Source organism: Oncorhynchus clarkii, chromosome 12 (genome assembly GCF_045791955.1).
Source record: "Oncorhynchus clarkii lewisi isolate Uvic-CL-2024 chromosome 12, UVic_Ocla_1.0, whole genome shotgun sequence".
Classification (NCBI taxonomy): Eukaryota; Metazoa; Chordata; class Actinopteri; order Salmoniformes; family Salmonidae; genus Oncorhynchus; species Oncorhynchus clarkii.
This window is the reverse complement of record NC_092158.1, coordinates 22,528,383-22,672,561: the sequence shown is the minus strand read 5'-3', so window position 1 is coordinate 22,672,561 and position 144,179 is coordinate 22,528,383. Positions and strand designations below refer to the sequence as shown.

At 41.9% G+C, this 144,179-nt stretch overlaps 5 protein-coding genes and 2 pseudogenes across 6 annotated transcripts; 5 read left to right on the top strand and 2 right to left on the bottom strand.

Annotated features, from left to right (window-relative positions):
- The first annotated feature begins 8,951 nt into the window (after positions 1–8,951).
- LOC139421932 (polypeptide N-acetylgalactosaminyltransferase 9-like) lies at positions 8,952–29,397 on the top strand. Its single transcript, XM_071173068.1, has 10 exons — positions 8,952–9,192; positions 21,373–21,562; positions 21,662–21,828; positions 22,349–22,523; positions 23,821–24,018; positions 24,606–24,723; positions 26,649–26,834; positions 26,954–27,187; positions 28,972–29,139; positions 29,251–29,397. Exons 1-10 carry the CDS (start codon positions 8,952–8,954, stop codon positions 29,395–29,397), a joined length of 1,824 nt encoding a protein of 607 aa, XP_071029169.1.
- Positions 29,398–41,358: 11,961 nt separating this feature from the next.
- LOC139422880 (sushi domain-containing protein 2-like) lies at positions 41,359–60,608 on the top strand. The gene is made up of 16 exons (XM_071174321.1): positions 41,359–41,556; positions 42,304–42,502; positions 42,631–42,782; positions 42,929–43,096; positions 47,809–47,983; positions 53,899–54,100; positions 56,209–56,294; positions 56,384–56,652; positions 56,826–56,969; positions 57,074–57,232; positions 57,621–57,869; positions 58,062–58,245; positions 58,379–58,473; positions 58,589–58,765; positions 60,181–60,277; positions 60,422–60,608. Exons 1-16 carry the CDS (start codon positions 41,493–41,495, stop codon positions 60,480–60,482), a joined length of 2,481 nt encoding a protein of 826 aa, XP_071030422.1. The 5' UTR covers positions 41,359–41,492; the 3' UTR covers positions 60,483–60,608.
- A 1,774-nt stretch (positions 60,609–62,382) lies between these two features.
- Positions 62,383–64,922, top strand: LOC139421931 (heat shock protein beta-1-like; annotated as a pseudogene).
- Positions 64,923–68,374: 3,452 nt separating this feature from the next.
- Positions 68,375–82,854, bottom strand: LOC139422404 (myosin heavy chain, fast skeletal muscle-like; annotated as a pseudogene).
- Positions 82,855–87,364: 4,510 nt separating this feature from the next.
- On the top strand, positions 87,365–93,604 carry LOC139421930 (serine/threonine-protein kinase TAO3-like). Its single transcript, XM_071173066.1, has 8 exons — positions 87,365–87,701; positions 88,737–88,973; positions 89,174–89,302; positions 89,597–89,800; positions 90,051–90,290; positions 90,506–90,718; positions 91,097–91,279; positions 91,372–93,604. Exons 2-8 carry the CDS (start codon positions 88,788–88,790, stop codon positions 91,531–91,533), a joined length of 1,317 nt encoding a protein of 438 aa, XP_071029167.1. The 5' UTR covers positions 87,365–87,701; positions 88,737–88,787; the 3' UTR covers positions 91,534–93,604.
- Positions 93,605–101,195: 7,591 nt separating this feature from the next.
- Positions 101,196–102,752, top strand: LOC139421929 (uncharacterized). The gene is made up of 3 exons (XM_071173065.1): positions 101,196–101,253; positions 101,875–102,023; positions 102,189–102,752. Exons 1-3 carry the CDS (start codon positions 101,196–101,198, stop codon positions 102,660–102,662), a joined length of 681 nt encoding a protein of 226 aa, XP_071029166.1. The 3' UTR covers positions 102,663–102,752.
- A 3,434-nt stretch (positions 102,753–106,186) lies between these two features.
- Positions 106,187–133,179, bottom strand: LOC139421927 (calcineurin B homologous protein 3-like). Of its 2 annotated transcripts, none has more exons than XM_071173063.1 (8): positions 132,992–133,179; positions 117,328–117,397; positions 116,981–117,061; positions 109,189–109,328; positions 108,601–108,662; positions 108,400–108,507; positions 108,215–108,262; positions 106,187–107,416 (listed from the first exon to the last, which is right to left on the bottom strand). In XM_071173063.1, exons 1-8 carry the CDS (start codon positions 133,053–133,055, stop codon positions 107,339–107,341), a joined length of 651 nt encoding a protein of 216 aa, XP_071029164.1. In that variant the 5' UTR covers positions 133,056–133,179; the 3' UTR covers positions 106,187–107,338. The 2 variants fall into 2 exon arrangements, with proteins under 2 accessions (XP_071029164.1, XP_071029165.1); XM_071173064.1 differs by having other exon boundaries at positions 107,247–107,416; positions 108,400–108,517.
- Between the last annotated feature and the right edge of the window lie 11,000 nt (positions 133,180–144,179).

Here is a 144,179-nt window from a genome sequence, read left to right as displayed (position 1 = left end):
TCAGGGTTCAACGCCATCCAGATGACAAATGTGTTGTACGCCGAGATGTCCAAGACGTTGAAGAATATCACAAGTGGGTGGCATAGGGTTCTTATTTTGAAGCTGTAGCTGTAAATTGTCCACCCCTCCTTTTGTGGCATTGTAATCCATTATGATTTCTGTTTTTCATGTTCCTGGCCACAGATTATCCCATCCCTATGCAGCGTACTCATGAGTACCACAGTTTTGCCTTTCTTTTGCACATAGGACACTAGGGACGTGTCAGCCGTGAACACAAATTTAGAGGAATTGATAGGCCTGTCCCGTGTATTCAACAGCTGAGGTGGGAACTCTGGCTTGTTTTTTCGTACTGTTCCTACCATCGTCAGCTTCCTCTTGAGAAGCTCCTGTCCCAGCTTATACAAAGTAAAAAAGTTATCACGTGACGGAGTCCCTGTGTCACGTCCAGGACAACCCACGTCCCTTGGTTCTTCTCATGGGCTCCTCCATCTGGCTTCCCCATCTACACTTGCAAGTTCCATGCATATGAACAGGCAGCCCAGATCTTGATTCCATATTTTGTGGGTTTAGACGGTATGTACTGCCTGAAGGGGCAGCGGCCCCTAAATGGCATAAGCTAAGCTGCTCATCAACAGTAATGGTAGCCCAGGGTTGTAAAACAGGGGAAGGCTGTCCACCCACTTGTCCCACACTGACCTGATTGCAGCTAGCTTGTCTCTCTGCCGCCGAGCTGGTCTGGTGTCTCGGTTATCGAAGCGGATAATCCTGGAAATAATGTGGAGGTTTTCCAGAGACATTGTTGCATGGAAAAGTTCTGTCAGTTTCTGCATCCCGCAGGGATTCTGTGGATTCCCCACTGGATCTGAAAACACCAGCAAGGATAAGAACCCCAAAGTATGCATGAAAGTGAGTTTGGTCCATCTCTTTCCATCTCTCTCCAAAAACACATCTTCTCCATATTAGTGCAGTCCATAATGATTTTCTGGATGGTGTCTGGGATGAACAGTTCAAAAATAGACTTTATGTCATGCACATGAGTAACCACCATCCGCGTCGGCCCTGGTTGCATCCTTATCATATTGGCAGCCATGCGGGTGGCTCATTCCTTGGACAAGAAGACCATTCAATCTCCAAATTTTTTGACATCCATATTTCTCCTCCTGCAGGCTGCTGATGAGCTGGTTGCTGATGGGCTGGTCCTGGGGCTGGCGGAGAGTCAGACTCCGAATTGACAGAGACAAGATCCTCATATTCAGAAAATTCTTCATCTTCCAAAGTGGAAGACGTTCTTTCCACACTAGCTTCTCTCTCTACAAAGATTATTTCTCAGGTCCTCTGAGCAGAGATTATTTTTGCCATACTGATTGACTGTGGTAAGGAGCCACACATGCAAAGCTATTTATTTGTTGTGTCCCTCCCCAAATTTGTACATCGCTGGGGTAGAGTGTGGAAAAATACAGAATTTTCTTATAATGTATTGAAATAATGTATTATAATAACACTGTGCAGGTTCTGTGGGAGCAAGCTGTACATATAGGGACAAACATAATACTGTACCACAAGAGGAAGATACACTTAGAGTGCATTTGCCATTCTGGTAAAATGCATTGTCTATTGTATAGGACAGGAAACCAAAGTAAGGCCATGAGAGCATAGGACAGCTGGATATACCAAGGTCAGAGGGACACACAAAGGAGGGGGTCAGCCAAATGACCAACGGATGGACTATAGACATAGGGCATATATTTTTAGGACATGAAGAGAAGAGACACATAGTCTACTAGTCCTAATAAGGACAGACATACCAAAGAACACACCAAGCTAAACATAAGGGGCCCATAGGATAAGATGGGAATGTATTATTTTTGGGACATGAAGAGGTCCTGCCACCATTATAACTTAACTGAAAGCAGATATGGGCGTTATTGGGCGTGAACAAGCAGGATGCACAGATTGGGATATAATCGTTGCAGATGGACTGATGGAAGTAACTTCATTTGCATGTGGGATGGACTCATATGTTGTATGTGTATAAAAACAGAGCCAGTGCTCTGGAAAAGGGTGTGTTCCGCGGACCATCTAGGCTTCTGATGTGTTTGTATTAAAAGCCTACATTGAATTCACAAGTTCTTGTAAGTGTTATATTTTGTAACGACCCTCCACGACAGTTCCTGCAAGATATTGTGTAGTTTCACCTACTACAGAGGGTAAAGAGCGCGAGAAAAGCGGGAGACAGGCAGGTTCTTGGGGCTATGTTGAAACAGCAGGCCCTGGGAGGAGGAAGAAAGAGTCAAGGCACACAGCAAACCTTTTTGTTTCATTTTCACATGTTTTCACCTACACACACATTTTCCCACACTTTTATTACCCTCGGTTACAGTGGACCCGAACACCACTGTCATGCCCTGACCTAAGAGATCCTTATTTATTCTCTATGTTAGGTGTGGGTGTGACTCGGGAGGGAAAATCTATGCTTTCTATTTCTTTGTTTTTTTGGAGTGTGGTTCCCAATCAGAGGCAGCTGTCTATCCTTGTCTCTGATTGGGGATCATATATAAGTTGTGATTTTCCGTTTGTGTCACGCCCTGGCCATAGAGAGGATTTTATTCTCTATTTTGGTTAGGCCAGGGTGTGACTAGGGTGGGCATTCTATGTTCAGTTTCTATGTTTTGTATTTCTTTGTTTGGCCGGGTGTGGTTCTCAATCAGAGGCAGCTGTCTATCGTTTTCTCTGATTGAGAACCATACTTAGGTAGCTTTTTCCCACATGGGTTTTGTGGGTAGTTTTCTGTTTTGTGTCTGCACCAGACAGAACTGGTTTGGTTTCGGTCGTTCGTTCTCGTTGTTGTTTTGTTAATCAGTGTTCAGTTCCATTAATAAAAGTATGAACATGTACCACGCTGCGCTTTGGTCCTCTCCTTCCAACAGCCGTTACAGTTTGGGTTTTGTGGGGTGTTATTTTCTGTTTAGTGTCTGTGCCTGACGGAACTGTTCGCTTTCGCGTTTTTTGGGGGGATTTGTTATTTTTTGAGTGTTTCTTGAAAATAAATATCATGAACACTTTGCGCTTTGGTCCACTCTTCCTTCCACGGACGAGAGCCATTACAACCACATATGTACTATAAATGTGTAGGGGGTGCACAGTGTGCATTCAATGAAAATGTGTTATTTTAAATGTTCTTTACAGAAAATGAGCCAAGGCTAATGAAACTGGGTTAAAAACAATATTGATTGTATCACTTTTCTTTTAGTAAACATTGAAAATGGGTCCCATAGACCACCACATAAGGGTTAAATTAAAACAGTAAAAAATAAACAAAAATGCCATCTTAATAATGAGCAATTTCTCAAGCAAGAGCAAGACTGTTGGAGTGGGGAAAACTAGCTGTCAATAGTAGAACAGTTTGGAACTCTCTTATTAGCCTATTAACTAATTTACTGCTAGGCAGGCAAAAACTCCATTCCACCCAAAACAGGCTGAATTTGCAGGCCTCATTTTCACAATTTCACAGTATTATTTCAACCTCAAAGTGTGGAAATGTATATAAAACACAGCAAAATCATTTTTGACTGCACTGGGCCTTTAAGGACGATATGGAATGTTACCATATGGTAGAAATATTTTCTAAGCAAAAAAACAATAGATTTATTACAAAACTCTGATCAAGGAAAAGAAAGAACTTCAGATTGTCTGTATCAATTGTCTCCCACCCCCTTCTCAGAGTTCAAAGGAAAAAATGTAATTGAAACATGTTAGGCAGACTTCCTAAACAATGTTTGCCTATTGCAATGAGGCAAGGACCTGTTTGATTGTTATTCACACCATCTTTCTCCTGCCTGTGCTGTATAATGTGCTGTATAATGTGCTGTATGACCACAGCAGCTGCAGCCTGATGGCTCTCATGAAGCTGTTAATCTGGCTAAGAGAGCATGTCTGGCACTCAGGCTGCCACTGGCTCTGAATAGGATGTGATGGCTTTGGACATTTCCTAATACAGAGGCAGGATTGCCTGGGAAATGTGTTTGGATGGATTCAGTGGGAAGGCCAATGAGAGAGAGAGAGCAGCCATACCCAGTGTCACCTCCGCTGTGGCTTTTTAAGATATACTCAGGGTGGTGTTGTGAGTTTCCATGGGGTATTCTTCAGCAATGAAGTGTAGTTTTGGTTTACAGAATAGCTCCTAAATGGAAGGGCCGGGATATTGCTCTTGAATGGTTTAAGATAGAAATGCCAAACCAACTTTAAAATGTGCAGACAGGCTGCCTTTTGCTAGTGTGAAGTATATCTTAAGGGACAATTTATGTTGCTAAAGGTCAGTGTATTATATATTTAATTTTACAACAACAAGTTTAATGGAAGATTCTTTGCCTTAGCCTATTGTCCTGTGCCCTTCATCGCATGATTCTGTAAGAAAATATCAACAGTTGGCATTTCTGTTCTGTGCAGACATTTTCATTCATCACTTTGCTTAAAATAAATACTGCTTTGGTCCCAAATCAACGTTTGTTAGAAACATTAAGCTGCCCTCAGCAGTTTTTACCTAACATGTAAAAGATCGTATGAAGTCAGATTTATGCTGCTGGTTGTTAAGCTGTACATTAATATTCTTTATGGATGCAAATAAGGGATTTGCCAGATCCACCTATCAGATTGTAAAGATTGCATGAATGTACTCCATGACATGAATGCACTCAGACCATGACAGTTCTTGGATAATTCTGGTCAAGTAAATAGAAGTATTGCCATGTCTATGCCATGTCTCTATTTCTTCGATGCATAATGCTACTGTAGCATTATTTAACAGGACATGGCTTCAGTCCTTCATTACTGCAATGTCATTTACTTCTAGCTGACATATTTTATAATGTAAAGCATTATGCAATTTTACACATGGGGATATTTATTTTCCCTCCTTGGATGTTTGTTATTATCTTTGGATATCCTGGGACAAGCTTTATTTATTCTATATGATTTGAGGCCCCACATACCCCCTGTCTAGACTATTGACTTTTGCCCTGAGGAACAGTTTGGGCCTCTGGGTGGATTGTGTAATTATAGCAACGCACATTCAGCACCCGCCTGCTTTATGTGGGGTGCCCTGGGAAATTAGTATAAAGCAAAAATCAACACCAGCAAAACTACACAGATTTGACTTTTATTTATCTAGGCAAGTCAGTTAAGAACAAGTTCTTATTTACAATGATGGCCTACCAGGGAACAGTGGGTTAACTGCCTTGTTCAGGGGCAGAACGACAGATTTGTATTCTTTTTTTTACCTTGTCAAGCTCGGGGATTCGATCCAGTAACCTCTAACCACTAGGTTACCTGTCGCCCCAGAATGAACCTTCCTGGCTTTATTCTTGGTGTTTCCTATAAATATAATTGTCAGTTTTAAATAGTCCGAGCTGCAAAATTACAAATTGCACCAGATTACAGTTTTTCTCAATTGCTAAAACACTAAAACCCATTGGCTGAACAAAGTGCTCAGTTGCCTGGACTCATATAGCTAATTATGCAGTCTGTTGTCAATACCTTAAACCATTTCACATGGTAAAACACAATTTGCAGATCTCACTTAGACTTTTCAGCAAAACTCTAAACACATTCTCATTCTCAAAACACATTCTGCACTCTAATGCACATGTCATCCATACTGGTAAACACAAGTGGCAACAAACAAATACAAATAGAGAACACATGTCATTGATTGAACACATCCACTCAAAATGTATTTAACCTGTTTCAAATGATGCAACACAACCAATATAAGCCAGGAGGAGGAGGGCAAGAAAGAGGAAGAGGAGGGCGAAGAGGAAGAGGAAGAGGAAGAGTGGAAATATCTGATGAATTTTGAGCAACAGTTATAGACCATTTTCTTGTCCATGAACTGACAATGAGGGAAGCAGGACTTAGAGTGCAACCCAATTTGAGCCGATTTTCTGTGTCCACCATAGTAAGGACATTCAGAGAAGAGAACAGGTACAGTATACTACTGTATTTTTGTAATTGCAAATTTACTGTACTACACTATATGCAGCTGTTTCAATAGACATTTGTAAAGTTAACCACTGTATGTATTGTACTGCATGAATATGTTTTGTAACTGCACAACTACTTTTTAAATTTAAAAATTTTAATTGTATTTATTTTACCCTGTTTTTCTCCCCAATTTCGTGGTATCCAATTGTTTAGTAGCTACTATCTTGTCTCATTGCTAAAACACTGTGCACCTGGAAACCTTGGTTAGCGCGCACTTCGCCCGGCCCGCCACAGGAGTCGCTGGTGCGCGATGAGACAAGGATATCCCTACCGGCCAACCCCTCCCTAACCCGGGCGACGCTAGGCCAATTGTGCGTCACCCCACGGACCACCCGGTTGCGGCCGGTTACGAGCACAACTACTTTTTCTAAAATTGCAAGGCTGCCACATGCAGGTGGAAGGACAGCTATATTCACTCGGGAGCAAGAGGCCGTTATAGTTGGCATGGTCCTTCAAGATAATGTAATACGACCCAGAGAAATCCAGGAACGAGTGATACAAGACAACACACACTTCCAGGGAATCGACAGTGTGAGCATTTCCACAATTGACCGTGTCCTCCATCGTAACAGGATGCGAATGAAACAAGTATACAGAGCACCTTTTGAGCGCAACTCACCAAGGGTGAAAGAACTGCGAGCTCAGTATGTGCAAGTAAGTGTACATTCAGAAACATTTACTGTAATCCAGATTGTCTACAGTATTAACACATACTATGTGAATGACATTACTCTTCAGTACATACAATGTATGTGAATTAGAAGCCTAATTGTACTCTACAGTATAACACTGTATCTGTACGACTTACAAAATCCTACATACAGTATATTGTATTTCTACACAGACAATATTTGACTTGGAATGCTTGGACAGACCCCATGAGCATCTTTGTCGATGAAGCAGGCTTCAATCTAACAAAAAGGAGAGGCCGAAACATGATTGGACAGCAGGCCATTGTTGAAGTCCCTGGTCAACGAGGTGGCAATGTCACAATCTGTGCTGCTATCAGCAACCATGGTGTTCTACATCACCATGTTATACTCGGGCCATATAACACCCAGCACCTTCTAAGATGTATTGCCAATCTAAGAGATATTTTATTTGAGCAGCAGGTTCAAGAGCATCAGGGTCAAGAGCTAAATGAGAATCCCCTTCCCACCTATGTGATAGTGTGGGACCGAGCTGCTCAGGTAAGGGAATGGTTTAACATCAATGGGCAGTTTATGAACTTGTACCTCCCTACATACTTGCCTTTCCTGAATCCGATTGAGGAGTTTTTCTCCTCTTGGAGATGGAAAGTGTATGATAGACAACCCTACACCAGAGTAAATCTGCTGCAAGCCATGGATTTAGCCTGTGGTGATACTGTATAGGTAAGGAATCATTTCAGGGCTGGATACTGCAAACAAGAGGCTTCTTCCCCCGTTGCCTCAGGAGGGACAATATTGCTTGTGATGTCGACAAAGTGCTCTGGCCTGACCCAGCCCAAAGACAAGAAGAAGCACATTGATCACATGTTTACTCCTTTGATTTTTGTCCCTTTTAGTATTGTATACTGTAGTACAGTAGGCTGTATACTGTACAATGGACAAATTGTATGGCCCTGAACATTGTGCTTTCCATTTATTGACAGTATTGACTGCTCAATAGATTTTGACTGATTGCAGGTTCATATCAACAAAGAACAAGAATTACAGTATCACAGTGACAAAGGACAAGTTTGTGAGATGCAGGGTACAATACTGTAAAAATAGGGGTACAAGGAGGAGGAAGAACAAAAAACAAAATTGCAAAGAGCAAAGCAGAGTAGTAATTTCTGATCAATTTTGAGCTACTATGATAGAACATGTTTTCGTTCATCAAAAGACAATGAAGGAAAAATACGAATATTTTTTTAGATGAAAATTGTACTTCTCCCTGAGAATTGTATGTTTTGAACAATGTGTTTTCTATTTGTCGGTGTATGGTTTACTGACTGCTTGAGAGTGTATATTATTTTGATCACTTTGTTTATGATTTGAGAGCATTGTTTGATTTTGAATACAGGTAAAACTGTTTTGAGGCGAATGTTTCATTTTCAGAGGCTTGAAGATGAGGATTTGTGTTTAATGTTTTCAGGAAATGGAGCAAGGTTTCAGAAATTGTGTTTAAGCAATTGAGAGAGAGAGAGAGAGAGAGAGAGAGAGAGAGAGAGAGAGAGAGAGAGAGAGAGAGAGAGAGAGAACTGTAACAAGGATGCTTTCCATCTCTCTGTACAGAAACAGAGTGTATCGGGGCGATATCAGACATACCTTGGTTACTGGTAGCCTATGTCAGTCCTTTTATCTTTGCGTAACAGTCTTCATCAAGCGAGCAAGGTAACATGCGATTAAGGATTACATTCACTTCTCATTAGTAACGCCTTGGTGTTTTGTTCATGATTTTATGAAATGATATCAAGTGGGGTGACTGAGGAGACCCAGATGGGGTCTTAGCCTAGACTACACTCGCTTCTTTTGTCCTCGATTGTACTACTGGCATCTGGAAACAAGCCCCGCGTTTAGCGCACTGGAGCGAGATTTACTGCCATGCTGCTAAGGAGTAAGCAATCAGTCGCTGAGTAAGCAATCAGTTGGGGGGCAGGAGTTCGCCCGAAAATATCTTCTCTCTTGAACTAATTTGGAGAGGATGCCCTGGGCAATAGAATGGAAATGTGATTCTACGTTGGCTTATTGTTTTTGACAGCCTTCTTGCCCACTCTTATCGCTGCGGCGAGGATGGTGCTGAATGGACAGCTCCTTTGATGCGCGGGAGCACTGAGGTGGCTATGACGAGACTACGTGCCAATACACATACACAAAGATTGGCCACTAAACTTGGAGTGCACGTGTTATTCTTTCATGGGTAGATGCTGACGGATTCCTCTCGGTTTCATGGCTGGGGCACGGCGGATAAAAACTTTGTTGACTGTAAACATCTGCGTTTTTGTGGGCATTATACTGTTCTCGATTTACTGCAGAATTCAGGATCGCTCAGAGGAATTCATGAAAAACGGCAGGACTACTGAGCAAAGATCTAACCGTAGAAATGGAAAAATCACTAACTTTGTAGACAAGCAGGCAATTCTTCAAAGGCTCGAACATCTTGAGGACGTGGTCTACCACCAATTAAACGGTAAATGATTGATTGATGTGATCATGAACATCAAGAGTCAGCTTGGTGTAACTTTATTTCACCCCATGTCAGGGCTTTATTCATGAATTGTATAGTGCTTCAAGTAAATCATGCATTTGACAGTGTTTCATGAATTTGCCTCATCTCAGGTGCCATACAACCCAATGGGTATCGTACTTTTCTTATCTTGGAATAACTGATCAACCTGGCCTGCATCTACCTCATCCATATTTACAGTACCATTCCCAGCATCACTTTCAGCCCACATGTCTACCCTGCTTTTCAATCATCCAAAAATAACCTAGACAAAGGGCGGTTTTCCTTCCAAAATACTAGAATTATACAAGTCTAATCCATATGGAGAGTTATAGTTTGTTTTATATAACAATTAATTGTGGATCATTAAAACTATTACAGTATATAGACTGTGTGACTGGCCATAATGATGTATTTTTTATTAGATCAGGAGTGGCCAATACTTACTGGAAGATACTAATAAGGTGCTCATCAGCAGCTTGATTAGCTGAATCAGATGTGTGTTAGAGGACTGTCTGGAAACAAAAGCCTGCACATCCAGTAGCTCTCCATAGTTAATGTCCATGGCCCCTCTTTTTAGCACCGAAAATATTTAATAACATTCTCTTTGAGGAGTATAATTAAAATCCATTACAAAGCAGTTTAGAAGGATGGATGGTGTGTCAGCCTTAATAGATGGGTTTCAATCTTGCTCCAAACAATTGTAAAGGACAATATCACCTCTTCTTTTACTGCACAAGGACTAAGGACTAAAATTAATGAATAACAAAGTCACCCAAGAAGAAATCTCTATACCCCACTGTCCTGAGTTTATATAATAATAAATAAATAATAATATATTTAATTTGTTTACTGCTTTTCATTAGTGTTATCTCAAAGCTCTACATAGGCAAAAATACAAACAATGAATAGTATTTTTTTTAAACGATATAAACATTACGCATTTAGAATCAAAGCAGGAAATAGCAATTCTGAATCCTAAAAGGACTTTACAGATTAGGACTATAAAATAGAAAGTCAGTAGAAATATGTTGTTTTAAGCAGGGGTGCAACTTTCACTGGGGACGGGGGGACATGTCCCCCCCACATTCTGAAATTGCATTTTTGTCCCGCCCAGTTGTATCATTGAAATGTGATACAAAATGAAGCAACAGTGTACTTTAGGACCATGTGGACTCCTCAGAGCGCTCGAGGTAGGCTGTTTGGAATGTTTATCCGGCTGGATAAAAAACAATAATAATAATGTATGTCCCCCCACTTCTAAAACCAAAGATGTGCCCCTGATTTTAAGGCCCGTTTTAAAAGATCCAATTGATGAATCAGCTCTCAGATGGTCAGGGAGAGCATTCCATAGGCAAGGAGCAAGGGAGCAGAAGGCTCTGTCCCCCATAATATGGAGATGTGTCTTGGGGACTTGAAGAAGTAGGGAGTTGCTAGAGCGAAGAGGGCGAGGTGGCTAATTTATAGAAATGAGGTCGCTGATAAAGGTGGGAGTCAATCCATTCAAGGCTTTAAACACTAGGAGGAGGATTTTAAAGTCAATCCTGTAGTTAACCGGTAGCCAGTGGAGTTCAGCAAGGATGGGGGTGATGTGGGCTGACTTCTTGGTCCTGGTCAGCACTCTGGCAGCACTATTCTGGAAAGTTGTAGCCTCTGAAATGATTTAGCTGGAAAACCTCGATCAGAGCGTTGCCATAGTCGATCCAGGAGACGATGAAGGTGTGGATGAGTTTCTCTGCATCTGGCTGGGAGTGCGATGGTTTAAACCATGCAATGTTTCTTAGATGGACAAATTATGTTTTGACTGCCAAGTTACGTATATACAGTTGAAGTCAGAAGTTTACATACACATTAGCCAAATACATTTAACCTCAGTTTTTAACAATTCCTGACATTTAATCCTCGTACAAATTATCTGTCTTAGGTCAGTTAGGATCACCACTTTATTTTAAGAATGTGAAATGTCAGAATAATAGTAGAGAGAATAATTTCTTTCAGCTTTTATTTCTTTCATCACATTCCCAGTGGGTCAGAAGTTTACATACACTCAATTAGTATTTGGTAGCATTGCCTTTAAATTGTTTAACTTGGGTCAAACGTTTCGGGTAGCCATCCACAAGCTTCCCACAATAAGTTGGGTGAATTTTGTTCCGTTCCTCCTGACAGGGCTGGTGTAACTGAGTCAGGTTTGTAGGCCTCCTTGCTCGCACACGCTTTTTCAGTTCTGCCCACAAATTGTCTATAGGATTGAGGTCAGGGCTTTGTGATGGCCACTCCAATACCTTGACTTTGTTGTCCTTAAGCCATTTTGCCACAACTTTGGAAGTATGCTTGGGGTCATTGTCCATTTTGAAGACCCATTTGCGACCAAGCTTTATCTTCCTGATTGATGTCTTGAGATATTGCTTCAATATATCCACATAATTTTTCTTTCCTCATGATGCCATCTATTTTGTGAAGTGCACCAGTCCCTCCTGCAGCAAAGCACCCCCTCAACATGATGCTGCCACCCCCGTGATTCACAGTTGGGATGGTGTTCTTCGGCTTGCAAGCATCCCCCTTTTTCCTCCAAACATAACGATGGTCATTATGGCGAAACAGTTCTATTTTTGCTTAATCAGACCAGAGGACATTTCTCCAAAAAGTACGATCTTTGTCCCCATGTGCAGTTGCAAACTGTAGTCTGGCTTTTTTATGGCGGTTTTGGAGCAGTGGCTTCTTCCTTGCTGAGTGGCCTTTCAGGTTATGTCGATATAGGACTCGTTTTACTGTGGATATAGATACTTTTGTACCGGTTTCCTCCAGCATCTTCACAAGGTCCTTTGCTGTTGTTCTGGGATTGATTTGCACTTTTTGCACGAAAGTACGTTCATCTCTAGGAGACAGAACGCGTCTCCTTCCTGAGCGGTATGGTCCCATGGTGTTTATACTTGCATACTATTGTTTGTACAGATGAACGTGGTACTTTCAGGCATTTGGAAATTGCTCCCAAGGATGAACCAGGCTTGTGGAGGTCTACAAATTTGTTTCTGAGGTCTTGGCTGATTTCTTTAGATTTCCCATGATGTCAAGCAAAGAGGCATTGAGTTTGAAGGTAGGCCTTGAAATAAATCAACAGGTAAACCTCCAATTGACTCAAATGATATTAATTAGCCTATCAGAAGCTTCTAAAGCAATGACATAATTTTCTGGAATTTTCCAAGCTGTTTAAAGGCACAGTCAGCTTAGTGTATGTACACTTCTGACCCACTGGAATTGTGATACAGTGAATTCTAAGTGAAATAATTTGTCTGTAAATAATTGTTGGACAAATGTCTTGTGTCATGCACAAAGTAGATGTCATAACCGACTTGCCAAAACTATAGTTTGTTAACAAGAAATTTGTGGAGCGGTTGAGAAAACACGTTTTAATGACTCCAACCTAAGTTTATGTAAACTTCCGACTTCAACTGTATTAGATATAAAGTTTATATATCAGTGATGAAATTCAAGCCAGATGGTGACATTTCTGCAGCAGGTTTGGTATTTGGTATTTGTGGTATTTTATTAGGATCCCCATTAGCTGTTGCAAAAGCAGCAGCTACTCAACCTGGTGTACACAAAATATGAAACGACTTAATACAGAACATTAATAGACAGCTCAACGACAGAACTACATACATTTTTTTAAAGGCACACATAGCCTACATATCAATGCATGCACACAAACTATCTAGGTCAAATAGGGGAGAGGCGTTGTGCTGTGAGGTGTTGGTTTATCTGTGTTTTGAAACCAGGTTTGCTGTTTATTTCAGTAATATGAGACGGAACGGAGTTCCATGCAATAATGGCTCTATATATAATTTATTGAATTTGTTCTGGATTTGGAGACTGTGAAAAGACCCCTGGTGGCATGTCTGGTGGTGTAAGTGTGTGTGTCAGAGCTGTGTGGAAGTGGACTATGCAAACAATTTAGGATTTTCAACACATGAATGTTTCTTACAAAAAGAAGAAGTGATGCAGTCAGTCTCTCAGTCTCTGGCATGCATAGTATTTATAACAGCCCTCTGATTACAATGTCAAAACTGTTAATTGATTAGGAGCTGAAAAATTGTATGGTTGAGAGGGATGAGGCAAAAGGAATGGCAAATAAGTCTGGCTGCACAAACGATTGGCAAACTTATTGCAAATTGAGAAATCATGTGACTAAACTAAATAAAAAGAAGAAGAAACTACACTATGAAATCAAGATAAATGAAATAAAGAATGATAGTAAAACGCTTTGGAGTACCTTAAATGAAATTCTGGATCAAAGGGCAAACTCAGCTTCATCATTCATTGAAACAGATTGCTCATTCATTACAAAAACAACTGATTTTGCCAACTACTTTAATGATTTTTTTAATTGGCAAGATTAGCAAACTTAGGCATAACATGCTAGCAGCAAATGCTGACACTACACATCCAAGTATATCTGACCAAATTATGAAAGACAAGCATTGTAATTTTAAATTCCGTAAAGATACTGGCTCAAATAGCCGACCAATCAGCCTGTTACCAACCCTTAGTAAACTTTTGGAAAAATTTGACCAGATATAATGCAGTAAACAAATTGACAACAAACTTTCAGCATGCTTATAGAGAAAGACATTCAACAAGCACAGCACTTACACAAATGACTGATGATTGGTTGAGAGAAATTGATGATAAAAATATTTTGGGGGTTGTTTTGTTCGACTTCTGTCTAACATGTGTTAAACTAACATGTGTTTCTCAAACTAGACACAAATGTACTTGTCCTCTTGCTCAGTTGTGCACCGGGGCCTCCCACTCCTCTTTCTATTCTGGTTAGAGCCAGTTTGCTGTGTTCTGTGAAGAGAGTAGTACACAGCGTTGTACGAGATCTTCAATTTCTTGACAATTTCTCACATGGAATAGCCTTCATTTCTCAGAACCAGAGTAGACTGATGAGTTTCAGAAGAAAGTTATTTGTTTCTGGCCATTTTGAGCCTGTAACGGAACCCACAAATGCTGATGCTCCAGATACTAAACTAGTCTAAATAAGGACAGTTGTATTGCTTCTTTAATCAGGACAACAGTTTTCAGCTGTGCTAACACAATTGCAAAAGGGTTTTCTTGTAACGCTCGTTGTTGGGAGATAGAGAGGAGGACCAAGGTGCAGCATGGTAAGTATTCATATTCTCTTTTAATGAAAATGAATACTCGAACAAAAACAACAAAAAACGAGAACGAAACGAAAACAGTCCTGAACGGTGAAATACAAACACAGAACAGAAAATAATCACCCACGAAACACAATAGAAAACAGGCTACCTAAATATGGTTCTCAATCAGGGACAACGATTGACAGCTGCCTCTGATTGAGAACCATACCAGGCCAAACACAGAAATAGCAAATCATAGAAAAATTACATAGACAACCCACCCAACTCACGCCCTGACCATACTAAAACAAAGACATAACAAAATAACTAAGGTCAGAACGTGACATTTCTAATGATCAATTAGCCTTTGAAAATGATAAACTTGGATTAGCTAACACGACATGCCATTGGAACACAGGTGTGATGGTTGCTGATAATGGGCCTCTGTACGCCTATGTAGATATGTAGATATTAACAATATGTGTAGATAATATATGTAGATATTAACAATGTCTACTCTGCTTTTTTGACACCACACTCCAAAAAGCAAGTTCTGTTTATTCCAACAGTTTGCTAAGAGCTGGCAGAAAAATTATAGGTCTGCTGTTTGAACCAGTGAAGGCCGCTTTACCAGTCTTGGGTAGCGGAATTACTTTGGCTTCCCTCCAGGCCTGAGGACAAAGACTTTCCTCTATGTTCAGATTTTAAATGTGGCTATAAGGGTAACAGGAGAACATTTTAAGGACGGGTTCCTCGAATGCAGTCCTTGAGAAGATCACAAAGTTGAAATATGAATACAATACCATCCTTCCGAAACGGGTGGGCTCTTTACTTGCTAGAACGCAACAAAGTTATTTTGAACTGAGTGACAAACCACATAAATTATTAGCAAGACAGCTAAGGCAGGTACAGGCATCTAGAGCTATTCACAAAATAAAAGACAAGAAGGGTAAAATAGTAATCCGCAGGATATTAATAAATGCTTTGTGCAGTTTTATTCAGAGCTATATCAATCAAAATGCGAGGCTACTGATCCACAAACTATGGAACGCTTTCTCACTGAATGTGAACTTCCTAAACTAGACAGGGGGGCAGCTGCTGCACTTGATGCAGGGATAACTTTAGAGAAAATTAACACAGCGATAGCACAATGTCCAAACAGCAAGGCCCCTGGGCCCATGGATATGTAATAGAATTCTATAAGAAGTACTGCGCCAGTCTAGCTCTCTACTGCGCCAGTCTAGCTCTGGAATGTTTAAACAATCCAAAGAAAATGCCAAAACTCCCGCAAACACTGTATGAGGCTACAATAGCACTGATCTTGAAAAAAGATAGAGATTCCATGGAGATGTCGTCTTATCACCCCGTGTCTTTACTCCCCATAGAAAACAAGGTGTTGACAAAGATATTGGCAAACAGATTAAAAATATATATTTCTGACATCATACACCCTGACCAGACAGGTTTTATCCCGGGCCGACATATATACTACAATTTGAGACGCCTTTTCAATGTAATGTATCGTGATCATAAGGTTGAGGCAGTGGTAATAGCTCTTGATGCAGAGAAGGCGTTTGATCAGATTGATTGGAAGTATATGATGATGGTTCTAGAGTATTTCGGGTTTGGAAAGGAATTTTATTAATTGGATAAGAATTATTTATGCACATCCAATGGCGTCCGTGGTAACCACCCAGGAAATGTCGCAGTCATTCCGCCTGTTCAAGGGCTGCCGACAGGGGGTGTCCTATTTCGCCTGCTCTCTTCGCTATAGCCATGGAACCCCTTGCTACGACGCATTCGGGCATGTGCCGATATTGCTCCGGATAAAATAAAAGACACGCAGCACAAAATGTCCCTATATGCAGACGATATTATTTTGTTTTTATCCAAGCCTAAAACTTCTATTCCCCTCTTACTTAACTTGATAAATACATTTGGCTCCCTCTCTGGCTACAAGATAAACAGGCAAAAAAGCGAATTGATGCCGATATCCCGGCCTGTGGATATGCAATTTCTGCAATCTACCCCATTTACAACATTGATGGACAAGTTCACAAGCCTTGGCATTGTAGTGACAAGAGACCTTGTTCAGCTATTGAAAGCGAATTGGGAAATGAAAATGTATCAGCTTAAACAAAATACAGATTTTTGGAAAACTCTGCCGATCTCCTTGGTTGGTCGTATAAACGCTATTAAAATGGTTGTCCTACCCAGGTTTCTTTACCTCTTCCAATGTCAACCCAAATTCATACCACAAATTTTAAGACACTGGATTCAATAGTAATTCCATTTTTATGGGATAACAAGGCAGCCAGAAATTCAAAGAAGCATTTATGCAAGTACAAGATAGAGGGGTGCTTTGGCCTTCCTCACTTCAAACTGTATTATTGGGCTGCTAATCTGAATATTGTGTCTTTCTGGAGGGAAAGTTTACCTGGAATGCGACAGAATGATATGCCTTCATGGCTTTTGATTGAGCAGGCCTCCTGTCAACATTCCTCACTTCTGGCACTTGTTAATAGTCCATCATATGTGAAAAAAAGCCACTTATGACTCTAATCCAGTCATTTGTCATACTCTTAGGATCTGGAAACAGATGAGGTATTTTCTTAACATACCCACTGTATACATTGACAGCCCGATTTGCCTGAATCACGCTTTCTACCCTGCATTGGATGAGGGAGAAGGGTTGGAGGGAGAAGGGGCTCACAACAATTGGTAACTTATGCATCGATGGTCAGTTAGCTTCATTTCAACAACTTACAGGGTAAGTTTAACATACCAACAACACATTTTTTCAGATACCTCCAAATCAGGAATTTCTTCAGGACACATATCCCACAGTATGGCATTAAGTCAAATAGTCCTACATTAGATAGCTTGATCCTTGTCAAACCTCATTCAAAAGGGTCGGCCTCTAGACTGTATGATGTGCTACAGGCCCACATAGAGGTATCCACAGACACTATTAAAAGGGCTTGGGAACAAGAACTTGGTTTAGAAATCCCAGATGAGGACTGGGTAGAAGCTCTCAGGAATATTAACCACAGTTCAGTGAATACCAGACACAACCTTGTACAGTTTAAGGTGATACACAAGTTACATTACTCAAAAGTAAAACTGCATAAAATATTCCTGGACACCTCACCACTGTGGGAGAGGTGCAAGCAGGATGAGGGGACGTTGACCCACTTATTTTGGACATGTCCTAAGTTACTTTGCTTACTGGGCTCTCATTTTTGATTACTTATCTTCAATAGAGTTATAGACCCAGACCCATTGATTGCTCTGGTTGGTACAGTTGATGGGAATAACCAAGAGGGAAAGGCTGTCTCTTTTTGTACTCTACAAACCAAAAGGCTCATATTGCAATGTTGGAAATTGGAGACTGTACCTACCTTTGAAATGTGGTTACAGGATTTAGGGAATGTAATACATATGGAAAAGATTTGATACAATACCTCCAATAGAAGTCCAATGTTTTACAAAATATGGCAGCTGATACTGGATACATTTTTTATCTGTTACTTTACCAGGTAAGTTGACTGAGAACACATTCTCATTTACAGCAACAACTTGGGGAATAGTTACAGGGGAGAGGAGGGGGATGAACAAGCCAATTGTAAACTGGGGATTATTTGGTGATCATGATGGTATCAGGGCCAGATTGGAAATTTAGCCAGGACACCAGGGTTAACACCTCTACTCTTATAATAAGTGCCATGGGATCTTCAATGACCTCAGGACACCTGTTTAACATCCCATCCAAAAGACAGCACCCTACACAGGGCAATGTCCCCAATCACTGCCCTGGGGAATTGGGATATTCTTTTAGACCAGAGGAAAGGGTGCCTCCTACTGGCCCTCAAACACCACTTTCAGCAGCATCTGGTCTCCCATCCAGGGACTGACCAGGACAAACCCTGCTTAACTTCAGAAACAAGCCAGCAGTGGTATGCAGGGTGGTATGGTCTCATTGGGTTGATGATATGCTGTACTCCACACAATATTTATTTTTGGCTTAACTACACTGCTTGTAATGACTATATGCTGTCTTCTTATACCTGTACCACCTAATAGGATTTTGTTTTATGTTACATATGTGTGAGTTAAGTTTTGTTTTGTCCTCTAAATTAGCCATCCCATTCAACAGTACAATGAATGTAAATGTCTGTATTGCTGTCTTTTTAAAATTATTTTATTTTATTGGAAAATAATAAACATAATATTTAAAAAAAATGTGGCTATAGAGTCAGCTACCATCCTCAGTAGCTTTCCATCTAAGTTGTCAATGCCAGGAGGTTTGACATTATTGATCGATAACAATTTTTCCAACTATCCTACACTAACTTTGCAAATTCTAACTTGCAATGATTTTCTTTCATTTCTTGTTTTTTTATGCATGAATACAATGGCTTACAGTTCGTTATTGGCATTTCCTGCCAAGTTTGCCCACTTTGCCAATTAAGAAATCCTTAAAATAATTGGCAACATCAAATGGTTTTGTGATGAATAAGCCATCTGATTCAATGAAAGATGGAGTTGAATTTGTCTTTCTGCCCATAATTTCATTTAAAGTACTCCAATATTTGTATATCATTGATTGTGGCTTCATAATACAGTTTCTTCTTCTTTTTGTTGAGTTTAGTCTCATCATTTCTCCATTTGTAGTAAGTCAGCCAGTCAGATGTGTAGCCAGACTTAGTAGCCACTCCTTTTGCCCCATCTCTTTCAACCATACAGTTTAACATCCCTCATCAATCCATGGAGCCTTAACAGTTTTAACAATCAGTTTTTTAACAGGTGCGTGTTTATCAATAATTGAAAGAAGCAATTTCATAAATTCAAGTGCAGCGTCTGGATGCTCCTCATTAATTACATCAGACCAACACATATTTTTAACATCATCCACATACTGTAAGAGTCACAGCTAAATATTTTGTATGATCTCTTATACACTATTTTAGCACCAGCTGTTGGAACTTTGTCTTTCCTGTATATAGCCACTATACTGTGATCACTGCATCCAATGGGTACGGATACAGTTTTAGAACAAAGTTCTACAGTATTAGTAAAAATGTGATCGATACATGTGGATTATCTTGTTCCTGTAGTGTTTGTAAACACCCTGGTAGGTTGATTAATAACCTGAACCAGATTACAGGATCTGGTGACAGTAAGAAGCTTCCTCTTGAATGGACAGCTTGATGAAAACCAGTCAATATTCAGGTCCCCAAGAAAGTAGACCTCTCTGTTTACATCACATACACTATCAAGCATTTCACACATATTATTTAGATACTGACTGTTCACACTTGGTGGCCTATAGCAACACCCCAAAATAAAATCCTTTAGATGGGCCAAGTGAACCTGCAACCACAACACTTCAATAGCACTTGACATAAGATCTTCTATAAGCATTACAGTGATATGTCTCTATATACAGCAACATCTCCCCCATAAGCATTTCTGTCTCTTCTGTAGATGTTATATCATTGTATTGCTTCTGCTGTATCATCAAATTAATTATCTAAGTGAGTCTCAGAAATGGCTAATATATGAATGTTATCTGATGTTAGCATATAATACTGAAAAGAGCAAACAAAGTAAGAGAAAAAATATGTACATTCAGCTGTCCATTAATCAATTAATTTATATTTTTGTCACCTTCACCTGGGATTTTTGTCACTTTCACCTGTGACAGAGAGACACCACTGACCTCAACGGTACTCCAGCCGGCTTTGGTCTTTGTCATGGTAGCTAGCAAGGTAGATTATGCTGTTACTTCTCGCAGTTCCAGACAGGGCAGGTCACAGGGAAGATTGAAAACAACAAACAGCAGGGATCTAGGCAGCCACAAAACCCGGGCTTTCCACGATCACAGCCACAATGGCTAACCGCGTCGCGGGCTGTGTTCAAGCCCTCAAGAAAACCCAGCTAGCTTAATATGCAACTAGCTAGCTGCAACACATAGCTGCAATGCCAAATAGCTCATCAGACCTGTCCTTGATTGGCAGGATCACTGAACAGAGATTAGCAGTCCCAGCAACTGATGCTAACTGCATCGTGGGATCCAAAGGGTTTGACTATTAAGGATGTAGGATCATAATTTGATCACTCTTTTGTAGCTGAGAATTTTCCTGAACTGCAGGATATGCAGATGAGCTTCGGGATTTACATAAATTCTCTGAAAACCCGCACTAACACACGGTTATATTAACAGTATTGCACTGTTCATGTAGCCTACTTTTGGCCAGCTAATGGCCTAACCACCGGTCAAGCAACATTCTGGACTAAATGTTCAAATCCTGTTGCTGCAGGATTATTTTACTGTGACAATATAGGTCAAATTAAGATCCTACATTTGTATACCACATTTACAGATTTATCTTCAGTATCCAATGTGGTGTCTGATCCATTTGCTTTCTAAAATCCACCTCAAGGGACAAGCTAATTGAATCAATTAATTAATTCAATAATTAAGATTTGACTATGTCACTTTGACACTTATTATCAGTGTTTAAATGCATAATCAGTTCAGAAATTGGATTAGCAAGATGCCAGGTCCTGCTGTACTACTGACAGTATAAGACATTCTACTCACATTACAAGTCAATCATCCTGTCCCCTTGTTGTGTATTCCTCTCCACTAGTAGAGTCTAGATAAAGAATAATAATAACAACCTTGAGCTTCCTTCTACCTGGCCCTCCTGTTTGTCAGTCAGACTGGGAGTTTCTGAAGATGATTTTAAGTATTATTTCATCCAACGGCATCCTATCTTTAACAGGGAAGGTGCTGGAGTCAGTCAGTAGACATGTCAATTATTTCCCCTGTCTACACTTCTATTGCCAACTCTCCAATTCATCTAGATGCTCACATTTGGTTTAGTTTCTCAACGGAAAAGAGACGGCTCAAATGATTGACGAATTGAGATGAAAGGTGTAACAGCTTGCTGGCAGCAAAATGAGTCTAACATTTTCCTCTGAATTTCCACAGGGCTGGGAAAGCCGGTTGGATTGCTGGAGGGACAAATGGGTCTGAGACAGGGGCAGGCCAGGAACCCTGCAACCCTGAGAAACCCTGTCCGTGACCCAGATGGGGGAAAATACAAAGATTATGGTTACAATGCACAGCTGAGCAATCAAATCCCTCTGGATAGATCCATTCCCGACTACAGGCCGAAAAAGTAGGTCCTAAACCCTGCCCTCACAGCTTGAAAACAAAGAAGATAACATTTGAGTTTAGGGAACTGATGTGACAGCTTCTCACTAAATTGTGTTGACAGGTGCAAGCTGATGACTTACCCAGATGACCTCCCTCAGATGACGGTGGTATTCATCTTTGTGAACGAGGCCTTGTCTGTGATCCTACGGTCAGTCAACAGCCTGGTCAATCACACACCTGCATACGTCCTCAAGGAGATCATCCTGGTGGACGACAACAGTGACAGTGGTAACTCAAGGGCTTTTCCAGTGCGCGTGTGTGTGTATATGTGTGTGGACGTGTTTAACTATACTTGTGGGGACCACAAGAATTGTAAACTAATAAAAATTGGACCATCTGGGGAGATTTTGGTAGTCCCCATAAAGTAAAATGCTTTTTCTAAGGGGTTTAGGGTTAAGGTTAGAATTAGTGTTAGTGTTAGAATTAGGTTTAGGGTTAGGAGCTAGGGTTAGTTTTAGGGTTAGGCGCTAGGTTTAGATTTAGGGTTTGGGTTAAGGTTAGGTTTTGGTGTTAAGGTTAGGGTTATGGTAATGTTTAGGGTTAGGGGTTAGTGGGTTGTGGGTTGTCCCCACAAGGTTAGTTATACAAGACTGTGTGTGTGTGTGTGTGTGTGTGTGTGTGTGTGTGTGTGTGTGTGTGTGTGTGTGTGTGTGTGTGTGTGTGTGTGTGTGTGAGTGAGAGAGACCTACCTGAAATTATTGTTTTCTAGTTTTTGCTCCAACACTTGATTCTTTGTTTGTTTTTTCAGTGGACCTAAAGCTGAACCTGGATCAGTATGTGAATAAGAATTATCCAGGCCTAGTGAAGATTGTCAGAAATAGCAGACGAGAGGGACTTATACGGGCCAGAATCCTTGGATGGAAAGCAGCCACTGCACCAGTTGTTGGCTTCTTTGACGCACATGTTGAGTTCAACACAGCATGGTGAGAAAGAGATTCTCATTTTCCCACAGATTGAAAAGGAGTTTAAAATAATCTCATGCATGATCAATCAATCAGATGCAGATTCTTCCCAACATTGCGGTGCAACACTCATTTGTCCTCCAATATGTAGCAACATACTGTACTATTATAAGCCTGGAATTCATTACACTGAGACCTGCTGATAGAGTTTGTGCGTCTGAGTCTTAAGACAGTCTGACAGAACAAGACAAGGAGGTACAGAAGTCACTGCAATCCATCTTCACCACGCCACTTTGGAAAGAGCAATTCATTCAGGAAAGGTTACACTAACTCTCAGAGGTTATCCCTATTTGTTCTAAAATGATATTGCAGCTGTGAAATGTAGACTCCTTATTTGCACTCTTTGCTAATGTTATGACCGCATTGGAAAATTCTCTCTGAATGCATCAGTTAATTAGTTTGACACTTAAAAAACAGAACCATGTGTCCCATGTGAGGCCATCAGCCTGAGCGTTTCACTACAGCCGTAATACAGAGAACTGCTAGCTACATACATTAATATTGATTTGGTTTTGATCTCTGGAACAGGCGTGAAATGGGAAAGGAGGTGTCAAGTGTAAGGAAAGATGAGAAGTGCACCTCCCTCTGCTAGCAGTGAGACGTCAGGATGTTTTGATGATGATGAAATATTTGAACGGACTGCGGTGGTCCCGTTTTCTATCTGGGAACAGATGAGATGACAGAAACATGATTTACTGTCATGAAACCCCCACTTTTAAAATGTTGCAGATTTAAAGCTAATTTCCTGCAATTCTACATATTTTGCGTGTTGCGTATCTTGTGTGTTGACATGATACCTGGCTGACTCAGCAAAATCAATGGGGTCCCCTGGCAAGGCTCCTGGGCAATTAATCTGGCCAATGTGGCTATGATACATAGCCTACAAGATGAAGATAAGTTAGGCCTACCTATCTAACATGAGCTAGTTGATTAAATGGACATTTCTGACAGGCTATAAATAGCTCTCTAAGGTCTGTCAGAGAATGACATAACAAGAGGAAAACTGCCCATGCCTACCACATTGTGAAATTGCACCCTGTTCATGATACTATTAAAACGCTCAACAGCAGTAAGTTGAAAGCCCGACTGAGTTCCTAAAAACATCTGTATTGACCCTGTTCTGGGTCTGGATCCGGGCTAATTGTTGAGTATGGTTGATATTGTACAGTTATCAGTAAACATCTCACACTCCTGATATTACAACATTTATAGAGGTATAACATGTAACTAAAATGTGTCTCCTTTCCTCCTTTGATAGGTCAGAGCCAATCCTAACAAGAATCAGGGAGGATCGAACACGTATTATTCTGCCGTCGATCGACAACATCAAGCACAACACGTTTGAGGTGCAGCAGTATGCTAACGCAGCCCATGGCTACAACTGGGGCCTGTGGTGTATGTACATCATACCCCCTCAGGCCTGGCTGGACAGAGGAGATCAGACGGCCCCCATCAGGTATGGGGAAAAATATATATCTTAGATATTATTGGGGGCTATAAGGGCACAAGGCGAGACCCAGATGCAGACACGGGAGGCAGATGGTTTGAGTCTTTGATATTTATTATGATCCAAAAGGGTAGGCAAGAGCATGGTCGTGGACAGGCAAAAGGTCAAAACCAGTTCAGAGCCCAGGAGGTACAGAGTGGCAGGCAGGTTTGAGGTCAAGGCAGGCAGAATGGTCAGGCAGGTGGGTACAGAGTCCAAAAACAGGTAGGGGTCAAAACCGGGAGGACTAGCAAAAAGAGAATTGAAAAAGCAGGAACATACAAGACAAACTGGCACAGAGAGACAGGAAACGCAGGGATAAATACACCGGGGAAAATAAGCAACACCTGGAGGGGGTGGAGACAATCACAAGGACAGGTGAAACAGATCAGGGCGTGACAGGGGGCAGGTGCTTTGGCAGCACTCTGGTGCAATACTCTGATGTATGTTGTTTTACTGTAAATGATGGCTTGAAAAACATGTTCTTAAAATTTGCAATATTTTACAACACGCTTTTGTACTGGGCAGTTATACAAGATGTGATTTCTCCTGTTCAGGACCCCTGCCATGATTGGCTGTTCCTTTGTGGTGAACAGAGAATACTTTAGAGAGATTGGCCTTCTAGACCCAGGCATGGAGGTGTATGGAGGAGAGAACATTGAGTTGGGCATGAGGGTAAGTTTCTAAGTGGTACATGCTTAAACTAAGAACTGAGGAAAATGTTGTGTAAAGTAATCCGTTAGTTTAAGCTTGGTAAAATGCAAACCCTGTGATCCATGATGTGTTAGCCTAGTACAAATATATTATAGAGCGAGAAAATCATTAGGTCTTTGTGACTGGAGAGTTTAAGTGTTTGTGTGCTGGAAGTCATGAATGAAGTTCAATTAAGCTCCGTCACAGTAAAAAGGATGTGGGTGTGATTTAATTTGAACGTAAACTACAGCAAATTATTCTATTGATTTTGGCCTCATTTTCATTTGAGTGATCCAAATAGATTTCAAAATCTTTTTAAACGGGATCAGCCGTCATTATCTGAAGTATGATTCAAAACAAGTTCAGTTTTACTAGTGAGCACAATGGAAAAATCCATCCTATCATTGACCCGAGGAGGTCCAAAAATAACTTAATTCTGATCGTTTCCGGTGATTTGACATCAATGTCTTGTTATTGAAACATATGGGGCTGTTCTGACTAATTTATCTCCCTTCATGTTGCAATCATGTTTTCTGTGTGGCTCTGCTGAGATCATTAAGTAGTCATTAGGCTCTAAGCATACAGGGAGACCAGTTGGCATGAATATGGATGAAAGTTATCCTGCACCGTGGCACCTGGTATTCTGCTGAATAACAAAAACATGCTCTTGTAGTGCACCAAAAACATTTGTCAAGTGATTTGTGAATTCTTTATTTCACAAAAGGCCTGTACCCATTTGGATTCCTTTACTCTGCAATAATATTACTGAGATAGTTTAATGTTTTTGGGAGAGAACTATTTTGGTTTTGTAGACAGTCAAAAAGTCTGCAGTGACATTGGTGTGGAAGTTGTGTCCCAGTGTGAGAATTTAATGTGATCCAGAACTCTGCAGTCACCTACCAGCGTCCCACTGGCACACAGGCTGGTGCGTTGGCATATTTTACACTTCATTGCCCCAGACATGATCGTTATGACGTGAGAGACATTGTGTGGGAAACGAGAGGACACACAGGAGACAGCAGGAGAGAGATGGATGTGGAGAGAGGGAGGGGTACGGAGAGGAGGAGAAGAGCCCATGTTTGCACCTATTACTGTCAGCGGGGAATAAAATTAAAAAAATGTGGTCCAGGTAGAAGAGACAGTGGGAGTGGAAGAGGGAGACAGCACAACAATAAATAAGAGAGAGTTGATTGTATCAAAAGAGATTTAAGCCATATAATACTATTGTGAGGTACCTCTCAGAGTATGGAGAGGTACTCTAAAAAACAACTCTCTGTGATGTGCTCACAGCGTTGGAGTATGGAGAGGTACTCTAAAAAACAACTCTCTGTGATGTGCTCACAGCGTTGGAGAATGGAGAGGTACTCTAAAAAACAACTCTCTGTGATGTGCTCACAGCACTGGAGTATGGAGAGGTACTCTAAAAAACAACTCTCTGTGATGTGCTCACAGCACTGGAGTATGGAGAGGTACTCTAAAAAACAACTCTCTGTGATGTGCTCACAGCGTTGGAGAATGGAGAGGTACTCTAAAAAACAACTCTCTGTGATGTGCTCACAGCACTGGAGTATGGAGAGGTACTCTAAAAAACAACTCTGTGATGTGCTCACAGCGTTGGAGTATGGAGAGGTACTCTAAAAAACAACTCTCTGTGATGTGCTCACAGCGTTGGAGTATGGAGAGGTACTCTAAAAAACAACTCTCTGGCAACACCACCAGCACAGTATAATACACACAATAAAGTGACCCTTTGTCTGAAAAATGTCCAAGCAATTGTGGGCAGTTGCCTCTGCAACTCTCTCAACAAGATTCATTTTTAGAATACAAAACTATATTGCTATTGTGCTCAGGGCAGGCTTTGGTCTTTCTTTCTTTTTCTTTCTTGAACTGTCTATGTTATTGCTTAGGTATGGCAGTGCGGAGGGAGTATGGAGGTTTTACCTTGTGCTCGGGTGGCACACATTGAACGCACCAAGAAACCCTACAACAACGACATTGATTACTATGCCAAGCGCAATGCCTTGAGGGCAGCCGAGGTATGGATGGATGACTACAAATCCCATGTATACATGGCCTGGAATATCCCCATCAATGTAAGTCTAGTGTAGTTCCCTAAACGGGAACAATATTTTACAGCTCAATTGCGTCTACTAACTTCTGATCTTAATTGGTCATTGTTTTTGGTGCTGTGAATTGTTTTCTAACAAATCAGAACCCTGGGGTTGATTTTGGAGATGTTTCTGAGAGAATCGCCTTGAGGAAGAAATTGCAATGTCGCAGTTTCCAGTGGTACTTGCAGAATGTGTATCCAGAGATGCGAGTGTACAACGACACCATCACCTACGGTGAGGTGCGGAACAGCAAGGCCAGTGGCTATTGCTTAGACCAAGGACCAGATGATGACAGCAGTCCAATTCTCTACCCGTGCCATGGCATGACATCTCAGGTCAGGGGATCTTATGCTGTTTAACTATAAATTCCTTTTTAATTTTTTTTTTACTGTGACACAGGTAGGGTATATTCCAGGATTCTTCCTGTTTAGATATAGCTGGGGGAAAATATGATCTTCTGGCTTTCTCTTACACAAGCGCTTACATTAGAAAACATAAATCACTTCCACATACACCCTGCCCCCTCACACAAAACCACAATACATCATCCATCCCTGCACTTTTGCTTTCAAGCCCTTCCATTGTTCATCTCACAGTGGTTGTTTGTGATGTTATCTCGCTTGCTTTAGCATGGTATTTCTGTGAATTCCAAATTAATATGCTTGACACAAGCCAATTATACACTGTAAGGTTAGGCTTTCCCTCTACTCAGAACAGTGCAGCAGCACCTGTGATGGGCTCTAACATCCTCTCTGGCATCTAGTTTCCTGAGTGTTGTTCACTATGAATAATTAAACCCTGGCTTCTGTAATCACCGGTGCCCTTCACTGTGAATGGATTGAAGCTAACGTGTGGCTTATGAAATTAAATATTAGGAGTTGTGTGAAATTAACTCGGCAGATAGGATCACTGGGTGTCATTTATCAAACATGCACTCAAAACAAAGGTATGTGTGGTCCATTAAACTCATAAACAATTGAGCTTTCCCCTGCATGGAACATACAGTCAACGCCATATATACAGTGCATTCGGAAAGTATTCAGACCCCTTGACTTTTTCCACATTTTGTTACATTACAGCCTTATTCTAAAATGAATTAAATAACCCCCCCATCAATCTACACACAATACCCCATAATGACAAAGTGAAAACCGTTTTAAAAAAAAATGTTTGCAATAAACGGAAATACCTTATTTACATAAGTATTCAGACCCTGTCTGGTGGACGAGGGAGGAGGGTGGACACCAAGTCTATGTGAGGGAGTGTCACGCTCATCACAGAGGCTTTGGGACATTACTCAGGTAAAACTTGAAAATGTCATGGCTTGTGGGGAAACAAGGATTCCTGCTATGAGGATCTGCTATGAGACTCGAAATTGAGCTCAGGTGCATCCTGTTTCCATTGATCATCCTTCATGTTTCTAAAACTTGATTGTGGTCCACCTGTGGTAGATTCAATTAATTAGACATGATTTGAAAAGGCACACACCTGTCTATATAAGGTTCCACAGTTGACAGTGCATGTCAAAGCAAAAACCAAGCCATGAGGTTGAAGGAATTGTCCGTAGAGCTCCGAGACAGGATTGTGTCGAGGCTCAGATTCAAATCCAATCCAAAATGCTGGAGTATAATTTTGCTTTACTGTCCAAATACATATGGTGTTGATACCTGCACACATTCCTGTGATACCAAGGATACATTATCATTAGCTATTATTTCAGCCAATTACGCAGCAAATATTTCAAGAGGCACTATTACTTACCTTTGTACTCAATGCGTCAAGAATGATCTTTCTCATGAGACAGTTCAAGTATTATGTACACAATTGTGTCCAACGACTATATGGGTGTTTGCATAGGAAGAATTTGTGTCCAACGACTATATGGGTGTTTGCATAGGAAGAATTTGTGTCCAACGACTATATGGGTGTTTGCATAGGAAGAATTTGTGTCCAACGACTATATGGGTGTTTGCATAGGAAGAATTTGTGTCCAACGACTATATGGGTGTTTGCATAGGAAGAATTTGTGTCCAACGACTATATGGGTGTTTGCATAGGAAGAATTTGTGTACAACCTTTTATATTGACGTTTACTGGGCATTGATGTGTTTTTTTTTAGCTGGCCCGTTACACCTCAGTGGGGCTTCTGCAGCTAGGTCCCCTGGGCTCCACTACGTTCCTGCCCAACACCAAGTGTCTGGTGGATGAGGGACTAGGGAGGACGCCAAGTCTAAATAAATGTGAGGGAATGTCACGCTCATCACAGAGGCTTTGGGACTTTACTCAGGTAAAAAATGTCATGGCTTGTGGGGGGGAAACAAGGAATCCTGCCTGCCAAATCTATATTGCTTGTTAATACTGCAATAATAATCACCGCTTGTTCCTCTTCCCTCTGTAGAATGGCCCAATAATCAGCAGAGACACTGGTCGTTGTTTGGAAGTAGAGATGTCCAGAGAGGCCAGCTTCGGCCTGCGCCTGGTGGTCCAGAGATGCTCTGGTCAGAAGTGGACTATTAGGAACTGGATCAAACCTCCACGACACTGAGGGTGGTCTCACACTCAAAAGGAGGTACACCATGTACAGGCCAGCTGATGTCTACAAAGGGACATGGGATCCTTAACTTGTAGCACTTGTACAATCCTCTTCACAAAGATTGTGTTCCTTTGGATTGAGGCTATAGACTCTGTTGTCTGTCCCTTTAAAGGTCAAGGAATTTCAAAAGCATCTTAACACCAACCTACAACATCTCAAGCACCTCAAGACCAAGTCATCACAAAGTAAGAAGGATACATATCCCTACGAAGAACCATAGAATGTACCATATCCACTACAGAGATTGTCTAAGACAATGAGATTTGTGGTCTGTGATACTGAAGGATTTAGTAGAAACGAAGTGGCATCTATTCACAAACATGCACAGCAAAATCAATGGTGTACATTTAACTATGAAATGTAAAATGTACACTATTTTCAGTGAACATATGAGTGTCACTGAACTGGTGTTCAATTAACACTTTTGAATGTGTTAAAGATTTAACACTGTTGCAGTGCTCCCCATTCAACTCTTAAAGTGTTCAAATGAACTTGATTGTGGTGTTTGCATAGCTCTATTGTAGAAAAATAGCAACACCTACAGTGTAAAACATAAAACTTACCGTCCTCTTGATTTTTGCGACAACCCTAATCTGGTGCACCTGATTCTAATAATTATCTGGTTTATAAGATTAATCAGGTTAGTTACAACTGGGGTTGGAGCGAAAACCTACAGGAGGGTAGCTCTCCAGGAAAAGGGTTGGAGAGCCCTGATTTAGAGTTAACTGGACTCCCTTTGCTGATGCTGTTACACTTTCTCAGTGTAAGAAATTAACAACTGTTACAGTATATCATTTTTGGATTTTAACACTGTTTGGTGTAAAGCCTAATTTGCATATTTATTTGAGTGAATTGTAGAGTTACTACCCATGACTGTATTTGTTAGTGATTTGTTAGGTTATTGAATTCTTTCATTTTAAAGGCATGTGGCTTTCACCAAGTGAGTACCTAGGCAAATGCAATCATTGCAATTTTACTCTATGACAATACAATACATACAGTGAGCTCCAAAAGTATTGGGACAGTGGCAAACATGTTGTTATTTTGGCTCTGTACTCCAGCACTTTGGATTTGAAATGATACAATGGCTATGAGGTTAAAGTGCATACTGTCAGCTTTAATTGTATGCTATTTGGATGCATTTGCTGTTTGTTTTGGTTGTGTTTCAGATGATTTTGTGCCCAATAGAAATGAATGGTAAATAGTGTATTGTGTCATTTTGAATTATTTTATTGTAAATAAGAGTGGTGTTGTAGCACTCAAGACAGTCCGTTTTCGAGACCACATATTGAGTGTCTCAGTCTTGTCTCGATATCGGATACATTTGTACTAGGTCTTGACTCGGTCTTGGACAGTGAGGACTCCTAATTTCTTCCCGAGGCCAGCTGAGACCAGCGGATTAAAAAGCTTCCATTCAGCCAGCGCATAAAACCGCTTTGCCAGGCCAAATATATACACTTCTTTCTTGAAACACGAATACAGTGCCTTGCAAAAGTATTAGTCCATGGGCGTTTTTCCTATTTTGTTGCATTACAACCTGTAATTTGAATGCATTTATATTAGGATTTCATGTAATGGACATACACAAAATAGTCCAAATTGGTGAAGTGAAATGAAAATAATTAGTTGTTGCAAAAAAATAAAAAATAAAAAAAATGGAAAAGTGGTGTGTGCATGTGTATTCACCCCCTTTGCTATGCAGCATCTAAATAAGATCTGGTGCAACCAATTACCTTTAGAAATCACATAATTAGTTAAATAAAGTCCACCTGTGTGCAATCTAAGTGTCACATGATCTGTCACATGATCTCAGTATATATATACAGTGGGGCAAAAAAGTATTTAGTCAGCCACCAATTGTGCAAGTTCTCCCACTTAAAAAGATGAGAAAGGCCTGTAATTTTCATCATAGGTACACTTCAACTATGACAGACAAAATGAGAAAAAAAAATCCAGAAAATCACATTGTAGGATTTTTAAGGAATTTATTTGCAAATTATGGTGGAAAAGTTTATCTCAATACTTTGTTATATACCCTTTGTTGGCAATGACAGGGGTCAAAAGTTTTCTGTAAGTCTTCACAAGGTTCACAAGGTTTTCACACACTGTTGCTGGTATTTTGGCCCATTCCTCCATGCAGATCTCCTCTAGAGCAGTGATGTTTTGGGGATGTACACTCCACAGAGCTGGGCTTTATGGAAGAGTGGCCAGGAAAAAGCCATTGCTTAAAGAAAAAAAATAAGCAAACACATATGGTGTTCGCCAAAAGGCATGTGGGATTTACCCCAGACATTTGGAAGAAGGCACTCTGGTCAAATGAGACAAATATTTAGCTTTTTGGCCATCAAGGAAAATGCTATGTCTGGTGCAAACCCAACACCTCTCATCACCCCAAGACCACCATCCCCACAGTGAAGCCTGGTGGTGGCAGGATCATGCTGTGGGGATGTTTTTCAATCGGCAGGGATTGGGATACTGGTCAGAATTGAAGGAATGATGGATGTCGCTAAATACAGGGAAATTCTTGAGGGAAACCTGTTTAGTCTCCCAGAGATTTGAGACTGGGACGGAGGTTTACCTTCCAGCAGGACAATGACCCTAAGCATACTGCTAAAGCAACACTCGAGTGGTTTAAGGGGAAACATTTAAATGTCTTGGAATGGCCTAGTCAAAGCCCAGACATCCAATTGAGAATCTGTGGTATGACTTAAAGATTGCTGTACAACAACGGAACCCATCCAGCTTGAAAGAGCTGGAACAGTTTTGCCCTGACGAATGGGAAGAAATCCCAGTGGCTAGATGTGCCAAGCTTATAGAGACAGACCCCAAGAGAGTTGCACCTGTAATTGCTGCAAAAGGTGTCTCTACAATGTATTGACTTTTGGGTGAATAGTTATGCACGCTGAAGTTATTTCTTGTTTTTTTTCACAATCAAAAATATTTTGCATCTTCAAAGTAGTAGGCATGTTGTGTAAATCAATCGATACAACCCCCCCCAAAAATCTATTTTAGCTCCATGTTGTAAGGCAACAAAATAGGAAAAATGCCAAGGGGTCGAATACTTTCGCAAGCCACTGTACAATATCTTAGCAGCCTTTATATCTATTATATACATTTTTTGCACAGTGGCAAACATATAGGTACAGTTTGACGCATACTTTTGATAAATCCAACATATGCACCACAGCAAATGCACTGCAACTGCCTCTGCAATGCAATGCTGCAAGGCAAACGCAGCGTTTCATTGGAAATTAATGTAATTCTGGTGTACCAAAATGCAATGATGCTGTCAGTGTGTTCAAAGCGTTATGCTTCGAACACACCGAGAGCATCATTGTGCAAAATAGTACATCTGGATATCATCTGGATATGTATGCAACAAACGTTCAACATTCACTTTCTGCTACCATTTCTGTCAAGCCATCTACACATACAGTTTGATGCATACGTTCAATAAATCCAATTTATGCATCACACCGAAAGCATTCTGGTGTACCAAAATGCAACAACGCTGTCAATGTGTTCGAAGCACTAATCCCTGCTGATGCGTTTCAAAGTAGTGTAGTGGAGGCATACGTCAGTAGCTAGTAGGGTAGGAAAAACATTTCAATTCATGATATCTACCAGTAAATGCTAACTAAGGTGACAATGGGTATGCATACCAGGTTTTAAAAAGTCCAGAGTTTTGGTTACTAGGCTATTTGAGAAGCACAATTGTCATCATGTGCTGTTTGCATCAAGGGCATAGACAAGGATGGGCCTGGGTGGACAGAGGCCCACCCACTGGGGAGCCATGCCCTGACAAGCCCACCCAATCAGATTGATGTGGTTTAAGCATTGTTGTGGACTTACACCAAAGTTTTGTATTTTTCTGTAAAAATAAGGTGTGGTTTTGAAAGTAAAAATCTAAAATATCTATAGGAAAACTCATAAAAAAACAGGAAAACATTTTTCACACAGGGTTCCTTTCCTTTACTGGGTAGGCATACACATATTTAGCAGATGTTATTGCGGGTGTAGCGAAATGCTTGTGTTCCTAGCTCCAAAAGTGCAGTAGTAGCTAACAATTCACAACAATACACACAAAGGAAGTGTGCCCCCAGTTATGTTTTGGGCAGACCGCACCACCCTCTGGAGAACACTGCGGTTGCGGGTGGTGCACTTGGTGTACCAGGCCGTGATACAGGATGCTTTCAGTGCATCTGTAAAAGTTTGTGAGGGTCTTAGTGGCCAAGCCAAATTTCTTCAGCCTCCTGAGGTTGAAGAGGTGCCTTCTGGACCATTTCAGATTGTCAGTGATGTGTACTCCGTGGAACTTGAAGCTTTTCACCTTCTCCAATGTGGTCCCGTTGATGTGGATATGGGGGTGCTCCCTCTGCTCTTTCCTGAAGTCCACGATCAGCTCCTTTGTTTTGTTGACGTTGAGGGAGAGGTTATTTTCCTGGCACCACTCTGCCAGGGCCCTCACCACCTTGCTGCAGGCTGTCTCGTCATTGTTGGTAATCAGGCCTACTACTGTTGTGTCGTCTGCAAAGTTGATGATTGAGTTGGAGGCGTGCTTGGCCAAGCAGTCATGGATGAATAGGGAGTACAGGAGGGGGCTGAGCACGCACCATTGTGGAGCCCCTGTGTTGAGGATCAGCGTAATGGAGGTGTTGTTTCCTACCTTCACCACCTGGGGGTGGCCCGTCAGGAAGTCCAGGACCCAGTTGCACAAGGCGGGGTTCAGAACCAGGGCTCCGAGCTTGATGATGAGCTTGGAGGGTACTATGGTGTTGAAGGCTGAGCTATCGTCAATGAACAGCATTCTTACGTAGGTATTCCTCTTGTCCAGATGGGATAAGGCAGTGTGCAGTACGATGGTGATTGCATCGTCTGTGGACATATTGGGGCAGTATGCAAGTGTAAGTGGGTCTAGGGTGTCAGGTAAGGTGGAGGTGATATGATCCTTGACTAGCCTCTCATAGCACTTCATGATGACTGAAGTGAGTGCTATGGGGCAATAGTCATTTAGTTCGGTTACCTTTGCTTTCTTGTGTACATGAACAATGGGGGACATCTTGAAGCAAGTGGAGACAGCAGATTGGGATGGGGAGAGATTGAATATAACACTCCAGCCAGCTGGTCTGCTCATGCTCTGAGGACGCGGCTAGGGAAGCCGTCTGGGCTGGCAGCCTTGCGAGGGTTAACGCGCTTAAATGTTTTACTTACGTCGGCCACGGAGAATGAGAGCCCACAGTCCTTTGGAGTGGGCCGTGTTGGTTTCCCACCTCCAGAGTTGGTTCCACATTCATTTATGCACATGGCTGACCTTGAGTTTACCAGGCTCTCTGAATACGTTTTAGATGTAAGTGTTTCAGTCTGGCAGCATGTGAATATGCTCTGTTATCTCTGTGATCCAGCACAGGGGAGGCATGATGAGATGTGTCATGTCAGATGATTTTTCATTACGCCAACTGTCATTTTCCACCATCTGTACACCAGAGGAGATTCAGTCCTGAGCCATCAAATTTAACATTTCTAATCACTATTGGGGTCTGTTTCATAAAAGTCTTGGTCCCTGAGTCCTATATCCAGCGAGAACTATCACCAACACCTCTGAAAGTACTAATGGCATAAATGCAGCACGTACAGGCCAGACTTTGCATTTAAAGTTAACTGATTTAAGTGAATGGTGCTACAAGGCAAAGTCTTATCTCTTTATATGAGAGGGGCTGCTCGTGTGTCCAAATCTGAACAGGTCTGGATGTGATGCGGGGGAGTAAAAGTGGGGTCAGAAATGAAAAGGTTGATTGTGACTGACAGGCTATCGACAGAGAGCTCAATCAAACAGAGTGCTGTTGTAATTGCTTTTAGCACTTGAGTGTGATGGAGAGGGGCTGAGATTGTGAAAGGGCTCTTTATGGCTGCTGGATAGGCCATGCCTTTCCACTTGTGACAGTCACCTCTAGTTATTTGGACTTTACAGTAAGAGCAGGCCTCCATGCAGAGACACAAGTGCATTCACACATACCCACACAAAGCTGCACCCACCCATATGCATAAATTGATTTATATACACAATTTCATGCTTGACATTGAAGATACCTGGTACCACCTGCTCATTTCCCCTGAAGAATCTGGTTATGCCATGACAGGTTTTTGCTGTTTGGTATTCACTACCATTGAACTACTGTATTTCAGGTTTAAAATGTTTTTCTACAGATCGTAAATTGAACAAGTTTGCTACAACAGGAAAAAAATCCTGCATCAATATCAAATGGGAATTATTATGTGGATTATAATTAATGGCATTTTTTTTAGGGGTTGATACATTTTACGTGGACAATTAAGGGGAAAATGAAGTGGAAATGAAAAACTTTAGAAGCCTTTTTAAACCTCAAATACACTACAAGTTTTACATTTCCTGCATCTGTATCTCTACAATGCCTTAAAATGAGGGTAGAGCGAAAATTATATGTTAATGAAAGCATGAGTATCATGAGATACAGAGGGTGATAGCTGGGCTTTAATCTTGCGTAGAGGAATGAAAGCTGCCTCAGACTGAAGACTAATCACTTGTTCCCTACTGGGAGATAAGCCGTTACAATAAGCAATCCCTCATCATGCTATGCTGGAAGATATGGACGGGCCTCCACTTCCATTCTGTGATGAAGGGGTGACAGGTAGCCTAGAGGTTAGGGCATTGGGCCAGTAACTGAAAGTTTGCTAATGTCCCCTTGAGCAAGGGACTTAACCCTAACTGCTCTAGGGTCGCCGTTGATAATGGACGGCCGTGACCCCCACTATCCAAGGTGTCAGAATAGAACTGGCAGTGGATATCTTTACACTATGATAAAAGCAAGCACAGTTCCTTTTTACACTCCTCAGTACCTGTTGTTCTGCAGTGCCATGTTTTTCCAGAAAGTCTATATATTTCAGTAAGAAACATAAACAGCCAAAGTCTACAAAAGATAAATGTTATCTTAAATGTTAAAAGTGATAAATGTTACAAGTGGTTTTGTTGGAGCAGTTAGAGATAACTCTGCGAAAGCGCTTCACCTCTGAGGTAAGTCCTACAGAGATCTATTGATGTCCAAACCCTGGAATCATTGCCCATAGTAGGATGATGGGGCACAGCTTGGGTGAACCAGCTAGGAGGCTGGAGCAGGCTTATCAGTGCCCAGCAGGCAGTGTTAGCGGGTACAGGGGAGAGGATTTCTGACCTGATACCCAGAGTTCTGTGGCACACTGCCACTTGGCCACAGCCTGTCAGCACAGCCTGGAGCCACATCTAAAAGCCCCTCCAGCTACTTGAGCCCAATCTGTCTGTGTGTGTGTGTGTGTGTGTGTGTGTATATATATATGAGATTTTGCATCTTTATAAGTAACTCTGCTAATACATTTTGAATGACTGAATAATAAAAATAAATAAAAATTCCAAAAGTGTCTGGAACAGTGTATGGATACAACCGCACTTCTAAATTTAGAGCGCAACGGAACACAAAGCACAACAGTATTGTTTTTTCTCTTTCAGATTAAAAAAACAACCAACCATGCATGAAATCAAACAAAATGAATGTTTCCTTGAAAATAAGCACGTCCAATAAAGTAGCTTAGCTAAAACATTACAATCCCTTTATCAAACTGTAGATGTCATGATCCACTTCGATGTTTTAGTTAGTTTTCCAGTGTGGAAAATGGTCTTGGTTGAAAGCTGAGCAGAGGGGAGGAGTTGCCTTCAAATCACTAATCCATCCATTTCAGTTGAATACAGCACACCTTCACTGAGATGCAATGCCATTCCTGTTTCATGTGCACTGCACCCATCATCAATTAAACATGGGCGGTGTCAAAGGATATTACTTTTGCGCCAACGCAAATGCAGTAACTTTGTCAAGAAGGATGCCACAGTATGTGCAATACCAGAGGGTGAAAGTTTATTATAAACTGGGTGGTTCGAGCCCTGAATACTGATTGGCTAACAACCGTGGTATATCAGACCGTATACCAAGGGTATGACAAAATATGTATTTTTACTGCTCTAATTATGTTGGTAACCAGTTTATAATAGTAATAAGGCACCTTTGGATTTGTGGTATATGTCCAATATTGTCAGAGTCTAGGTGATGTGGGTAAGGCGGAGTCAGGTGCAGGACACAGAGATGAGTAATAATAGTAACTTTACTCAAAAATAATCTTCCAACAAGGAGAACGAAAATCCAGAATCACATAAACGATGTAGATCGGTGGAGGCTAGAAAGCCGGTGACGTCGACCGCCGAACGCCGCCCGTACAAGGAGAGGCACCAACTTCGGCGGAAGTCGTGACAAATATACCACGGATAAGGGCTGTATCCAGGCACTCCACGTTGCGACATACATAAGAAAAGCCCTTAGCCATGGTATATTGGCCATATACCACACCTCCTTGTGCCTTATTGCTTAAGTATCCCATACACAGAGACTTGCTTTAATATCATCCTCTTGCAGGAAAGCTGACTCATAACATAACACAGCCAATAACTTTGTAATTACATGTACAATGCCTCTAGTATAGAAATATTGAACACTGAGATATTTCTCCAGTTAGCCTGGGGGTTAAGAGCGTTGGGCCAGTAACCAGAAAAGTTGTTGGTTCGAAACCCCGAGCTGACCAAAACATCTGCCGATGTGCCCTTAAGCAAGGCACGTAACGCTAATTGCTCCTGTAAGTCGCTCTTGATAAGTGTCTGCTAAATGACTTAAATGTAAAATGAGTGACTAAAAACAACATGCTGCTTAACCCTGTCCATAGCTGTGAATCATCATGTCATCCATCAAAGTCCAGTAACATCACATCTTCTGTGTGTGCCAACAGAAGACAGACACAGCAATTTCCTGGCCTTGATTGATATTAGGATAGCATCATCCCATTCCCCTCTACTCGACAGATAGATGGGTTTACACTAGACTAGAGCTATGTCATACACTACCCCGATGGAGCGATGCTCCAAACTCTATGATGGACTATGTTTACTGTTCTATTTCTGAAAAGTGTCAACATACCATATGCTCTTGAGAGATATATTTTTTAGATGCATGCCAGTAAAGCCACTACACAACACTAAACTATACATGAATTGGACTATATCGATGACAAACGGTGCCCACAAACTGTTAGGGCCTACATAAAGCTGTCCCAACAGCAGAGTCCCAAAAGTAGTCCCAACACCTTACCACTGCTCCACCTGTCTATCAGCGGAGCCTTGTCTGGCAGCAAAACAGTTCATTCAGCCTCATTTACTGCCTTTAAAAAAAACATAACTGATATGGCTGACTTGCCTAAACAAATGTGGTTTCTACTGACAGCTGAGATGTACAAACTATGGCATAAAGGGACAGCGAGCAGATAAGAAGCAATCTGGAATTTCGATCAATATATTAATGAGTGAGCTAGGACGGACATAGTCAATATAACTATTTGTTCACACTTTTGAAATTTACAGCGAAATCCCAATTTGAAATTCCGAATTGGATGACTGTTCAAAATCATTTTCCGTATTTTCCCAGTCGGAGCTAGTTTTATCCGAGTTCCCACTTGTCTTGAACTCACTGAAGTCTGAGACTTCCCAGTTCTCGAGTTTCCAGGTTTTTTTGGATGCTGGAAGTCATGCTGGATTGACACGTATTAATGTAAAACTAACATGCAAAATAGGCAACAAAAAAAACGTTGTGGCTCTGCCCTGAATGACTCGTCAACACTGATTATCAGTATTAATTAGATTTCCTTGCTGAAGGCAACAGTTTCCCCCATAGGTAAAATTCATCATCTCCAACAGCAGGCTATCTGTCACTGCTGCCATCTCATCATTTCTGAATATGTGGAGGTAGCTGATGATAAAGGCTGCAGGAACAAATTGAATGTAGAACATTTGATTACATTAGTTGTGCTCCTTGATCTCTGTTGATTTCCCCTAAATAAGATATTAAATTAATGACACATTCACATGCAAATCTTGTTTAAATCTTCAAAACCTAATTTAATATATTATCATATTTCCAGCTACATTTGGAAAGCTGTGTGGAGTAATTGCACCTTCTTGCCTTTGTGTAAGTGAGCAGAGCTTGTCTTTTTGTACTCTGAATCCCTTCTTTAAAAGAGCAGTGGAGGGTAGTACTTATGAAGTTGGCTGTTTGCATCTTCTCTTCAAACAGACTAAATGAAAGTGTAAAAGTGATTAATCCAAGCAAGACACAAAAATAACTTTAAGTCTCAGATTTTTCTAAGGGAGTTCATTAGCTATTCACTGGTAATTACACATCATCATTGTGTCTTAATTCAGAGTCAGGTTTTTGAGTCTAAGAACTGTACCTCCCGCCAAGTCTCAAGAGGGCTCGCTAACTACAGAGGTTACCAAGGCAACTAACTGACTCCCACATGGCACCATTATGATCAATAATGGATAATGTAGGCTACAGACATCTAGGGGCTGAGAGACAAAATCTGATTAGAAAAGTGTTGTATCATAACCTGTTTTTTCTAAGAGATTTTAACTGACAAACCAAAATCAAATATATTTATGATTGGTGTAACAGTACTATCATATCATTTGAAACAGCAGAATTTTTTTTATTATTTCATGCACTGTTTGGAGTGCCATGAATTACAGAGTTCACTGTGTGAATCATCTTTAAAGTGTTTTTAACACTGTTGCTTTAAAACAAGGCATGCCATTAATTGTATGTTTACTTCAATGATTTCAGCATGGAGTTTTGGCCTCCTCTGGGGACTGGCTCATGAGAAAGAGGTCTTACAGTGTATTGGTCTGGTGGGTGGTTTACCACTCTCTGGACACATGTACAGGATAATTGAATACCTTAAGCGGAGGTCAGTCGGTTTTCAACAGCATCTCCTTGTACCTATTGAGTAATACATCAAAGCTTACAGCTTCTGAAAACTATAAAAACAAAATATGTGTAGATCCCTGGCCATTGCCTGCTAAAAATGACAGGCTAAAGAGATTAATACATTTGACAGAAAATAAAGATCAAGACACAATCTATTACTGAATAATAAATTTATATTATGTACAGTATGGGAGATGTACAAGAAAATGCCCCAACGTGTTGGTGGTGCTAAATATCCACAATCAATCACACAGGAGACAGATGGCTTAACAGCACCCAAAGTTAGGAATCATGTCACGCCCTGACCTTAGAGAGCCGTTTTATTTCTCTATTTGGTTAGGTCAGGGTGTGATGTGGGCATTCTATGTTTTCTATTTCTGTGTGTTTGGCCGAGTGTGGTTCCCAATCAGAGGCAGCTGGCAATCGTTGTCTCTGATTGGGAATCATACTTAGGCAGCCTGTTTTGCCACCTTAGTTGTGGGTAGTTGTCTTAGTTTGATGCATGTATAGTCTCACGGAGCGGCACGGTTGGTTTTTTGTGGTTTATTGTTTTGTTGGTGACATTTAAAGAAAAAAATGTACGCTCACCACGCTGCACCTTGGTCCGGTCATTTCTCTGACGACGATCGTGACAAATCAACCGTATTTATAATGAGAAATTGTGAATAACTTGAGTTAACACAGGCCAATAGAAGAATGTATTATTCTCACTGTGGTGTGTAATTAATGCATTACCATGGAAAAAGGGAATTCATTGTAACCTCCACAGTTTGTAATGATATTCTTCATCAGCTCACTCACAGTTCAAGGTGCTGATATTTTTTCTTTTGTGAGGTTTTTAATCTGTATGGCAGGTAGAGCCACCCACGCCCAACATACAGCCTTATTACTCAACTGTGAAAATAGGGTCCAAAATACACAAACACTGTTGAGTGAATTAGTCAACTGAGGACAAGCATGCAGAACTGTGTAATCACAATGACCTTTGCTACCATTTCTCAACAAAGATGCCTGTAAATGTTAGTTACCGAAAGGTTATGTGACACCGGACTGTTGAGCACAACCCGTAACTCATATTGGTAAAAATCTAGTAATTGCAGCTAGCTGGAAGCCTCTCTGTACATTGCATAGTACAGTATCAAGGACCGGCTGTTGGTAAACAAACAGTCAAACATCAGGATGGGAAGAGCCTCTTACTTGGCTGTGATTTTCATCTGTTTTGTTTCCAGTAGCAGGATATCTGGTAGGTAGTGGAAACTTTGTCATACTAAATCTATTAATGGTGGTTCCACATGCAACTTGAAAAGGAAAAAATATGTTGCAGCTCAAGGTTTTTGGTTGGTAGTTGTGTTCAGTGGTGAAAAAAGTACCCAATTGTCATACTTGAGTAAAAGTAAAGATACCTTAATTGAAAATGACTCAAGTAAAAGTAAAAGTCACCCAGTAAAATTCTACTTGAGTAAAAGTCTGAGTATTTGGTTTAAAATATATCAAAAGTAAATGTAATTGCTAAAATATACTTAAGTATATTCAAATTCCTTATATTAAGCAAACAAGATGGCACAATTATTTAGATTTTTTAAGTTTAAGGATAGCCAGGGGCACACTCAAACATTCAGACATAATTTACAAATGAAGCCTGTGTGTCTAGTGAGTCCACCAGATCAGTGGCAGTAGGGATGACCAAGGATATTCTGTTGATAAGTGCATGAATTGGACCATTTTCCTGTGCTGCTAAGCATTCAAAATGTAAGTGTACTTTTGGATGTCAAAGAAAATGTATGAAGTAAAAAGTACAATATTTTCTTAAGGAATCTAGTGAAGTAAAAAATATAAATAGTAAAGTACAGATACCCCAAAGAATGACTTAAGTAGTACTTTTAAGTATTTTTACTTAAGTACTTTACACCACTGGTTGTGTTATACTGTAACACCACACTTTATTTTTCTCCACTCTCATTTCACATGTAATTTTATATTTTTCTTACAGGACAGTCATGTGAAGGAAAATGTGGTGGCAAATTAGAATCCTGTTCTTGCCATGCCACTTGTGTATCCCTCGATAACTGCTGTGCGGACTGTGGGGAGTACTGTGTCGATGTCACTCCATATTCCGGATCAATATTTGGTGGAACTGACTTTATTGTCCTCAAAGCAACTTTTAATGAGAGCTCCCAAATAATCTGCAGGTAGATGCAAAATACTTATTTCACTTCACTTACCTAACATATTGCTGAGTTTACATTCTAAGTTCTGTGATTGTATGGCTGGTAGATATGCATATTAAAGCTACTGAAAACTGTCTTTCTAATTGAAGGTTCAATGATGAAATCAAAACGGTGGGCTATGTGGACACAGACAGCAGAGGCCACTGCATATCACCTCTACTGTATGAAACAGGGTTGGTTCCTTTTCAGATCTCTACAGACAATGGTACAACCTTCAGCAGACATGGAGCTTGGTTATCAGGTAGGGAAACCCTGTGCAGCACTGATATATGGCAGCTATTTATCACAAAATCCGACCAGATACACTTATTTAAAATGTCAATACCCCTTTCTTACCAATTTACAGTAAAATGCATTGATACTCCGTTTGTGTTTTTTAATCTACAGTCCATCCTGGAAAGTTAGATCCCAGTTTCAAAGCTACTATAATCAACGCAACCCAGTGGCAGTACTACGGCACCCCAAAAGTTGGAGGCCCGTTGGACATGACATGGAACACCTCACAGGTCAGAGCAGAAAAGGTCAACATAGAGCTCTGGGGATACATGGAGAAAGGTGAGTAACAGCTAAGTCCTGCCAACATCTTACCATTTGCTGTCAGTGCATTTTTTTTACATTTCACCTTTAGGTAGGTTCTCATTTACAACTGCGACCTGGCCAAGATAAAGCAAAACAGTGCGACAAAAACAACAACACAGAGTTACATATAAACAAACGTACAGTCAATAACACAAAATAAAATAAAAATATATGTACAGTGTGTGCAAATGTAGAAGAGTAGGGAGGTAGGAAATAAATAGGCCCAAGAGGTGAAAATAATTACAATTTAGCAATGATACTGGAGTGATGTGCAGATGATGATGTGCAAGTAGAGATACTGAGGTGCAAAAGAGCAAGAGGGTAAGTAATAATATGGGGATGAGGCAGTCGGGTGTGCTATTTACAGATTGCCTGTGTACAGGTACAATGATCGGTAAGCGGCTCAGACAGCTGATGCTTAAAGTTAGAGAGGGAGATATAACACTCCAGCTTCAGAGGTTTTGCAATTCGTTCCAGTCATTGGCAGCAGAGAACTGGAAGGAAAGGTGGCCAAAGAAAGTTTTGGCTTTGGTGATGACCAGTGCAATATACAGTGCCTTGCGAAAGTATTCGGCCCCCTTGAACTTTGCGACCTTTTGCCACATTTCAGGCTTCAAACATAAAGATATAAAACTGTATTTTTTTGTGAAGTATCAACAACAAGTGGGACACAATCATGAAGTGGAACGACATTTATTGGATATTTCAAACTTTTTTAACAAATCAAAAACTGAAAAATTGGGCGTGCAAAATTATTCAGCCCCCTTAAGTTAATACTTTGTAGCGCCACCTTTTGCTGCGATTACAGCTGTAAGTCGCTTGGGGTATGTCTCTATCAGTTTTGCACATCGAGAGACTGACATTTTTTCCCATTCCACCTTGCAAAACAGCTCGAGCTCAGTGAGGTTGGATGGAGAGCATTTGTGAACAGCAGTTTTCAGTTCTTTCCACAGATTCTCGATTGGATTCAGGTCTGGACTTTGACTTGGCCATTCTAACACCTGGATATGTTTATTTTTGAACCATTCCATTGTAGATTTTGCTTTATGTTTTGGATCATTGTCTTGTTGGAAGACAAATCTCCGTCCCAGTCTCAGGTCTTTTACAGACTCCATCAGGTTTTCTTCCAGAATGGTCCTGTATTTGGCTCCATCCATCTTCCCATCAATTTTAACCATCTTCCCTGTCCCTGCTGAAGAAAAGCAGGCCCAAGCCATGATGCTGCCACCACCATGTTTGACAGTGGGGATGGTGTGTTCAGGGTGTTGCTTTTACGCCAAACATAACATTTAGCATTGTTGCCAAAAAGTTCAATTTTGGTTATATCTGACCAGAGCACCTTCTTCCACATGTTTGGTGTGTCTCCCAGGTGGCTTGTGGCAAACTTTAAACTACACTTTTTATGGATATCTTTAAGAAATGGCTTTCTTCTTGCCACTCTTCCATAAAGGCCAGATTTGTGCAATATACGACTGAATGTTGTCCTATGGACAGAGTCTCCCACCTCAGCTGTAGATCTCTGCAGTTCATCCAGAGTGATCATGGGCCTCTTGGCTGCATCTCTGATCAGTCTTCTCCTTGTGTGAGCTGAAAGTTTAGAGGGACGGCCAGGTCTTGGTAGATTTGCAGTGGTCTGATACTCCTTCCATTTCAATATTATCGCTTGCACAGTGCTCCTTGGGATGTTTAAAGCTTGGGAAATCTTTTTGTATCCAAATCCGGCTTTAAACTTCTTCACAACAGTATCTCGGACCTGCCTGGTGTGTTCCTTGTTCTTCATGATGCTCTCTGCGCTTTTAACGGACCTCTGAGACTATCACAGTGCAGGTGCATTTATACGGAGACTTGATTACACACAGGTGGATTGTATTTATCATCATTAGTCATTTAGCTCAACATTGGATCATTCAGAGATCCTCACTGAACTTCTGGAGAGAGTTTGCTGCACTGAAAGTAAAGGGGCTGAATAATTTTGCACGCCCAATTTTTCAGTTTTTGATTTGTTAAAAAAGTTTGAAATATCCAATAAATGTCGTTCCACTTCATGATTGTGTCCCACTTGTTGTTGATTCTTCACAAAAAAATACAGTTTTATATCTTTATGTTTGAAGCCTGAAATGTGGCAAAAGGTTGCAAAGTTCAAGGGGGCCGAATACTTTCGCAAGGCACTGTACCTGCTGGAGCATGTGCTACGGGTCGGTGTTGCTATGGTGACCAGCGAGCTGAGATAAGGCGGGGCTTTACCTAGCAAAGACTGATAGATGACCTGGAGCCAGTGGGTTTGGCGACGGATATGTAGTGAGGGCCAGCCAACGAGAGCACACAGATCGCAGTGGTGGGTAGCATATGGGGCTTTGGTGATAAAAATGATGGCACTGTGACAGACTACATCCAGTTTGCTGAGTAGAGTGTTGGGGGCTATTTTGTAAATGACATCTCTGAAGTCAAGGATCGGCAGGATGGTCAGTTTTACGAGGGGATGTTTGGCGGCATGAGTGAAGGAGGCTTTGTTGCGAAATAGGAAGCCGATTCTAGATTTAATTTTGGATTGGAGATGCTTAAAAATAAATCTTACAGTTTAACCAGACACCTAGGTATTTGTAGTTGTCCACATATTCTAGGTCAGAACCGTCCAGAGTAGTGATGCTAGTCGGGTGGGAGGGTGCGGGCAGCAATCAGTTGAAGAGCATGCACTTAGTTTTACTAGCATTTAAAAGCAGTTGTAGTCCATGGAAAGAGTGTTGGAGGGCGTTGAAGCTCGTTTGGAGGTTTGTTAGCACAGTGTCCAAAGAAGGGCCAGAGGTATACAGAATTGTGTCGTCTGCGTAGAGGTGGATCAGAGAATCACTAGCAGCAAGGGCAACATCACTGATATTTACAGAGAAAAGAATCGGCCCAAGAATTGAACCCTGTGGCACCCCCATAGAGACTGCCAGAGGTCCGGACAACAGGCCCTCTGACTTGACACACTAAACTCTGTCTGAGAAGTAGTTGGTGAACCAGGCGAGGCAGTCATTTGAGAAGCCAAAGCTATTGAGTCTGCTGATAAGAATGCGTGATTGACAAAGTAAAAAAAAAAGCCTTGGCCAGGTTGATGAAGACGGCTGCACAGTACTGTCTTTTATCGATGGCGGTTATGATATTGTTTAGGACCTTGAGCCTGGCTGAGGTGCACCCATGACCAGCTCAGAAACCAGATTCCATAGTGGAGAAGGTGCGGTGGGATTTGAAATGGTCGGTGATCTGTTTATTAACTTGGCTTTTGAAGATTTTAGAAAGGCAGGGCATGATGGATATAGGTCTATAACAGTTTGGGTCTAGAGTGTCTCCCCGTTTGAAGAGGGGATGACCGCGGCAGCTTTCCAATCTTTGGGGATCTCAGACGATACGAAAGAGAGTTTGAATAGGCTAGTAATATGGGTTACAACAACGTCTGCGGATAATTTTAGAAAGAGAGGGTTGAGATTGTCGAACCCAGCTGGTTTGTAGGGATCCAGTGAAGGAGAAGCGGGTGAAGGAGAAGCGGGGGGTGGGGGGAAAAGTTACTGCAAGGGGTGCTGAGATGTTGGCCAGGGTAGGGGTAGCCAGGTGAAAAGCATGGCCAGCCGTGGAAAAATGCTTCTTGAAATTATCGATTATCGTAGATTTATTGGTGGTGACAGTGCTTCCTATCCTCAGTGCAGTCGGCAGCTGGAAGGATGTGCTCTGATTCTCCATGGACTTTACAGTGTCCCAAAAGTTTGGGAATTAGTGCTACAGGAAGCAAATTTGTGTTCGAAAAAGCTAGCCTTAGCTTTCTTAACCTACTGAGTATATTGGTTCCTGACTTCCCTGAAAAGTTGCATATCACGGGGGCTATTCGATGCTAATGCAGAACGCCACAGGATGTTTTTGTGCTGTTCAAGGGCAGTCAAGTCTGGGGTGAACCAAGGGCTATGTTCTTAGTTCTACATTTGTTTGAAACGGGACTGCTTATTTAAGATGGAGAGGAAAGCATGTTTGAAGAGCAACCAGGCATCCTCTACTGACGTGATGAGGTCAATATCCTTCCAGGATATCGTCCAGGTCGATTAGAAAGGCCTGCTCGCTGAAGTGTTTTAGGGAGCGTTTGACAGTGATAAGGGGTGGCCTTTTGACCGGGACCCAGTACGCACGCAGGCAATGAGGCAGTGATCGCTGAGATCCTGGTTGAAGACAGCAGAGTTGTATTTAGAGGGCAGGTTGGTCAGGATGATATAGCCCATGGTTACGGATTTAGGGTTGAACCTGGTAGGTTCCTTAAATGATTTGTGTGAGATTGAGGGCATCTAGCTGAGATCGTAGGGTGGCCGGGGTGTTAAGCATGTCCCAGTTTAGGCCACCTAACAGTAAGAACTCTGAAGATAGATGGGGCGACGATCAATTCACATATGGCGTCCAGGGCACAACTGGGGTCCGAGGGGGGTCTATAACAAGCGGCAATGCTGAGAGACTTGTTTCTGGAAAGGTGGATTTTTAAAAGCAGAAGCTCGAATTATTTGGGCACAGACGTAGATAGTATGACAGAACTCTGCAGGCTATATCTGCAGTAGATTGCAACTCTGCCCCCTTTGGCAGTTCTATCTTGTCAAAAAATGTTACAGTTAGGGATATAGACATTTCAGGATTTATGGCATTCCAAGGATACTCATGGATGTTTCATGTCATAGGGGATCCCTACTCAGAGTCCTGGCAGGGTAAATGGGAGTACCTGTACTCTCTTGGGAGGGACCAGCCTAACAGTGGTGCCTTCAGATTTGTGCCCAAGACAGCAGGGAAGCCCTTCTCAGACTGGGAGGTCGGCTGTCTACGCATCAGCCCCAGTACTCACCCAGATGGAACATGGTACGGCAAAAGACTCGACACACTCACATTTAAACTGATAACAAAAATAGCATACAGCATTTTTTGCAGCACAACCTACCAGTGGTGGAAAAAGTACCCAATTGTCCTACTAAAAGTAAAGATACCTTAATAGAAAATGACTCAAGTATAAGTGTCACGACTTCCACTGAAGGTGGCTCCTCTCCCAGTTCGGGCAACGCTCGGCGGTCATCGTCGCCGGCCTAGTAGCTGCCACCGATCCCTTTTCTTTTTCTTTTGATTTTGTCTGTCTTGTGTTCACCTGTGTCTAGTTTAGGCTAATCAGTGGGGTATTTAATCTCGCCCTACCCGCTAGGTTTTGTGCAGGATTGTTTGTGTTACTGTCGTTGGCTTGGGTTGCGTTTTTCCCTGTTAAGCAGGTTAATTTCACTTGACTGTTTTTCCCACAAGTTAGTTTAGTCAGAAGACTTTGTTCCTCCATTTTCGACTAGACTGCGTTCCTGTTTTCTAGGGGCTGCTTTTGTGGTCCTGTACCTGTTTTGTTGGTGGACAGTAATAAAACGCCCTTCTTGGAATTCTTGCTCTCCTGCACCTGACTCCACACCCACTTCTCCTAGGGAGATATTGAAAGAATCCCGCACCGAAAAATCATGGAGTCAGCAGGAGCGGACGCGCCCTCCCCGTCCATGGAGGAGAGTGTCCTCCAGCATACCTCCGTTTTACACCGTCTGTGGACGGCTATGGATCAAGTGATGGCGAGAATGGAGAGATGTGAGAGGAGCGGCCTCCCTACCCCGTCTTCAGCAACTCTCCAGCCTGCACCACCACCTTCTCCTGCGGCATCCGGACCCAGCAGGATTCGGCTCGCGCTCCCGAGGGAGTACGATGTGACAGCTCCCGGGTGCAAGGGGTTCCTGCTCCAGCTGGAGCTTTACCTGGCAACCGTTCACCTGACTCCTTCGGGAGGAGAGAGTGTCAACGTCCTCGTCTCCTGCCTGTCGGGCAAAGCCCTGGAGTGGGCCAATGCGGTCTGGGAGGGTCCAGACTTGGCGAGGGATCATTACCCAGAGTTCACCCACCGCTTCCGAGCTGTGTTCGACCACCCACCGGAGGGCCGAGCGGCGGGTGAACGTCTGTTTCATCTGAGGCAGGCGACGAGGAGCGACTTCGCGCTGGAGTTTCGGACCCTGGCCGCCGGTGCGGGGTGGAATGACAGGGCCCTGATGGACCACTATAGGTGCAGCCTGCGGGAGGATGTCCGCAGGGAGCTAGCTTGTCGAGACACCACCCTCACTGGACAACTTGCTGGCTGCTCGCGGAAGTCCAGATCGGGTTCTGTCCGTTCCATCCCCCAGCACTCCCACTCCGACACCAATGGAGTTAGGGGGTGCTGCAGCTAGGGCGACCGGAAGAGGAGCCTCCTCCTGCACCAGTTGTGGTCGGAGAGGGCACACTGCCTACCGGTGCTGGAGGAGCTCGTCTGGGAGTCGAGAGGGCAGGCAGAGCACTGCTCGGGCACCCCAGATGAATCAGCACCAGGCTCACCCAGAGCTCCCTGGTCATATGTATGTGTTGATTTATTTTCCTTAGTTTTCCCCCCATTCCCATCATAAGGCGCTAGTAGATTCAGGCGCAGCGGGGAATTTTATGGACCGCGGGTTCGCGCTTAACTTCTTATGGCTGGGGGCAGTATTGAGTAGCTTGGATGAATAAGGTGCCCAGAGTAAACTGCCTGCTCCTCAGTCCCAGTTGCTAATATATGCATATTATTAGTATATTTGGATAGAAAACACTCTGAAGTTTTTAACACTGTTTTAATGATGTCTGAGTATAACAGAACTCATATGGCAGGCAAAAACCTGAGAAAAAATCCAACCAGTAACTGGGAAATCTGAGGTTGGTCGATTTTCAACTCATTCCCTATTGAAGATACAGTGGGATATTGGTCATGTTGTACTTCCTAAGGCTTCCACTAGATGTCAACCGTCTTTAGAAACTTGTTTGAGGCTTCTACTGTAAAGGAGGGGCTAATAAGGGCTCTTTGAGTCAGTGGTCTGGCAGATTGCCACGAGCTGGTCACGCGCATTCACATGAGAGGTAGCTCGCACTCCATTGCTTTTCTACAGACAAAGGAATTCTCCAGTTGGAACATTATTGAAGATTTATGTTACAAAAACATCCTAAAGATTGATTCTATACATCGTTTGACAGGTTTCTACGGACTATAACGGAACTTTTTGACATTTCGTCTGCTCCTAGTGAACGAGCTTCGTGACTTTGGATTTGTTTACAAATGAGCTAACAAAAGTAGCTATTTGTACATATATTATAGACATTATCTAACAAATCAAACATTTATTGTAGAACTGGGAGTGCATTCTGATGAAGATCATCAAAGGTAAGTGAATATTTATGTTATTTCTGACTTCTGTTGACTGCACAATATGGCGGATATATTTTTGGCTTGTTGGGTCTCTGAGTGACGTACTCAGATTATTGCATGGTTTGCTTTTTCCGTAAAGCTTTTTTGAAATCTGACACAGCGGTTGCATTAAGGAGAAGTGTATCTAAAGTTCCATGTATAGCACTTGTATTTTCATCAACATTTATAATGAGTATTTCTGTAAATTGATGTGGCTCACTACTGAACATAACACGCCAATGTATACTGAGATTTTTCTTATATAAATATGAACTTTATCAAACAAAACATACATGTATTGTGTAACATGAAGTCCTATGAGTGTCATCTGATGAAGATCATCAAAGGTTAGTGATTAATTCTCTCTCTATTTCTGATTTTTGTGACTCCACTCTTTGGCTGGAAAAATGTCTGTGTTTTTCTGTGACTTGGCTCTGACCTAACATAATCGTTTGTGGTGCTTTTGCTGTAAAGCCTATTTGAAATCGGACACGGTCGTGCGATTAACAACAAGAATACCTTTAAAATGGTATAAGATGTTTGAGGAATTTTAATTATGAGATTTCTGTTTTGAATTTTGCGCCCTGCACTTTCACTGGCTGTTGTCATATCAATCCCGTTAACGGGATCTCAGCCCATAATACGTTTTAAATGAGGGATTCCCTTGGTTCAGATGGACCAACCCTTCCCCGTGCACGCCCTAGATAGTCGACCATTAGGGTCAGCGCTGGTCAAGGAGGCCAGCGTTCCACTGGACATGGTGACGCAGGGGGGTCATGTGGAGCGGATTAGTCTCTTCCTCATTGATTCTCCTGCGTTTCCAGTGGTGCTGGGAATTCCCTGGTTAGCTTATCACAATCCCCAAATTTTGTAGGAAACAGGGGGCTCTAAAGGTGTGGTCAGAGGTGTGCTCAGGTAGGTGTGTGGGAGTTTCCATCGGTGCAACGACGTGGAGAGTCCGGACCAAGTCTCCACCGTGCACAGTCCCAATTATGCCAATTTGGCTATCGCTTTCTGTAAAAAGAGTGCGACCCAATTACCACCTCATCGACGAGAGGATTGTGCGATAAACCTCCAGGTAAACGTCACACTTCCCAGGAGTCACGTGTATCCCCTGTCACAGGAGGAGACGGTGGCTATGAAGACATATGTCACCGAATCTCTGGGACAGGGGTACATTCGGCCCTCCACGCCTCCTCAAGTTTATTTTTTTGTGAAGGAGGGAGGTCTGCGTCCGTGCATTGACTATAGAGGTCTAAATTCCATCACAGTGGGGTTCAGTTACCCGCTACCTCTCATCGCCACGACGGTGGAGTCATTTCACGGAGCACGCTTCTTCACAAAACTGGATCTCAGGAGCTCGTATAACTTGGTGCGTATCTGGGAGGGAGATGAGTGGAAAACCGCGTTTAGTACCACATCTGGCCATTATGAGTACCTCGTCATGCCGTATGGGTTGAAAAATGCTCCAGCCGTCTTCCAATCCTTTTTAGACAAGATTCTCAGGGACCTGCACGGGCAGGGTGTAGTGGTTTATATCGATGACATTCTGATGTATTCCGCCACAAGCGCTGCGCATGTGTCTCTGGTGTGCATGGTACTTGGGCGACTGTTGGAGCATGACCTGTACGTCAAGGCCGAGAAATGAGTGTTCTCCAAACAAGCCGTCTCTTTCCTGGGGTATCGCATTTCCACATCTGGGGTGGTGATGGAGTGTGACCGCATTGCGGCCGTGCGTAATTGGCCGACTCCGACAACGGTAAAAGAGGTGCAGCGGTTTTTAGGGTTTGCCAATTACTACCGGAGGTTTATCCGGGGTTTTGGGCAGGTGACTGCTCCCATTACCTCAACCCCGGTGCACAACTGAGCAAGAGGACAAGTACATTAGAGCGTCTAGTTTGAGAAACAGACTCCTCACAAGTCCTCAACTGGTAGGTTCATTAAATAGTATCCGCAGAGCACCAGTCTCAACGTTAACAGTGAAGAGGCGACTTCGGAATGCTGGCCTTCTAGGCAGAGTTGCAAAGAAAAAGCCATATCACAGACTGGCCAATTTGACGTTGATGTTGAGACTGGTGTTTTGCGGGTACTATTTAATGAAGCTGCCAGTTGAGGACTTGTGAGGCGTCTGTTTCTCAAACTAGACACTCTAATGTACTTGTCCTCTTGCTCAGTTGTGCACCGGGGCTCACACTCCTCTTTCTATTCTGCTTCGAGCCAGTTTGCTCTGTTCTGTTTAGGGAGTAGTACACAGAGCTGTACGAGATCTTCAGTTTCTTGGCAAATTCTCACATGGTATAGCTTTAATTTCTCGGAACAAAAATAGACTGACGAGTTTCAGAAGAAAGTGCTTTGTTTCTGGCCATTTTGAGCCTGTAATCGAACCCACAAATGCTGATGCTCCAGATACTCTACTAGTCTAAAGAAGGACCGTTTTATTGCTTCTTTAATCAGGACAACAGTTTTCAGCTGTGTTAACATAATTGCAAAATAGTTTTCTAATGATCAATTAGCTTTTTAAAATTATAAACTTGGATTAGCTAACACAACGTGCCATTGGACCACAGGAGTGATGGTTGCTGATAATGGGCCTCTGTACGCCTATGTAGATATTCCATTACAAATGTGCCATTTCCAGCTACAAGAGTCATTTACAATATTAACAATGTCTACACTGTATTTCCGATTAATTTGATGTTATTTATTTTATTATAATATTTTTTGTTACCCCTTTTTCTCCCCAATTTTGTGGTATCCAATTGTTTTGTAGCTACTATCTTGTCTCATCGCCACAACTCCCGTACGGGCTCGGGAAAGACGAAGGTTGAAAGTCATGCGTCCTCCGATACACAACCCAACCAAGCCGCACTGCTTCTTAACACAGCGCCATCCGACCCGGAAGCCAGCTGGCAGCTGGCAACCTTGGTTAGCGATGAGACAAGGATTTCCCTGCCGGCCAAACCCTCCTTAACCAGGATGACGCTAGGCCAATTGTGCATCGCCCCACGGACCTCCCGGTCGCGGTCGGTTACGACAGAGCCTGGGCGCGAACCCAGAGTCTCTGGTGGCACAGCTGGCACTGCAGTACAGAGCCCTTAACCACTGGAGGCCATATTTGATGTTATTTTAATGGACAAAAAATGTGCTTTTCTTTCAAAAACAAGGACATTTCTAAGTGAACCCAAACTTTTGAACGGAGGTGTACATGTTGTTGTAACTGCGTTAGCTACCTAGTCATAAACCACATACATGTTGTTGTAACTGCGTTAGCTACCTAGTCATAAACCACATACATGTTGTTGTAACTGTGTTAGCTACCTAGTCATCAACCACATACATGTTGTTGTAACTGTGTTAGCTACCTAGTCATCAACCACATACATGTTGGCTGAAAATGAAGAAAATAAAGTTATTGTTCAACATAAAGTTGAGCAAATAAGTTGAGTAGGCTCCATCAGTGTATGCAGACATAGTCATACAGATAAATTGTCACCGTGATATGAATGTCCTATAGGAATGTCCAGGCAGTGTGGACAGAGGACCATGCTCTAGCCTGGCATCTGGAGGACAAGTTCAGGCAGGACTCAGCCGTCTGGGCACTGGATAAGTGTAAAGCCTGGGACCAGCTGGAGGAGACACTGCCAGACTTCCTCTCTGAAATTATTGACTGTCCATGCACACTGGCTCAGGCTAGAGCAGACACTGGGAGGTTTCATGTAAGTCAAAGCAGTAAACTATGGTATAGATGTAGGATCTTAATTTGATCACCATGTTGCAGGAGAACTGTCCACGTATTTGAGGTTTAAAAATGCTTCTGAAGTTTCAAATCAAATCAAATTGTACTTGTCACATGCACCGAATATAACAGTGAAATACTTACTTACAAGACCTTAACCAACAGTGCAGTTTTAAGAAAATACAACCCCCCAAAAAAGTAAGAAAATAATAACAAATAATTAAAAGAGCTTCAGTAAATAACAATAACGGGGCTATATGCAGGGGGTACCGGTACAGAGTCAATGTGCGGGGGCACCGGTGTCTAGGTGATTGAGGTAATATGTACATGTAGGTAGAGTTATTAAAGTGACTATGCATAGATAATAAAAGAGAGTAGCAGCAGCATAGAAGATGGTGGGGGGGCAATGCAAAAAGTCTACTGGTCAACTACAGGTAAAAGAGGACCGAGCACGCCCCCATTCTCATCAACGGGGCTGCAGTGGAGCAGGTTGAGAGCTTCAAGATTCTTGGTGTCCACATCACCAACAAACAAACTTGGTCCAAGCACACCATGACAGTCGTGAAGGGGGCACGACAAAACCTATTCCCCCTCAGGAGACTGAAAAGATTTGGCATGGGTCCTCAGATCCTCAAAAGGTTCTACAGCTGCACCATCGAAAGCATGGTTGCATAACTGCCTGGTATGGCAACTGCTCGGCCTCTGACCGCAAGGCACTACAAAGGGTAGTGTGAACGGCCCAGTACATCACTGGGGCCAAGCTTCCTGCCATCCAGGACCTCTATACCAGGCGGTGTCAGAGGAAGGCCCTAATAATTGTCAAAGACTCCACCACCCAGTCATAGACTGTTATCTCTGCTACCACATGGCAAGCGGTACCGGAGCGCCAAGTCTAGGTCCAAGAGGCTTCTAAACAGCTTCTACCCCCATGCCATAAGACTCCTGAACATCTAGTCAAATGGCTACCCAGACTATTTGCATTGCCCCCCTCCCCTCTCCACACCCCTGCCACTCTCTGTTGTCATCTATGCATAGTCACTTTAATATTAACTCTACCTACATGTACATACTACCTCAACTAACCGGTGCCCCGCACATTGACTCTGTACCGGCACCCCTCTGTATATATTGTTATTTTTTACTGCCGCTCTTTAATTACTTGTTACTTTTATCTCTTATTCTTATCCCTATTTTTTGACACTGCATTGTTGGTTAGGGGATCATAAGTAAGCATTTCACTGTAAGGTCTACACCTGTGGTATTCGGCGCATATGACTGATAAAATTTGATTTGATGAGTCGTCCCTGGTCGTGCAGTCATGAGTGAACAGGGAGTACAGGAGGGGACTGAGCACTCGCCCGTGTTGGGGATCAGCGTAGTCAATGAATAGCATTCTCACATAGGTGTTCCTTTTGTCCAGGTGTGAAAGGGCAGTGTGGAGTGCAATAGAGATTGCATCATCTGTGGGTCTGTTGGTGCAGTATGCAAATGAGGGTGGGTCTATGGTTTTTGGGATAATGATGTTGATGTGAGCCATGACCAATCTTTCAAAGCATTTTATGGCTACAGACGTGAGTGCTACGGGTCAGTAGTCATTTAAGCATTTTACCTTGGTGTTCTTGGGCACAGGGACTATGATGGTTTGCTTGAAGCATGTTTGTATTACAGACTCAGACAGGGAGAGGTTGAAAATGTCAGTGAAGACACTTGCCAGTTGGGTAGCGCATGCTCAGAGTACAAATCCCGGTAATCCGTCAGGCTCTGCGGCCTTGTCAATGTTGACCTGTTTAAAGGTCTTACCCACATCGGCTGAATGTATCAACCTCTATAAATATGTCCATTAATCACAATCCACATAATTCACATTTCCTGTTGCTGCAGGATTATTTTCCTGCTGTAAACTGGCACAAATTAAGATCCTACACCTGTACCTTGATCAGTAAAGGCTAATATGTTTGTGCTCCCAACAGTGCAGGCATAGCATACATACAGTATTGCTTTACATGTATGATAGATACCAGTAAAATAAAGGAGTATGATACAGTTTGCTTTGTGCATTTTAATTGATGCTTTTCCTTTCACCCACAGACAGATTATGGCTGTGATATGGAGAAGGGGAGTGTGTGTACCTACCACCCAGGAAGTGTGCACTGTGTGCGGGCCATACAAGCCAGGTAAGTCCCATAACAATCTAATGATTTGTCAGTCATTAAGAGTCCTCAAGGCCTATTTGTATCCTGTGTTTCATATTCACTGTTGACAGCCCCAAGTTTGCAGCAGGACAGCAGTGTTGCTATGACCACACGGGGGCCCAGGTTTTGACAGATGACTCCATTGGCGGGAGTACCCCAGACAGAGCCCATGACTGGGGCTCACCCCCATTTGTAAAGCCCCCCAGAGTCCCTGGGTTCTCCCACTGGCTCTACGACGTCCTCAGCTTCTACTACTGCTGCCTGTGGTCTGACAACTGTCACTACTACTTCAAACGCAGACCCTCCAGTGACTGCAGGACCTACCAAGTACCAAAAGCAGGTGAGAAAATGGCTCTGGTCTATAGTATGACTGTCTGATTCACGACATTACAGCTGTCTGAACATAATATTATACAGTGTCTAAAATGTAGATATTTTTTTCTGTTATTTACTATCGTTTCAATGTCATCTTAGAATAATTTATAATAATGGTATTGCATTTTTTATCACTAGGTGTGGTGTTTGGAGACCCCCACTTCATAACATTTGATGGCGTCAGTTACTCCTTCAATGGAAAGGGGGAATACACCATTATAGTCTCAGAAAGCAAGGAACTGACAATACAGGGCAGAACAGAGCCGGTAATACTGACAAATGGTGAGTTTTTAAGAAAACCTATAGTTAGAATGAAAGAGACAAGAAATTCATTATCAAGAAATTATTTTTACATTGATTATTATTCATAAACATTAATTTCACAGGCAGCATGGTGAAAGCAACAAAGCTGTCAGCGGTTGCCATGAGAGAGGGGACCTCTGACATCATTGAGGTGCGACTCGGAAACCCTCAAGACCACCTACAGGTGCTGCAGAACCAAACCTCCCTCTCCTTCTCTGAGCAGAGCTGGATGGATCTGAAGGGTGAGACCTTGGGCTTTTTTAATTGACCTTTGGATTCATGGAAGAGCTATTGTTTTCATAAAATAATCAATGCAGTGGAGAGATAATGCAGCAGAGATAAGGATGAGCTGGCTCACTGATGAAGAGATATAAGGGCTGTCTGTGCCCTTGTGAAATTACTAACACATATTTACAACTGCTTTAAAGTCCTAGCTTCCCTGCATAAAGAGAATGATTCAACTTTAATTTCAAGTTCAAATGTTTGACATCAGTATTCACCAAGTCTGCACTGAGCTGTAAATGTGGATGTAGAATCTAGAATGGAGATTCTATTTTCTAAAATGTCAACCAGATAAGATAAGAAAAATGTGCAGTTCTAAGATATGGATCTAACATACTTATTTTCCAGGTGTGTTTGTATTTTCGCCCAACCCTACAAATGTGACTGTCATGTTCCCCTCTGGAGCTGGAGTGGAACTGAGACTGAGAGGGGGAACCATGACAACCACAGTGCTTCTACCAGAGGTGTTTAAGGATTTTACCCGTGGACTGTTAGGAAAGATGAACGGTGATCCCAAAGATGACCTGGTTACCAGTGATGGTCAGACTGAGTCTGATCAAGGCAATGCAGAGGGGCTGTTTAATTTCGGGGCAAGCTGTGAGTAAATACAAAGTCTGCATCTAATTAATATCATACATGTTCTCCAGACAGATTACAGAGATATTGTTAATCACTAACTAAGGTTCAGTGTACTCATAATGCAATTGCACACAGTTGTCATGTGCACAACAAATGCAGTCAATACATTTTTTACTCAGTAAAAATATGCTTTTACTTAAATTTTTCCAGGGGCTATATTGAACGAGTCCACGCTCTTCACGTACGATTCGGAACACTTGTTGAACTCATATCTCCATGCTCCAAAACACGACGCCAGTTTCCGTCCAGTGTTTTCCATCCCTGAGGATCCAAATGATCCTCTCGGCAGCCAAGCCTCTGAGCTGTGCTCTGGAGAGGGCTCTCTGTACTGTAGGTACGACAAGCATGGATCAGAGGAATCTAGCCAGACATCTGCCATCTTCTGTTATCACACACAGTACACTACACAGTACATAATGTTCTCTTCTGTTTATTGCTTGAAATATCTTATCATATTTGCATTGTAGGTATGATACGCTGATGGCTCGTAGTCTGGAGATGGGCAACGCCACCAGGGTATCTTTTCAGAGCCACAGGTCTGTAGTGGAGGATCTAGAGCCAGGTAGGTAACCTACTGTATAACAAAATAACAAACAATGAACATAAGCACATTTGCACCGTTAGTCATAGAATTAATATAGCGGTAAATTAAGCCCATCTTATCTCATTCTCTACAGTGGTGTCCTGTGGCTGGCTTTCTCCACCCACAAATGGAAAGAAGGAGGGGACCAGATATTTACAGGGAGCTGTGGTGAAGCTGTCCTGTGACTCTGGCTATGTCCTCTGGGGGTCAGAGGAGCACACATGCCTGGGGACTGGTCAATGGTCTGGTGAAACCACGACCTGCGTGGCTGGTATGGACCATAGCTGAAATCAACAGCAAAATTCTATGCTACTGGTATGAATCATTGCTGAAATCAACAGCAACATGATATATGCTCCTGGTATGTAGGAAATACCAGTATGAAAATGTATTGTGGCAGACCAGGGGGTTTGGGTCAAAACATTTACACAGATCAGACACGGACAGAGTAGGATTAGCTCAGTTTCAAAGCTATTTATTAAAATAATAGTCCAAAAGAATAGGTCTCCCCCAAGAGACCCTCTCCGGGATACCATCTTCTGGGCTCCGGGTCTAGCTGTATCCTGTGGTGATCTAAAAAAAAAATAAAATAATACAAATTTTAAAAAAGAACCCTATCCTGTTACCGCCCCCAACTATACAGGAGTCCGTTCCTCCTCCAGTCTCTCCCCAGTGTGCTGCCCTTCTGGCAGCTTTATGGGACTTGTACAGCTGGTGAGCAATCAGCCCTTGATTACTCACCAATCCCCAATCAGCCCCAATTAGTCCTGGCAGGAGAGCCCGCCGACCCGGCACGTCCAGCAGATGGAGCCATCGCCTCGTGATCTATACTCCGTCTGTCACCAGGCCTCGACAAGTCTCCCCCTGGTGGTTGACCTGCTGTACGCCACAGTATGCACTCACTACTGGAAGTCGCTCTGAATAAGAGTGTCTGCTAAATGACAAAAATGTAAATGTAAAAATGTATTTATCATCACTGAAATCAACAGCAAAATGCCCTATAATTCTGGTAAAAATGATCACTAAAATCAACAGCAAAATGCTCTATAATTCTGGTAACAAATTATCACAATTATCACATTATCAACAACATGAAATCAATATTGGCTGAGGATCAATATCATGGGTGTATTGCCAGTGAGGTCACATCAACTTTACCATGCTTAATGTTTGAAATCAGTTGCTTTTTATGTACGGCGTGTCCTGTCTTCTTTTGATTTCCCCAAATTATTAAAAAAAATCATAACTTCACCACCGATTCATGTGCTTTGTTTAAGCCCCTTTTACAACCCCTCCACTAATACCGTTGACATGAGTTGGCAGGGACAGATATGGGAGCATATTGCTATGGCAATGAGACCAGACTGAGTTTGAATCATCACATACAGTATAATTGACACAATTCTTTAAATATCCATAGCATAGGGTAGCTAAAGTACTGTTATGATACTGAAGGATGCTGTAGTCACTATACTATTATTTACTGTGCGTCATCATGAATAACATAGGTATGAAATTGAGTATCTGAAAATCAAAGGTTTGCATTCTCCTTTTTGACTGTGGACAAGCTGATAATCGCTCCTCCTTTATCGAAAAGGGAAGCATTTCAAAGCCCTCACAACAAAATGATTTATCTTTCCCTCTAAAGCCACACTTAAACTACAGTATATGCTCTTTGTTTTGCAGATAATCTCAGGGGAATTGTGGTTGGTTCAGTTATTGGAGCACTAGCATTAATCCTAATGATAGTAACACTCATAATCAACAGCAGACAACATAAAAGGTAGGGTATAGTGATCTTCAGTGCCTTACATTTTTGTTTACACACTTCCTCAGAAAAATACACCTTTTACACTATACATGTACCTTCAAGGTTGTGAGCTCAATGCTACAGCAGTTTAACATGTCTTCTTATTTTTCTGTTCAGAGAAACTGCAGCATCTGCTGTGTCAGATGATGGTCAAGATCAGATCAGGGTGGTTTTCTAATGGACATTCTACAGGATCCATAGAACAGTTGGTTTAAGAATACCAGCACAGAGAATGACTGCATCACAGAAAGCCTCGACTATCTCACAGAAAGCCTTTCAGTAAACTTCAGTACTAGGCTATATTCTTCAATAGACACACTCCATAAATGTTTGTATGTAACCCACTTTTGCATAAAGGACTCAGATTTGTCTCAAGGTTAGAGTTGCAAACATAAACATTTGTTCTACTGCTGATAGTGAAAGTAGAGTTAATTGCACCATAATGTATCTGGTTATATGGCAAAACACAATACCTGTTGATTTAAAACAGTACTGTACCTAATGGCATGCATATATCCACACTTCTAACTCTGTAATGCAAAATATGAATGTATGGCATGTAATAATATCAGCAATGAAATTCATGATATCTCTTCCACTACCATACTAATAAATGGTATCACTGCACACTCACGGTACTGATTGAGTCAGGTGTGAGGTTCATTGTTTGAATTATTTATGACAGATGTTTTATTTATGTAACCGACAGGTCACTGGTTTGAGTCCCTAAGCCGACTAGGTGAAAAAAATTGGCCGATGTACACTTGAGCAAGGCACTTAACCCTAATTGCTCCTGTCAGTCGTTCTGGATAAGAGCATCTGCTAAATGACTAAAATGTAAAATGGAGTTTAGGGGGCCGAGTGGCGCAGTGGTCTAAGGCACTGCATCGCAGTGCTAGAGGTGTTACTACAGACCCGGGTTTGATCCTGGGCTGTATCACAACCGATCGGGAGTCCCATAGGGCGTCACACAATTGTTCCACGTTAGGGGAGGGTTTGGCCAGGGTGGGCCGTCATTGTAAAAAATAATTTGTTCTTCACTGACTTGCCTAGTTAAATAACATTGAGTTATCGATTACGTGGGAGAGAAACATAAACAAGTAGAACTTCACCCAAGAGACTGGAGTTGAGCATAATGAATGGAGAGGGCTTGAGGTGCTGACATTATGTTAGATCATCTGATACACTGGCGCAGGCTTATTCGATTCATTGAAGCAGGGAAACCCAGAGGACAGACCTACAGGCTCGTCATATAAAAATTCTCCTCTCTAGTGTCAGTCTGTCTATTAGAACTCCATCACTCCCTCAGATGTGGGAGCCACAGGGTCAACATGTGAGTGAATGTTACATGCCCATAGATGTACATAGAAGTGGAAGTCACTGCAAAATAACCTTCTGAACATATTAGGTATCTGAGGATACCAAAGCTCCAACAGTGGTGCAAACAGAAAGGTCATGTTTTGGAGTTTGAGGCTGTGACCCCCCTCCCCCTGTTTATACTGTAGCTCAGGGGTAGCTTAGCAGTTTCTGTGGTGAATGTACATGCTGTCCCTGCACATGGCAGAGCGATAAGATTACTATGGAGAGGACAAAGAGCACCAGTATATGACAAGACTGCAGAGGCCAATCATTGAATAAACCCCATCGTTGCTGTTGCCGGATTCATCCACCAACTACTTGCCGTTTGCGCTATAAATACAATTTGAGTTATCCTCTGCAGGTCCCAGGGCAACAGAGGAGCAGCACCACTGTTCCAGCCATGCCTATCAACTCATCCCATGGATAACACTTACTGCTTGATAGGTGCTAGAATGGATCAGCTGGGTATATAAATGTTGTGAGTGATGCTGATTTGTCCAGGGCAATCCATCCCACTATGAGGCAGCCTTCCTGAACTCTTTGGGGGAAAATATAGCTGCTCTTTTGTATGGCGAGTCTAAGTCATTAAACCGGATAAACCAGTCATTAAGCCATTGTAATTAGATAGAGATTGAATAACATTAGCTAGCCAAGGGGAAACTAAGAGAGGAGACAGGCTCCACCCCCCAGTACCACTCTCAGAAGGTGATTCAGAAGTCATGGCTGACCACAACAAGGTATTACCCCGTCCTCTTTTCCGCTGAGATGTAAATTGGGATCCTTTCCGTGAGTGGACACAGCCTAGCCACATGATCATGGAGAAGGACTCTGGCCTCCCTCCTTTCCTGGATCCAGGCGATGTGAGCTGGATAGATTGGGCTAGGAATACATTGGCATCATCCTCCTGGCCAGGGTACACACACTATCCCCTCTTCAGCCTCAGCACTGTTCTTCCTGCTGCAGTGGCACCCCAGAATTCAGCCAGGCTTCAGAGGCAACTGTCTGGAGGAGTGTCAGAGATCAGGATGGAACAGGGCAGATGGAGGATCACCCTGGATGTTAATCACTTCTCACCAGAGGAGATATCAATCAAAACCAAGGGGGGCTTCCTGGAGATTGCAGGTAGGAACATTATTTCTCTGGTTAAAAAAAGAAAATGGAATATGGTTTTTGGAACATCCATTGTTAAATATCTTTGACAATTTACTGTTGAAATGTTAAGATGTCCACATGCTCCAAATTCCATTACTTCAATAATTTTTCTCAACTCATATTTTAAGGTCAACATGATGAAAGGGAAGATGAACATGGATCAGTCTCAAGGTGCTTTATAAGGAAAAACAAGTAAGTTGTAATGGTTGAATAGGAAACAAGGTCTCTCACAATGTTATGGCAAAGACATCTCCCGGTAATGAAACTAAGAACTGAATAAATAATGTGTGCAATTGAAAGTCTTTGTGTTGATTGTTATAGGAGACGTTAAATCATTTCCCACGGTTTAATTACATTTGTTAAAACAGATGACATGCAGCCATTTGAACCACAGTAAACATATTGTAGCCTGTCTGTGTTGTAAGCAAATTGTTGTTGTTTGTTTGTTGAAGGCTGCCCCCTGGTGTGGACTTGCAGCACATCAGCTCATCTCTGTCTGGTGAAGGGGTTCTCTTAGTAGAAGCACTTCTACCAGGCTCAGTTACCACCATCCTCCCCAGTGACATGGTCATCCCCATTCAGATCAAGCATGAGCAGGAGGGGAAAGAGTGAATCCAGTTGTCCAGATGTTGAGATCCATCACAATTAGATATAAATCTTGGGGTAAAGCTTAGAAGTGAATGACAGTGTTGACAACTTTTGACAATAATGTGATTGTGTATTAGCTCTTGGTCATTCAAAATGACAAACATAGTGGCTTCTATTGCTGTTGAAACCCTGTAACTTAATTTACTCTCATTGTAACCGCAAGGTTGTCAGGTTTTTCTATGCATTTTGGTTAATCATGTCCCATGATTTAACTAGCAAAACCAAGATAAACAGAAATCGTCAAGACTGATGAAATGTACTTTCTCATTTGTCAAATGATAGGTTAATTGGGAGTAAAAATTACCATGCGTAGGGCTAGGCGTCCTGCTAGCGGGACAACTTCCAGTGAAGCTGGAGGGCACGCAATTCAAATAAATAATCATAAAAATGATGGATATTAAACATTTAGGTACATACAAGTGTCTTATATTGGTTGAAAGCTTGTTAATTTAACTGTAACTGTAACTGTAAATAAAATGGGGGAAAAGTATAATATAGCATTTTATGACTTACTATTTATAATCAATTATAATTATGGATTTGTTCGATTTACAGTAGCTATTACAGCAAAAGCATGCCATGTGATTGTTTGAGGACGGTGCCCCAAATCAAAATATTTTTCCACTGGCACAGGTTTCATAAATTCACAAATAGCGATGAAATATTCACTTACTTCTTGAAAATTATCCTCCGATTTGTCATCTAAAGGGTCCCAGCTATGACATGTAGTATAGTTTTGTTAGATAAAATTCTTCTTTATATCCCAAAAAGTATGTTTACTTTGCGCTATCGATTTGAGTAATCCACTCGTTCAACATGTAGAGAAAGAAATCCGAAAATCTACCCCTAAACTTTGTTTCAACAAGTCAAAATACGTTTCTATTTACTCCTCAGATACCCTTAAATGTTATCAAGCTATAATATTTCTTATGGAAAGAAGTATGTTCAATAGGAAACCGATTTTAGCAGGTGCGTTTTGTCTTCATGGCGCGCCCAAACATGAATTTCCAAGACTGTGTCCCTTTACTAAAACTGATATTTCTTATTCGTTTTGGAAGTTACAAGCCTGAAACCTTGAACATAGACTGCTGACACCCTATGGGAGCTAGAATTCAGTATGCCCCTATACTTTCCATTGTAAGAGCATGATCTCGCTCAACAAAAAACATTCTGGTTGGTTTTTCTTTGGATTTTCTCCTACCATATCTATTGTGTTATATTCTCCTACATTATTTTAATATTTCTACAAACGTCCATGTGTTTTCTTTCCAATGATACCAATTATATGCATATTCTGGCTTCAGGACCTGAGCAACATACAGTTTACCTTGGGCATGTCATTCAGGCGGAAATTGAGAAAAAAGGGGCCTAGCCCTAAGAAGTTCTAAGAATGCTGAAACAGTTCAATATTGCTATTTCTATGAATGTAATAATTTTTTAATAAAAACAATTAACAATCCATGGCAAAACTACCCATATTGAGGAGGGTTGGGGGCTCTTATGTAAGCTGTTAAACTCTTTGTATACAAACTACTGATGGTCATACCAATGATAATAAAGCCAATTGATTTTAAATTTTATTTACATTTGAGGTCCTCTGTAAGTATAAATATATATATATATTATATATAATATATATAATAATATATATATATATATATATATATATATATATATATATATATATATTATTAAATTACTACAAAATACCATAGAAACGCATTAAATAACACATTCATGAATGGCAAAAAAAACAGTCAAAAAATAAATCATAAGAATTAAGGTTTGAAGTGTCTGTCCTATATCTAGGAGATATAAGAAAGTCCAGGAAATATATTTTTGGACACATATTTAACCCCTTTTTTTGTTGCCACAAAACCACCTCCATTCTTCCATTTATTTGTATGGGTAACCTTCAGATGAATCCAGTGACATTTTAAAATATATACAGTGGCAAGAAAAAGTATATGAACTCTTTGGAAATACCTGGATTTCTGCATAAATTTGTCATAAAATCTGATCTGATCTTCATCTATGGCCACAACAATAGACAAACACAGTCTGCTTAATCTAATAAAGGGTCGATTTAGCAAGCTAGCTACTGCAGGACATCAATACAAGCAGACGAGAAACAGACATGTTCTCTGACAATGATGATGTTTTTCTTACGATGTGATTTGATTGGTGTGCAGCCAAATCCAAACTGGCCTCTCTTGGGGGGCGTTTTGCTACACCAGGACAACCCACAGTTTGGCGAATTATATATTTTTAAAAAATATCAAGGGAGGCCAAATGCTTGCTGGCATCAATCAGTCAAATGCTACGGTGACAACATGTCATACTACAGTATTTTGTTCCAGACAGCATCAGATACATGAGCTACACATACAGAGACAAGGGGGCGCTGTTTCCCTTGCTTGGATGACTTCTCCAGTGAGATTCAGCCACTTGCGAATTGTCTGAAAATTGTCGAAAAATGGTATCGTCCTGGCCCTATTGTATATACATTTGGCCTACTATAAATTTGATGATTTACCTCAGGTGAGACTTGTGTCCAGAAGCGAAGTCGAGCTTGAACGAGACAATCCTATGTTTGGGGCATCACAGGAAACTAGTCCTAGTGCCTTCAGCCCCATAAACCCCTGGAAGCCCCAGTCAGTGTCAGCTGAATATCATGTCTGCATTTGTTATCCTATTTCTGGCAGTGTAAGAATCCATAACAACATACTCTAGGCATAAATTATGAATAAAAACAAATATGTACATTCTGTCTGTAAGACAAGACTAGACTTACTAGATTTCTTGTAAACAGTACTCAGACCCCTTGACTTTTTCCACATTTTGTTAAGTTACAGCCCTATTCTAAAATGTATTAAAATAAAAAATCCTCAGCAATCTACACACAATGTCCCATAATGACAAAGCGAAAACAGGTTTTTAGAAATGTTTCCATTGATCATGCTTGAGATGTTTCTACAACTTGATTGGAGTCCCTCTGTGTTAAATAAAAATTATTGGACATGATTTGGAAAGGCACACACCTGTCTATACAAGGTCCCACAGTTGACAGTGCATGTCAGAGCAAAAACCAGGCCACGAGGTCGAAGGAATTGTCCGTAGAGCTCCGAGACAGGATTGTGTCGAGGCACAGATCTGGGGAAGCGTGACAACAAAATTTGTACAGCATTAAAGGTTGCCAAGAATGCAGTGGCTTCCATCATTCTGAAATGGAAGAAGTTTGGAGTCACCAAGATTCTTCCTAGAGCTGGCCGCCCGGACAAACTGAACAAGGAGAAGGGAGAAGGGATTGGTTAGGGAGATGACCAGGAACCCGATGGTCACTCTGACAGAGCTCTAGAGTTCCTTTGTGGAGATAGGATAATCTTCCAGAAGAACAACCATCTCTGCAACACTCCACCAATCAGGCCTTTATGGTAGAGGGGCCAGACGGAAGCCACTCCTCAGTAAAAGGCACATGACAGCTCGCTTGGAGTTTGTCAAAAGTCACCTAAAGAATCTCAGACCATGAAAAACAAGATTCTCTAGTCTGATGAAAACAAGATTGAACTCTTTGGCCTGAATGCCAAGTGTCACGTCTCGAGGAAACCTTGCACCATCCCTACGGTGAAGCATGGTGGTGGCAGCATCATGCTGTTGGGATGTTTTTTAGCAGCAGGGACTGGAACAGATCAAAAATTATCTGGAAAGATGTGAAAATAGCTGTGCCGCAACACTTCCCATCCAACCTGACAGAGCTTGAGAGGATCTGCACAGAAGAATGTGAGAAAGTCCCCAAAAACAGGTGTGCCAAGCTTGTAGCGTTATACCCAAGAATGGAGGCTGTAATCGCTGCCAAATGTTCTTCATCAAAGTACTGATTAAAGGGTCTGAATACTTATGTAAACGTCATATTTCAGTGTTAAATGTTTTAAAATTAGCAAAGATTTCTAAAAACATGTTTTTGCTTTGTCATTATGGGGTATTGTGTGAAGATTGATGAGGGAGAAAACGATTTAATACATTTTAGAATAAGGCTGTAACCTAACAAAACATGGAAAAAGTAAAAGGGGCCTGAATACTTTCTGAAGGCACTGTATGTATGTAGGAACATATTTTATTAACCAAAAGAAGGTATCATTTAAGAAAACATATTCTGCTTGGTGTTTTTCCCAGTGTCAAGTTACTTTAAGTAGAAAACATCAAGGTCTCCTTTGATGGAATACAGCCAGGGTAACACAACTTTCAATTACTTTCCTTACTGTGTTCCCAGCCAATAAAATGAATATCAAATGCTTTAAATGGCCATGCAACCTTTAGAGTGGTGGTGTGAGAGGGATGTTTAAATGGGGCTGAGGGTGTTGGCATTTGGTGCAGCACTACTGGCAAAGCAGTAGAACATGAGAGGCATGGGAGCCTTGTTACCCAGTCTAAATTATCCTCCTCATGTCTCACAGGCTATTAAAAACAGCTCCAATAACTGATCCCATGTGGTAGAGATTTCAAGATCTTCCCAGTTACAGAACTAAATGAGTTAGTCATTAACACCACCCATCCTACTTTCCTATCCATGGTACTTGACAAAATGTGTTGACATGATATGAAAATGGAAACAGGACAAATATGATTGATGGTGAGACATGGTTTCCTCAAATGAATTAATAAGAGTCACAATCTGTAATATTTTCAGTCACCCCTTGATTTGTGAATATGACTTATTTACGCCACATGGTATCCACTGGGCTTGATATATCAAGTGTGCATAAGTGATTTTAATTCCATAGGCATTGACCTCCTTCCCTGGTCTGGGAGTAATTAGTTGTGCTTAGCATGGGATTTGAAATAAGAGACGCTCATAGGCCTCCCGAGTGGTGCAGTGGTCTAAGGCACTGCATCGCAGTGCTAGCTGTGCCACTAGAGATTCTGGGTTGGAGTCCAGGCTCTGTCACAGCCGACCGCGACCGGGAGACCCATGGTGCAGCGCACACTTGGCCCAGTGCTGTCTGGGTTAGGGGAGGGTTTGGCCGGCAGAGATGTCCTTGTCCCATTGCGCACCTGCGACTCCTGTGGTGGGCCGGGTGCACGCTGACACAGTCACCAGATGTACGGTGTTTCCTTCGACACATTGGTGCGGCTGGCTTCCGGGTTAAGTGCGCATTGCGTAATGAAGCAGTGCGGCTTGGTTGGGTTATGTTTCGGAGGACGCATGGCTCTCGATCTTCGCCTCTCCCGAGTCTGTACGGGAGTTGCAGCGATGAGACAAGACTGTAACTACCAATTGGATACCACGAAATTGGGGAGAAAAAGGGGTAATAAATAAATAAATAATAAAAACAGACGCTCACTGATTATGGTTTAATGAGAAGTTCTACTATTTAAATAACTATTCCAGTGGCTATGACAGGGGTTTTCATCATGGACAATGAGGGCTACCAAAAACAAAGGACTAATGTGGGAGATGAGTGATGTGTACTGTAAGGATAAAGCTCAGCAACTCAGAAAGACCACAGGGAGAGGTGACAACTAAATTAGCAGCACACTTTGAACAGGCAGAATAAACTATTGTTTTTCTTAGGATATGAGTTCCAGTTAAATGTACAATATTATAGGTTACAATATTGTTCATACTTTATGTAGGCCTAAGAAGCCCTACGAACATGAATCAAATCAAAATGTATTGGTCGCGTACACAGATTTGCAGGTGTTATAGGAGGTGCAGTGAAATGCGTATGTTACTATCAGTGCAGTAGAATGTTTCGTAAATACACCAAAGTAATAAGTAAAGTGATATTTTAAATAAATCGTATTATATGACTTTTCAACACTGCCACCTGCAAGGATATTCTGTTGCATTATCCAAATACGATTTTCCACTTGTGTCACAGAAATAGTTTGGTGTGTGATGATATGGAACACTTGTCTTAGGCTATAATTTTATGTTGACAGCTGTACGATACTGTAGACTGAAGTATGCACTGTGATAGCCCACTCCAACTCCCACTTGAATTTTGTCAAATGTCCAGATGTCCAAATCCCAGATAATCTGCTCTATATTTCAAGTGTCTCAGGCCTTATCTGTTTCCAAATGAAATAGGAAATAGTAAACATGTCCAGGCTAGAGCTCAATTAAGCAAAAGGTGAAGTCGATAGGAAGCTTGCTGAGAAGGATGAGATGTAGCAGATCAAGAGGGTGACTGACTCCCTGCAGAGCACATTTATTAACTATTTTGTCCCCCTAAATGAAATGAAAATGAGAGTATACCCACTTCTGCGGGGCTGTAGTGCAGCGGGTCGAGAGTTTCAAGTTCCTTGGTTTCCATATCACCAACGAACTATCATGGTCCAAACACACCAAGACAGTCATGAAGAGAGCACGACAACACCTTTTCACCCTCAGGAGACTGAAAAGATTTAGCATGGGTCCCCAGATCCTCAAAAAGTTCTACAGCTGCACCATCGAGAGCATCCTGACCGGTTGCTTCACCGCCTGGTATGGCAACTGCTCGGCATCTGACCGCAAGGCGCTACAGAGGGTAGTACGTACGGCCCAGTACATCACTGGGGCCAAGCTTCCTGCCATCCAGGACCTATATAATAGTTGGTGTCAGAGGAAAGCCCCCGAAAATTTCAGAGACTCCAGTCACCCAAGTCATAGACTGTTTTCTCTGCTACCGCACGGCAAGCGGTACCGGAGCGCCAAGTCTAGGACCAAAAGGCTCCTTAACAGCTTCTACCCTCAAGCTATAAGACTGATGAACAATTAATCAAATGACCACTGGACTATTTACATTGACCCCACATCCATTTGTTCTTACACTGCTGCTACTCGCTGTTTATTATCTATGCATAGTCACTTCACCCCTACCTATGCACAAATTACCTCGACTAACCTGTACCCTTGCACATTGACTCAGGTACAGGTACTCCCTGTATATAGAATCGTTATTGTTATTTTATTGTGTTACTTTTTATTATTTTTTACTTTAGTTTATTTGGTAAATATTTTCTTAACTCTTCTTGAACTGCACTGTTGGTTAAGGTCTTGTAAGTAAGCATTTCAAGGTAAGGTAACTTGTTGTATTCGGCGCATGTGACAAATAAAGTTTGATTTGATTTGATTCTCCAGGCACCACGACACTACTGCTCACAGGCCTACTGCACTGCAACAAAGATTATGGATATACTGACAAGATACATGTCTCTCTGCCCTAACAATGGGAGTCGTTGTCCACAAAGCGGCACAGCAGGCTGTCTAGATCCTGCCTATCCTTTCTTTGGATTGATGGACACATCTCATTATTGTAAAATATGCATAGCCATCACAAGACAACGTTGCCGGGATGTCACGTGTCCTACTTATATCAGTATACTCGAAACAACTTAATAAGCATTACAAAACATCTATTCGATCAAATAAACCGCACCTAGCAAATAAGCCATACATTTTTGGGGGACCAAATTCGACACTCTCTCATTGACTTCCACACAAAAACTCTTTGCTTGGTGGGTAAAACAACGAAAAAACACCTCCTGCTGAAAGGAAACAGATTTCCACCGAGTTGGGCCTCTCTCTTCTTCTTCCTCTCTGACCACGATAGGCAGATTACTCTATCCAATACAGCCATAAATAATGACATTGTTATGCATAATGCACTTGTATGGACTGCAAGCGTTTACCAATTTGTCAGAATCCATGACACACGCATGCCCACTGAGCCCCCATGTAAATTGGGTTAGGTAGCAGATTTCAGTCTAGTCCAGTACAACAAGCTTGCAACTCACAATAAGTTTAGTTTACATTGTCACTAGGCCAGATAATATTTTAGGTATGGTGAATGGGTTTGTTGCTGACAGACATAGTACAGTGCATTCAGAAAGCACTAAGAAACTTTCGACATTTTCACATTTTGTTGCGTCACAGCCTTATTCTAAAATTCATTCAATGAAACATTTTCCTCATAAATCTACACACAATACCCATAATGACAACTCAAGGTTTTTATAAATGTTTGCACATTTTTTTTATTTAAAGAAACAGAAATACATTATTTACATAAGTATTCAAATCCTTTGCTATGAGACTCGAAATTGAGCTCAGGTGCATCCTGTTTCCATTGATCATCTTTGAGATGTTTCTACACCTTGATTGGAGTCCACCTGTGGTAAATTCAGTTGATTGGACATGATTTAGAAAGGCACACACCTGTTTATATAAGATGTCACAGTTGACTCTGCATGTCAGAACAAAAGCCATGAAGTTGAAGGAATTGTCTGTAGAGCTCTGAGACAGGATTGTGTCTAGGTACAGACCTGGGGAAGGTTAACAAAATATTTTTTTGAAGGTCCCCAAGAACACAGTGGCCTCCATCATTCTTAAATGGAAGACGTTTGGAACCACCAAGACTCTTCCTAGAGCTGGCCTCCCGGGCCAAACTGAATAATTAGGGGAGAAGGGCCTTGGTCAGGGAAGTGACTAGCAAAATACACTTTTTTTGAATGGCTTGAGTATCTGCATGAGTGCCTGGACATTGGTAGACCTACACATCACATGAGTTGAGATGATTTTGCCCAGTGTCCACTGAAACTGTACGTAGGCCACATCAGAATCGTCATTTTATGTATGTCATTATTGCCTGTTTGTCAAATTGATATGATATTGCATGAATTGATATGTTATATTGTGATTCTGTTATGTTATCACATTTAGGATTCCCATTGTTTTTGGGTGCTTCAGTCAAGAGTGATTAATCAATTCCTGAGGGCAAGGTAGGTCAAATGCATGTATAACTATTATTTTTGGTTGAATATATTTTGAAAATACATTCATTTCAGTTAAAGAATTAACAAAACTGCAGAGATATTGTTTAATTTTAATCAATGCACATAACTTTCACAATGACAATCATTGTATGAGCAGTTTTGAGAAGACTTCAGTAGCATTGTTGATCAACACTTCTTTATTCAGCTTTTGTTTCCTGGAAATACACAAATGAATCATACAAACAACCAGATTTATTTCCACAAACGGAAATAAACCCCTTGGGATGTTAAGAGGGAGTTTCATGCAAAACGAATAATACTGGTGGAATTAACGGTTTAATACACTTTCACATTGACTTTCATATTATATGAAACACAGAAAGGCATCAGGAACTTGTTCCTTGCTCACTCGTCTTTGGATAATGGAATAGAATGTAAAATAGGAACCTTTCCATTAAACAGAATGTAGTGTCAAAATTACCTTTCCAGAGTCACAACTTTTGGCTCTCAGCTGGGACTCAGTGATGTCAGCACGCTCCTTAGCTTCCTCCAGTCCATGCTGCAGCTTCCTGAACTTGGCCAGGTGAGTGGCTTGTTCTTCCTGAAAGAACAATAAGAAACAGTTGTAATTAGAAGGCTAAGGGTGGTACAGTTCAGGTTTACCATGTTTTGTAGAATAATTGGAGATCAATTTGCTTTTAAGTGACTTACCGCTTCCTCAGCCTGCCTCTTGTAGGCCTTAACCTTCAACTGCAGCTTGTCCACCAAATCCTACAGCCTGGTAACATTCTTCTTGTCCTCAGTTTGAGGTAGGTGTGACATTGGTTTTATTTTAGATGCTGAGAGTCAAATCATTTTCTAGCCATTTGTTCAACACAGACAATTCATTTACCTGGTAGGTGAGCTCCTTCACTCTCCTCTCACATTTGCAGACACCTTTACACTTTTTATAGTATCTGCTCCACCTACCAGGCAAGACTCCAGTTCACGCACTTTGATTTAGGAATTGATATTTTGATTAGAATTCTGCTCATTATGTAAATATACTGTATAGCTATCCCCTTCCAAATGTTAGCGCCTGTTATCAATAATTAATCAATCATTAACTAACTTCCCACCCGGACAGACCTGCAGGTCCTTGACTGTTACCTTCAGGTTATTCTTCATCCTCTCCAGGTGAGTGCTGGTGTCCTGCTTCTTCAGCTCATCAATGCAGCGTGGTTTGACATATTTGTTCATAGAAAAGTTTTAGTTAACTAATACATATTTTATTTGACTCCCATCAGTGATGGCCTTAGCCTTCTCCTCTGCATTTCTGACTTCGTGAACAGTGTCTTCCACCTCACCTTGGACCTGAAACCAAGTAACCGTAAGCTTTTTCTTGGTGCTCAGAAGAATTTTCTTCAAGACAAATGATGTAAAGAACAAGTTCATCAAAATTAGGATAAAACGTTAACAAAAGGTATAAATTAAATGACTACCTGAGAGCAGCAGTCCAATCTGTTCACTGGCATCCACCAGCTCTTGCTTTGCCACTTGGTGGCCTCTCTCTGTCTGCTCCAGAGCAGCCCTCAGCTCCTCAATCTCAGCCAACATCAGGGCGTTCCTGCGCTCCACCATGGCTGCCTGCTCCTTCATGTCATCCTGTCCTCTGATTGCTTCATCAAGGTGCAGTTTGGCATCCTAATAATAAAGATGTTATGGAACAAACAGAGGCTGCTGTCTATAAGCTTAGACTAGAAATCACTGGCCATTTTAAGGAATGGAACATTGGTCACTTTAATAATGTTTACATATCTTGCATTACTCATCTCATATGTATATACTGTATTCTATACTATGGTATCTTAGTCACTTAATAATGTTTACATATCTGACATTACTCATCTCGTATGTATATTCTGTTTTCTATACTTAATGTTTACATATCTTTCATTACTCATCTCATATGTATATACTGTATTCTATTCTACAGTATCTTAGTCCGTTCCGCTCTGACATCGCTCGTCCATATGTATGTAGTCTCAATTCATTCCTACTTAGATTTGTGTGTATTGGGTATATGTTGTGTAGATATTACTTGTTGGCGCTAGAAGCACAAGCATTTCGCAACACCCGCAATAACATCTGTTAATCACGTATGTGACCAATATGATTTGAAACGTGGGGAAGTCATTAAGTGATTGACTTTGTAAACAAATGTTGATCAAAAAGCTTACCTTGTCTTTGAGTTGTCCCTGGAAGTACCTTTGCTGTTTCTGGGCCTCAGCTTGGTGGTTGGCATGACTCATCTGAATCTCAATCTCATTGAGGTCTCCCTCCATCTTCTTCTTGACTCTCAGGGTCCAGATTGCTCTGCATGGGTTAATCACCATCTGGCTGTTCCTCTTGATCATCTTTTGCAAGCTTTCTGTCGATTTCACCCTTGTCCTGGTTGAGCTCCAGCTGGAAACGAGGAATCTTGGATTTAGCATGTTCCAGAGGTTCCTATGTATTACACAAACTAATTATATACATGTTTCGACTAAGCTTACTGGGCCTATTCATGCATATAACTCCTAACCTCAGCTTCCTCCAGAGTAGTCTGGATCTCTGCCTTCTCAGGCTCTGCAGTATTCTTGGCCTTTTCTGGCTCATGAATGCTCTTTCCAGTTTCTCTTATCTGTTCAGTCTGGTCTGAGATCTTCTCTGCAGATACACAGAAAGGCATTTTGGTCAAAAATATTGATTCAACTAGACACATTAAAACTTGCTATAACCCCCTGTACCGCCTACATTTTGGAGAAAAAAAATAGTTTTTGGGATGAGTCTTTAGGTCGTAGAATTTTACATTTTTCAAACACCTGAAACATACTTTTCCTGTTATCTGGAGCCATAATCATAATGCCATGTCAAACATTTTATTTTATTTATCTAACTATACCTTTTTACCTGTTCAATTGTCATTTAAATTAATGATGCACATTTATTCTTTAAGAACTTTTGCCTTTGGAGTTTAGTACAACTGCCACACTGGCATATAGTATCATAACCCAATAATTAAAGCAATTTTTGTATTTTCTAAAGCAACAATGCTAGCAGGGATGCCAGCTAAGATAGTCAGACAAACTACTCTAACTTTATTAAAACGCTGTGTGTCACTCGACACTCTCTCCTCCTCCACTGACGATACTGTCTGCATGCACTAGAGTATCTAGCCTAGCATTTGCTGTGTGGTGCACCTTGGAATTAACCACCTAATAGGTAGAATAGGGTTTTGGGTGCTCTTTGTCTGGTCCAGTCAATGTGCCCCCTCCACAAAATACAGCTGACAGATCTTATTATAAATAATTATGATAAAAAGTGGGATTAAAAATCCAGTTAATTAAACATTTTAATTAATTTAACGTCTGAAAAACCAGACAAATCTGAGGGGACACGCGCACTGGTGCCCTTTACTGGCATGACGCCTCTGATCTTTACACAATTGAAATCACACGGATTCAAGCTAACAGTATAAAACATCCCTGTTATCATTTACACATGCCTTCTTGAATATCAATGTTTAGCTAGCTAGCTACTAAAAAGGAAGCAGGCCAACAACACCCAGAATTGCGACATGCACACATAAATTTCTGTAAAATCGGAGCTATTCACCCAATCATGAACCTTTTGGTGTTGCTATGTTTGACACTGTTGATCTATTGGGGAAAGAGAAAGAATGTCTCAATAAAAAATATATTTGGATGTCTTTGGAGGAAACATTTATTTTGGATTACATTTTTTAAAGTATAACTTGTACATTATTGTGTGTAGGATGGACCTAGGAACGTTTTAAAGGCTAATATTTAATCTTACATTTATGCTTTTTCAAATTATATGTGGCTCCATACATTTCTGGATTTATTAGCAGTTAGAAAAGGGTGAATACTACACTAAGTGGAATTGTCCAGAATGGTCCAAAAGGCTGGGGTTATAACAGCATTAATGTCATTCAACTTCTGCTTTTAAAACTTCCTCTAAATATGTGATATGTGAACTGTTTTACAGATTTCTTTGGCTAATTCCTCTCTTGACTGAACATTAATTGAACCACTATACTGAAAGTTCTTGTTCTCACATTTCAGGGTCTCCAGCTGATCCAGAGCCTGCTCATAGAGAGAATCTCTTCCTGAGATCACTCCAGCTCTGTCTGTACTTCCTTATACTCCTGTTTCCACTCTGCCAGAACCTGCAAAAATGTACAATGTGACTAACTTACACTATCAAGAAATATAATTATCTGTCATTGTATCTCATTACACTCATCTCTTTTTATTGATATGCTTTCTCCCTTTCTAGCTTGTCAAAGTTCCTCTGCTTCTTATCAAGGTTGGCAGCCATGGCATTAGCGCTCTCCACATCAACCATGAGGTCCTCTACCTCTCACCGGAGTCTCTGTTTGGTCTTCTCCAGAGAAGCACACTTGGAGTACAGAGCTTCAATTTGTTCCTCAGCCTCCTGCAGATGGGTGGCAAACTTTTTCCTTTTTAACATGACATTTATGCAATGAGAAACTAAGAGAACAAATATCAGAAAAAGAGGTACATACTGTATTAGTTGTTACTTTTGAACACACTTTGCCACCTCAAGCTCTTCAGTACGCTGGATTGCATCAGTTTCATACTTGGTTCTCTACTGAGCTACCTCACTGTTGGCCTTGGACATTACACACTGCAGCACAGCCTTGGCCTCCTGTTTGTCTTCAAACTGCTCCCTCAGCATATCACAGTCATGGCTGGCTGATTACAAACAATGGGCTAGGGTTTAGCCTTTAAGAATGAAAAACAAGTAATTGGTTATAATAAAGTTACAAATGAAGATGTATGAATTGATTGTTTGTAATAACAGGTCATTTTACCTTGACCTCCTCAATGTGTCTCTTCACCTCCTCAATCTGCTGAGTGTGTCTGCTTCCCTCTGGTCAGCTTATTTATATTCAAGCTGCTGGCTATATTCACCTGGTGTAAATGCACATCGCTCTTGATTGAAATTACATTCATATTAATTGGTGGCCTCTATGACACTGTAACATGCGAGATCGTCAATCTTCATTTTGTATTCATTCTTCTCCTTCTCAAGCTTCTGCTTGATGCTCTGAAGGTTGTACATCTGCTCTCCCAGCTCTGCTACGCTGTCAGCCTGCTTCTTGTGGAGAGCAGCAGCGGTATCTTCAGGGTGGATTCCTCAGTCCCAGCGCAGCATCTGGAACTCATCCTCACGCTTCTTGTTCATCTCAATTTGAGCAGCAGTTGCACCACCAGCCTCTTCAAACCTCTCACCGATATTTTCAGGTTCCCTGGAAAGATCAGCTCTCTGCTTTTCAACCTTAGCGTGGGCAGCACATCCTCAATCTCTTCTTCCAGTTCCTCAATACAGGCCTAAGATGAAAAGGTTAATGCAATTGAGTCCACCTTTCACACATATGTAAATTATGAATGAAAATAAATACATTATAAACTGCATACTTCACACCTAGAACGCCTTGATTTTCTTCTGTAGCTGAGACCCCAAAGATTGCTCATCTTCAATCTTGCTTAGAAGCTGTCTTGTTTCAAATTCCTTCCTGTTATAGACATAGGCAATGTTGACAGTTAAGTCTGAATCATAATAAAAAGTATATGCTGATACAGTAGATTATTTATTAAATTGCAGTCCATGTCATTTTTTGATCTTCTCTTCTGACTGCTGCTTGTCATTCTCTAGATCCATTATGGATTCCTGGGCCAGTTTTAGGTCACCCTCAAGCTTCCTCTAGGCTCTCTCAATTTCCATGTGGAGCTTCTTCTCTTGCTCCAGAAAACCCTCAAGCTATACAATTAGAGAACATATTTGTTAAATGTAATTCTGAGACGGTTTTATTACAGTTATTTGATCAAAATCTAAACTCACATCATCCACTTGATGCTCAAGCTTGGTCTTGGATTTAGTCAGTGTTAACTTTGTCGTCCTCTGCCTGGAGATCCACCAGGGTCTGCGGATGTTCCTCTTGGAGGGCTATTTCTCCTTGGTTAGCTTGCCAATGCTCTCATCTTGAGAGGCCATCTCCTCTGTCAGATTTTTAAACAGGTTAAAGTGAACGAGAGTCGAACTGTGTTGATACCAAATCAAAATGTCATTTTCATCATTCCATTCACATAAGCAGGTTAAATTTACAATGAAACAATATAATCTATTATGTCATACCTTGTTTTCTGTTCCATGTTTCTTCTTCTCCACTTTAGCCAGAGTGAGCTCTAAGTCATCAATGTCTTTCTTGAGCTCGGAGCACTCATCCTCCAGCTTCTTCTTCTTGGTAGTCAGCTCAACATTAATTTCCTCCTCATCCTCCAGTCTCTCCGTTGTCTCTTTGAGTTTGGCCTCAAGCTGGATCATACTCTTGAATAGTCCCTCACATCTCTCCTCAGCATCTGTGAGATTCTCAGATTCCTGCTGTCGTAACAAGAGTACATGTACAGTTTATTTAATGACACAATATCAATGAATTGATGCAACGGTATCTTTAAAACATTTTGAAATGTTCCTCAGCTAATGATTGTGTTCTATGAGAAAGGCTCACTCAAAGATGCTACTTGGAGTTGCAAGTCATTCTTCTCTTGCAGAAGAGATACCCTCTTTTCCACAATCACCTTCTTCCTCGCCTCAGCCTTGGCAAAATTCGCTTTGCATTTTGCTAAGTCTTATTTCATGTTAGCCAGTTCTTTCACCGTTGTAACACTCTCCAGAAAATGCTTGATCTTGTAGTACACCTTCATCCATGGTAAGTGATAGGTTCTAAGTTTCTGGTACAATGATCCTCTGACAAATCAGCAGTACATTTCGGTGTTCCTCAAGGTTCCATTTTAGGACCACTATTGTTTTCACTATATATTTGACGTCTTGGGGATGCCATTTGAAAACATAATGTTAACTTTCACTGCTATGCGGATGACACACAGCTGTACATTTCAATGAAACATGGTGAAGCCCCAAAATTGCCCTCACTAGAAGCCTGTGTTTCAGACATAAGGAAGTGGATGGCTGCAAACGTTCTACTTTTAAACTTGGACAAAACAGAGATGCTTGTTCTAGGTCCCAAGAATCAAAGAGATCTTCTGTTGAATCTGACAATTAATCTTGATGGTTGTACAGTCGTCTCAAATAAAACTGTGAAGGACCTCAGCGTTACTCTGGACCCTGGTCTCTCTTTTGACGAACATAGCAAGACTGTTTCAAGGACAGCTTTTTTCCATCTACGTAAAAAAAAACATTGCAAAAATCAGAAACTTTCTGTCCAAAAATGATGCAGAAAAATTAATCCATGCTTTTGTTACTTCTAGGTTAGACTACTGCTATTCTCTACTTTCCGGCTACCCGGATAAAGCACTAAATAAACGTCAGTTGATACTAAATACGTCTGCTAGAATCCTGACTAGAACCACATTTTTTTATCATATTACTCCAGTGCTAGCCTCCCTACACTGGCTTCCTGTTAAGGCAAGGGCTGATTTCAAGGTTTTACTGCTAACCTACAAAGCATTACATGGGCTTGCTCCTACCTATCTTTCCGATTTGGTCCTGCCGTACATACCTACACGTACGCTACGGTCACAAGACGCAGGCCTCCTAATTGTCCCTAGAATTTCTAAGCAAACAGCTGGAGGCAGGGCTTTCTCCTATAGAGCTCAATTTTTATGGAATGGCCTGCCTACCCATGTGAGAGACGCAGACTCGGTCTCAACCTTTAAGTCTTTACTGAAGACTCATCTCTTCAGTGGGTCATATGATTGAGTGTAGTCTGGCCCAGGAGTGTGAAGGTGAACGGAAAGGCTCTGGAGCAACGAACCGCCCTTGCTGTCTCTGCCTGGCCAGTTCCCCTCTCTCCACTGGGATTCTCTGCCTCTAACCCTATTACAGGGGCTGAGTCACTGGCTTACTAGTGCTCTTTCATGCCGTCCCTAGGAGGAGTGCATCACTTGAGTGGTTTGAGCCAGTCTTCCTGACTGGGTTGGCGCCCCCCCCCCTTGGGTTGTGCCGTGGCGGAGATCTTCGTGGGCTATACTCGGCCTTGTCTCAAGATGGTACGTTGGTGGTTGAAGATATCCCACTAGTGGTGTGGGGGCTGTGCTTTGGCAAAGTGGGTGGGGTTATATCCTTCCTGTTTGGCCCTGTCCGGGGGTATCAGCGGATGGGGCCACAGTGTCTCCTGACCCCTCCTGTCTCAGCCTCCAGTATTTATGCTGCAGTAGTTTGTGTCGGGGGGCTAGGGTCAGTTTGTTATATCTGGAGTACTTCTCCTGTCTTATCTGGTGTCCTGTGTGAATTTAAGTATGCTCTCTCTAATTATCTCTTTCTTTCTCTCTCTCGGAGGACCTGAGCCCTAGGACCATGCCTCAGGACTACCTGGCATGATGACTCCTTGCTGGCCCCAGTCCACCTGGCCATGCTGCTGCTCCAGTTTCAATTGTTCTGCCTGCGGCTATGGAACCCTGACCTGTTCACCGGACGTGCTACCTGTCCCAGACCTGCTGTTTTCAACTCTCTAGAGATAGCAGGAGCGGTAGAGATACTCTTAATGATCGGCTATGAAAAGCCAACTGACATTTACTCCTGAGGTGCTGACTTGCTGCACCCTTGACAACTACTGTGATTATTATTATTTGACAATGCTGGTCATTTATGAACATTTGAACAGCTTGGCCATGTCCTGTTATAATCTCCACCCGGCACAGCCAGAAGAGGACTGGCCACCCCTCATAGTCTGGTTCCTCTATAGGTTTCTTCCTAGGTTTTTGCCTTTCTAGGGAGTTTTTCCTAGCCACCGTGCTTCTACACCTGCATTGCTTGCTGTTTGGGGTTTTAGGCTGGGTTTATGTATAGCACTTTGAGATATCAAAGTAGCCTAGTGGTTAGAGCATTGGCCTAGTAACTGGAAGGTTGCAAGTTCAAACCCCCGAGCTGACAAGGTACAAATCTGTTGTTCTGCCCCTGAACAGACAGTTAACCTATTGTTCCTAGGCCGTCATTGAAAATAAGAATTTGTTCTTAACTGACTTTCCTAGTTAAATAAAGGTTAAATTTTTTTTTGCTGATGTAAGAAGGGCTATATGAATACATTTTATTTTATTTGAGCCATAAGAACTCCATTTAAATCTCATGCTAGATTTATACAACCACACTGGGTCATACAGCTGCAGTGGCGATTTTAGCATGTAAATCTTGGTGGGGCATGCCAGCAAAGCCACTACACAACACTAAACAATACATTAATTGGACTATAACGATGACAAACGGTGTCCACAAACTGTTAGGGCCTACATAATGCTGTCCCAACAGCAATCCCAACACCTTACCACTGCTACACATGGCTATCAGAGGAGCCTGGTCTGGCAGCGAAACAGTTAATTCAGCATCATTTACTGCCTTTAAAAAAAACATAGCTGATATGGCTAACTTACGTTAAACAAATGTGGTTTCTACTGACAATTAAGATGTACAAACTATAGCATAAGGGGTACAAACTATGGCATAAGGGGATGACGAGCAGATAAGAGGCCATCTGTAATTTTGATTAAGACATTAATGAGCGAGCTAGGACGGATGTAGTCAATATAACTATTTGTTCAGCACTTTTGAAATGTACAGTGACAGAATTCAGAACATGGACCGTTCTTACTGTATTCTCCCTGTACACCAAGTCCGAACCGTAGGATAAATAAAGGGGGCATACTCTTACTGACAGTTGTGGCTGCTTTGTGTGATGTATTGTTGTCTCTACCTTCTTTCCCTTTGTGCTGTTGTCCGTGCCCAATAATATTTGTACCTTGTTTTGTGCTGCCACCATGTTGTGTTGCTACCATGTTGTTACATTGTGTTGCTAACATGCTGTGGTCATGTGTTTCTGCCTGGCTATGTTGTTATCTTAGGTCTCTCATTATGTAGTGCTGTGTTGTCTCTCTTGTTGTGATGTGTGTTTTGTCCTATATTTATATTGTATTTATTTTTTATTCCAGGCCCCTGTCCCTGCAGGAAGTCTTTTGGTAGGCCGTCATTGTAAATAAGAACTTGTTCTTAACTGACTTGCCTTGTTAAATAAAGTTTTAATTAATTAATTTTAAAAAGCAGACAAAGAAAGGTTTTACAATATTTTATGATGACATTTCTCTAAAACAGGCTATGTGCACCACCAAGTCAGAACAGTAGGGGAAAAGGGACCAAATTATTTGGGTGAGTCATATGGGCTACTAACAGTTTACTACACAACATACACTTTGTATTAATTTCTTAGCTACAGTATACATATCTCCCTGGCAAATTACATAATTTATGCAGCAGCATACAATACATTATTGGACTCACCTTGTTGTGCTGTGCTCACTTGAACAGGAAGGTTTGTCCTTCTAGGGCAAATGTTGTCATCATGCATTGTCATCGAAGTCTGGCATTCTGTGGATTTATGGTGCTTTCAAGACAACTGGGAACAATAAGGTTGAATCATGACGTTTGTGATCTTCAGGTAGGAGCTCTTGAAAGAGGACCGAGTTCCCGACTTGGAATTCACACTTGTCTTGAACTCACTGAAGTCTGAGATTTCCCAGTTCCAAGTTTCCATTTGCTTTGAAAGTGGCAGAAGTCATGCTGGATTGACAGAATGGCCAATGTTGAATGTTTATCCTTTAAAGCTTGGAAAAGAGACCCTTAAAACTCAGACTTGGACCACACATCCACTCCACTGAATTGTGCTGCTAGTGATTGCTTTACGATGCTTGGAGTTAGCCACTGATTCCTTCCAAACCACCCATTGTTGAATTTGCGATTTCCAACTTGTTGTGTAATGTTTATGTTCAATGGCCGATGAGCACCGGCATGTTTTATCTATAATTTCTCTTCATATGACAAGGACTGAAAAGGATTTGCAAGTTGATTGTCGACTTGATTCATGATGATGACTGACAGCTTGCTAGCTAAGATTTTGAAAGTATGATGTTGACATGATCAGTCCAATCAAAGCTACTGTAGATATGTGATTTTATCTGTGGTCAATGACTAAGCATTCATGGATGGGCATTTCTAATGTAACTCTATGGCAGCACCCAAGGGGCTTGAATTTTGGAGCCCTCCCCGAAGATTTTGCGGTGACGTAGTGCCCCCATGAGTGACAGAACACTGAGCCAATCACAGTGCGACTAGAGAACATTACCAACCCCTACGCTTCGTATTTTCTGCTGGCTGCCCCACCACCACAGAAAGCACTGGGCTATATATATATATATATATATATATATATATATATATATATATATATACACACATTACCATTCAAAAGTTTGGGGTCACTTGTTTTTGAAAGAAAAGCACATTTGTTGTCCATTAAAATAACATACAATTGATCAGAAATACAGTGTAGACATTGTTAATGTTGTAAATGACTATTGTAGCTGGAAACAGCTGATTTCTTTATGGAATATCTACATAGGCGTACAGAGGCCTAATATCAGCAACCATCCCTCCTGTGTTCCAATGACAAGTTGTGTTAGCTAATCCAAGTTAATCGTTTTAAAAAGGCTAATTGATCATTAGAAAACCCTGTTGCAATTATGTTAGAACAGCTGAAAACTGTTGTCCTGATTTAAAGAAGCAATGACACTGGCCTTCTTTAGACTAGTTGAGTATCTGGAGCATCAGCATTTGTGGGTTTGATTACAGGCTCAAAATGCCACTCCTAGGGAATGCTCAATGAGGTTAAGAAGAATCCTGGCGTGTCAGCTAAAGACATAGAAATCTCTGGAACATGCCAACATCTCTGTTGACGAGTCTACAATACGTAAAACACTAAACACGAATGTTGTTCATGGAAGGACACCACAGAGGAAGCCACTGCTGTCCAAAAAAAACATTGCTGCACATCTGATGTTCGCAAAAGAGCACCTGGATGTTCCACAGCGTTACTGGCAAAATATTCTGTGGATATATGAAACTAAAGTTGAGTCGTTTGGAAGGAACACATAACACTATGTGAGGAGCAAAAAAGGCACAGCACACCAACATCAAAAACTCATCCCAACTGTAAAGTATGGTGGATGGAGCATCATAGTTTGTGGTGCTTTGCTGCCTTAGGGCCTGGACAGCTTGCTATCATCGACAGATAAATGAATTTCCAAGTTTATCAAGACATTTTGCAAGAGAATGTTAGGCTGTCCACCAATTGAAGTGTAACAGAAGTAAATCAACAACAGAATGGCTTCAACAGAAGAAAATACACTTTGTGTGTTATTATTTTAAGCAGACTGTTGGTCTATTGTTGTGATCTAGATAAAGATCAGAACACATTTTATGACCGATTTATGGCAAAATCCAGGTATACAAAGGGTTCACATACTTTTTCTTGCCACTGTACCTTATTAGTATTCAGACTCGAAATTGAGCTCAGGTGCATCCTGTTTCCATTGATCCTCCTTGACATGTTTCTACAACTTGATTGGAGTCCCTCTGTGGTAAATTAAATTGATTGGACATTGATTTGGAAAGACACACACACCTGTCTATATGAGGTCCCACAGTTGATAATGCATGTCAGAGCAAAAAACCAGGCCATGAGGTCGAAGGAATCGTCCGTAGAGCTCAGAGACAGGAATGTGTCGAGTCACAGATCTGGGGAAGGGTACCAAAAAATGTCTGCAGCATTGAAGATCCCCAAGAACACATTGGCCTCCATCATTCTTAAATGGAAGAAGTTTGGAACCACCAAGACTCTTCCTTGAGCTGGCCGCCCGGCCAAACTTAACAATCGGGGGAGAAGGGCCTTGGTCAGCGAGGTGACCAAGAACCCGATGGTCACTCTGACAGAGCTCCAGAGTTCCTCTATGGAGATGGGAGAACCTTCCAGAAGGACAACCATCTCTCCAGCACTCCACAAATCAGTCCTTTATGCTAGAGCGGCCAGACAGAAGCCACTCCTCAGTAAAAGGCACATGACAGTCTGCTTGGAGTTTGCCAAAAAACACCTAAAGGACTTGCAGACCACGAGAAACAAGATTCTCTGGTCTGATGAAGCCGAGATTGAATTATTTGGTTTGAATGTCAAGCGTCACATCTGGAAGAAACCTGGCACCATCCCTACGGTGAAGCATGGTGGTGACAGCATCATGCTGTGGGGATGTTTTTCAGCGGCAGGGACTGGGAGACTAGTCAGGATCGAGGGGAAGATGAACGGAGCAAAGCACAGAGATTTCCTTGATGAAAACCTGCTCTAGAGCGCTCAGGATCTCAGACTGGGGCGAAGGTTCACCTTCCAACAGACAACAACTCTAAGCACATAGCCAAGACAACACAGGAGTGGCTTCGGGACAAGTCTCTGTATGTCATTGAGTTGCCCAGACAGAGCCTGGACTTGAACCCAATCTAACATCTCTGGAGAGACCTGAAAATAAGTGTGCAGTGACGCTCCCCATCCAACCTGACAGAGGTTGAGAGGATCTGCAGAGTAGAATGGGAGAATCTCCCTCTCATACCCAAGAAGACTTGAGGCTGTAATCGCTGCCAAGGACGCTTCAACAAGGTACTGACTAAAGGGTCTGAATACTTCTGTAAATGTGGTATTTGCTTTTTTACATTTAATACATTTGCTACAATTTCCAAAAACCTGTTTTTAGTTTGTCATTATAGGGTATTGTGTGTAGAATGATGAGAATAAGGCTAACGTACACAATGTGGAAAAAGTCAAAGATTCTGAATACTTTCCGAATGCACTGTATAACTCAAATTTCTATGTGAATTTGGCCAGGTTGCCCAAAAGGTTACATATTGCAGCTTTAACAAATAATATACATATTTACAAACAGCGTACCTCATAATGAATTACAATGCCATTATTTGTAAACATTTTAAGCATGTATAAACATAATTACAATTCAGAAGCAATTATGGCATGCATAGTAATTTACAAAACACATATAAACATTTATAATGGCTATATAATATATCACTAGCCACTTTAAACAATGCTACTTAATATAATGTTTACATTCCCTACATTATTTATCTCATATGTATACGTATATACTGTACTCTATATCATCTACTGCATCTTTATGTAATACATGCATCACTAGCCACTTTAAACTATGCCACTTTGTTTACATACTCATCTCATATGTATATACTGTACTCGATACCATCTACTGCATCTTGCCTATGCCGCTCTGTACCATCACTCATTCATATATCTTTATGTACATATTCTTTATCCCCTTTACACTTGTGTGTATAAGGTAGTAGTTTTGGAATTGTTAGCTAGATTACTCGTTGGTTATTACTGCATTGTCGAACTAGAAGCACAAGCATTTCGCTACACTCGCATTAACATCTGCTAACCATGTGTATGTGACAAATAAAATTAGATTTGATTTATTCATGAAAGTTATTGTAAAGGGTAATCAAGTTCTGTACAGCAGGTTACCTATAGACAGTCCTTTGAACTAGTATTCGTTTGAAGTAGTTTTTACAATACTACTATTGTATGACTTTTATAATGACCTTGTTGTTTATTCAGAAATGTTTACAAATCTGTACCAAGAATCAACAACATTCTATTAAATTAAGGAAGCCACACCATATAATGAATTTAAAGAATCGTTGTACAGCTTCCATCAAGTATGTGAAACATTGCAGTGTCTCTTTAAAAAAAAAAGTGGGAGTGTGAAAGATGGCTCGTGAAAGAGCTGGAGAGATCAATAGAAGGCACTAGAAACAACCATCTAAGAAAGAGCACAATGTATTTTGACTGAAAATGAATTGGAATATATAATAAATATCTAGCTGATTAGTATCGTCATAGGGGAAATATGCCTTGGATGGATCTCTGTTTGATTTACATTGTTTCACAGATCACCTAACATTTTATGTCATCATGGGAATACAAGAAAAGGAATACTGCCCATAATCTTTTTATTTGATTTTGAGTTCGGGAGGAATGCAACAATCTCTCTTTATAATTTCCCTCCTCTTCTTTTTGCCCTGATTGTATGTTATAGGCGTTGTATATTTCACCCTTTCCCACCGGATCCATTTGGTTCCTCCTCCTCAGGAAGTGGAGACGCCAGAGACAAGGACTGCCTTCAGCTGCTGCCTTCCTGGCGGGGCCCGCTATCACTCTGCGATGCCCTGTTCATTTCTAGCGAGGAGCTGCAGGCAGTAGCGAGGGACCACGCAGGGGAAGGATGCATTTAAAGCAGGATGTGTGCTGGATGCTGGGAGACACGGCAGCGATAGCAGCAGCAACAGCGAGCACAGAGGGCCTGGGAAGCGCCCACCCCCTCTCTCTCCTCCTTTTCCTCCCCCCCTGCAGGACCATGCTTGCGTGAGGGATGAGGCTGTGCACAGGGACGCCAGGCCAGAGCTGCGGCCTACTTCTTCTCACAAGAGCCGGGCTCTCGACTGCAAGATCTGTGAATGCTTTGCCACCATCAAATCATCAGCATCTTTGGTAGGCAGGCTCCCTCTTCCCGCTGTTTGCATAAGAAACAAGGGGGGGGGTTCTCGATCTCCGTCCTTCCAGCTGCACATCTGTAGTCATGGCAACCGGATCCCGTTAATAAGTGCAATTTTTTCAATCCTCCGTTTTCCCCCTATGCCTGTGCTTTTATATGTGTGTAATCGTTTGGATATCTATCAAATCTCTTTCGCTATCGGTTTGTCATGATTTCAAGTGTTTTTGTTATTTATTTACAAGCTGTACCTTTACCATTCAATAGTAGGCCTGCAAACCAGGCTCATACCGCTCCATTTGTGGCTACATATACAGTATGTACGTGACAGATATATTAGCATGAGGAACACCACATTGACGTTCAAGGCGCCCTCTTTATGTTCATGTATGTAGCAACCATAATTGATGATGCATATGCTATGTTACTAGCGTGAAATTTGAGCCAAGCAGAAATGATCAATCAGTGAAGAGGAACAGTGTGCATTATTCCCTGCCCTGGAAAATGCTATCCACAGATACTGTAGCTAATAATCCCCAGGAATGTCCACCAATTAACAATGGTGTGCGATTGTCAAATTTATGACAGGATTTGTGATAGGTGGTCATAGAGGCCATCTTTAGTTATAATTGATTGAAGTTTACATGTGTTGGACTAGAACGCAGATTATATTTGGTATATTCTGGAATTAATTTAGTTATACTACATCAAGGGTGAAATTCAGAGAACCAATACATAGAACCAAATAAATACTAGTTAGCTTTAGGCGTACTGTATATAGTCCTTGTGAGGACTCTCTATTCCATTTAAGGTATTCTTGCAAAGACTAAAATATGCTAAGTTATGTTTCAGATTCACAAAGAACATTGTTCTACTGTATTTTAAGGTCTATTACTGAGTATGACTAGGATACTCGTCCATGTTGAACGATACAGTACATTTTAATTTTACAGTCGTCTTCCTTCACAGGCCCTCTTGCTTTTCACCCCTGACCGTTCTCTCTGTGGCCTCCGACCCCTGACCCCTGTGTCCAGGTCACCAGGTAGATCCAGGAGCATGAGCAGGACTCTGAGCTGCGGGAGCAGATGTCTGGTTATAAGCGCATGCGGCGGCAGCACCAGAAGCAGCTGATCGCCCTGGAGAACAGGCTGAAGGCGGAGATGGATGAGCTTAGGCTCCGGTTGCAGAAAGAAGTGGAGACCCACGCCAACAACACTTACATAGAACTGGAGAGACTGGCCAAACGGCACGCCGTTCACACAGACAAAGAGGTGAATGATGTACTGTCGCCTGGTAGGACAGTAGGTCCTGATTGGTATGAATGAGGTGTAAACTGAATATGTTCAAACTCCTTGATTAGATAGCATCCTTAGAATTTTGCCCTTTCAGCATAATGTCAGAATTTTAAACAGAACATGGAAGGGAGGTGATAAACCTTTAATTCTGGAACATTTAATATGTTCCCGTACAGTTAAAGGCAGCTACAGCAGAGGAGAAGAGGATCCAGCAACAGATCATTGCCCAGCAAAAGAAGGAGCTGACCACCTTCTTAGACAACCAGAAGAGAGAGTACAGGCTCTGTAAAGAGAAGATCAAAGAGGTAAATGTATGAATCATTAACAAATGTTTCCTCTTTGTTTGTGTGAAATTGTTTGCATTTTCCATGCATTCCATTCATTTTCTCCATTTAATTTGTAATTTTACCTTTATATAACTAGGCAAGTCAGTTAAGAACAAATTTGTATTTTCAATGACGGCCTAGGAACAGTGGGTTAACTGCCTGTTCAGGAGCAGAACGACAGATTTGTACCTTGTCAGCTCGGGGATTTGAACCACTAGGCTACCCTGCCGCCCCATGACCCACTAAGCCCTGGTTCTTGTCTGGGTGTTGCAGGAGATGAATGAGGACCCCAGTACACCCAAGGAGGAGAAGCAGGAGCGTCTGTCCAGGCACAAGGAGACGGTGCAGCGCTCACAGGCTGATGATGAGGCCCATCTCCTTGACCAGCAGAGGCTGGTCTATGACAGGAGTTGCCGGGCCATGAAACGCAGGACACTGGTCAGGAGGCACGAATTTGAACACGAGCAAATGAGAGAGGTACAGTTGCTCTCTGAGATTTAGTTAGCTAACAGGAACATGCAGGGTCCATGATGCTGATAGATGTGTGCTTTTATATCCCTTCTTTATCAGTCTGTTGTATGATTGCTTTCTTCAACTTTGCCTCATAGTTCCTGGCAAAATAATCATCTCAACCTCTTTTGTTAAATGGCCTAATTTGCACTGTACAAATCTGAAGAACTGTATATTTAAAATTAAATGGAAAGATGAAGAATATGTCCCGTCCCAGGAGCTGAATAAGAAGAAGACCCAGAAGGAGATGGAGCAGGCCCTGATGATCCGACAGGACGAGTCCACTCAGGAGCTGGAGCGCAGGCAGCTGCAGACACTGCAGAGGCTCCGTGTTGAGCTGATCCGCCTGCAGCACCAGACCGAGTTGGAGAACCAGGAGGAGTACAACGGCCGGCGGCAGAGAGAGCTGCACAGGAAGCACGCCCTAGAGCAGAGGCAGCAGCCCCGGAACCTCAAGGTGCATAGAATCTATACTGCAGCTGTTGCACTGTAAATTTGGTTTAGTAAGAGCCAATGATAAATCATTGTGTGCCTGTACATCTAGGCAAAGACCCTTTAGTTAAAGTTGTACCCCTGGTCAGACTGAAGCTCAGCCGGCACCCAAAACTGGCAAAATGATTGTTTCTTACGGTTTATTTCTTACAATTTTTCTTTCCATTTGTCCTTCTGGAGATGTTGGAGATGCAGATGAAGAAACAGTTCCAGGACACGTGTAAGGTGCAGAACAAGCAGTACAAATCCCTGAGGAACCATCAGCTTGAGGTCTCTCCTAAGAGTGAGCACAAAGCCATCCTAAAGTCACTGAAGGAGGAGCAGACACGCAAGCTCGCCGTGCTGGCCGAGCAGTACGAGCAGAGCATCAACGAGATGATGGCCTCACAAGCGGTAAGGGGACTTACCCTGAACCTCCAAACAGTCACACAATCTCTGCTGGTACATTACATTTTTTGCCAACTCGGTGGCCTTGTGGTTAGAGTGTCCGACTTGAGATGGGAAGGTCGATCCCCGGCCGAGTCATACCGAAGGACCAAATAAATTTGACCTGATGAGTCTGCTTGTCACTCAGCATTAAGGAGATGGATTGGGTTAAGGCCCTGCGATATACTAGTGTCCTGCCCAGTGGTGTATTTGCACATCAAGCTGCCTCACGCTTCAGAAACAGGAGATAAGCTTTTGCTCCTCTGAGTTGTTCCAGCTCGTGCAAGGCTACTTTATTTACATGTATTTTTAACCCCTCTCGCTCTCGTCTCTGTGGTCCTCCAGATGCGTCTGGAGGAGGAGCAGCAAGGAGAGTGCCAGGCATTGAAGCAGCAGCTGCAGCAGGAGATGGAGCTCCTGGATGCCTACCAGAACAAGACCAAGGCCCAGACAGAAGCCCAACACGAGCGGGAGCTGCAGAAGCTGGAGCAGGAAGTCTCCTTGCGCAGGGCCCACCTGGAACAAAAGGTATGTTTTGATTATTTTATAAGTAACACAGACTCTTTAAACTGACCACTTCACTTATTTTATTGTTTAATATTCAACAATTGTGGATTCAGATTGAAGAGGAGCTGGCCTCACTTCAGAAGGAACGCACTGAAAGGATCAAGCACCTGTTTGAACGGCAAGAGAGGGAGATGGACGCTTTCGATGCAGAGAGCGCTAAGCTGGGGTTTGGGAGCTTAGGATCACTGGACTTCCCCAAGGAGGACGACAGATGAAAATGGATGTGTGTGTGGAGGACTCTTCGCTTCTGGTGTATGGTGTAGACACGTGCTTGCACGGTTTCACTGTCGACTTGACCATCGTCAACCTCCACAGTGACAACGCTGGATAACTCTCTCTCTCTCTTTTTCTCTCTCTAGTGTTTTAGATACCACATTACAGCATAGTGCTGTCATGTGCCAGGGGAACTACTTTTGTGCAATTTAAAAAAGGGGGAAAATAAAACAAGATTAATTCAAAACACAAGATTAAACCAAGACAAACCAAGAAACTAATGCTTATCAAAAATAAGAACTGACTCTTTCCTCCATGCCGTCACAGCTCCTTTTGGTATAAAATTCAGGAAATTTTAGTAAAAATGAGCACTTTGATATGTTTAAGTATTAACCATGTTCATATAATGCTTAATGCATATGTCACATGGAGGGGCATTGTGGAATGTGAGCTGCGGACTACACCGTGATGTTTAGCGGCTTCATCTTTCTTCTCAGAGAATGTGAATAATACTGGATGTGAATACTGTGAGCTAAAAAGAGGGTATGGGGACGGTGTCAGATGTATGTACACAGATTTATGGAGAGCTTTTACTTAATTCCATATTGAGCTAAAGAATATAGTCCTTCACTTTTTTAAACAATTACGATATTTATGTTCCATTGTTCAGTATTTAGGATTTATTGGCATCAGTTTGATCAAGGTGTGTATTTTATCACAATGATTCAACTCAGTAAAACTGCTTATTGTTGCATGCACTTTAAAGACACATTCAGGTTGTGAAGTAAAGCATGAATCTGTCAAGAGATTTTAGCCGTTTGTAAATAAGTGGTCATAGCATTTATGTTTTAATGCCTATTGATACTGAACATAAGCGCCATATTAGATATGACAATTTCACAAATGCCTTTATTTAAGTTGTGCCTATGAAGCGGTTTTGATTTGTCGTTCTTTCATGTTTGTTTAGCACGGCCAACACCATTGTTTGTTCCATTCCAATTTGTGAATCATTTAATGTTCACTAATCAAAGGTCTTGTAAAGGAAATGGTGAGAATTGTGCTGTATAACTTTTGATATAAATATTTGTATTTGAGAACCTAACTAGGAGATACAGAAGATTTGGTCGATTACTTGATGAAGGAACTTCACATTATAATTTGGAATGTTTTTTTTTTGTCACAAATAAAACTGACATGGTAATACAGTAGATCAACATACTGAAAACGAATCACTGCAGACTTATCAGATTGTATAAAAACAGTTTAATGTTATCACAGAATTACTGTAAATACATATTTTTTAAAGATGTCTGGCAGGTGGTTGCTTTGTTCTGGGTTGCATTCAAGTCATAGCTGTTTAGCTACCAGATGTACAATGTTTTGCAGTGTTCACGGTTGTTATTTCACATAAGGTTGCACAATGTGTCCATTACAGTGACTTGATTTCTACTATCACCATCAGCCTTTGTGATCCTGTGACACAGACAGAAGACCAGATTGAATGTCTGTCTATGGATGTTACAAACTATTTCAAAGTGTCCAGGGTGAACAGTTTCAAAAGATTTCTTGAATGCAACCCTGGTATTTTGACAGTTGCCTCCAAACTCTCCTGTTCCCTATACATTGATAAGTGATGGAAATCATGCTCTTCATAGTGGTGGGCTGGGCAAGTGAGATTGAGAATGGTATAATATCTGACACAAATGCAAGAGAACTAACTATGGAATTCGAAATACATGAATAAACAACTAATATTTTCAATGTGAACAACCCAGTATGGCATTGTTGATACCCCCAGACTTATGGCTCCTTGCAAGAATTCAAGTGTCAAAGTTATTTAGTAGGCCTCATTTTTGGAATGATTTGCTGTAAATTACTCCTTTGAAAGCAAAATATTTTGAGTTTGGAAGGTTTTTCAGATTGTAACTTTTGTTGACAAATGGTTAAGATCCATATGCTATTTTCTCTGGGTTGGTTGAAAATGGTTTAAACCTGTTATGAACCAAAGTGTTTATGTGGACTTCAGTTATAAAGAAATATGTATTTAGCTAGAATAAAGGGGACTTTCCTAAACTAAGCCATGCAGCATTTCCTGTGTGGCACAGACAAAATAAAAGAGATTCTCTTGAAACATGATGACTGCATCAACATCCTGCATCCAATTTCAGTGCATGAATGTGCAATTATTTGATTCTTTCCTGTATTGTTACCATATGCGTTATATACAGTATACACCCGGACATGACAAAGTGTTATTGACCAGAACAACCGCATACTGTAAGGAGTCACAAGAAATACAACAAATAATAATAGCATGTCAGGTTCACTAGAAGGGACACTCCATAGTTCCCACAGTGCTGTGTGTTATGTTGGTGAAGGAAGTTACACGGCAGTGCTTCCTGTGTTTCCTCGATGCCCTGTGGTCTACCATTTACCATGCAGACTGTGCATCTCTTTTGATCTGGCTGTAGGGGAGGGACATTCTCACTGTCTTCAAGTCTGTATTCACTGGCAAGAATTCAACTGTAAGTTCCTCGAAGTGTTGACTGGCTGTGGTATCAGCAGCAGCCTTTTAAAAGTTGGCCAAATGGAAAGTACCCTGGGATGAAGGGTAGAGGAGTTGTGGTGGAGGCACTTTACACTTACCTGAGTTGTGCTGACAGGGATGTGGTCGTATGAGTTCCCCCTCACTTTTCTCAAGCAGTCAGTCATCTGATAGAACTAGAGTCCCTGCTGATGTAGATCAGAATAAAATGCTCACCTCCAAAAACATTGCTGAGTTGAAATGGGGACATGTGGATGATAATCATTAAAGGGAATGAGTGTACATAAGTAAATGCATTCTGACGTAACACACACACTGGGCAAAAACTGGTTCCATCAACATTGTTTCCATGTCATTCCAACAAAAAAATTCAATGTGATGATGTTGAATCAATGGGGAAAACTGATTGGATTTGAAAAAAGTTGTCAATTGTAAGAAAATGTAGTTTTATTTTCACCAAACCTAAACACAATGACAGTGAAGGTTTCACATTGAATTCATATTAGTTGACAACTCAACCAACTATATATCAAAACTAGATGTTGACTGACGTCTGTGCCCAGCGGGCAGTGACTTAACAGGAACCAGGATTGAGATGTCATGTTATTCATATAGCATAAAGCAATGGTGTAGGTCAGTGGTTCCCAAACTTTTTATAGTCCTGTACCCCTTCAAACATTCAACCTCCAGCTGCATACCCCCTCTAGCGTCAAGGTCAGCGCACTCTCAAATGATGTTTTTTTGCCATAATTGTAAGCCTGCCACACATACTATATGATACATTTAAACATAACAATGAGTGTGAGTTTTTGTCACAACCTGGCTCGTGGGAAGTGACAAAGAGCTCTTATAGGACCCGGGCACAAATAATAATAATAATCAATAATTTTGCTCTTTATTGAATCATCTTACATATAAAACCTTATTTGTTCATCAAAAATTGTGAATAACTCATCACAGGTTAATGAGAAGGGTGTGCTTGAAAGGATGCACGTAACTCTGCAATGTTGGGTTGTATTGGAGAGTCTCAGTCTTAAATCATTTCAAATCAAATTTTTTAACAATTTCACAACAATTTTCCACACACAGTCTGTGCCAGTATTTAGTTTTCATGCTAGTGAGAGCCGAGAATCCACTCTCACATAGGTACGTGGTTGCAAAGGGCATCAGTGTCTTAACAGCACGATTTGCCAAGGCAGGATACTCTGAGTGCAGCCCAATCCAGAAATCTGGCAGTGGCTTCTGATTAAATTACAATTTTCACAGAACCGCTTGTTGCAATTTCGATGAGGCTCTCTTGTTCAGGTATCAGTAAGTGGACTGGAGGCAGGACATGAAAGGTATAACGAAACCAGTTGTTTGTGTCATCCGTTTCGGGAAAGTACCTGCGTAATTGCGCAAACCACTCATTCAGGTGCTTCGCTATATCACATTTGACATTGTCTGTAAGCTTGAGTTCATTTGCACACAAAAAAATCATACAATGATGGAAAGACGTGTGTGTTGTCCTTGTTAATGCAGAGAGAGAAGAGCTCCAACTTCTTAATCATAGCCTCAATTTTGTCCCGCACATTGAATATAGTTGCAGAGAATCCCTGTAATCCTAGATTCAGATCATTGAGCGAGAAAAAATATCACCCAGATAGGCCAGTCGTGTGAGAAACTCATCATCATGCAAGCTGCCAGACAAGTGAAAATGATGGTCAGTAAGAACTTTAAGCTCGTCTCTCAATTCAAAAAAACATGTCAATACTTTGCCCTGTGAAAACCAGCGTGATTCTGCATGTTGTAAAAGCATTACATGGTCGTTGTCCGTATAGTTGCATAGTGCAGAAAATACATGAGTGTTCAGGGGCCTTGCTTTAATAACACAGTTAACCATTTTCACTTGTATTGTCCAAAACGTCTTTCAAGCTGTCAGACATTCCCTTGGCAGCAAGAGTCTCTTGTGGATGTACAGTGTACCCAAGTGGCGTCGGGAGCAACTGCTTGCACGTGCATTACCACTCCACTATGTGTCACTGTCATGGCTTTTGTGCCATCAGTACAGATACCGACACATCTTGACCACCAAAGTCCATTTGATGTCACAAAGCTGTCCAAAATATTCTCTCCTATTGTCCTGGTTTCAAGTGGTTTGCTTAATTGACCCCCCATAAACGTAACAGACGTATACCAGGAGCTGTGCCAGGCCCGCCACGTCTGTTGACTCATCCAGCTGTAACGCATAGAATTCACTGGCTTTTAAGCGAAGCAGTAATTGTTTCAAAACATCTCCTGCCATGTCACTGATGTATCGTGAAGCAGTGTGGTTTGATGAGGGCATTGTCTATAGTTCCTCCAGAATTGTCCCAGCCATATCCGCGGCAGCAGGAAGAATTAAGTCCTCCACAATAGTATGGGGCTTGCCTGTCCTTGCCACTCGGTAACTCACCATATAAGACGCTTCTAGCCCCTTCTCATTAATGGTATTAATGTTGCTTTTATACATGTCTTACTACTCAAAAGCAATCTTCATTATTGCAAAAAAAAAAGCGTATTTTTCAAACTGGTATGTTTTGCTTCTATATGTCTGCGCATGAGTGAAGGTTTCATCGACTTGTGAGATAGTACTTTTGCACATAAAACACACCGTGGCTGAGGAAAGGCACTACTCCAAATATACACTACCTTTCAAAAGTTTGGGGCCACTTACAGCTGTAATCACAGCAAAAGGTGGCGCTACAAAGTATTAACTTAAGGGGGCTGAATAATTTTGCACGCCCAATTTTTCAGTTGTTGATTTGTTAAAAAAGTTTGAAATATCCAATAAATGTTGTTCCACTTCATGATTGTGTCCCACTTGTTGTTGATTCTTCACAAAAAAATACAGTTTTATATCTTTATGTTTGAAGCCTGAAATGTGGCAAAAGGTCGCAAAGTTCAAGGGGGCCGAATACTTTCGCAAGGCACTGTATTTCGCTGAACACTAGGTTTAATTTTTGCCAGTGAAACGAGGCTACTCAGGAGAGAACCCCCCCCCCCCCCCCCCCTCTGTTTGAAAATGTGAGCCACATTTTATTTGGCGTACCCCTGACGGCATTGCTAGGTGATTATGTCACCCCACAGATTTCAAAGTCTGAGTCAAGCAGAAATGAAGCAACATGCATCATTCTTACATTATGTCATGAGTGAGCAAAATGTCTCTCAAAAATAAATGACTGTTTTCAGTACATGTCTCACTTTGGTGATTCATTTCACAAATGTCATCACTGAAAATTCATAATTGTTTGGGTCATGGTTGGTTCATTCAAATATTTGGGGATTGTGGTTGAAAATGGAGAAGCATGCTTTTTTTATTGGCTATAAAGAACAATCTGATAAGTAATTGGACAATCCTCACCTGATGGAAAAAGGGCCTCTCTGAAATAGATTACCTATAAGGAGTTTCCTGACAAAATAAACGTTTATAGGTTTCAACAGCCTTCGAGGTGTGGCTTGGTTTGGTGCTGGGGACAGAGACCGACACTACAGGTAGAAGAGACAGGGGTTAGTTGTCACTTTGTGTATTTTTCAGCACCAGTATAGCTTACAAAACTATCTATTTATTCATATTTATGGCTCATAACTCCATGTTGAAATAAGATACTCTATGAGGATAAAAAGGGTCCCTATCGCAATCCTGGTTCTGCCCATTGGGAACAGAGAACAGTTCAACATCTAGTTTTGATTTAGATTTGGTTGAGTTGTCAACTAATGTGAATTCAATATGAAATCTATCTTTGCATTTAGGTTAAAAGTTGAGTGAAAAAAATACTACATTTTCTGAAGTTGATGACTTTTTCCACATTGATTCAACACCACCACACTGTATTTTTTGTTGTTGAAATTACGTGGAAACACAGTTTTGACAAGCAGGTCCAGACCGGAACCAATCATAATATAATATTGTTGAGTACAGTAAAGAAAATAAAAGTACTGTATTCAGTTCTATACAGTAAAGAAAATAAAAGTACTGTATTCAGTTCTATACAGTAAAGAAAATAAAAGTACTGTATTCAGTTCTATACAGTAAAGAAAATAAAAGTAGTGTATTCAGTACAACACAGTAAAGACACTCAAATTAAAGTATAGTTCTGTACAGTACAGCAAAGTAGGATACAGTACAGTAGAGTAGAGTTCAGTATAATGTACTCTACTGAATTAAACTCAACTGTACTCTGTTGAATTCAACTACTGGACTGTACTGTGCTGTCCAAGCATTTGAAACATAGATGTCTTTTCAATGTACACTAAAATAAATATACTAGGAGTCTTTTCAACATCATTTAGCTTACTTGGTACTTTGTTACAATGGGGATGGTTGTCAGATTGCATGTCACAATCCCAACATCAATGTGACAACTATCCCTCAACCACACCCCCAATGCTAATTATGATGCTAGTTAAACACATGGATTGACCTAGGAACTCACAAATAGGTTTTCAATAAAGCACTTCCTTTACTCTTTCAATATTAGTAATTGTTTATGGATAGTCCCATAATATACCTACAGTGCATTTGGAAAGTATTCAAACCACTTGACTTTTTCCACATTTTGTTATGTTACAGCCTTATTCTAAAATGGATTTAAAAAAAAAATATTCCCTCAATCTACCCCATAATGATAACGCAAAAAGGAAAATAGTATTTCTAATCAGTATTCAGACCCTTTACTCAGTACATTGTTTAAACACCTTTGGCAGCGATTACTGCATCGAGTCTTCTTGGGTATGACGCTTCAAGCTTGGCACACCGGTATTTGGGGAGTTTCTCCCATTTGACTCTGCAGATCCTCTCAAGCTCTGTCAGGTTGGATGGGGAGTGTCACTGCACAGCTATTTTCTGGTCTCCCCAGAGATGTCCGATCAGGTTCAAGTCCGGCCTCTGGCTGGGCCACTCAAGGACATTCAGAGATTTGTCCCGAAGCCACTCCTGCGTTGTTTTGGCTGTGTGCTTAGGGTCATTGTCCTGTTGGGAAGGTGAACCTTCACCCCGGTCTGAGGTCCTGAGTGCCCTGGAGAAGGTTTTCATCAAGGATCTCTCTGTACTTTGCTCCATTCATCTTTCCCTCGATCCTGACTAGTCTCTCAGTCCCTGCTGCTGAAAAACATCCCCACTGCATGATGCTGCCATCACCAAGCTTCATCGTAGGGATGGTGCCAGGTTTCCTCCAGACTTGACGCTTGGTGTCCAGGCTTGACGTTTGGTATCCAGGCCAAAATAGTTCAGTCTTGGTTGATCAGACCAGATAATCTGGTTTCTCATGGTCTGAGAGTTCTTTAGGTGCCTTTTGACAAACTCCAAGCTGGCTGTCATGTGCGTTTTACTGAGGAGTGGCTTCCATCTGCCCAGTCATCCATAAAGGCCTGATTGGTGGAGTGCTACAGAGACGGTTGTCTTTCTGGAAGCTTCTCCCATCTCCATAGAGGAACTCTGTAGTCACCATTGGGTTCTTGGTTACCTCCCTGACCATGGCACTTCTCCCCAGATTGTTCTCAGTTTGGCCGGGCAGACAGATCTAGGAAGAATCTTGGTGGTTCCAAACTTCTCCCATTTAAGAATGGATGGAGGCCCATGTGCTCTTGAGGACCATCAATGTTGCAGAAATGTTTTGATACCTTTCCCCAGATCTGTGCCTCGACACAATCCTGTCTCGGAGCTCAATGGACAATTCCTTCGACCTCATGGCTTGGTTTTTGCTCTGACATGCACTGTCAAATGTGGGATCTTATTACAGACAGGTGTGTGCCTGTCCAAATCATGTCCAATCAATTGAATTTACCACAGGTGGACTCCAACCAAGTTGTAGAAACATCTCAAGGATGATCAATGGAAACAGGATGCATATGAGCTCAATTTTGAGTCTCATAGCAAAGGGTCTGAATACTTAAGGTATTTCTATTTTTTATAAATTTGCAAATAATTCTAAAAACCTGTTTTTGCCTTGTCGTTTTGGGGTATTGTGTGTAGATTGATGAGGGGAAAAAACAATTTAATCCATTTAGAATAAGGCTGTAAAGTCAAGGGGTCTGAATACTTTCCGAATGCACTGTTTGTACTGATATATAGGTTGTGTGTGACATTTTAAATGTATGTATTTCAGTCCTCCACTAATAATGTTCTGTACTATGTATTGTTTCATGTGGACCCCAGGTAGAGTATCTGATGCTTTTGCAGCAGCTAATTGGGATCCTAATTAATACCAAATACCCCTCCTAGATTTTGAGTAATAAGCACTGTGATAATCAACCCCGGGCTCCTCTAACAATCACGATGTGGTAATGTTGTCTCATGGCCTAATTTGGTGACTCTGACCCATTCTTTACTCTGTCTTTTACGCACTGGTGAAAGTCTCCTGTTGAGAAACTCTTCCTGTGCGTTGACAGCTTCCCGTAAGGCCACATGCAAGGCTTTCTCATGAACCTGAAAATGGTCTTAACTGACGTAAGCAACCACTGTGCGCTCACTCTGTTTTGTTTCCTCTATTGACAAGAGCACAGCTTTACAGTATTTTCGATACTCCATGCACCTCCTGTGTGTAACTACAAGGTAATCAACAATGTATCATTCATTATATGATACCCAAACTCAGATTGCAACACTGCATGCATCGATTTACTGTAAAACCTCACAACCACTTACTCTAGGTGGCGACAGTACTGTCTAAAATGAATTGTGTCATAGTGGGTTGACCTTTTGTGACTGATATAAAACAAATGACAAACAACCTCACATATGCATAGGTTATTAAATTAATATTTGTTAACTCAGCATTTACAGTACCTCAAATAGTATAATCCATTGACATTTATGCTGTTTGTAAATGTATGTGCTCAATATACACAACTGAATACACCTGCAATGCATATTTGTTGTAGATAGATCTGGTATTCATTTAGATTTGACATCAGACAGAGAAAATAATTCATTTCTGAAAAAAGAAATTCTGGGGAAATTGGGTTGCTTCACAAAGAAAGAGCCGAGCACGTCATTTCCTCCAATGACAAATGCGTGGTTTCAGTCTTTTAAAAGGTTTTTCAGGGGAGTGATCATGACTAGTTTGTGTCTGACACTTGGCCTATGTCACTGTATGAGAGATGAGTGGTCATGTAAAGAATATGTATCCTCAGCTGTCCATATCACAAGCAGCAAGTAGTAAGTACAATTACATTATACAACCAAGATAACTATTTTTCATATTCTCTAATTGTAAATTAAACCATCTGCATACTATACTTTACTGTAATGTCTTCAGTATTTATAGAACATCAATGAGCAGACTTTGAATGTATGATGCTGTGCACATAATTGCATATTGATTTTTGTTTTTGTGCATGAATGACTGTACTCAGTGCACAGGTGCAAGCTTGTGCAAGCAAATTTAAGATGTAGGATCTTAAATTTGAGCCAGTTTGATACAACAGGGGTTGAAACAAATTCTCAGCAACAAAAAAGCGATCAAATTAAGATCCTACATCTGTATATGTACACTCAACTTTTGGGTCCTTTGCTCATGTATACATTTTACATATTGTAACCGTTACCACAGCTACTTATCACAACATATCCATTTCAGAACTTCATACTTCTAATTTAGATTTTCATGTAACACTGCTAAGGTAGCATGATTAAGTGTCTGTGGTAGAGGTGTTGGCGTCAAATCACATCTATTTATCTAAGTTGTCACAAAATGCTTAAACAGAAACCCAGCCTAAAACCCCAAAGAGCAAGCAATGCAGACGTAGATTTCAAATTGTGTCATATCTTGCTCCTCAGCATTGCTCTCCCTGTTACTGGTGGCTGCCATTGATTCAATGAATGCTGGAATAGCATGTAGAAACCAACAATGTGAGAGTCACATACAAAGAAGTTTCAAGCTAACCAGACTCATACATATGGAATCTGTGGACCTCTTAAAAATATATGTAAGTAGAAAATCAATGCCATAACATTTATCCAGAATTATAGCCTAGTGTAACATGCATACATTGTCCACAGTCTAATGGGAAATGTAAAACTGCTTTAAAGCTACATTATTGACAAATCATAACGCATTATACTTGTGCTTCCAACAATTTCCTGATCTCCAGAAGGCCAGTCAAGGAGACCTGTCAGAGCTGTTCTGCCAGATGCCAAACAACATTGTTCCTGACCCAAACATCTCTGGCCTGGACCCCTCAGAGCGGATGCTGAGCATCTACTCCCACTGTAAGGCTTTCCTACCACACCTGAAGAGAGTCACTGAGCAACAGAGGGACTTACAGCCACCCTCCAGCCCCCTGCTAAACAACCTCACCACTGCCCAGTACCGCACTAGTGGTCTGGCCAACCAAATAAACTGCATTTACCAAACCCTCTTTCCAAACCTGCCCATCCCACTTGAACCTGTAGACGGACCGACGTCAATACACCCCTCCCAAAACGTATTCCAACAGAAGGTCTATGGTTGTGTGGTTCTGAAGAATTTCAAGGAGCTCCTGTCACAGATCAGACATGAACTAAGGACCATAAAGAACCAAATGTGCAAAAGTAGGACATTTGCATACACAAATGCACTGTTCTGAGGCCAACTTTCTATTATATTTTATTTATTATTTATTTGTACACGTGTTCAGGAGTTACGGAAGCTTATTGCTGCCACTGAAAAAAAAACTGTCCGCACAAATGTTCGACTTTGAATAACTTAAATATATTTTGTTTGTGTTGAGAATGAATTAACTTAACTTGTGTGTTAAAATTGCCCTGCAGTATTCTTGTAGACTACTGTGAGATTTTAAAATGAATGTCTTTTGTCAAATCTGAGTCACTTTGATAGTTTTGTCCATTTTAAGTTTTGTGAGCAAATTAAAAATAAGTATTCTCGCAGCCTGTGCTCAAGTGAAGTCTATGACGTTAGCCTTAGACTGCAGAACTTCCACACAGTGGTCCCAACATGAGATATGCCAGGAAGCAATTGAGACACAGTCTGTGATCTCATCTCACAGTGACACGTCTTGAAGACTAAACAGCATCTGATAGGAAATATTTTGTGAAAGTGGCGGGCTTCTGTCTGGCCAGTCACAAGGTGTGGGTGTGTATGGGTCAGATTGTGTGTGTGTTCTGGGGTGATGCGTTCATAGATGTAATGGTTCTCTTCATCACTCCCTATAAGGCAGACCTGTACTGGGACGAAATTCAAGCGTTTCATGATTTTACATTCCATAAAAAACGAATTATCAATAGACTGTCAGTTTACTTTATCAAATGCCAATTACAACCAAGTCTGTTGCATGAGCGTTGCTTGGGAGGAAAAAAGGTAGTAAGTCAACTTTTTGCAGTTGACACAATGAATGTAACTGATAGTTTGTAATAGTGTGCACATCTGTAGATATACTATCCAAATAAGCAACAGACAAATGCCATCAGAAATATTCTAAGCTTTCCTTAGATCACAAGCTCATGCAAAACTGGAAATTGAGGAGGGATACACTCTAGGTCATGAATCAAGTTCCCTGTTTCAATCCAGAACTTTATTTAAAACCAAGAGACAATGGGGTAAGTCTGGGCAACAACTGAAACCATCAAACATTTACTGGAATGAAAGGTCATTGACACAGATTCCATTTGTGATTGAAACAGACTTGATAATCATAAGTCTTCAGGTGAACCAAAGCACTAACTGGCTCTCTCTTTATCATGTTGTTTTCTATATCCATGAAAATGTGAAAGGTCATATACATACAGGAAAAATGGGAGGATGATAAAAGCTGCTATAATCAGCTAAAAGTCTGTCTGCCTATGAGGGACAAACAGAAAAAAACTCCCTTCAGATAAATTGAGCACATTTTATGGGAGTACCAGGAACTCTACAATAACATGCTACTTTGGCAGTTAATTATGTAAATACTGCATGTTAACCATACTGTACTGAAAACTACAAGTGAAATCAAATTACAGGCAACTGTGCTAATCCACCACTCATTTACAATAAAATAAAATAACATTTGATCAGTATGTAGGTTACCTGAGAGAAAAACCTGAGATGAATAGAAAACACATCAGTTGGGCAGTGAGGTCTGCTTGTCATGTTTGGGGTAAGGTAAGGTAAGGGGGGGACCCTCCTCACTGCAGCATATACACTATGACAGAGGGAGTAATGCCATAACTGAGGTCTGTGGGAATATATGAGGTCTGGTGAAGTTAAAGAGATTCACCAGTACTTTTACATAATGTTTTTAAAAATAAATAAACTGGCTAAAGAATTACCTTTATTTAACTAGGCAAGTCAGTGAAAAACAAATTCTTATTTACAATGACAGCCTACTGGGGTACATTTTTACCTTGTCAGCCAGTAGCTCTGAAAGTAGTGCCCACGAGCCAAAAGTGGTCCCTGAAAATGGCTTAATACTTCACATATATGAAGAGATGATTGTGGACTACAGGAAAAAGAGGATCGAGCACGCCCCCATTCTCATCGACGGGGCTGTAGTGGAGCAGGTTGAGAGCTTCAAGTTTCTTGGCGTCCACATCACCAAACAAACAAACATGGTCCAAGCACACCAAGACAGTCATGAAGAGGGCACAACAGAACCTATTCCCCCTCAGGGGACTGAAAAGATTTGGCATGGGTCCTCTAAAAGGTTTTACAGCTGCACCATCGAGAGCATCCTGACGGGTTGCATCACTGCCTGGTATGGCAACTGCTCGGCCTCCGACCGCAAGGCACTACAGAGGGTAGTGCGTACGGCCCAGTACATCACCGGGGCCAAGCTTCCTGCCATCCAGGACCTCTATACCAGGCGGTGTCAGAGGAAGGCCTTAAAAATTGTCAAAGACTTAAGCCACCCTAGTCATATACTGTTCTCTCTGCTACCACATGGCAAACTGTACCAGAGCTCCAAGTCTAGGTCCAAGAGGCTTCTAACCAGCTTCTACCCCCAAGCCATAAGTCTCCTAAACAGCTACCCAGACTATTTGCATTGTCCCCCCCCCCCCCTTCTACGCTGCTGCTACTCTCTGTTATTATCTATGCATGAATCACTTCAATAACTCTACCTACATGTACATATTACCTCAATACCGGTGTCCCCGCACATTGACTCTGTACTGGTACCCCTGTATATAATGTAGCCCCGCTATTGTTATTTACTGCTGCACTTTGATTATTTGTTATTCTTTTCTCTTACTTTTTGGGGGGTATTTTTTTTGAACTGCATTGTTGGTTAAGAGCTTGTAAGTAAGCACTTCACTGTAAGGATTGCCAGTGTGTGCGTGTTGTATTCTGAAAATAAAATTTGATTTGAGCACCACATCAGTACTCTCTCGCGCCGCTGTGTGGCGAGGGTCTGAAGCTCATCGGCCAAAACTCAAATTGCTTGGGGGCTAGCCCACATGGGGGTAAATGTAGGGAAAATGGCACAGCATAGCTTCCAGAAAAACAGTTGATTTCAAATTAGGGATTTCTGTGGCTTGTGAGTTAAGACAGTAATTCTGCTCATATGAACAAAACATTGACACATTCAGCCCAAAGCGGAAAGTTTAAAAAAGTACAGAGTCACCAAAGATACAGAGAATGTCTTTAAAGGTTTTTTAGAAGGTAATTACATAAATTCACTATGATTAATATCACTTTATTGGTTAATTGCAAACAAGGTCCAACTAATATATATATATATATATATATATATATATATATATATATATATATATATATATATATATATATATATATAAAGCTTCCAGAAAAACAGTTGATTTCAAATGAACAAAACATTGACACATTCAGCCCAAAGCGGAACACCCCCCCCCCCCCCCCCTCCTCCTCCTCCGGTTGCTGGCTCACGCCTCTAGCGCCAAGGCTATGTGTGCTGCCCCCACTTGATTTGATTAAGTACAAAGCAAATTCAAGTTTCATTATAGATCCCTCTCCAAGGCTGTCTGATAATACAATTATTTTCTTAAAAGCAAAACTAAACACTCCAATTCCTACAGTACATAATCTTTCAAAAATGATATACTTTTGGTGAGCGGTTTCCTATTTTAATGTTCTCAATAAAAAGAGAAGGCCACATCATTTACATTATTCCTTGCTACAATAACATCCCAAATCGAAATGAAAATATTGTATTTTACAGTACAAATATACAGTGTGTATGGAAATTCAAACACCAAGACATGCTAAAATCTGTAGATGCAACAAGATATCGGCAGGCTGCAGTATTTGCTGGTGCCTACTTAAAATACATTTGATCTGCAACTGATTAAGGCCAAATTAATTCAATGAATGCATGCCATTTAGTCCACAGGAGGCTGCTGAGGGGAGGACGGCTCATAATAAATGGCAGGAATGGAGCAAATGGAATGGCATCAAACACATGCAAACCAAAAAATAAAATAGGCAGTATAGAGATGATTAAATGTGGGAATGGGATAGACTTCACATTCTTTGGTCTCTAGAGGGCAGCACAGACAAGTTGCATATCATTGTTCCCATTTCTAACAGTCAACAAATGCTTGTTTGTGTGGGCTTGATTCTTAAAACATTTGCACAAGTCTAACGCACATTTTACTTGAAACTACTATCTCAATATGAGGAGGGTCTTGCCACAGGACATGTGCAGTATGCTATACTGCTAGGCTGGTCAGTTAAACTTTGGAAATAAGTACTTTGTTTCTATTGGTCAGTGACTTTCTAATGAACATGGAAATTCTAACCTGTTTTGATTCCAAACAGCAAAACAGTTTAGGTGTGCATGACGGTATAGAAGAGACGTGCAAATGTTTGTAGCTTATTCCACACAGTGCCCTAGATATACTAGGAGGTAAATTGCATTCACTTCAATCATGGAGTTGCATAATTGGCTATCGCTTTATTACTGGCTTATTACATTGTTATTACTGGATTGTTGCATTATTATTGAATTTATTATTGATTCATGGCATTTAGAGCATTGTGAATACTCTTGCATAAAATATGGAGTGATAGATACAGGCATGCTAAAGTCATAACATACCTACTGCTAATCTGTGTATATTTGCATAGTTGCACATAAATATTTTTTTAGCCAATAAATTTGTAAAAACATAAAGTGTGTGTTAGAGGCTAATAGATAGTAGAAGCTTAAACCGTCACCCAAAACTATTAAACAGAGCTTTGTAATAGTTGGTCTGAGAAGGTAAAGTATGCCCTAACTGGCCACTAAATAAAAAGACCATAGAAGAGTGCTTGTGCATCATAGTAATAAAATCAAGTGGAAGATCCTCACTTGCACAGGGTCGTCGTGTCCATATTCAAAAAGCGAATGTTCATTTTCGTCTCGATCTCAATATCTTTCAGTATCTGAAAAGAAAATGTTGTTTTACTACCAGTATAGTACTTAGTTACTAAACTCTGACAATACCTTAAACTATTGTGTACTTTAATAACAAGAACAACAATTGTGCTGCTATTGTTTGTGTTAAAGGGACAATCTGCAGTCTTGTCAAACAGCAGAGAGATAGGGCTGGAGAAATGTAACCACTTTAGATGATTTTCAAAGACAGAGCTATAGATGCAAGGACTGACCATCCACCAGAAATTAAAATGATAGTTTTAACCATGTTTTGATGCTATACAGTATTTGTTTACAAACAATGGTGTAAAACAAGCTTATATTTTGGGTTCTAATGGGATGTGAGAGTTGAACTAAGGTCATGAGGCATTTAAAAGTTATAATTAAGCAATAAGGCCAATATACCACGACTAAGAGCTGTTATAACTCAGAGTGCCTGGATACAGCCCTTAGTCGTGGTATATTATTGCTATTATAAACTGGTTACCAACGTAATTAGAGCAGTTTTGTCATACCCATGCTATATGGTCTGATATACAACAGTTGTCAGCCAATCAGCATTCAGGGCTCCAACCACCCAGTTTATAATCTTCATTAATCAATGGGCATATATTGTTAATTTAAAAGTAAAACAATGGATGTAAGGAGTGCAGATCACACCTTTAAAGAACAGTGATGATTTAATGGGCTCTCCAGCGAAGCACACTTAAATAATCTATACTTTTAAAAATAAAACTATAGCCATGACTTTTACCCCCCAAAATAAAAATATTATTAGACACAAAATAATATGTTTTATAACAAACCTTTAGAAAATGTTCAAAAGTGATCCCCTCGTAAAACTCATCTGGTTCCTGAGAACGAGATTATTGGATATGGTATTGAAAAAAACTTTTATAATAGTCAGATGTCATATAGCAGCTGATTCCAGATCTAAAACTCAGAGTGAGGAAAAAAACATTCACAAGATGTTGTAAAAAAGCAGCCGTACCATGTGACCCATGGAAATACTGGCTACCTCCAGCATGGCAGCATCTGCTATTCCTTTTGCCGTTTCCTTTCCCAGGGCTCCACTCCGAGACAGCAGCTCCTCCACTACCTACAGGACACTCAGAGGAAAGGCAGTCATGGTTACAATACATAGTGATAGGCAGATCAAGTATTTGAAAGACAGGGCTGGGCAATGGCTTACATGTCGATACTCCTCCAGAGTGATTGTTCCATCATTGTCTGTGTCGTGCATGTTAAACAGGACTGGGAAAGAAAACAAGGAAAATCTTATATAAACTCTTTACAAATATTTGCTTACCAAAGGCTTACCTGCATGTGTCATGAGGCATCACTGTCAAGCATTTGCTGAATAATGCTGTATATGGGATACAGATCTGTTGTATGCGTACCTGCTATCCCAGCAGAACGTTTACAGATAATGGATTCCTTTTCTGGATTCCAGTCAAAGAGCGAGCCATAGTACACATCAAACCGTGTACAGTGTTCTGAATGTCATTGTAGAAAGTACACAAGCTAATAAGGAACTAACAAGGAACTGAATCCACATGTGCTGTCTGCTGTAGTTATTGCTTGTGATTCATGTATGTATTTACGCTCCTGTTGTGTGTCCCGAAAGAGACGCACAAAGAATTATTATATCCATTTCATTTTTAAATATTATTATATCAATTTCAGCCCAGTGTTACATTTGGTAGTGAAACTATACTATAATGCAAAACATCCATCTTAACACCAGTCCACACTGTAACATTTTAATAACGGTACTCACAGCGGAGTTTCTCCCTCCTGACCTTTTCTCTCTGTTCCTCTGTCATGTTCAGTGCTGGAGGTCTGAAGTGGGACATCACCACAAGGAACTCCTCAAAGCTGATCTCCTCGACCGTCCCATCACCATTCTGATGGAAGTTTCTATAGAGGTATAAAAAAGCAAGGAACATAAATATCTCCATCTTGTGGACAGATGAGGTCACTGCATGACATCCTAGGCACGTCATGGATACTGAAATGGATACTGTACGCAATATGGTAGTAGCTCGACTCCGCCTATTGCTAGCTAAGGTTGTATTATTGTCATATAGATTATAAACTCAGCAACAACAAAAAAACGTCCCTTTTTCAGGACCCTGTCTTTCAAAGATAATTCGTAAAAATCCAAATAACTTCACAGATCTTCATTGTAAAGGGTTTAAACACTGTTTCCCATGCTTGTTCAATGAACAATAAACAATTAAAGAACATGCACCTGTGGAACGGTCATTATTTGCCTACCGTCTGTAAGCTGTTAGTGTCTTAAGGTCAAAGTTATGAAAACTTAGGACACTAAAGAGGCCTTTCTACTGACTCTGAAAAACACCAAAAGAAAGGTGCCCAGGGTCCCTGCTCATCTGCGTGAACGTGCCTTAGGCATGCTGCAGATGTGGCCAGAGCAATAAATGTCAATGTCCGTACTGTGAGACGCCTAAGACAGCGCTACAGGGAGACAGAACGGACAGCTGATCGTCCTTGCAGTGGCAGACCACGTGTAACAACATCTGCACAGGATCGGTACATCTGAACAGCACACCTGCGGGACAGGTACAGAATTGCAACAACAACTGCCCAAGTTACACCAGGAACAATCTCTCCATCAGTGCTCAGACTGTCCGCAATAGGCTGAGAGAGGCTGGACTGTGGGCTTGTAGGCCTGTTGAAGGCAGGTCCTCACCGGCAACAACGTCACCTATGGGCACAAACCCACCGTCGCTGGCAGGACTGGCAAAAAGTGCTCTTCACTGACGAGTCATGGTTTTGTCTCACCATGGGTGTCGGTCAGATACTCGTTTATCATCAAAGGAATGAGAGTTAAACCGTGGCCTGTACTCTGAAGCAGGATCGATTTGGATGTGGAGGGTCCGCCATGGTCTGGGGCGGTGTGTCACAGCATCATCAGACTGAGCTTGTTGTCATTGCAGGTAATCTTAACGCTGTGCGTTACAGGTAAGACAACCTCCTCCCTCATGTGATACCCTTCCTGCAGGCTCATCCTGACATGACCCTCCAGCATGACAATGCCACCAGCCATACTGCTCGTTCTGTGTGTGATTTTCTGCAAGACAGGAATGTCAGTGTTCTGCCATGGCCAGCGAAGAGCCCGGATCTCAATCTCATTGAGCACATCTGGAACCTGTTGGATCGGAGGGTGAGGGCTAGGCCTTGAATCTGGTAATGAATGGTGTGGCTGTTGAACAAGTTGAGGAGACTAAATTACTTGGCATTACCTTAGATTGTAAACTGTCATGGTCAAAACATATAGATTCAATGGTTGTAAAGATGGGGAGAGGTCTGTCCGTAATAAAGAGATGCTCTGCTTTTTTGACACCACACTCCAAAAAGCAAGTTCTGCAGGCTCTAGTTTAGTCTAATCTTGATTATTGTCCAGTCATGTGGTCCAGTGCTGCAAGGAAAGACCTAGTTAAGCTAGAGCTGGCCCAGAACAGAGCGGCATGTTTTGCTCTTAATTGTAATCAGAGGGCTGATATAAATACTATACATACCAGTCTCTCTTAGCTAAGAGTTGAGGAGAGATTGACTGCATCACTTCTTCTTTTTATAAGAAACATTCATGTGTGGAAAATCCCAAATTGTTTGCAGTCAATTTACACACAGCTCTGACACACACACTTATCCCACCAGACATGCCACCAGGGGTCTTTTCATAGTCCCCAAATCCAGAACAAATTCAAGAAAGCGTACAGTATTATATAGAGCCCTTATTGCATGGAACTTCCTTCCATCTCATATTGCTGAAACAAACAGTAAACCTGGTTTAATAAAACAGATAAAGCAACACCTCGCGGCACAACGACTCTCCTCTATTTGACCTAGATAGTTTGTGTGGATGCATTGATATGTAGGCTACGTGTGCCTTTTTAAAAATGTATGTAGTTCTGTCCTTGAGCTGTTCTTGTCTAATGATGTTCTGTATTATGTTGTTCTGTATTATGTCATATGTTTTGTGTGGACCCCAGGAAGAGTAGCTGCTGCTTAGGCAATAGCTAATGGGGAACCTAATAAAATACCAAATACCACCAACACAAATAATATTGAGCTGGCTGGGTTTTCCGTGCATCAGCAGGATGGTAAGACAAGGGGCGAGGGTGATTGTCCATTTGTCAATAACTGCTGGAGCGCGATGTCTAATACTAAAGAAGTCTCGAGGTATTGCTTGCCTGAGGTAGAGTACATCATGATAAACTGTAGACCACACTATCTACCAAGAGAGTTATCATCTATATTATTAGTAGCTGTCTATTAACCACCCCAAACCGATGCTGGCACTAACACCACACTCAACGGGCTGTATAAGGCCATAAACGAACAAGAAAATTCTCATTCAGAAGAGGCACTCCTAGTGGCCAGGGAATTTAATGCAGGCAAACTTAAATCCATTTTACCTAATTTATACCAGCATATCTGACCACAATTATATCCTCCTAATTCGTACTTACAAGCAAAAACTAAAGAAGTACCAGTGACTCGCTCAATACGGAAGTGGTCAGATGACATGGATGCTACGCTACAGGACTGTTTTGCTAGCACAGACTGGAATACGTTCCGTGATTCATCCAATGGCATTGAGGAGTATACCACCACAGTCACTGGCATCATCAGTAAGTGCATCGACGACATCGTCCCCACAGTGACTGTACATCAGTGAGGGAAAAAAGTATTTGATCCCCTGCTGATTTTGTACGTTTACCCACTGACAAAGAAATGATCAGTCTATAATTTTAATGGTAGGTTTACTTGAACAGTGAGAGACAGAAAAACAACAACGAAATCCAGAAAAACGCATGTCAAAAATGTTATAAATTAATTTACATTTTAATGAGGGAAATAAGTATTTGACCCCCTCTCAATCAGAAATATCTCTGGCTCCCAGGTGTCTTTTATACAGGTAACAAGCTGTGATTAGGAGCACACTCAAAGGGAGTGCTCCTAATCTCAGCTTGTTACCTGTATAAAAGACAACTGTCCACAGAAGCAATCAATCAATCAGATTCCAAACTCTCCACCATGGCCAAGACCAAAGAGCGCTCCAAGGACGTCAGGGACAAGATTGTAGACAGACACAAGGCTGGAATGGGCTACAAGACCATCGCCAAGCAGCTTGGTGAGAAGGTGACAACAGTTGGTGCGATTATTCGCAAATGGAAGAAACACAAAATAATTGTCAATCTCCCTCGGCCTGGGGCTCCATGCAAGATCTCACCTTGTGGAGTTGCAATGATCATGAGAACGGTGAGGAATCAGCCCAGAACTACACGGGAGGATCTTGTCAATGATCTCAAGGCAGCTGGGACCATAGTCACCAAGAAAACAATTGGTAACACACTACGCCATGAAGGACTGAAATCCTGCAGCGCCCGCAAGGTCCCCCTGCTCAAGAAAGCACATATACATGCCCGTCTGAAGTTTGCCAATGAACATCTGAATGATTCAGTTGACAACTGGGTGAAAGTGTTGTGGTCAGATGAGACCAAAATGGATCTCTTTGGCATCAACTCAACTCGCCGTGTTTGGAGGAGGAGGAATGCTGCCTATGACCCCAAGAACATCATCCCCACCGTCAAACATGGAGGTGGAAACATTATGCATGGGGGGTGTTTTTCTGCTAAGGGGACAGGACAACTTCACCGCATCAAAGGGACGATGGACGGGGCCATGTACCGTCAATTCTTGGGTGAGAACCTCCTTCCCTCAGCCAGGGCATTGAAAATGGGTCGTGGATGGGTATTCCAGCATGACAATGACCCAAAACACATGGCCAAGGCAACAAAGGAGTGGCTCAAGAAGAAGCACATTAAGGTCCTGGAGTGGCCTAGCCAGTCTTCAGACCGTAATCCCATAGAAAATCTGTGTAGGGAGCTGAAGGTTCGAGTTGCCAAACGTCAGCCTCGAAACCTTAATGACTTGGAGAAGATCTGCAAAGAGGAGTGGGACAAAATCCCTCCTGTGATGTGTGCAAACCTCGTGGCCAACTACAAGAAACATCTGACCTCTGAATGCCAACAAGGGTTTTGCCACCAAGTACTAAGTCATGTTTTGCAGAGGGGTCAAATACTTATTTCCCTCTTTAAAATGCAAATCAATTTATAACATTTTTTAAATGTGTTTTCCTGGATTTTTTTGTTGTTATCCTGTCTCTTATTGTTCAAATAAACCTACCATTAAAATTATAGACGGATCATTTCTTTGTCAGTGGGCAAACGTACAAAATCAGCAGCAAAATACTTTTTTCCCTCACTGTACATATCCCAACCAGAAGTTATGGATTACAGGCATCATCTGCACCGAGCTAAAGGCTAGAGCTGCCACTTTCAAGGAGCGGGACACTAATCCGGACGCTTATTATAAATCCCACTATGCCCTCAGACGAACCATCAAACATGCAAAGCATCAATACAGGACTAAGTTTGAATCCTACTACACACTGGCTCTGAAGCTCGTCGGATGTGGCAGGGCTTGCAAACTATTACGGACTTCAAAGGGAAACCCAGCCGCGAGATGCCCAGTAACACAAGCCTACCAGACGAGCTAATTGCCTTTTATGCTCGCTTCGAGGCAAGCAACACTGAAGCGTGCACGAGAGCACCAATTGTTCCGGATGACTGTGTGATCCCACTCTTCATAGCTGACGTGTGCAAGACCTTTAAAAAGGTCAACATTCAAAAGGCTGTGGGGCCAGATTGATTACCAGGGCGTGTACTCAGAGCATAAGCGGACCAACTGGCAAGTGTCTTTACTGACATTTTCAACCTCTCTCTGACCGAGTCTGTAATACCTACATATTTCAGGCAGACCACCATAGTCCCTGTGCCCAAGGAAGCGAAGGTAACCTGCCTAAATTGCTACAGCCCGTAGCACTCACGGCGGTAGCCATGAAGTGCTTTGAAAGGCTGGTTATGGCTCACGTCAACACCATCATCCCAGAAACCCTAGACCCACTCCAATTCGTATACCACCTAAAACAGATCCACATATGATGCAATCTAAATCGCACTCCACACTGTCCTTTCACACCTGGACAAAAGAAACACCTACAGTATTTGAGAATGCTATGCATTGACTACAGTTCAGCGTTCAACACCATAGTGCCCTCAAAGCTCATCACTAAGCTAAGGACCCTGGGACTAAACACCTCCCTCTGCAACTGGATCCTGAACTTCCTGACGTGCCACCCCTACGTAGTAAGGGTAGGCAACAACACATCTGCCACGCTGATCTTCAACACCGGGGCCCCTCAGAGGTGCATGCCTAGTTCCCTCCTGTACTCTCTGTTCACCCACGACTGCGTGGCCAAACACGACTCCAACACCATCATTAAGTTTGCTGACGACACAACAGTGGTAGGCCTGATCACCAACAGTGATGAGACAGCCTATAGGGAGGAGGTCAGAGACCTGGCAGTGTGGTGTCAAGACAAGAACCTCTCCCTCAATGTGAGCAAGACAAAGGAGCTGATCGTGGACTACAGGACAAGAAGGGCCGAACAGACCCTCATTAACATTGTTGCGCTGTATTGTAGAGGTGGAGTTTCAAGTTCACCAACAAACTATCATGGTCCAAACACACCAAGACAATCGTGAAGAGGGCATGACAACACATATTCCCCCTCAGGAGACTGAAAAGATTTGGCATGGATCCTCAGATCCTCAAAAAGATCCACAGCAGCACCAGAGAGCATCCTGACCGGTTGGCTTGATGTCCTTTGGGTGGTGGACCATTCTTGATACACACAGGAAAATGTTGAGCGTGAAAAACCCAGCAGCATTGCAGTTCCTGACACATACCAGTGTGCCTGACCCCTACTACCATACCCCGTTCAAAGGCACTTACATTTTTGGTCTTTCCCATTCACCCTCTGAATGGCACACATACACAATCCATTTCTCAATTGTTTCAATGCTTAAAAATCTTTCTTTAACCTGTCTCCTTCACTTAAATCTACACTGACTGAAGTGGATTTAACAAGTGACAATCAATAAGGGATCATAGCTTTCACCTGGATTCACCTGGTCAGTCTGTCATGGAAAGAGGAACTTTTCTTAATATTTTGTATACTTTTCGTTTAGCTGTCTCTCTGAAATGAAACCATCAAGTGATTGAAAATAAATACATCCCTATCTGTCATTGAGCAACACTATGCCGTGATGAGATTGGTGTTTTTTTCACTCTTTCATAAGTTCTTTAAAACAATAAAAGCTAATTTATCAAGATTTCTGAAAATGGATATATATCATTTTAGAAAGAAACTTAATATTCAAACCTTTCCGGTCTACACAAGTCCTAGGTGGTAGTGGTTAACGGCTAGGGGCTAAAGGCTAGGGGTTGTTTCTAGATGAGGCTGACATTTGACATCTCTGTGAGGCACCACCAAGCCTACTGTTTAATGAAAATCACACTAGGTAGATAGGAGCATCTTGAGAGAAGTTCACTTTTTGGGCTCTATTTTCGACTGGTGTTAAGCCAGCCCAATTGTCAAACGAACGCTCGTTAGCAATTTCAATTTGTTAAAGCCAGCGCACTGCTATTTTCCAAACCTTGCCCCAGGATTGGTAATTGACGTGTCTAATATCAGCTCGCTTGCGTTGAGGTGGGAGGGTAATAAATATCTGAGGTGTGCCCTTAAAAAACATGCGCCAAAGGGCACATTTCAGGCAACGCTAGTGGGGATATTTATTTAGTTGGTTATGGCATGGATCTTGCCAGCAGAGGAACACAGTAGACTAATCAATAGAATAGCCTATGCCCAATGTTATATTCAAATAGCATTTTTGGGAGCAGCAAAAACAGTCAACACCCTTTTCTTCTTTTACTTGTCCATTCGGACAACTTAAATCTATATTCTTCTTGTCCAACATTTTTATTTACCGGAGTTGCGTTAATGTCAAGCCCTGAATGCGTCTAAAAAAAACTAAATGTGTCTTGAAACCCCAAAGTCTCATTATAGGCTATGGATATTATTTATATCCAGCTCCTGTGAAACTTGATGCCCACTGAATGAAATATGCCTATTTAGCAACATCATATTGTTAAAGTCTAATTATTGTTTTTCATTTATATAAAAAGAAAAAGCATTTTCCACTGTCATCTGTTGGATCTGAATGTCAAATTGCAGGAAATCCAATCGCTGACCGTGGTGTTGAATCAACTATTGATTGCCTGTTTCTTTGCCTTTACAATTCTACTTCGCCATATCAACGTCGAAGGTAGACTAATTAGAACATTTACAAATCTTGTTACAAGTTGAAGCAACCACATAAAAAGCGTTAGAGCAGGTTTTCATTGGCCAGTGAGTGATCAAGCCCTCGTCACACCAACAACTTATATTAATTCAAAGAAAATTCTGCCTCTTTACGCTTAACGCCAGGTGTTACGGCCATTGTTCCTGCTGTCAAAATAGCCCAAATATTTCAGACACACCACCACTCAACTGCTAAGATTTACTTTGCGTTTGTTAAAACAGAGCCCTTAGTTGTGTACTTATTGAGGTACTTAACAGGAACACGATAATCTACCTTTTGTCAAAGAAGGCCTCTATAATTTGGGTGCGGATTGGATTGCATGCCAGGTCTGGAATTGTGTCGAGGTCAGCTCTCCTACAAGTGAAAAGACAAGGAGATAATTAAAAAGGTGTGCACCAGGAAGCTGGTCACTTAGAACATCTTGCTAAACAAAAGCCAAACCAAAACCTGTTAGGCTAGTTTATTATAAAGAAATGGGAAGAACCACTTCACCAGAAATGTATCATGCCAGGATACACCCATGTGTGTCCCCATAGTAACAGCACAAGTTAAAAAATAAAGTGTGTTAGAATGGGCCTTTACAGAGTGTATGAATGTCAAACATTATTAGGGAGTCCTACCTCAGCATGTCTTCATTGTGGCTCAACTGCTTGAATCTTTTGTGCAGGATTCCAATTTGCTCGAAGGAAACTGAGGAACAAAAAAAGGACTGTCATGAGTCCAAGACAGAGAGGGACATCCTGCCAGCCTACCACAGCAGGTTAGAGACATAGATGTATGAAGGAGAACTCAAATGTATCTTCAAGAGGCCTCTTATTAGCAAAATGCCAGGCAGCACATCAGTTAACATAGAATGAGCAGGAAACCATGACGGACTGCAGAGTAATGATCTTAACGGAACACAATTGTTTTTTAACTTTTGCCAACTACAATTTATGTTTGTGTCTTGAAGTTATGTCTAATTTATCATTCAGTTTGCCTGATTTGACATCCTCAGGACTAACGCTGTATACACACATAGTATAAGCAGAGAGTAGGGCTGAATGTTTATTCAGCATCTATTTTTAGTTGATGCCAGTGGATTTGTTTATTCAAATGTAAAAACGATTTCACATTGCATTCTCATTGTAGTTTAGAGAAAGACAGTAATACATGTGTTTTAAACTGTGTATTATATGTAATGACGAGCTCAAAGTATTCAAATGCATTCAAACAAGGACTGATATCTAATATCTATCTATCTAATTGCCACAATACTTCAATTAAGAGTTTGTGTGTGAGTGAGTGAGTGCGAGTGTTTCAGTGTGTGAAAAAGAGGCTGCCCAGGGAAGGACAGCTCATAATAATGTCTGGAACAGAGTGAATGGATTGGTATCAACCATATCTTGGATGAGTTATTTACCATTCCATTGAATCCATTCTAGCCATTACTATGAGTCCGTCCTCCCCAATTATGGGGCGACCAGCCGCATGTGATACATTCCTAGGTATATTGTACGGGCATACCAGTATGTGAAGATCTAATGTTGGATTACCAGTGGTATGAGGAGACTCACTGAGGGTGGGGATTTCAGACAATAGAGGTGGTGAAGAAAACCGGTCTGTTCACGGCCTCATTGCTTGCATGTTTTTCTGAAGCTATACACAAAGTATCTAATCTATTATTCATGGTGGCTCATTCAGGCCTACACTGTTATTTGTTTATTTGGATCCCCATTAACTTTGGCCGAAGCAGCAGCTACTCTTCCTGGGGTTCACAAAAAACACAAAACATGACATGCAACAAAACACTGATAGACAAGGACAGTCACACAAATTTAAAATACAACGATATACAAACAATACAACAAAAATTGTGTGTTAGAGTGTGTGTGTTTGTCCCCTCACTGTCAATTATTTATTTTTTTTACAGTAATTCTGCTGTTTTCTTGAGTTGGAAGGGAGTTCGATGCGATCATGGCTCTGTATAATACAGTGCATTGTCATGAACTCGTTTTGGACTTGGGGACTGTAGAAACCCTTGATGGCATGTCTTGTGGGGTATGCATGTGTGTCTGAGCTGAATATAATTAGATTGTGCAGACAATCTGGAATCTTCATCGCAGTAATATTTCTCATAACTAGAAGAAATCTAACAATACAGCTTCAACTATCATCTTACTGTCCATTTCTTTTAACCAATCTGTCATCGGAGTCAGCGCAGTACAAGGTGAGTGCTCTACACCAATTTTTGGGGTATCCAAAAGGAAATGCCGGCATTACAGAGGCAAGAGAGGGGGGTCCTGGCAAGATTAAGGCCAAGGGAGAACCAGACACCTCTTCCTCCATTCTATAAAATGGATTAACTCTGATTGCGGATATGCTCTGATTGCTTTCAGACAAGACACCCCCCAATGGCTATCCAACTCAATGGATTCTCCACATAGGTGACACAATGTCAATTACACTCCACACTGCCTTCACCCACCTAGAAAATAGGAATACCTATGTGAGAATAATGTTAATTGACTACAGCTCAGCTTTCAACACCAGTTTCCCCTCCAAGCTCATCACCAAGCTTAGGACCCTGGGACTTCCTGATGGCCGACCCCAGGTGAAGAGGGTAGGCAACATCGCCTCTGCCACGCTTACCCCACAGGGGTGTAAGCTTAGTCCCCTTCTGTTCACCCACGATTTCTCCAACACCATCATCAAGTTTGCTGAAGACACGACAGTGGTATTTTTTATTTTTATTTCACCTTTATTTAACCAGGTAGGCTAGTTGAGAACAAGTTCTCATTTGCAACTGCGACCTGGCCAAGATAAAGCATAGCAGTGTGAACAGACAACACAGAGTTACACATGGAGTAAACAATTAACAAGTCAATAACACAGTAGAAAAAAAAGGGGAGTCTATATACATTGTGTGCAAAAGGCATGAGGAGGTAGGCGAATAATTACAATTTTGCAGATTAATAACACTGGAGTGATAAATGATCAGATGGTCATGTACAGGTAGAGATATTGGTGTGCAAAAGAGCAGAAAAGTAAATAAATAAAAACAGTATGGGGATGAGGTAGGTAAAAATGGGTGGGCTATTTACCGATAGACTATGTACAGCTGCAGCAATCGGTTAACTGCTCAGATAGCAGATGTTTGAAGTTGGTGAGGGAGACAAAAGTCTCCAACTTCAGCGATTTTTGCAATTCGTTCCAGTCACAGGCAGCAGAGAACTGGAACGAAAGGCGGCCAAATGAGGTGTTGGCTTAGGGATGATCAGTGAGATACACCTGCTGGAGCGCGTGCTACGGATGGGTGTTGCCATCGTGACCAGTGAACTGAGATAAGGCGGAGCTTTACCTAGCATGGACTTGTAGATAACCTGGAGCCAGTGGGTCTGGCGACGAATATGTAGCGAAGGCCAGCCGACTAGAGCATACAAGTCGCAGTGGTGGGTGGTATAAGGTGCTTTAGTGACAAAACGGATGGCACTGTGATAAACTGCATCCAGTTTGCTGAGTAGAGTGTTGGAAGCAAAATGCCTGATCACTGGCGACGATGAGACTGGGAGGAGGTCAGTGACCTGGAAGTGTGGTGCCGGGACAACAACCGCTCCCTCAACGTCAGGAAGACCAAAGAGCTGATCATGGACTACAGGAAATGGGGGGAGCATGCCCCCATCCACATCGACAGGGCTGAAGTGGAGCATGTCGAGAGCTTCAAGCTCTATGGTGTCCAAATCACTAAGGACTTAAAATAGTTCACACACACGTGCGCACAGTCGTGAAGAAGGTGTGACAGTGCCGCTTCCCCCTCAACAGGTTGAAAAGTTTTGGCGTGGGCCCTCAAATCCTCAAACAGTTATACAGCTGCATCACTGCTTGTTATGGCAACCGCACTGTCCTGGATCACATGGCAATGTGAGGGTGGTACAGACAGCCCAGTGCATGGCAGGGGCCGAGCGCCCTGCCATCCAGGACCTCTTATCAGGCGGTGTGAAAGGAAGGCCTGAAAAATCGTTAAAAGACTCCACCCAAGCCATAGACTGTTCTCTCTGCTTCCGCACGGCAAGAGGTACATCAAGTCTGACACAAACAGGCTCCTGAACAGTTTATATCCCCAAGCCTTAAGACCGCTAAATAGCTACACAGACTACCTGTCCCTTGTATTTTTTCACTGTCTCTAGCAGACTGACAGGATTCTACACACTCACGCACACTGACACTCCAACACACACACATTTATACTGACTCTACACACGCACGCACTCACATACACCCACACACTGTTCTTTTTTTCATATATCCCTATACATACAGTATCTACCTTAAATCACTCCAGTAGGGTGCTTTACTATTTTTAGGCAGGAGAATTACTTTAGCATCCTTCCACATCTGTGGACACACACACACACACACACACACACACACACACACACACACACACACACACACACACACACACACACACACACACACACACACACACACACACACACACACACACACACATTTAGGCTTTGGTTAAATATATAGCAAATAGGGCTGGCAATACATTCTGCTACCATACTCAATAGTTTCCCATCAATGCTGTCTATACCTGGTGGCTTGTCATTATTGATTGTGGACTTCAGGAAACAGCAGAGGGAACATCCCCCTATCCACATCGATGGAACAGTAGTGGAGAGGGTAGCAAGTTTTAAGTTCCTCGGCATACACATCACAGACAAACTGAATTGGGCCACTCACACAGACAGCATTGTGAAGAAGGCGCAGCAGCGCCTCTTCAACCTCAGGAGGCTGAAGAAATTCCGCTTGTCACCAAAAGCACTCACAAACTTCTACAGATGCACAATCGAGAGCATCCTGGCGGGCTGTATCACCGCCTGGTACGGCAACTGCTCCGCGCTCAACCGTAAGGCTCTCCAGAGGGTAGTGAGGTCTGCACAACGCATCACCGGGGGCAAACTACCTGCCCTCCAGGACACCTACACCACCCGATGTCACAGGAAGGCCATAAAGATCATCAAGGACATCAACCACCCGAGCCACTGCCTGTTCACCCCGCTATCATCCAGAAGGCGAGGTCAGTACAGGTGCATCAAAGCTGGGACCGAGAGACTGAAAAACAGCTTCTATCTCAAGGCCATCAGACTGTTAAACAGCCACCACTAACATTGAGTGGCTGCAGCCAACACACTGACACTGACTCAACTCCAGCCACTTTAATAATGGGAATTGATGGGAAATGATGTAAATATATCACTAGCCACTTTAAACAATGCTACCTTATATAATGTTACTTACCCTACATTATTCATCTCATATGCATACGTATATACTGTACTCTATATCATCGACTGTATCCTTATGTAATACATGTATCACTAGCCACTTTAACTATGCCACTTTGTTTACATACTCATCTCATATGTATATACTGTACTCGATACCATCTACTGTATCTTGCCTATGCTGCTCTGTACCATCACTCATTCATATATCCTTATGTACATATTCTTTATCCCCTTACACTGTGTACAAGACAGTAGTTTTGGAATTGTTAGTTAGATTACTTGTTGGTTATTACTGCATTGTCGGAACTAGAAGCACAAGCATTTCGCTACACTCGCATTAACATCTGCTAACCATGTGTATGTGACAAATAAAATTTGATTTGATTTGATTATTGATGGATAACAATAGTTTTTCCACCTGTCCCACACTAACTTGACTAAATCAAAACAGCAATCCTTCGCTTTCATTATTAGATATTTTATACAAAAACATGATGGATCACTGTTCAATGTTTTCATTTCACTTCTGAGTTTTTCCACCTTACTAGCAAAATAGTAATTGAACGATTGGCATAATCAAAAGCGTTTGTTATAAATTAACTATCAACTTAAATGAAAGATGGAGATGAATTGTGCTTTCTGCCCATTATATCATTTAATGTACTCCAAAGTCTTTTTCCATTGTGTTTTGTCATTTATCTTTGTTTGGAAATATAATTGATTATTCTTTTAGTTAAGTCACAAAATGTCTCAGTTTACAGTATATCAACCAATCAGATGAGCAGCCTGACTTGTTTGTCACCTCTTTTGCATAATTTCTTTGAACCATAACATTTTTCAATTCATCATCCATCCAGGGGGCTCTAACAGCTCTCACTGTCATGTACTGTCATGTTGTCTTGTCTCTGTCCTTTCCCTTCACCCTGTCTCCCTCTGCTGGTCGTGTTAGGTTACCTTTTCTCCCCCGCTTTCCCCCAGCTGTCCCTTGTCTCCTCTAACTACCCATTCACCCCGTTCCCCACCTGTTCCCTTTTTTCCCTCTGATTAGGTCCCTATATCTCTCTCTGTTTCTGCTCCTGTCCTTGTCGGATTCTTGTTTGTTTGTGTCATTCATGCCTGAACCAGACTGTCGTCATGTTTGCTGTAACCTTGTCCTGTCCTGTCGGAATCTGCCGGTCCATCTGAGCCTACCTATGTTTGGTAATTAAAGAAGCTCTGTTTAAGTTGATTCGCTTTTGGGTCCTCATTCACGCACCGTAACAGAAGAATCCGACCAAGAATGGACCCAGCGACTTCGGATCCTCTCCACTCAGCCGTCGAGATCCAGGGAGCGATGCTAGGCAGACACAAGCAGGAATTGTCTGCTGCTCGACATGCCGTTGAGACCCTGGCCACCCAAGTCTCCAACCTCACAGAACAGGTTCACCATCTCCGCCTCGATCCACCGGCCACTTCCAGGGCTTTCGAATCTCCGGAGCCCAGAATCAATAACCCGCCGTGTTACTCTGGGGAGCCCACTGAATGCCGCTCGTTCCTCACCCAGTGTGATATTGTGTTTTCTCTCCAGCCCAACACTTACTCCAGGAGCACTGCTCGTGTCGCCTACGTCATATCTCTCCTTATTGGACGGGCTCGTGAGTGGGGCACGGCAATCTGGGAGGCAAGGGCTGAGTGTACTAACCAGTATCAAGACTTTAAGGAGGAGATGATACGGGTTTTTGATCGATCTGTTTTTGGGGAGGAGGCTTCCAGGGCCCTGTCTTCCCTATGTCAAGGCAATCGATCCATAACAGACTACTCTATTGAGTTTCGCACTCTTGCTGTCTCCAGTGGCTGGAACGAGCCGGCCTTGCTCGCTCGTCTTCTGGAGGGTTTCCGCGCAGAGGTAAAGGATGAGATTCTCTCCCGGGAGGTTCCTTCCAGCGTGGATTCCTTGATTGAACTCGCTATTCGCATTGAGCGACGGGTTGATCTTCGTCACCGAGCTCGTGGAAAGGAGCTCGCGCTCTCCGTCGCCTCCCTCTCCGCATCACTACCATCTTCCTCTGCCGGCTCGGGTGCTGAGCCCATGCAGCTGGGAGGTATCCGCATCTCGACTGAGGAGAGGGAACGGAGAATCACCAACCGCCTCTGTCTCTATTGCGGTTCCGCTGGTCATTTTGTCACTTCATGTCCAGTAAAAGGCCAGAGCTCGTCAGTAAGCGGAGGGCTACTGGTGAGCGCTACTACTCCTGTCTCTCCTTCAAGATCCTGCACTACCTTGTCGGTCCATCTACGCTGGACCGGTTCGTCAGCTTCCTGCAGTGCCTTAATAGACTCTGGGGCGGAGGGCTGTTTTATGGACGAGACCTGGGCTCGGGAACATGACATTCCTCTCAGACAGTTAAAGGAGCCCACGGCCTTGTTCGCCCTGGATGGTAGTCCTCTCCCCAGGATTCAGCGTGAGACGCTACCTTTAACCCTCACTGTTTCTGGTAATCATAGTGAAACCATTTCTTTTTTAATTTTTCGTTCACCTTTTACACCTGTTGTTTTGGGCCATCCCTGGCTAGTTTGTCATAATCCTTCCATTAATTGGTCTAGTAATTCTATCCTCTCCTGGAACGTCTCTTGTCATGTGAAATGTTTAATGTCTGCTATCCCTCCTGTTTCCTCTGTCTCTTCTTCACAGGAGGAGCCTGGTGATTTGACAGGGGTGCCGGAGGAATATCACGATCTGCGCACGGTGTTCAGTCGGTCCAGGGCCACCTCTCTTCCTCCACACCGGTCGTATGATTGTAGTATTGATCTCCTTCCGGGAACCACCCCCCCCCGGGGTAGACTATACTCTCTGTCGGCTCCCGAACGTAAGGCTCTCGAAGATTATTTGTCTGTAGCTCTTGACGCCGGTACCATAGTCCCCTCCTCCTCTCCCGCCGGAGCGGGGTTTTTTTTTGTCAAGAAGAAGGACGGGTCTCTGCGCCCCTGCATAGATTATCGAGGGCTGAATGACATAACAGTGAAGAATCGTTATCCGCTTCCTCTTATGTCTTCAGCCTTCGAGATCCTGCAGGGAGCCAGGTTTTTCACTAAGTTGGACCTTCGTAACGCTTACCATCTCGTGCGCATCAGGGAGGGGGACGAGTGGAAGACGGCGTTTAACACTCCGTTAGGGCACTTTGAATACCGGGTTCTTCCTTTCGGCCTCGCTAACGCTCCAGCTGTCTTTCAGGCATTAGTCAATGATGTCCTGAGAGACATGCTGAACATCTTTGTTTTCGTTTACCTTGACGATATCCTGATTTTTTCACCGTCACTCCAGATTCATGTTCAGCACGTTCGACGTGTCCTCCAGCGCCTTTTAGAGAATTGTCTTTTTGTGAAGGCTGAGAAGTGCACTTTTCATGCCTCCTCCGTCACATTTCTCGGTTCTGTTATTTCCGCTGAAGGCATTAAGATGGATCCCGCTAAGGTCCAAGCTGTCATTGATTGGCCCGTCCCTAAGTCACGCGTCGAGCTGCAGCGCTTTCTCGGCTTCGCGAACTTCTATCGTCGTTTCATCCGTAATTTCGGTCAGGTGGCAGCTCCTCTCACAGCCCTTACTTCTGTCAAGACGTGCTTTAAGTGGTCCGTTTCCGCCCAGGGAGCTTTTGATCTCCTCAAGAATCGTTTTACATCCGCTCCTATCCTTGTTACACCTGACGTCTCTAGACAGTTCGTTGTCGAGGTTGACGCGTCAGAGGTGGGAGTGGGAGCCATCCTTTCTCAGCGCTCCCTCTCTGACGACAAGGTCCACCCATGCGCGTATTTTTCTCATCGCCTGTCGCCGTCGGAACGTAACTATGATGTGGGTAACCGCGAACTGCTCGCCATCCGGTTAGCCCTAGGCGAATGGCGACAGTGGTTGGAGGGGGCGACCGTTCCTTTTGTCGTTTGGACTGACCATAGGAACCTTGAGTACATCCGTTCTGCCAAACGACTTAATGCGCGTCAGGCGCGTTGGGCGCTGTTTTTCGCTCGTTTCGAGTTCGTGATTTCTTATCGTCCGGGCTCTAAGAACACCAAGCCTGATGCTTTGTCTCGTCTCTTCAGTTCTTCAGTAGCCTCCACTGACCCCGAGGGGATTCTCCCTGAGGGGCGTGTTGTCGGGTTGACTGTCTGGGGAATTGAGAGGCAGGTAAAGCAAGCACTCACTCAAACTCCGTCGCCGCGCGCTTGTCCTAGGAACCTTCTTTTCGTCCCCGTTCCTACTCGTCTGGCCGTTCTTCAGTGGGCTCACTCTGCCAAGTTAGCCGGCCACCCTGGCGTTCGGGGTACGCTTGCTTCCATTCGCCAGCGTTTCTGGTGGCCCACCCGGGAGCATGACACGCGTCGTTTCGTGGCTGCTTGTTCGGTCTGCGCGCAGACTAAGTCCGGTAACTCTCCTCCTGCCGGCCGTCTCAGGCCGCTTCCTATTCCCTCTCGACCGTGGTCTCACATCGCCTTAGATTTTGTCACCGGACTGCCTTCGTCAGCGGGGAAGACTGTTATTCTTACGGTTGTCGATAGGTTCTCTAAGGCGGCTCATTTCATTCCCCTTGCTAAGCTTCCTTCTGCTAAAGAGACGGCACAAATCATCATCGAGAATGTTTTCAGAATTCATGGCCTTCCGTCAGACGTCGTTTCGGACAGAGGTCCGCAATTCACGTCTCAATTTTGGAGGGAGTTTTGCCGTTTGATTGGGGCTTCCGTCAGTCTCTCTTCCGGCTTTCACCCCCAGTCTAACGGTCAAGCAGAACGGGCCAATCAGACTATTGGTCGCATCTTACGCAGTCTTTCTTTTCGCAACCCTGCGTCTTGGTCAGAACAGCTCCCCTGGGCAGAATACGCCCACAACTCGCTTCCTTCGTCTGCGACCGGGCTATCTCCTTTTCAGAGTAGCCTCGGGTACCAGCCTCCGTTGTTCTCATCTCAGTTCGCCGAGTCCAGCGTCCCCTCCGCTCAGGCTTTTGTCCAACGTTGCGAGCGCACCTGGAGGAGGGTCAGGTCTGCACTTTGCCGTTATAGGGCGCAGACTGTGAGAGCTGCTAATAAGCGTAGAACTAAGAGCCCTAGATATTGTCGCGGTCAGAGAGTTTGGCTCTCCACTCAGAACCTTCCCCTTAAGACGGCTTCTCGCAAGTTGACCCCGCGGTTCATTGGTCCATTCCGTATCTCTCAGGTCATTAATCCTGTCGCAGTGCGACTTCTTCTTCCGCGATATCTTCGTCGCGTCCACCCGGTCTTCCATGTCTCCTGTGTTAAGCCCGTTCTTCGCGCCCCCGCTCGTCTTCCCCCCCCCCCCCCCCATCCTTGTCGAGGGCGCACCTATCTACAGGGTCCGTAAAATCTTGGACATGCGTCCCCGGGGCCGTGGTCATCAGTACCTAGTTGACTGGGAGGGGTACGGTCCTGAGGAGAGGAGTTGGGTTCCCTCTCGGGACGTGCTGGACCGTGCGCTGATTGATGATTTCCTCCGTTGCCGCCAGGTTTCCTCCTCGAGTGCGCCAGGAGGCGCTCGGTGAGTGGGGGGGTACTGTCATGTACTGTCATGTTGTCTTGTCTCTGTCCTTTCCCTTCACCCTGTCTCCCTCTGCTGGTCGTGTTAGGTTACCTTTTCTCCCCCGCTTTCCCCCAGCTGTCCCTTGTCTCCTCTAACTACCCATTCACCCCGTTCCCCACCTGTTCCCTTTTTTCCCTCTGATTAGGTCCCTATATCTCTCTCTGTTTCTGCTCCTGTCCTTGTCGGATTCTTGTTTGTTTGTGTCATTCATGCCTGAACCAGACTGTCGTCATGTTTGCTGTAACCTTGTCCTGTCCTGTCGGAATCTGCCGGTCCATCTGAGCCTACCTATGTTTGGTAATTAAAGAAGCTCTGTTTAAGTTGATTCGCTTTTGGGTCCTCATTCACGCACCGTAACACTCACATTTAATTTCTTAACAGGTGCATGCTTTTCAACAATTGGCATTAATAATTTAACAAAAACTTCCAACGCTGCATCTGGATTCACCTCTTCATACACATCAGACCAACATACATTTTCAACAAAAGACTCCTGAGAAACATTATAAATGACTTTAGTCCCAACCTTTGGCACTTCGGCTTTCCTTATTATTGCCACAATGTTATGGTCACTACAGCTATTTGACCAAGGAGAGTGATGGAGTGCTGCATCAGATGACCTGGCCTCCACAATCAAGAAGACCTCAACCCAATTGAGATGGTTTGGGATAAGTTGGACTGAAGAGTGAAGGAAAAGGTTTGAATCCAGGCTGTATCTGAACTGGTCATGATTGGGAGTCCCATAGGGCGTCGCACAATTGGCCCCGCGTCATCCTGGTTTGGCCGGTGTAGGCCGTTATTGTAAATAAAAATGTGTTCTTAACTGACTTGCCTAGTTAAATAAAGGTTACATACATTTAGCAGCCAACAAGTGCTCAGCATATGTGGGAACTCCTTTTAGACTGTTGGAAAAACATTCCTCGTGAAGCTGGTTGAGAGAATGCCAAGAGTGTGCAAAGCTATCAAAGGCAAAGGGTAGCTACTTTGAAGAATCTCAAATATAAAATATATATTTTTTTGTTTATTTATTTATTTAACACTTTTTTAAGTTACTACATGATTTGATATGTGTTATTTCATAGTGTTGATGTCTTCACTATTATTCTACAAGGTAGATAATAGTAAAAAAAGAAAGAAAAACCCTGGAATGAGTAGATGTGTCCAAACTTTTGACTGGTACTGTATAGTGCATGTCAGTCAGTCAGGTGGCTAGCTGCCGGGAGAGACGTTGAAGGGCTTTGGCTAGTATTACTTTGCCAGATAGAAGGATGAAGTAAGAAGCTAATGTTAAACGTAGCCCACCTCAGCAGGAGCAGAAAATAGGCTACTGAGTTCTCATAATAGCTTTTCTTTACAGAGAGTAGCCTACTGAGACAGATAGCCTCACCACTGAGCGCCACATCGCTGAGTCAGGCTGCAATGCTTGCAGGAGGAAGCAGAAGAGAAAGAGAGGAAGCAAGCAGAGAGCGAGGTTATAGCAGTGGTTCCCAAACTTGGGGTTGTTCATGTTTAAAGATATGTTTCAATATGAACATATCCACATGGCCCATCTTCCCTGAAAGTGCAAACAATACAGTTCTACAGTTCTAAAAGTGACATTTGTTTTTTTGTTATATTGGTGGTTGTTCGTCTTATCTCCATCGCCCACTGGAGTTTATAGTTCCCATTACCCACCTTTTTCTTTACCACTACATCACGGATATTAATACAGAATCCTAAGTAATATTCTAATAACTTATGTGAATGTGATAATACAATCATCTGTGTGCTCCATGGTTGTCTGTTTGTTAGGAGCTTGATTAGTAATGCCTAGGAATACAAATGTGAAAACTATGTAATTTGAGAAAAGAGAGCCTATCAATGTATAGAATATATGATTTTATGCAATTCATCATTACAACTGACTGAACAATCCCTGATGCTATGTGTCGGTGTGAATCATTTATCATATTTACCCCCTTCCAGGGGTAGGCCTATAACATTACAAATTGTAAAGCTAATAGGCTATTTGTTTGTAGATCGACCGAGGTGAATGAAACTAATGCAGCAAAGGTTATAATAGCTTGAGCCATTTTTGCTTGTTTTTGCTGTTCTCCAATTGTATAGAAATCCACTAAATGAGCTTCAACTTCCAAAAATGTCCTCTGATAAAACCTTAAGAATTAGCAGAGAGCCCACTCTGGAAATGTTATATACTTGTAGAGTATATTGTTCTAAACAATGTCTTGAAATAAACAAAATCAAAAAGGGTACTTTGATATATTAAAACGTCTTATGGCTGGGGGCAGTATTGAGTAGCTTGGATGAATAAGGTGCCCAGAGGTGCCCAGAGTAAACTGCCTGCTACTCAGTCCCAGTTGCTAATATATGCATATTATTTATATTTGAATAGAAAACACTCAGAAGTTTCTAAAACTGTTTAAATTATGTCTGTGAGTATAACATAACTCATATGGCAGGCAAAAACCTGAGAAAAAATCCAACCAGGAAGTGGGAAATCTGAGGTTGGTCGTTTTTCAACTCATTCCCTATTGAAGATACAGTGGGACATTGGTCATGTTGCACTTCATAAGGCTTCCACTAGATGTCAACCGTCTTTAGAACCATGTTTGAGGCTTCTACTGTGAAGTGGGAGCAAATGAGAGGGGAATGAGTCAGGGGTCTGCCAGAATGCCATGAGCTCATGGCGCTCGTTCACATGAGAGCGAGCTCTGTTCCATTGCATTTCTACAGACAAAGGAATTCTCCGGTTGGAAAATTATTGTAAATTTATGTTAAAAACATCATAAAGATTGATTCTATAATTCGTTTGACATGTTTCTACGGACTGTAACGGAACTTTTTGACTTTGTCTGCTCCTAGTGCATGCGCGTCATGAATTTGGATTTGTGAACTGAACGCGCTAACAAAAGGAGGTATTTGGACATAAATTATGGACATTATGGACATTATCGAACAAAACAAACATTTATAGTGGAACTGGGATTCCTGGGAGTGCATTCTGATGAAGATCATCAAAGGTAAGTGAATCTTTATAATGTTATTTCTGACTTCTGTTGAATGCACAATATGGCGGATATCTGTTTGGCTGTTTTGGTCTCTGAGCGCCGTACTCAGATTATTGCATGGTTTGCTTTTTCCGTAAAGATTTTTTGAAATCTGACACAGCGGTTGCATTAAGGGGAAGTGTATCTAAAGTTCCATGTATAACACTTGTATTTTCAACAACATTTACGATGAGTATTTCCGTAAATTGATGTGGCTCTCTGCAAAATCACTGGATGTTTTTGGAACTACTGAACATAACGCACCAATGTATACTGAGAGTTTTTGATATAAATATGAACTTTATCGAACAAAACATACATGTATTGTGTAACATGAAGTCCTATGAGTGTCATCTGTTAATGATCATCAAAGGTTAGTGATTAATTATACCACTATTTCTGATTTTTGTGACTCCTCTCTTTGGCTGGAAAAATGCCTGTGTTTTTCTGTGACTTGGCTCTGACCTAACATAATCATTTGTGGTGCTTTGGCCGTAAAGCCTATTTGAAATTGGACACTGTGGTGGGATTAACAAGAAGTGTATCTTTAAAATGGTGTTAAATACTTCATGTTTGAGGAATTTTAATTATGAGATTTCTGTTGTTTGAATTTGGCGCCCTGCACTTTCACTGGCTGTTGTCATATCGATCCCGTTAGCGGGATCTTAGCCATAAGAAGTAAAACATTAATATTTTTAGTGTTGAATAAATTCATATGAAAATTTGATATACTCCATATTTTAGAGCACACTATAAGAAGTATAATGACACCAAGATGTTGTTACAGGAGACATGTATAGGTCTTAATCCACAAATGGTTTGCGATACAAATGTAAAAAGCATGTCAAACATCCAATGAAGTTTCTATGTGAAAATTGCCAGAACAATCTAAGACACCAAAAATATTTTCAGCTACACTGGCGTGGAATCGCCCTTTTAAGATTTAATCGTTTTAGCAACCATTTCCTGGTTGCTAAAATTCTGATAGTTCACCTAATTTCAGGTTGTGTGACAAAACAAGCAAGTATAAATTTGCTGTGAAATATATTTTCCATAACCAAAAATATTGTATTTTCAGCTGTTTGAAGATTGTGTAATGAAACAGGCAGGGAGCAGGTCTCGAACCCTTGACCTTCTAGTCCAGTGCGCTATCGACTGTGCCACAAAAGCTTGCTCGTGCGGCAGTGACTTGGCTCGTTCCAATAGTGTACAAAACTGAAAGTAAAATATGCAAAAACTAAACTTAAGAATGGGAAGCATAGAAATAGCGCACATAGAACCGATCTACCGCTTCTTAGACTTGCTTTCAATGAGAAAGAAATGTGAGTTATCCGTTAATGTGAATTTGGTCAGGTAGCCCAAAAAGTTACATATTGCAGCTTTAAAAAAATATAGGCGATTAATCTAGTCTAATACGATTATCAAGTCTCATTTCTTTCATCTGACTTTAGTCACAAGGACATTCCATATTTGATCCAACAGTCTTCTCATTGTTCTGCTTTTAATTTGGACATGGTAGCTCATCTCATTGCAGGGTATCAGGAAAGACACTGCAGTAGGCCTACTAGATGCCTGACAATCATCAGACTAATACCCAAGGTTCACAGTCTGAGATTAATGCCATACGTTTGATTTGAAAATGTCCTCTCACAAGCCAGAATGCTGAATACAATTGAATTTTAATGTATTCTACCAGTAGTCTGTGCGGGTTGTCCTTTTGTGGGTAGGAATTTGAGCAGAAATATCCACAGGAAAGTAATAAAGTATTATTAAACTGACTTTCCAAACACTGGTACCTCCATTGATATTTATATCCCCTGGCACATGCGCAAAACAATGTAAACAAACGTCTACAGGAGGCCTCTAGGCAAGTATGCATGCATTGCCTGCGCATGCTGCAGGTGATCTGAACGCACTACCAGGCTTTTAAAAGTTAGTTGAATTATACTTTGATGTGGATATTGTCTCAAATTCTGCACTATACAAGAACCAACCCGACAGACAATCAGCAGAGTAAGTTGAAATGGAATTTTATTCAACATTCGTGACACAGTGGACATGAAACTAGCTTTCCGTTTATGTCAAAGCCTTTTGCGCGCTGATGTCCAAGAGGGATAGCATCGGCGCCAACTAGCAGGAAAGATACTCATACTAGTGCTGTAGCCTACAGCAATATATAACTCATGCTGTTCTGCTATGGAAATAGCCCCCAGAACACTTACCGCTACGCTTGATGACGTATATTATGAAGACACTCATTATTGAGAATGGGGTTACGTATTGTGGTGACGTTTCATTTCACAATAATGATACATTTTAGCGCAGGATTACATAGACCCATAACAATGCGCATTCTCAACAATTGTACTCGTATACTACAAGAAACACACGTAATACTCACAGCCCGTCTTCTCTGCCAATTCTCTAAATTCTGGTTCATCAGATAATGACTGTAATGCGCCCATAACTCGAGAAACGTGCCAGCCGACCAATCCAGACGCATGGAAATACCGATTGGTCTCGCTCAGGACAACGCTGGTAACTACTGAAATCGAAACAGCGTCAGTTCAGTGGAACAGATATTTTTTCATTAGCACATCCCCAACTCCAACTCATGTTATTGGTCGATATCGGCTGCGCTCATAAATAAGTAATAAGCCAGTTTCTTCAAGGTCCTAATGCATTTCAAGGTGTTATTCTCTGCAGACAGAGCGCGCACTTCCGCAACTTGGCAGTCTCCTTTGATCTAGTTGTCTCACTACTTCTTCTTCGTCTGGTTTTTGGCAGACTACACAGGCGCTTTGTTGTGTATTGCTGCCTTTCAGTTTGGAAAGTGCACTGTTCACAGAAAAGGGAAATAAAAAAATAGGAAATTGCATCCCCATCTATATAAATATATACCACTATCTCCAACACACCCATCCACCCCTGCCCAATACTTTGGCCCCAACAGATCCTACAGCAGGTCATCAGCCTGGGAGGCTGGAACCCCTTCTCTGAAAACCCCCTGTAGTTTTTCTGCACTAAAGTCTCTGATACCCAAACACATCTATGCTTCTGCTACTACCAATTCAGTCTTCTGGGATTTCCTTTCCATCTGTGCGGTAAAATTAATGACCATAGCAATAAATTCCAAGAAGCCAACCTTAATAAAGCACAAACTGTTCTGGTCACTCTGTACTGACCTACTTTCCCATTCCTTTAGCACATATCATCCTCTACTTTCCTCACTGCCTCAGCATGTGACACTTTCTGTGCTCCTCTCACCCTGGAAACTTCAATCTGTCTCACTCGCACAGGACATTTCTGAACCCCAGCAACATGGCCACCACCACAATTGAAACACCCAACCGCTTCCCTGAAACTACATGCTCTTTTGTCACAAGCCCTCCTGCACACTTCTCACATCTTTTAATCTCCCTCCTACGTACTGCTGCAACATGACCAGAAACTTGGCACCGGAAGCACCGTAGTGGGTTCTGAATGTTCTCTTATTACTGTCAGCAGTGGCCTACTTAGGCTACAGTGTAGTAGCTTATAAGTGTAGTAGCTTGTAAGACTGTTAGAATTTTAGTGAGGTCTGATGTTTTTTTATTGTATAGAAGTGTAGTAAATGAGCTTCAACTTGTACATTTTTATACAAATAAAAAAGTTATATTTGGAGAACAGAAAAAAAAGCAAAAATGACCCCAGCCATTATCACCTTGGCTGCTGTACACTACCGAAGTCGCCTCTTCATTGTTGACGTTGAGACTGGTGTTTTGCTGGTACTATTTAAGGAAGCTACCAGTTGAGAACTTGTGAGGCGTCTGTCTCTCAATCTAGACACTCTAATGTACTTGTCCTCTTGCTCAGTTGTGCACCGTGGCCTCCCACTCCTCTTTCTATTCTGGTTAGAGCCAGTTTGTGCTGTTCTGTGAAGGGAGTAGTACACAGCGTTGTACGAGATCCTCAATTTCTTGGCATTTTCTCACATGGAATATCCTTAATTTCTCAGAACAAGAATAGACTGACGAGTTTCAGAAGAAAGTTATTTGTTTCTGGCCATTTTAGGGCTGTAATCGAACTCACAAATTCTGCTGCTCCAGATACTCAACTAGTCTAAAGAAGGCCAGTTTTATTGTTCCTTTAATCAGCGCAACAGTTTTCCGCTGTGCTAGCATAATTGCAAAAGGGTTTTATAATGATCAATTTGCCTTTTAAAATGATACAGTTGGACAACGTGCCATTGGAACATAGGAGTGATGGTTGCTGATAATGGGCCTCTGTACGCCTATGTAGATATTCCATAAAAAAATCTGCCTTTTCCAGATACAATGGTCATTTACAACATTAACACGTCTACACTGTATTTCTGATCAATTTGATGTTATTTTAATGGACCAAAAATGTGCCTTTCTTTCAAAAATAAGGACATTTCTAAGTGACCCCAAATTACTGAGGTCTGGACCTTGGTGTCCTCATGTAGTTGTCTACGGTAGCTAGGCCTACTACATTCTTTAAAAAAAAAAAGTATTGCATGGGCTACTTTCATAGCTGACTAAACTCCACCCCACGATAAAGCCTACATCTCAATGGAGTTTTGGTGGAGTATAGGCCTACCTCAGAATACATTGAGTCAGTATCAGTCGATACTTCTTCAATGCACACCTTGTAGTCCTACCTATGTATGTCCTGTGCAACTGTGTTCTTTTCTTTGGGTGCTGCCATAGTAAATTAGAGCATTCCACACTGATGAAATCACTTTTGCACAAGTATTCAGACCATTTACTCAGTACTTTGTTGAAGCACCTTTGGCAGCGATTACAGCCTCGAGTCTTTTTGGGTATGACTTTAGAAGCACGGCACACCTGTATTTGGGGAGTTTCTCCCATTCTTCTCTGCAGATATTCTCAGGCTCTGTCAGGTTGGATGGGGAGCGTCGCTGCACAGCTATTTTCAGGTCTCTCCAGAGATGTTAGATTGGGTTCAGGTCCAGGCTCTGGCTCTGGCTGGGCCACTCAAGTACATTCAGAGACTTGTCCTGATGCCACTCCTGCGTTGTTTTGGCTGTGTGCTTGGGGTCGTTGTCTTGTTGGAAGGTGAACCTTCGCCACAGTCTTAGGTCCTAAGCGCTCTGGAGCATTTTTTCATCAAGGATCTCTCTGTACTTGTTCATCTTTCCCTGTTCCCTGTTCATCTTTCCCTCGATCCTGACTAGTCTTCCAGTCCCTGCCACTTAAAAAACTCCCCACAGCATGAAGCTGCCACAACCATTCGTGATGCTTGGCATTCAGGCCACAGAGTTCCATTTTGGTTTTATCAAACCAGAGAATCTTGTTTCTCATGGTCTGAGAGTCTTTAGGTGCCTTTTGGCAAACTCCAAGCGGGCTGTCATGTGCCTTTTACTGAGGAGTGGCTTCCATCTACCCACTCAACCATTAGGGCCTGATTGGTGGAGTGCTGAGAGATGGTTGTCCTTCTGGAAGGTTCTCCCATCTCCACAGAGGAACTCTGGAGCTCTGTCAGAGTGACCATTGGGTTCTTGGTCACCTCCCTGACCATGGCCCTTCTCCTCCAATTGCTCAGTTTGGCCAGGCAGCTAGCTGTTGGAAGAGTCTTGGTTGGTTCCAAACTTTTCCATTTATGAATGATGGAGGCCACTGGGTTCTTGGGGATCTTCAATGCTGCAGAAATGTTTTGTTACCATTCCCCAGATCTGTGCCTTGACACAATACTATCTCTGAGGTCTACGGACAATTCCCTCCTTTGGTTTTTGCTCCTTTGACATGCACTGTCAACTGTGGGACATTATATAGACAGGTAGCCTTTTCAAATCATGTCCAATTAATTTAATTTACTACAGGTGGACTCCAATCAAGTTGTAGAAACATCTCAAGGATGATCAACGGAAACAGGATGCACCTTAGCTGAATTTTGAGTCTCAAAGTAAAGGTTATTTTATTTTAAATAAATTTGCTAACATTTCTAAAAACTTGTTTTCGCTTTGTCATTATGGGGTATTGTGTGTAGATTGCTGAAAGTTTTTTATTTAATACATTTTAGAATAAGTCTGCAACGTAACAAAATGTGGAAAAGGGGAAGGGGTCTGAATACTTTCTGCATGCACTGTATATTTATATATAGATATAAAGACTACAAAATAAACTTTCTAGTGACACTGACTCACCCACTGATGAAAATGAAACAGGCTACTCACTAGTGATGGCCAATGTGCTCATGCTAATATCTAAAGAAAAGCTACTTTGAAAAACAGTCCTGTTCAGTTTTAATCACTCCAAAGCTGTTGAGAAAAATAGTGTTAGCTTCTGCAGACATACACTACATGAACAAAAACATTTTCACGAGTAAATAGAAAAATAAGTAGGCCTAGGCCTAATTGAAGGATTCATGAGTAAAAAACTTCACATTGTCATCTACACAGTATTTGGTAGGTTGACACTTGAATTGACTGATAGCCTAGTTGCTTGAGTATTTGGGGTGCAATAGGCAATAACCATCATATGGCCTATACTTTAGCATTTAGGCCCTAGGACGTTTGGTATATGGCCAATATACCATGGCTAAGGGCTGTTTTTAGGCAGTGCCTGGATACAGTCCTTAGCAGGGGTGTGTTGGCCATTTACCACAACCCCCCCAGGTGCCTTATTGCTATTATAAACTGGTTATCAAGGTATATTTCAGCATTCAGAGCTTGAACGATTGATGATTATTAATTTCATGTTACCACTATTGAACAAAATCTGATGAGTTGGTTTATTCATGTGAAACCACAACTTATTCTATTGCTCAGGCTTCACACCACTCAAAATGCACTGTCACAGTGAATGAGGATCTGGGAACTGCGGTGACCCTGATATGCTGCAGTCATCATTGACAATGTATCATATTTGGAACAGATACACTTGTGAGATTAGTTTATTAAATAATCTAGTAACCCCTTTATAACATAATCCTTTATTTTAGAAGGATACAAAATAGATGTTTAGTGTTTTTCAAAAATATATGTTTTTTACTCTTTAATAATAGGGAGAAACAAAATAACCACACTTTTTCTCTGTATTTCTCTGTACTTCCCCTATCTGAGATATCTACTGCAGCCCTCATCCTCCACATACAACACCCGTTCTGCCAGTCACATTCTGTTGAAGGTCCCCAAAGCACAGTTTTATCTCAGTCTCTTTATTCAAAGACTAAATCACGGACACTCTTACTGACACGTGTGGCTGCATTGTGTTTTGTGTTATTGTCTCTACCTCCCTTTGTGCTGTTGTCTGTGCCCAATAATGTTTGTAACATGTTTTGTGCTGCTACCATGTTGTGTTGCTACCATGGTGATGTTATTTTGTGTTGCTACCATGCTGTGTTGTCATGTGTTGCTGCCTTGCAATGTTGTTGTCTAGGTCTCTCTTTATGTAGTGTTGTCTCTCTTGTCGTGATGTGTGTTTTGTCCTATATTTATATATATTTAATTTTTTATATCAGCAGGAGGCCTTTTGCCTTTTGGAAGGCCGTCATTGCACATAATAATTTATTCTTAACTGACTTGCCTAGTTGAATAAAGATTAAATTAAATCAAATAAAAATTATCTGTTTCAAGTTGTATTTATTGAAGGATACCACATGGTGGCAGCAGGTATTTAACTATAAAAAAACATTTCCTGAGACCCATTGCTTACCGAATATCTGTAGATGGCATTGTTGGACTGTCAGACCTTTTTCAAATCAAATGAAGTTTATTAGTCGGGTACACAGATCGGCAGATGTTATCGCAGGTGCAGTGAAATGCTTATGTTTCTAGCTCCCACAATGCAGTAATATCTCAAATAAAAAATGTTATATGAAAAAAATACGTTTTTTTTTATCAGCATGAGCAATGTCAGATGGATTGTGTATGTATGCCATTCAGAGGGTAAATTGACAAGACAAAATATTTAAGTGCCTTTGAATGAGGTACAGCTCAACAGTTTCCCGTTTATATCAAGAATGTTCCACCACCCTAAGGACATCCAGCCAACTTGACACAACTGTGGGAAGCATTAGAGTCAACATGGGGCCAGCATCCCTGTAGAAAGGTTTTGACACCGTGTCAATATTAGGAAGGTGTTCCAAATGATTGGGATACTCGGTGTATATACATAGTGTGTATGTGAATAAAAAAGGTGTGTACAACTGTAGTTACAGTGCCTTGCGAAAGTATTCGGCCCCCTTGAACTTTGCGACCTTTTGCCACATTTCAGGCTTCAAACATAAAGATATAAAACTGTATTTTTTTGTGAAGAATCAACAACAAGTGGGACACAATCATGAAGTGGAACGACATTTATTGGATATTTCAAACTTTTTTAACAAATCAAAAACTGAAAAATTGGGCGTGCAAAATTATTCAGCCCCCTTAAGTTAATACTTTGTAGCGCCACCTTTTGCTGCGATTACAGCTGTAAGTCGCTTGGGGAATGTCTCTATCAGTTTTGCACATCGAGAGACTGAACATTTTTCCCATTCCTCCTTGCAAAACAGCTCGAGCTCAGTGAGGTTGGATGGAGAGCATTTGTGAACAGCAGTTTTCAGTTCTTTCCACAGATTCTCGATTGGATTCAGGTCTGGACTTTGACTTGGCCATTCTAACACCTGGATATGTTTATTTTTGAACCATTCCATTGTAGATTTTGCTTTATGTTTTGGATCATTGTCTTGTTGGAAGACAAATTATTTATTAGTCATTTAGGTCAACATTGGATCATTCAGAGATCCTCACTGAACTTCTGGAGAGAGTTTGCTGCACTGAAAGTAAAGGGGCTGAATCATTTTGCACGCCCAATTTTTCAGTTTTTGATTTGTTAAAAAAGTTTGAAATAACCAATAAATGTTGTTCCACTTCATAATTGTGTCCCACTTGTTGTTGATTCTTCACAAAAAAATACAGTTTTATATCTTTATGTTTGAATCCTGAAATGTGGCAAAAGGTCGCAAAGTTCAAGGGGGCCGAATACTTTCGCAAGGCACTGTATATAGGATGAGCCATGACTATGAAACAGTATATTCATAAACAGTGGGTAAAACAGTATGTAAATATTAAAGTGACCAGTGTTTAATGACTCTATGTACAGTGCATTCAGACCCCTTGACTTTTTCCACATTGTTTTATGTTGCAGCCTTATTCTAAAATTGATTAAATATATTTCGTTTTTTATTAAATAAATAAAAAACCTCAGCAATCTACACACTATATTCCATGATGACATAGCGAAAACAGGTTTTTAGAAGTGTTTACAAAAGTATTAAAAATAAAAAACAGAACTACCTTATTTACATAAGTATTCAGACCCTTTGCTATGAGACTCAAAATTCAGCTCAGGTGCATCCTGTTTCCATTGATCATCCTTGAGATGTTTCTACAACTTGATTGGAGTCCACCTGTGGTAAATTCAATTGATTGGACATGCTTTGGAAAGGCACACACCTGTCTATATAAGGTCCCACAGTTGACAGTGCATGTCAGAGCAAAAACCAAGCCATGAGGTTGAAGGAATTGTCCATTGAGCTCCAAGACAGGATTGTGTCGAGGCACAGATCTGGGGAAGGCTACCAAAAAATGTCTGCAGCATTGAAGGTCCCCAAGAACATGGTGGACTTCATCATTCTGAATGGAAGAAGTTTGGAACCACCAAGACTCTTCCTAGAACTGGTTGCTCGGCCAAACTGAGCAGTCGGGGGAGGTGGGCCTTGGTCAGAGAGGTGACCAAGAACCCGATGGTCACTCTGACAGAACTCCAGAGTTCCTCTCTGGAGATGGGAGAACCTTCCAGAAAGAACCATCTCTGCAGCACTCCACCAATCAGGCCTTTATGGTAGAGAGGCCAGACGTAAACCATTCCTCAGTAAAAGGCATCTAAAGGACTCTCAGACCATGAGAAACTGGTTTGATGAAACCAGGATTGAACTCTTTGGCCTGAATGCCAAGCATCACATCTGGAGGAAACCTGGCACCATCCCTACGGTGAAGTATGGTGGTGGCAGCATCATGCTGTGGGTATGTTTTTCAGTGGGAGGGACTGGGAGACTAATCAGGATAGAGGGAAAGATGAACGGAGCAAAGTACAGAGAGATCCTTGATGAAAACCTGCTCCAGAGTGCTCAGCACCTCAGACTGCGGTGAAGGTTCACCATCTATCAAGACATCGACCCTAAGCACACAGCCAAGACAACTCAGGAGTGGCATCGGGACAAGTCTCTGAATGTCCTTGAGTGGCCCAGCCAGAGCCTGGATTTGAACCCGATAGTCCGTGCCATTTAAATTGGTACCATGGAGACTGGAGAATAGTTTGACACTGCCTAATTCTCCTCTTTGCAAATGGCTTCTGACAGCTGAGGGTAGCTGAGAGCATTACAAGCTTCACAGGTTAAATAGTTTAGGACATGTTCATTCATTTTCTTATATAGGGAAATGTATTAAAGGTGCTGCCTAATACACAATCAATCTGGTCTGCTAAATGAGTGGTACAGTGCCTTGGAGAGAGCTGAGAATAGCTGTGCAGCGACGCTCCCCATCAACCTGACAGAGCTTGAGAGGATCTGCAGAGAAGAATGTGAGAAACTCCCCAAATACTGGTGTGCCAAGCATGTAGCGTCATACCCAAGAAGACTCGAGGCTGTAATAGCTGCCAAAGGTGCTTCAACAAAGTATTGAGTAGGGTCTGAATACTTATCTAATTGTGATATTTCAGTTTTTTTTTAAACCTGTTTTTGCTTTGTCATTATTTAATCAATTTTAGAATAAGGCTGTAATGTAACATAATGTGGAAAAAGTCAAGGGGTCTGAATACTTCCCGAATGCACTGTACATAGGCCAGCAGTCTTTAAGGTGCAGGGTAGCGTACCGGGTGGTAGCCGGCTAGTGACAGTGTCTAAGGTCCAGGGCAGGGTACCGGTGTGGAGGACAGCTAGTGATGACTGTTTAACAGTCTGATGGCCTGGAGATAGAAGCTGTTTCAAAGTCTCTCGGTCCCAGCTTTGATGCACCTGTCCTGTCTCTGCCTTCTAGATGGTAGCGGGGTGAACAAGCCGTGGCTCAGGTGGCTGACGTCCTTGATGATCTTCTTGGCCTTCCTGTGACACCAGATGCTGTAGATGTCCAGGAGGGCAGGCAGTGTGCCCCCGGTGATGCGTTGGACTGACCGCACCACCCTCTGGAGATCCCTGCGGATGTAGGTGGTGCCATTGCCGTATCAGACGGTGAAACAGCCTGCCAGAATGCTCTGGTCCTTAACTAGCCTCTCAAACGCTTCATGATGACAGAAGTGAGTGTTACATGGCGATCAAATCAAATAAAAGTTTATTTGTCACGTGCGCCGAATACAACCTTACAGTGAAATGCTTACTTACAGGCTCTAACCAATAGTGCAAAACAGGTATTAGGTGAACAATAGGTAAGTGAAGAAATAAAAACAAGAGTAAAAGACAATGGAAAATAACAGTAGCGAGGCTATTTACAGGCACCGGTTAGTCGGGCTGATTGAGGTAGTATGTACATGTAGATATGCTTAAAGTGACTATGCATATATGATAAACAGAGAGTAGCAGTAGCGTAAAAGAGGGGTTAGCGGGTGGTGGGTGGCGGGTCACAATTCAGATAGCCCGGTTAGTCAATGTGGTTGGCACTGGTTGGTCAGCCCAATTGAGGTATTATGTACATGAATGTATAGTTAAAGTGACTATGCATATATAATAAACATAGTCATTTAGTTCAGTTCCATTCGCTTTCTTGGGTACAGGAACATTGGTTGACATCTTGAAACAAGTGGGGACAACAGACTGAGATAAGGAGAGATTTAGTATGACCGTTCAATAAGACCATTTTCACAGAGGCACACCAGGCCCTGTGTATGTTCTTTATAACATTTGACATTTTTGCTTAACATTTGAGTCATTTAGCAGACACTCTCTATCCAGAGCGAGTAACAGTGGTGCATATATTTTTGTATTGGTCCCCCATGTGAATCGAACCAACAACTCTGGCGATGCAAGCGCCATGCTCTATCAAAGACAATGTTTGTTGTACAGGAGCACTGTACACATGTTGTGTTGTAAGCATGTTATGGGCTGTAGTTGTGGGGTGGCAGGTACCCTAGTGGTTGGAGCGTTGGGCCAGTAACCAAAAGGTTGTTGGATCGAATCCCCGAGCTGACAAGGTGAAAATCTGTCGCTGTGTGTGTCTACCATCTTTTTAGGAATGCACATGGGTTTTACATAATGGCTACATATGCTGGTGGTTTTAGTCACTGACGCATCCAGCTTAACCTGACACTTGTTTCTCATACACATTAAATGGTCTCAAATGAATTAGTCAAGCTGCCACTTAACTGACTAAGAAACAGGTGCACACTTAGTGCCGTGTTGTGTCTAGCTTAATTGGCAACAGTTTCTCCACAGGGAAAGATATGATTTTAATTCTTTATGAATTAGATTTTGAACACTTCATTTTTTTTGACAGGATATGTTGTACAAATAACAAACAGCAAGCAACAGTGGGAGTGCATTGTAAATGTAGTGGTTCTGGCAAAGATAACGCTATCTAAAATCTCATACACTTGGATTTAAAAAAGCCAATCTGAAAACTCTATAGTGGGAGCTATTACACAATGTCACGGTCCTGAGATTACAGCCTGACTCAAGACTGTGATCTTCTCAGCAGACAGGCACCCAACCCAGACACATCTGGTAGGTTATCAGAAAGTTCACAAGTACCTGTGTTTACCCTCTTCCATCTCATTCTGGGACAGCACAGGGCTTCCATTGAGATATTGAACTCCTGTGTCCTGAGGAGAGCTCTGAACACATCCAACCTCGTGAAATCAGATGAGTTCATATTCTACTACAACTACCCCACTTTTTGCTGACAGTGACTTTATATAGCATTCCTAACCAATTTCATGCAGTACCTTATCACTTGTATGGAGAGGCACACTATAAAAAACAAGAACAGAAAAGTCCCCAAATGTGTAAAACAAATGGTGAAATGAACACAAGTAATATCTGGTGTCTTGTATTTTAACTTCATACATATGCATGACTGGTGTAGTCCGTGCCATTTAAATTGGTACCATGGAGACTGGAGAATAGTTTGACACTGCCTAATTCTCCTCTTTGCAAATGGCTTCTGACAGCTGAGGGTAGCCGAGAGCATTACAGGCTTCACAGGTTAATCAGTTTAGGACATGTTCATTCATTTTCTTATATAGGGAAATGTATTAAAGGTGCTGCCTAATACACAATCAATCTGGTCTGCTAAATGAGTGGTACAGTGCCTTGCATAGGTATTCATCCCCTTTGGTATTTTTCCTATTCTGTTGCATTACAACCTGTAATTTAAATGTATTGTTATTTGGATTTCATGTAATGGACATATACAAAATAGTCCAAATTGGAGAAGTCGAGTTAAAAAAATTATAGAAAAGTGGTGCGTGCATATTTATTTATTTATTTATTTCACCTTTATTTAACCAGGTAGGCTAGTTGAGAACAAGTTCTCATTTGCAACTGCGACCTGGCCAAGATAAAGCATAGCAGTTCGACACATACAACAACAC

Coding starts and splice junctions, on each gene's coding strand:
- LOC139421932 (XM_071173068.1), top strand. CDS start 8,952: ATGGCTGGGGCACGGCGGATAAAAACTTTGTTGACTGTAAACATCTGC. Junction 21,829..22,348: donor GGACGACAACAGTGACAGTG/GTAACTCAAGGG, acceptor TTGTTTTTTCAG/TGGACCTAAAGCTGAACCTG. Junction 26,835..26,953: donor CCTGGAATATCCCCATCAAT/GTAAGTCTAGTG, acceptor CTAACAAATCAG/AACCCTGGGGTTGATTTTGG.
- LOC139422880 (XM_071174321.1), top strand. CDS start 41,493: ATGGGAAGAGCCTCTTACTTGGCTGTGATTTTCATCTGTTTTGTTTCC. Junction 43,097..47,808: donor CTGGGGATACATGGAGAAAG/GTGAGTAACAGC, acceptor TTCATGTCATAG/GGGATCCCTACTCAGAGTCC. Junction 57,870..58,061: donor GTTTAATTTCGGGGCAAGCT/GTGAGTAAATAC, acceptor AAATTTTTCCAG/GGGCTATATTGAACGAGTCC.
- LOC139421930 (XM_071173066.1), top strand. CDS start 88,788: ATGTCTGGTTATAAGCGCATGCGGCGGCAGCACCAGAAGCAGCTGATC. Junction 88,974..89,173: donor CCGTTCACACAGACAAAGAG/GTGAATGATGTA, acceptor GTTCCCGTACAG/TTAAAGGCAGCTACAGCAGA. Junction 89,303..89,596: donor GTAAAGAGAAGATCAAAGAG/GTAAATGTATGA, acceptor TGGGTGTTGCAG/GAGATGAATGAGGACCCCAG.
- LOC139421929 (XM_071173065.1), top strand. CDS start 101,196: ATGAGTGGTCATGTAAAGAATATGTATCCTCAGCTGTCCATATCACAA. Junction 101,254..101,874: donor CATATCACAAGCAGCAAGTA/GTAAGTACAATT, acceptor CTTGCTCCTCAG/CATTGCTCTCCCTGTTACTG. Junction 102,024..102,188: donor TGGACCTCTTAAAAATATAT/GTAAGTAGAAAA, acceptor CCTGATCTCCAG/AAGGCCAGTCAAGGAGACCT.
- LOC139421927 (XM_071173063.1), bottom strand. CDS start 133,055: ATGGGCGCATTACAGTCATTATCTGATGAACCAGAATTTAGAGAATTG. Junction 109,329..116,980: donor GAGGCCTTCTTTGACAAAAG/GTAGATTATCGT, acceptor ATACCTCTATAG/AAACTTCCATCAGAATGGTG. Junction 108,508..108,600: donor CTCTGGAGGAGTATCGACAT/GTAAGCCATTGC, acceptor AGTGTCCTGTAG/GTAGTGGAGGAGCTGCTGTC.